The sequence below is a fragment of the Tauraco erythrolophus genome, chromosome 1, assembly GCF_009769465.1.
Source record: "Tauraco erythrolophus isolate bTauEry1 chromosome 1, bTauEry1.pri, whole genome shotgun sequence".
In the NCBI taxonomy this organism is placed as follows: Eukaryota; Metazoa; Chordata; class Aves; order Musophagiformes; family Musophagidae; genus Tauraco; species Tauraco erythrolophus.
In genome coordinates, this window is record NC_141465.1 from 597,243 (window position 1) to 736,982 (window position 139,740).

At 48.6% G+C, this 139,740-nt stretch overlaps 1 protein-coding gene across 1 annotated transcript; it reads right to left on the reverse strand.

The window, feature by feature from the left end:
* Window positions 1-27,982: 27,982 nt before the first annotated feature.
* On the reverse strand, window positions 27,983-117,348 carry TBX15 (T-box transcription factor 15). Its single transcript, XM_086608362.1, has 8 exons — window positions 117,147-117,348; window positions 66,298-66,511; window positions 57,290-57,391; window positions 55,206-55,377; window positions 54,681-54,848; window positions 51,264-51,328; window positions 43,885-43,982; window positions 27,983-28,767 (listed from the first exon to the last, which is right to left on the reverse strand). Exons 1-8 carry the CDS (start codon window positions 117,346-117,348, stop codon window positions 27,983-27,985), a joined length of 1,806 nt encoding a protein of 601 aa, XP_086464488.1.
* Between the last annotated feature and the right edge of the window lie 22,392 nt (window positions 117,349-139,740).

Below are 139,740 nucleotides of genomic sequence, written 5' to 3' on the forward strand. Positions count from 1 at the left end.
CTGTTCTGGCTGTGTGTGGGGAATTACACCTCTGGGGAAACTGCTAAGCTGGGAAAGGTCCTGTGTTGTACAAGGTCATGCAGAAATCTCATATCCCTGAAATAAGCTCTTGAACTTGCCTGCTTTGAGCTTCCTCTGTCCTGGTAGGCTGGCCAGAGCTCTGCCCAGGCTGGTTGGGAAGGCAGCTGTGAGGACACAACAGCGCTGGGCAACTTCTACCTTATTTCTTTAAGAGGAAGTGGCCTTTGGATGCAGCTTGTGTTTTTAGGGGAGGAAGCCTGGAAATTCTGGAGGAAAGAAAGGGTAGCCTGCATGCAAGGATGTTGATTAGGTTGGAAGGCTGGAAAGACTTTGCTTGTTCCTCAAAGAATGTCAGCATGGAACGGATCTCTGCCAGACCTGTTTGGTACAGGATGCCATTTGGAAAGCTGCAAGTAGGGAGATGCACCCGCCGCTGTACTCATCCTGGTGCCAGGCACCCAAAGGCCAAAAAGGACAGGCAGGTAGACTATGTGGAAAGACTTAGGAGCGGTTTGTCTCTCATGAGTGAGTCTCTGTCTCCTTAACTACCGCAGAGCAGTGAAAGACCCTTAGACCCTGTGTTAGATTCGTGCCGCGGTACTGACGCGAAGTAGGCATCAAGTTTATGGAACAGAAAGGTTCCTTGCTGGCACAGGCAAGGCAGTTCGGCTCCTGATGGGACCCTGGGTTGTTATATGGTCTCTTAGGGAGGGAAAAAAGATGACTTTTGTCTGATAACCTGACATGAAGTCCACGTTTTGAAAGCAACCTTGACCTGCCTTTGAAACTGGCACCTGCTGTTCTGCAAGCACAGGGTTGCTGGGGGAGGGCAGAGATTTACTCTTTCCCATGCCTATAATTTGATTTTGCGAGCGGAGACGCAGCCAGGCCCTTGGCACAAGTCGGTAACAAGTGCACAAACACGGGCTGCGCTGCCCGCCTGCACACGGGCTGACCCTGTTGGAGTTGTACGGCGTTTGCGCTTGTGGTTTCAAAACAGCTTGTTCGTGGCTCGGGTGGGCAAGTGAAAATTCACAAGCCATTTTTGAAATGTCTTCCAATGTTTGCATTTCCCTCTGTCAAGCGAACGAGACGAGAATTTGGGTTTCATCGGTCCTCAAGACACTCCTTTCTGAAGTCCCCTTTCACAAGCAAGCAAAATGCCTGCTTCTTCTGCTTTAACCGTATTGCTAGGGGTGCCATCATATCAAAGTCTCATCCAAAACTTTCAAAAATTGGACATGGTCCGCATAACTTTTGTTTGTCATTCCATAATAAACCCTACTACCTTCTTGCCTTTCACAGCAGTTCCCATCAGCCTTTTTGTGGCGTAGCTTCAGATGTTGATGCTGTTGACTAAGTTCTTCAGGCCTTCCCTGAGATTAGGGTTCATTTTTTTTTCCAAAACAGACACAATGCACCCAACACCTCATCAAACAGTCAGCCACCCCTTTGAGTTTATAACAAATAGCCAAGCTTTTTCTGGAAAGTAATCTTGTAATATAAACAGCACACGTAAATGTCCTAACACTTTGGAAAGCGTATGAAACTAGCATTAGACATTAGTTGTGCTCAGAAAAGTTATTATCAAAGAATTGAGCATCTTCGTATTTGGAAAGTAAAAATAAATTACGATAAAATTATCTTTATTATTATAAACAAATGAACAATGCAAATGCAAACATAGGGCAGTGATATGTAGCGCCATGTATAACTAGATTTACACTATCTGGATATAAAATGGGTTTTAGAAGGATTCCTTGTATGCAATGCTATTGAATGTCAAAAAAAGAGGAAGAAAATATGGTAAGGGGTCTTCTCCTGTGAAGGCGGAGTAAGCCAGAAAGCCTTCTGAAAGTGGTCAGAACTTCAGGCAACAGCCTGTGGAGTAGAAAGAGAAAACTAGTGTAAGATGAGGAAGAAAATGGCTCCATGCAAGGGAGGAAGGAAACAATTTAATGTAGGTGACTTTGCCAAGCGTGGAAACAGTTTCAAAATGGTTTTGTAAGAGGTGAAAGATATTTATAACTAACATATTTATCCAGGGTGCCTGTTGCTTGTCCTAAATCTGTTTAGGTACCATAGATTGGAAGTGACTGTCTATGGATGTTGGAAATTGAAGTAGAAAATTTGGAAATGGGAAGAACCAGTATCATCTTATGACTAAGAAAATAGTCACGTAGAATACATCCACCTGAACAAAATGGCAGGTATGTGTATTGGTTTCCAAGAAGATCTGTGCTCTTGGTCTGCACAGTGTGTCAGACAACGTATCTCAAGGGACAGAAGAGCTCCTCATGCCCAGTTTCGCTCCTGTAGACATAGCTCAGGGACACAGGAATCTTTTGTGGGAAGAAGCACCCAGAAGTGCTCAGCACCCTCAAAGGATCTTCAGAAAGGCCTCGAGAGCAGTCACTGCCTGCTCTGTGCAGTGTGCCGTTAGCTCCACAGCTGACTTGAGTCAAGGTCTTTTTAGGAGGCAGAATCCATCACTCCCAGCCTGCAAGCCCCCCTGAGAAGCCACCTCTATTGATTTACCATCAGCAGAAGACAATTGCCACCTGTGTGCTTGTGAAGATTCGGGACGCCTCCCAAGACAAGTGGGAGCAGATAATGCTTTGTTCTTTCATCCAAATGATGCTCTCAGGCATCTGAAGCTTACCTCTAGTGCACTGTCTTCTGCTCCGGAGCCCCTCACCCTGGCTACCTCCCATCCTCCAGCTGCTGAGCTCCAGTGCTCCCGCGGAAAGCTGCAGCCCATTTAAATCAATTCTGACACCAACACCTCTCTGTTTTCACAGCCTGCCTGCCCCAAATATTTCCCTCCAGCCCTGACAGAACGGGTATTCACAGGGCAGCTCCAGAATAACAAGTTTCCATTTTTGAGAGGGCTGTATGGGAGCGCTGTGGTGTGGCAGCTGGCCAACGGTGATCGTTTAGCCGGAGGAGCTCACTACTGGGTAGTTGGTTTGACATGCAGAACAGAGTGCTCAGGCTCTCTCCAAAGTCCAGCCTAACACTTGTGAGTTCCCAGTGTTAAATTATAACTGGCGTGCAACTCCCAAATATCTGCACTTGAGTGCAAACCCGGACTTCAGCGAGGCCGATGAGCCAGCAGCGGCTCACTCACTCTGACATAATCAATTTTCTCCAGCGGACTGTGGGACCGTTCGCTGCTGGAGAGAGAGATGCGAGTTGCACTAGGATCCCTGCAACCATCACTAAGCTGGGGGGAAAAAAACCCAAACATGAGGACAAAGTTGTGACAAAGAGTGATGATGAACCTATAGATATGAGGCTGGGAAGAACAGGACCTCTTTCAGTGGTAGCCGCCCAGGACCCTGAATTCACCCCTCTTCCAGGAAATAGCAAGTGTGGGAACGAGAGCATGGATTCCCACTTCACACATGCGCTTTCTCCATCTTGTCTCGGGCTTGGACTGAATAATGGTTGTCACCACATGGTAGCTATCAGGGCTAGCTGACACGTTATAAAAGCCTAATGTAGCCAACGTGCATCAGAGTCTTAGCCAGCACCTGCACTGTTTGCCAGAACGCTTTGGAGATAGACTGTTCTTGTGGTATTTGTATCACTGGCAAGAAGCAGAAGTAGAGGAAATCTGGAAAACATTTCTCAGGGAGAAAAAAAAAATCTGTGAAGTGTTGTAGAGTCTAGAGGAAGATAGATGGTACTGAGATTCTGATTGCTTATTCAAATGGGTGTGGAGCTTGGGTCTTTCAGGCCCTCAGACCAGTATTCCACACTTTCCTTCTTGTGTTAGCACTTGTAATGCCTTGGTCCTTCATGTTCCTTGCAATTCTTTGGCCACTCATCCTTCCCAAGGCCTGCCCTTTGGCAGTGCTATCCCTGTAAGGAAACAGGAGGATTATGCCTACGAAAGTCAGCCACCTGGAAATCAGGGGAGAAATATTTAGGCTATTAATAAAAAATGTATTCTTCTGTGTCATGTGGCACTGGCCTTTCCTGTCCCAGTGCTGTCCCCAAACTCCATGCAGTCTTTAGGGAGCTGCTGGTATCTGATTGGGCAGTGGCATATTAGGATGCCAACTGGAACATAAACCAAAATAGCCATAAAGGAAGCAGAACAGTCCCTCTGGGATAGATTTCTGTTGCCATTCATATACGTGTCTCACACGGAGCTGTGACGGCAAACGAGAAAAAAAACCTGACTACATAAATACAGTTGGAATCTGTAGCACCCATTCACCAGAAAATTCCAATATTTCGAAATATTTTTCATCCCGACAGATAGATGACAAAACTATTACGGGTTTTCCACCACACCAAAAGTACTGAGACGTTCTGATTGACCTCTGCCTGACATTTCTTACTGAGATGAAGTTTTTCACCAGACCAAAACTGTGACTGGTTTATGAAAAAACTGAACAGGAATGTTTGCACAGCAAGAGCCAGTTCAGCTTTTTTCCAAGTCCCCAGGAAGTGTAATGAACCTCCTGGGACCCTCTGTGTCCCCTGCATCCTTTGTGGGCAAGGATCTGAGTTGAGCTTCCTCCTGCTGTTCCTCTACCATGATTCTCCCAGGCTCTTTCATTTTGGTGAAAAAAATACATGATTGATTTGAATCGCTTCTCTTACTTTTGGGAATATTTGCATTTTCTCCCCTGCCTGGGCAAAGAGAAACTCGCCAAACATCTCAAGCAAATTTTGTGGGAAAGCTGATGTAAAATCCATTTAATCAGTTGTGTGGAAAGGAGTGTATTTATCCTGTAAAACCCTGCGGTCAGACAACTTTCAATGAGAAATATGAGCCTGGGACTCCTTCAATTGATGCTTGATAAAAAAGATTGAATATATTTTTGTCTTTTTCTTCCTTTAATTTTTACTCTCTGCATTAGATATTTACAGTAGAAAATTATATCTTTATACCTTTTGCCTGGAAAGCCCAACGGAGCACTGGATAATTAGTAAGACTGTGTTTACAAACACGCAAAAAGCCTGAGTAAGCAGGAATGGAAGGAACTTCTCATCAGACTGCTGAAAACCCCATGTGGCAGAATACAAGGAGGAAAGAGGGAAGCAAATGCATGAGGCCCAAGGGTAAGAGGATGCCAGACAAGAATGGTGGTGCACCCACACATGCTCCAGGCAGAAAATACACGTACTTTGCTAGAAGAGCGTAAAGTGCCATGCTGAGAATTCCCACCACTCAGCCCCTCTTGATCCCACAGAGCACCTTAGCCAGAGGGTAACCGGTGATTTTGAATGTTTTGTTGTCATCTCCTTGAAAAGCAATCCCTGAAGTCTCCAGCCTCTGTCCCAGGCTTGTGCAGCCACATTTATAACAGAGTCCATGAGGATACTGGAGCAGATCCTCGTCCCTTTACATGAGGATGTACCCATGGCTTCCTGTACCTATTTTAGGACTTTATCACAATGGCCTGATCACAAGTGCATTAGCCTGCGGCCAGGTTTCTCACCGTTGCAGTGAGGCTGCTTCAGAACCAGTCCTTCTTCTTGTCTCAGGACATTTGAATGGTCATCTTCTTCTTTCTCTGTTCACTGCCACAGAGAATATCCCATACCTTGGGATCTTCCACCGCTATCAAGCCTGAAGAGAACTGGTTTTCCCAGCAGAAAACAGTATACTCTGGTTAGTAACAGAAGCCGTACCTGTAAGGTAAGTAAAGGGTGAGAAGGTGATGTTTGGAAGCAGCCCCTTGTTTGTCCCTTGTTCTAAGCTGTGGTGGCAGCTGAAAGAGTCATCAGAATGGACCTACTGTTCTATAACCTCATCTCTGAGGATGTGAATTAAACGCCGACGCTGGTGGGCGTCGGGCTCTTGGTTCGCAGAACTGTTTGTGCTGCTGTGTCTGACCAGGCCTGCAAAAAAAACGTTCAAGTGGTCAGAAAGCCCAGGAGGGAAAGAGGAGCTCCCTGTGCCCTCAAGGACTGTTGACGAGTGCCACGTGGAGCCCCTGCTGATGCGCGCAGTGACCGCGGCAATGCACACCCTGGTCGCACCAGCGGGAGCCGGGAAGCTGCAGAGCACCATGCTGACATGGCCCTTACCCTGTGTGGCTGGAGGCATTCGACACCTTCTCCCCAAGCTTTTGTTCTCAGCAAGATCACCTTTCTGAGGGGGCGCTTTGTCGATGCCAAATAGGAGGGGACATGGTACAAAGTGATAGACCTCCGTTACCTTTTAATTCCCCGCAATGTGCGTAAGTCCGTCAGATTACGGACAGTGGTGGTTAGCGGAAGAGTTGGCTTTCAGATGGCATTGGAAGAGTTGACCGTTTTTCAGTTGACGTGCTCTTAATGAGGCATGTTTGGAGCTAGCTCTTCTCGGTCTTTCCTATCATCTCATGACCCACCGCTGTCTTTTTCCTCCCATTAGTCTAATTTGAACATTAGCGTTTGCACCTTAACCTCCTGGTCTGCAGGGAGCGGGGAGAGGACGTGCGTCCAGAGTCAAACGCCAGCAGTGGCTGATGCCGTAAATCAGAGGGGATTTTAGAATCTGATGACAAACCAAATTCCTGTCAGAACAGAGCAGAGCTGACCCCTCCCAAACTGTCATCGAAGCCGGGCCATAAAAATCACAGCTGTCACCAAAGCATGCCGGGCCTGTGGGGGACATGCCATCCTGGGGACTCATCTGCTGCCTCCACGGGCCAAATTCCAAGCCCTCAGGCACATTCCACTTGACATTTTGTCACATCTCTTGCTGGTGCATCTGTTCAGGGGCATTAACTCTTCCTAAATCACTTTATCCCTTTTTTTTTTTTGCTTAGAAAAAACAAGGCTACGGGAGATGCAGAGGTCTGAGAAGTGGACTATGGCACCAAACAGAGTCCATATGTTAAGAATTGGCAGCCTTCAAGGTAACTATCCTGTAGGTCGTGTTGTTACAGTAACAACGTCAAAATAAAACCTCTGTTCACATAAACTTCAAAAAATTATTTTAACTCACATTCATACATCCAAAATGATAGGAAATCTTCCCAGTTGTGCCCCCTTGGGCTTTGGCCACGGGCAGAGATCTGTTTCCAAAGGAGGTGGGTGAGTGTTGAAGTGATGGCTACGGCTGACCTGAGATGACTGTACGCTCAGTAGCGGCGTGTAAAGGTAAAGACATTGAGGCACCTTTCTCAAACCAGTTAACGGGCTCCAAGCTCTAAGATGCCTCCATGTGCATGAATGAAAGGAATTTTTCTCTGCTCCATCTGTTCGTGAGATAATAACCAAACTGGGTGACATCCAGCCTAGAACCTAAAAACTTGCAGTCCCTACAACTAGCTTGGGGTAAGTCTTACGACACGGACATTAAAATTCACATTTACAACTTGTCCAGCAGAGACAGCAGCAGAGAGGCTGTGTCTCCAGACATCAGAGAGGCTGCGCTGTGCCGAAGAGTCACTATTATTTCGGAGTCACAAAGATTTGAATGCGTGTGGCTGAAGGTCTAACTAGTTTCACTGAGGATGGAGAATGACGGACATCTGGCCGAAAAGAATCTGGGAAGTATTTGCTGGACTCTCATGTTACTAGTGACAAAACTTCTAAGAGTTTTCTAAAAATAACAGGTGGTAATTTCTTTACACGCAGTGTCCCGCATCCGGGATGAGGTAGCTCGGTACCAACTCTTGTGCTGGACAAGGGGTTGGTAGCTCATCTGAGGGTCACTGGTAGCCTGAACTCCAGCGCTGGCACAGGGATGTGGGCACAGGGCTGGTCGGAGGCTCTGCGGTGCCTTGCCCTTGGCTTTAGTCAGGCTTTGGTCTTGGAACTTCATGTAAATGTAGCTGGGCACCACGTGTATCACAAGTCTCAGCAGACGGCCTGTGGGCCCTTCTTCCCTGTTTCCCTGTTTTCTCTAAAAACACTTTCGAGAGTAACTTTAGAAGGTTCTGAACATTTACTGAAGTTAAAGATTTTAAGATCTACAGACCAGGTACATTTTACCAGAGAGCTTAAAAAATGACTTGCTGAAGTCTCGCACTCTGAGCTATTCCTGTTGATATTTCACATGTCCTGGAACACTGAGGCAGCTCCAGATGACTGGAAAAAAGGCTAGTTGTTATTCCTGTGTTCAAGAGGATAAATGGGATTGCTCAAGCAAACACAGGCACATCAGCCTGGCATCAATCTCAGGGAGAATGATAGAAAGACTCATAGGAGACACGACTGGTAAAGAATTAGAGGATACTGATGCAATTAAAGACTATTGGTGCATAATATGGAAAGCAGATCTTTTGTTGGAAAAAATTAAGATCTCTTTTTAGAGGGTGATTACAATGTTGACTGATGAAAGTATGTTTGCTGGCCAAAGCTCTTGATTTGAGCGATGACTTCTGAAGTAAGCTTCAGCTTGTACACAGTCTAGGCTGTGCTGTTGGTGAAGAACTCTTCCACTGGACTTTTTTTCTTTTTTTTTTTTTTTTTTTTTCCTTTTTTTTCTTTTTTCTTTTCTCTTTTCTCTTTTTTTTCCTTTTTTTTTCTTTTTTCTTTCTCTTTTAAATGGGAGCTTGTTTTTATTTAGGGTTTTTCTCATTTGGAGAATGAAATCATGTGTTTTGGTTTTGGTGTCTATTAAATATTTCAGTTTGCTAAATGGAAGCAAAGCTGTACTACCATGATGGTGCAAAGTCTAATCACAAAGGTAGGTGTAACATGCTTTTGTATTTGCTACTCCATCCTAGGGGTAGGCTTTTCGGTTGAGTTACATCTCATGGAATGTTCTTGTGTCCATCCTGGACTGACTGCAGCTCTGTCAGAAATCCCATTCTTTGTGGGGAAACTGCGATGACTCTCAGGGCTTACCTGGACAGTTCAAGTTTCAATCTACAACCAAACCACACAGAGTGTGGGTCACTCAGCGGACCTCTGGAGTTGGGACAGCAAATCTGAGGTAATCAATAGCTTTGAAAGCTATTGAAGTTGGAGCCTAAACCAACCTCTACCAAATGGAAAGAAGACAGACAGTAGCACCTTATCTGCTAAGCCTTCTGCTGCAAAAGTCTCCTTTGAAAGCAGCTGGTTCAAGCAACCAACACAAAAGTGAGACTAGTCACGCTGCTGCCGCGAGTTATGACAGCAGTGCACAACGCTTCGGAGGATTTGTGACACCTTCTTTGCTTGCACCACAGCTTTGTACTGGCCCAGGCAGCCTCTACCCTGCGTCGCTCTGGAGGTCTCACCTCTGGCAGCACATGCCCTGCGGTGGAGGGGTTGGAGTACTGCGGTCCTGCATAGCACAGTGGAAGGAGACCAGTGCAGGCACCCTTCTCCATTAGCTTGGAGTTTGGTCTTTAACTCCCTTAGGTTTGTTGCTTTCAACGGAAAAAGAGAGTATAAGGGTCTTTGTTCCTCTTCCTCCCTATTCCTCTCCTTGTCATCTCTGTGTATCTCTTGGTCTTCTCCCCATGCTCAGCAACGCCCAGCGGTTCTTTCCTTCCCCGTTCCCTAAGTTTCCTCCTTCCCAGACTGTCCTTCCCCTTCTCTCTTCCTTTGGTCCCTTTCTTTTTCTTTCCTAGCCACCCCTTGTCTCCAGCCTTTCTACCTCACAGCCTCCCAGCTGGCAGCTTTCCACATTCCTCATCCTGGCTCCTGCTAGCCACCGAGTTTTAACCTCTTGGAAACAATCTCCTCTCTCCCGTATCCTTTAACCCGTTGCATCTGGAAGCTGGTGCTGACACAGCTGCAGCAGCAGAAGGGACCGCCGGCGAACTGCCCGCTCCCAGGGCTACTGCTGCAGCCTCCCAGCTGCTACTCTGCCTCCCAGCCCACGGGTTAAAGGGTGGGTTTTTTTCTTTTTGGGGGGTAAGATGGGAATACTTTGAATTTTGCATCAATTGCCATTCGTCGGTTATTCCTGAACTGCTCCCACCCAAAAGGAAAGGAAATCAAATGCAACTGTGTTGATCCTGGATTTTGCCACTTTTATCCTTCAAAAGGAATTTAAGAAGCCACGCGCATATGGCAACGAAGAACCATCACAGAAAGGGATAGCATGTTACGCAGTAAATATTGACAGATACGCAGCAGATATCTGTCTCGCTCCTCGCTTTTGCTCTCTCTCTTCCTCTCTTCATTCTTCTGTATCTCAACAGCCAGCCCTGTTTCTGCTTTCTTCCATCTGGCAGCTCTCAGAGTAATCTCACCCACCTGTTAAATGAGAGAACGTCAAGTTAAATTTACAGCAGGGCCTGGAAACAGGATGCTACAGAAAAGTATTTTAATTAAAATCCTCTAATTGAATGCATGCTTCCTTGTGAAAAGGGAGCTGCCAAGAAGGGCCTGATGTCACCACCCCTACCCCCATTTGCCACGAAAGGAGGGCGATTGAAAACAGCTCTCGAGATGGAAAGAGGAAAGGGTATTTCCAGGGTCACCCTTGCAGTGCTCTCAGATGGTTCCTGGGAGGTTTGCCCCTTCACCAGACCCGAGAGCAGAGGGTGATACCACAGCTCTGCTGCCCTCTGGTCAGGCACTTTGCAGGGTAACAAGCTGCCACGTGTGTGTAAAGATGGGGGAACAGAGATGTGGAACCTGAGGTCTGGACAAAAATGTGACAAACACACAGCCTGCCTCTGGCATGGGGATCACCATTGCACAGACTTTCCTGAGAACGCTCCACGTTCTGCTTTGCCAGGCCGTCAAGCGGGATTTTGAGACCCGGTTTACTGCAGCTGCTGGAACAGAAGGCTTGGATGGAGAGCAACGTTCTGAGACAGAAAGCAAAATGGAAAGGGACAGCAAGAAACAAACGCGTGGGGTTCCCATTTGGAGAGTCTGGATGCCCATGTCTGGTCCAATGCTCACGGATGGGGCAGTGGACCCCCACCCGGACACACCGTCAGCCCGAGATGCGCTGCGGAACATTAAATGTTAAACTGCAACTGTCTGGTAACTGCACAGTGCTCGGGAAGAGGAATGACGGACGGGGTGTGTTCAGGCAAACCAGAGCGGGAGCCGGGAGAAGGATTTGGGAGAAGAGGGAATTAGCAAGTGCTGCAGAACTGCGTCACTGCAAGGTAACTCTAACTCTTCCAAATACTACGCAAATCCGTCGACACCATATACTTCCTGTAGGCATGAAGCCTCTTTCTTTCCCTGTTAGACAGTAGCTGACTGTTAGGAAGAGCGAGTTACAGGGAATAAAGTGCACAGTACACACCTCTGCCTGAAGACGTAGCAACATTCCCAACAACTCAGGGCGCTCTGCAATATTTACAGGCTCTTCCACCAAGTTGCCCCCATACACGGAGGGGAAGTTTGGCACCACCAGTTCCTGCACCTCCAGGCTGGTCAAGGTCATTTCCCGAGAGCCTCAGGTCACAGAGGAAAAAGTTCCTGGCGCCCTCAGGTGTTTGCCAGCCTTCCTTTGCCTGACAACAGAGGATCCTTTCATAAACACATTCATTTGACGTTTCAATATTTTTATGCTTCATTGGCCTATTTAGAAATTGGAAAATCTTACATCTCCTCTTGAGAAACCTGGCAGGCATGTTTGGCTCCGCTGGGAAAGCAAAACCACTGGCAAACCTTCCAGCCTTTGCTAAAATTCAGAATGGACAGTCCGAGTGCGAAAGGCATTTTGAACACCCGTTGGGAACGCTGGGGAATCAAGCGTCAAAGAATTCAGATCTAGGTAAGGGTAAATTTCTTTTTTCCATAGCAAATTCTAGGGTTCCAGACCAACAGTACAGTTCCCCAAAACAGTAGGTAGGTCAGGTTTTTAGGGCAGTGGAGAAGATAGAAGCCAAGACTTTTGTCCTTTCCACTTTTTGAGTCTCACCTACATCCTTGTTCAAATGGAGAGTAAGCTTAGCAGCAGCTCTGAAAAAGTGTTGTTGAAAAAACTGTTTGCACACCAGGAGCAGTATTTGCCTATTCTTCAGTGATTCACACCATCAAATGTGCTCTGGAAAACACTCAAGCATTGCTTTGGTGATGAGGAGCAGAGCCGGTGGATGAGTGAGCACAGGGCCAGGGCTGCAGATGTGAGGAGGGTGAGAACAGGGAGAGGGCTTGGAGAGAAGTTCTTAGGATGGCTTGGAAAAGAACTGCTGACAGTAGAGCTTACCCTGCCAGACTGAGCTCAAAGTGGATATTTGTGTACACATAACATCTTGTACAACCCGAGATAATGGAAATGTCCCATGAGATTCTTATCATGTTTTTTAAAGAAACACCTGATGAAGATGCCCCACAGCATGAAGAACAAGTCTGATGTGGAACTAGTGCACAAAAATGGAAAAATGCCCTTGAGAGACTGAAAGTTTCCACAACACTTCCTTATATCTGCCTAACAGCTACAAAAGGTATTAAATGAGCGTGGAAGTAGGATCCAGATCCTCAATTGATGAAACATTTCCGTAGTTTGCAAAATTTGCATTTTACTCCCTGCTAAAAATCTCAGGAGTTTGCAGGCATACAATGAAACACAAAGATTCTGCCTAAAATCCTTTAAGCAATCTACAGCACCACGAGTGTTCAGCCTTAGACCTAATTTGGACCATATGAACATCATGAGTCATTTTCAAGCAATCAGAAGGTGACAGCTCAGGAGCAAGAGACGGCAGGACGCAGCTCGTGCCGTAGCACAAGCCTTGCACGGCGTACACGCAGAGTGCCAGGAATACCCAGTCCTGCCCAGTTGTTATCAGGCTGTTAAGCTGATACATAAAAGACAGTGAGAAGGGTTGTCACTTGCAGCAGGGATCAACAAGGCTGACCGAGCTCCAGAGCAGTGACTGTCAGTAGGAGCGTCAGTGTCATTTTAAAGGAAGTCTTTAAATGGAATAGAAGATAGGAAAGAAAGAAAAAAGCAGAGGCTCAGAGAGAGCAAGGCTGAAAGGACCTTCCCTGCAACCATTCAGCCCTTCCCTGATGCTTACAGTGGGGAAAAGCTAAATTATGACCAGTCGCAGAAGCTCTGTAAGACCAGGCTGCTGTGTCGATGAAGCGAACGCTCCCTGGCTCAAGGGGTGCCCAACTGAGGCAAACTGTCTGCAAAGGGAGGTGGGTTGGGCCAACGGATGGCTGTTTTGGGTCTCTTACTAAGGCTCAACCCTGTGCTGTGGTTGACCTAGAGAAGCGGGGAGACGGCGATGAAAGGGCTTCCAGTTGATAGGTGCTCGCAAGAGATGAGCCTCACCAGCATGCAGCGACGCTACCCGGCCACCTTCTCCTGGCTTTTGGCAGCCTCGGGAGTTGCAGACAGCATCTGAGAAAGTTGTGGCGACCGAGCTCGCCGCGAGCTGCTCGAAGCTGTCACTCTAGGTTGGTCGTGAGGCCAAGCGGTGTGGCCAGAGACCTGTGTGGGTGTGAGAAGCTGGCCCGGTCTTTTGTCAGCCTACATCTGCTCTGTGGGGACACCGTTCCAACTTCTACCGCTGCCAGCCCGGTGTGTCTCACTGCTCCGCTGGCCATTTTTAAGGAAAATCTTAATCACATGTATTAGTTACAAAGAAAAGACTGTAAAGTCCAAACCACTCAGGTCAGCAGCGTTGTCACTGGCACACCCTGGAGCTTAAGCATGTCTGAGTCGTTACCATCAGCTAAGGAGTGTAATATTTTTAATGAGGGAGCCTTGTTAAGGCTTTTAATGGAAGAACCCATCTAGTGGGAGTGCATCTCTGGGGACACTACGTTGTCGCAGATGTGGGTTCTCTAGAAGATCCTGGTGAGACCCTGGAAGTCATCCACATTATAGACAGTCTGTGTGACACCACTGAAGGGCTTGTTTGAAGATAGAAGTCTCCACGCTGTGTACCACTGCAACTGGGTTCTCTGCCTTAAAAGTATTAAAGTGCTTCAACATCTCGAGTGCTTGAGGTCTGGAGAGGGCACGAGCACTTTCCATTGCTCTAGCAGCTGGTTACTCTTCTCCCAGAAGAGCGTGGGAGCTCCAGAGGAGTGTGCTGGACCCATCGTTCCTACCCTGCAGCTGTAGCCACCCTTCCTTCTGCCTGTCCAGGACCATGTCCCGGAGGGACTAGTTTTGGAAATCGGATAATGTAAGGGAGAATCCCAGTTGTTGTTCAGAGGAAAGGTTTGACTCCTCCCTAGCAAAAGAGACACAGAGCTGTAACGAAAGCCTGCCTGTGCCAGTTCACAGATTACTTTGGTGACCAGCTGTCCAGAGCTGAGTTGTGTCTCTGGGTCCTGGGAACAGCTTCGGTTTTATTTGTGTCTTTGGAAGGTGATGAAGAGTTGGGTGCTCCCAATGCCATCAATGCCCTCAGCAATCTTCTTCCCAGTTGGCTGCGCGATCTGAACCCAGATTTTTCTCCTTGACAGTCATGGCCAGGAGCAGGGAAGCAGCATGAGCCAGGGTGGGCCAAGCCTCCAACTGAGACAAACTGAATAACCCCAGCTCCTAGGCTTGCCCTGTCCTCAACCAGTTCATTCCATGTCTCTGTTTCTCTCTTAGCTGAGCCTTGCACCCACAGCCCCAAATAAAGGCAGGAATGGCTATTCGCGGTGTTTCAGAAGTGCGGTGCAGCTCCAGGGGACTGCATTGCCTCCTCCACCACCAGCACTCGCGTTGGTTGCCATTTGCCATAACCAGCTGGTAGATGTCCCCAGCCTTATGCCCAGCAGTCAAGCAGGAAGGGGTGGCGAAAAAGTCCTCCTGGCTTTTAGTAGAGTGTTGCTCCTGTAAGGCTTGGTGTACTCTGCAAAACGCGTTCAAACTGGGTTTTCTGGGACCAGATCCTCACCCTTCCTGGAAGCCCCGTATGTGCAACCTGCCCCAAAACTCTGCTAAAACTTATCTACCTTGAGCCACGCACTGAGTCGTTTGAGGCCACGGCTCGTTAAGGGAAGGGAAGGTATCCCACCCCAGGCACTACAATTCCAAGAGTCAGAACCACCTCTGGAACTTCTCCTGCAAACCCCCTCTGCACTGACATTGGCTTAAGCATCGTGTAACCAAACACGTGGCTTTCGTTGCTTTCATCCATTTCTTGAGCCCAAAGGGACGTTTTTCCCCGCTCTTGACTCGTACGTGGTTGTCTGAAGTTCAAAATACAGCTGCCAATCCCACAAAAACCATGGGCCCCATTTCCTGCTCTTCCCCTTCCTGGAATGGGGAGAGTTGCTGTTTGTCTCTCTGCTTTTCCCCGTCTCCCGTTATATCAACATCAATATTATCAATATCCATACTGGATAATTCAAGCCTCGTTAGACATGATTAGATGTTACATCCTCTCTCTTGTTCTTTTCTTGGGCCCCCTGCTTTCTCCTGAAGGTTCTTCAGCCTTTCCTCTGTCCTCGCTGACTTTTGTTTTTCTTTTTTCCTACCATTTTTTTTTCCCCCGGTGCTCAGGTTATAACGAGGCGTAAATTAATTAAATTGAAAACAAATGAAAAATAATGAGTGTAAAAAAAAATACCTTCAAGACAATGGCCAATTACAAGTGTAGAAAGAGCTGATCTTGAAGTGCCCGTACAGATCACAGAGAAAGACTCGAAACCAAACGGCACGTGAAGCTGCAAACGGGCCAGAGGGGAAAGCAGAAGGAAAATGCATGACAAATTCACATGAAGTGTCCCAGACAGCTTTTGTCTGCACAGAAATGGTTTTATGGGATTCTCTGCAGAAAAAGGAACAAAAAAATTAAGGAGTTGAGTTCAAAAGATCAAGTTGCATTTTCATTGATCTCAGACTTGTAAGAGCTGCCCCATCAATCACAGTTGCTTAAAAATTCCTATTAATGGCCTCAAGTGCTGGGGCTGCCCATATGGTTCATCTTTGTAACATTGGGCATCTCCCTGGGAGCAGTGTGAGATCTGTCAGTGTCAGAGCCAGACACTCTGCGCTCATCCCCGCGTTCCCACAAGCGGTGTAAGGAGAATACTATTGCTACAGGTCTGGGGAGCTCCATCTGATCCAGGAGAAAAGTAACAGTAGAGGATGAGAAAAGACTAAAGACCAGAAGATTGGCTTTTGGAGATACTAGGGACAACTGCAGACCTAGGTAAAATCCCAGTGTGCAGTCCAGGAGGTGTATGGGACAGCATCACGCCGCCAAAGTGCTGCATGGCATCGCACAGAAATACACACCTGCTTGCTCTTTAGGAGCTGAGAAGAACATGGCTGGTGGAGGCTTTCAGACTGGAAGGAAAATTAAGAGACTCTCCTACCGCTATACAGAATTATGTGACTGACACCAACGGTAGGCTGGAAGTCTTGCCAGGTACAGCTCGAGCTCATCTCATCCTGAGCAGAAAAGTCAACACGATGGTAATCATCAAACGGTGACTTTTGGAGAGAGCTTTGTGGGTGTACAGATGGAGCTGTGCTCCTCGCTGGTAGCTGACTCATGCCCATGGGCAGCAGATGTGCTTCTACTGAAGACTTTGACTGCAGGCTTTGGCATACGGACATCCATATCAATGTGGACAGAGTATTAGGAATGTGCTTGATGCTGAGCACATGTTTAAGACTTTCTCCTATTTCAGAGGCCTATCTCATCTAGCCAAACTGACTCATGCCCTCAATGCCATCAGTTTTCCTTGGAGACAATTCAGATCCAGAGCCAAAATTCACCAAATAAATCTTTCTCTCTAAGGGGGGCAAATTTCTCTTTGTATTAAGTTCTCCTTCCTTCTTACATCGGGGAAATTGTCATGAGGATGCGTTTCCAAACTGGATCTTCAACTCAAGTCCATATTGGACTTAAGTAGCAACCAAACACCCAGAAATGTACACTGAAAATAATCGTGCTGCAGTCTGACTTTGCCAAGAGTTAGCGCACTCAATCTGCCACTGTTGTCCCATGAGTGGTAACAGATCAAGCAGGAGCCACCGGTACGGCCTGGAGGCCCTTTGAGTTTGCAGGATCTTTCAGCAGAGATACCTGCAGGGCAAGAAGGACATTAACAGTCCCTACTCCCCTCTCGCTATCGATTTGGCCCAAATGGGTCACAGTTTACTAGAAGAGGGTGAATTATCTATAGCTGAACAAGCTCGATGCAGTGTCAGAGAGTGAGAACGTTCTCTCCAGGTGGGCTGAGAGCTACGTGGGACGCAAAGCTCAGGTGCTGCTCACACCGGGGCTGAACAAAGGTCCATCTCCTGAGGTCTGAGCAGAGGCAGAACGAGTAATGCTGTGAGAAAAGCTGTTTGCCACAGAAGCAGGAGTAGAGCCAAGACATCAACGATGTCAGCCCTCCCTCTTCAGAGACCTCTTCATCTGGTCTCCTTTTTCTCAAGTGCTCAAGCATCGAATTTTTGAGGGGATAAGAAAGGTTGCCTGCATTTTCTGGGCGTTTTTTTCTTGCTGCTTCTACAAAGTTTCTCTCTTTGTAGCTCCAAGAAACCACTCTGATTATTTTCTCTTGGCCAGTTTGATCCTGCTTTGTGCTCGCAGGAGCAAGAACGCTTTTTCTGGTGGCTGCCTTCAGATCCCGGCAAGATGCCATAGCCTGTGAGACGAGAAATGGTGACCTCATGAATAGGGGGAGGGAAAAGAGGGGGTGAGACTGAATTTTTGGTTTTTCTGCATTTAAATCCCATCAGGCTTTGTGTTTTCATTTCAAATTCTTTCCAAAATACTGTATCTATTTTCCTCCAAGATACTATGACCAAAATGACTTTACGCTTTGCCTCCACTGATTATTTTTCTAAATAGAAAGAAATTACTTGCCTTCAAAAGGATTTAAAACTCACCCAACAAAAAGCACCCAGAAATAAAGGAAAAATTGGGAAGATGTGAGTGGTGTAGAAACAGGAAAGTCACAGAAGAGTTAAAGTTCTTTACTCATGGCCAAGTCAAATAAGACCTGGAGGGACACATGGTTCCCCCCCCCAGCACCCCCTGAACTCTGGGTGTGGGCTCATGAAACGCCTGGGAGGCACAGTAGGCCCCCGTGGCGTCTTGTTTAATTTGGCTGCTCGAAACACTCACTTTTTTTGTAATTTGGCTCTTCCTACAGCTCTCACACCTTCCCTTAACGTAAATGTCCTTACATTTCCAACATGCCTTTTCCCCAGCCCTCCACACCATATTGTTTGGACAACTGTCTCTTTTTCTCCGTGCACTACACAAGGCTGCTGGCACGGCGCTGTGTTGAGCCGCGCGCGGAGAGGGAGTAAAACCCAGCTGAAGAGCACCGTCGGCCCAAGCACTGCGTTTCCAAGGGCACACTTCTCAGCTCTGCGTGCTGGTAAGGAGCTGGCAATTGCACCCAGGAGATTTCCACTGGCCAGCAGCAGAACTGGAGCAGCAGGCAAACGCTCAAGTTTCCTGCCTCTGCAACCCAGAGTCTTCGAAGATCAGCTGGAAGCTCTTTCACCACCGCCTTACCATGGGTTGCTGGTAAAATACTGAGCTTGGTCCCATTACAGCTTTAAACTGAAAGAGGAGAGATTTAGATTAGATCTAAGGAAGACATTTTTCACTCTGAGGGTGGTGAGGCACTGGCACAGGTTGCCCAGAGAAGCTGTGGCTGCCCCATCCCTGGAAGTGTTCCAGGCCAGGTTGGATGAGGCTTTGGGCAACCTGGTGTAGTGGAGGGTGTCCCTGCCCATGGCAGGGGGGTGGAACTGGATGATCTTTGTGGTCCCATCCAACCCAACCCATTCCATGATTCAGCGTGCACGTCTGGGCGATGTTGCAACAGCGACGTGAGAAACACCGCTGAGACTCCCTGTGCTTGGTGGTGTCAGTCATCACGTGGCAGGCTCTTCCTCCCATCTGACTGAAATGGTGGAAGTATGAATCGAGCAACGTTACCTATAATGCAGTACCCAAACTGGCAAAGATGGAGACTTTGTCCTTGCTTCTACTGGGGATTATATTTTTGCAACAGATGGAGCAGAGCTGGGTGTGGGGTACGCAAGGCCAAGGGCAAGTCTTCTGTTCAGTTCACTGTCTGTAAAATGGGGCTACACTGCCTTGACCAGCAAAGGAGCTACAGGGACTACCTACTTACTCTCTGACTACCTTGGCCATGGAAAGCAGAGGATAAATTTTCAAGCACTACATCAAAGCGGAGGTTGTAGGTATTTTTCTGGCAATATAAAGCAGCAGATCTCTTAAAAATCAACCAATATAAAATCGAATTTAATGCAAAATCTGAAATTACGTTTTGTTGCTGTATGAAAGCCTCTATTTAGACATAAACGCCCAACAACTTTGCTGAAAAGTGGTCAACTCATTCTCACTCTGAAGGAGACTCCGTCTGCACGTGCATCCTTAGAAATGTGCTCACCCGACCAAGGGCAGGGCTGGGAGCGGGTGAGTAAAATGCAGGAATGGAGGAAATGCCAGTTGTTGAGACCAGACCAGAAGGTTGGGGAAGGGCATCCGTCCATGTCACTGCTGACCCTTCCAATGGCTGCTGGGTCAGGGGACACCGTGTCTGCATCTGCAGACAACCTCAAGGACAGAACTTGTGTTCTTTCCTCTGCACACCACCAAAAGAGTCCTAGAAGAGAGAGGCTCCTGCTGCGATGCCTCTTCAGGGACTGACATCAGCAGCCAATAACATTTATTTTTCTTTCTGTTATTGCTGTAGGGGTAAAAAAAAAAAAAAAAAAATCCATGAGGAAATCTGAAAAAGTGCAATGAGAAGCCAGGGAAGCCAGGAAAAGGAAATGATGATTGGACACTTTGGGATTCTTACAGGCAGCTCTGGTTCAGTGAGATTTGCTGGGCTGCTGCTTTGCTGGCCTGGGAGATGCATTAGAAGATGATATTTAGAAATCATAAATAATCTCATTATATTGCAGCTGTTAGCATTCTGGGAAACATGGATAAAAGTACTGGGGAACTGCGTTAGAGAAAACCCCAGTGGCACGATTGTGGCAACAGCTGAAGGGAGAGAAAAACATAGATATTACGGATGGATGAACCTAGAGAATTTTTTTAGGTTTGGATTCAAGCTCAATTGAAATTGTGAATTCCCCACTTGCCTTGAGGGGCAAACTCATGGACGCTGTATGACGCTCCTTCTGTTGTAGAACTGTTGGACTTAGAAATGGAAAATACCATTAGCGCTGGGCATCCAGTCCACAGCCCACCCGGGACTGCTCCTGCGGTACTTTCCCAAGCTTCAGAGCTGTGACTCTGCTCCACAGCTCAGCTCAGCTTGTCAAGCTTGATATTCCCCTTGAATTTCCCTTTTCTTTGGCAGCTTCTCTTCACAACATGTTGTACACGATGAAAAGTGAATCACTGCTGAAACTCGGTGCCAAGGGGTGTCAAACTGCCCTGAACATGGGTCGTGTTGATTTGTACGTGGCTGTGCCCCATTTCATAGATATGGTTCATTGATGTTGATACAATGAACGCTGAATGGTCTACCATCTTAGACCTGGAAGAGATGGGCATCAGCAGGTGCCTTCACATCAGGTATCAGCACACTCACATACTCACAATGTGAACATGACCTGGACAGCAGAAAGGAGAAGGTGAAGGACTAAGGCCATATGACAGCTAAGCCTTGCTCCTCCTCTCTCCCCCTTTCACTTTTTACTATTTATAAGCCTTAGTTGACACTTTGAACTATGGTCACATTAGGCAGATGTTTCCAGCCTTACATATCTCCTATGCCATTGCAGAAGCTGCCCACCATGTCCTGTGTGGTGGAAAACACAGACCCCAGAATTATTTAGCTCCCCAATTTGGATTTGTGCATGAGTAGATGGGAGCCAAGGTCTTCATTTTTCGACAGAAAACAAGTATGATAAAGCAGGAATCACTATTAAACAGGTTTTTTACTCTAGAAGTTCTTTGAATCAGACTGTTTCCTTCCCAGATCATTGCAGTGATGAAAAATGCTTCCCAAGTGCCCTCTTAGAGAGACAGACAGCTCAGATGTTAACTCCTAACATCTCAAACTGACTGCAGTTCTTCTTTGTGCCTGCTTCCAGGCCAGTTACACCAGTGTAAAATGCAACTGCAATGATGTGCAGTTACCTACTTGGACATTAATAGAAACGTTTTAAACTATCTCAGGTAGGAGAGGAACTCCAGGCCATGTCTCCCCGCCCGCCAACCACTGGGCACCCCCGGTTGTTCCAAAGGAAGCACTGGGAAGGCGGTGGGCACTGCAGTGTGCCCCCAGGGCTGTCACCTGTGTAGTCTGGAGGGAAAAGCCTTTCCCAGGCTCAGGCACCTTCCCTGGGGATGCCCACAGGCAGCCTCTCTTTTTGGCTGAACCAGCATCACCCTCCCTGCCATCCCAAGAGAAGGGCTGATGCTCCCGCTCACGGTCCCGGTTGGGCCAGCTCTGCATCTCTGCAGTACTGCTGCATCCAACCTGCCGGAAAACAGTGTCCGGAGGGGCGTACGGTGCCGGATGCCCAAGGGGAGACACGGCCAGGACTGCTCATGAAAGCATCCAAGAGGAGCCCGCAGAAGTCACCCTATCTCAGCAGAGAAGGGCATTATCCAGTCGAATGCCAGAGCTTCCAAAATGCTCAACAAATTTAGAACATACTGGAAGAAGAACAGCATCTGTAGGAACTTTGACCAGTGTAAAACTATACAGGCTCCTAATCCTTCTCCCCCACAGCACGAGTTCCACGTTGAGTCACAAAAAACCCCACGAGCTCAGTGCTCCAGAGAGATACTGCACAATCAACCCTAATTTATTTAGGGTTCGATTTGCGGAGGTTTATGGCTCTGCCGATGCCGACCACTATCCAGCGCAGAAGCCGCGCTCATCGCTGGGCGACAGCGCTCAGCCGTGTGAACCACTCCTTCCCAGTCCAGCCCTCCATTCCGACGGGTGACAATTCTTGGAGATTTTAGTCGTGGAAAGGAGCTGATGTTTAAAGAGGTGTGCGCCGCACACGGCTCCTGCTCTTTGTGGTCGTGTTACTCTTCTGGGGTAACAAGCCAGAGTTGCTACCATGGAAAAACAACCCTTGAAAAGTGTTCCAGAGATTCCAGTTGGATTTGACACAGTTTCCTAGATAGCAGTTACAGACTAATTAGAAGGAGAAGTCAAAAAACTGAGTGAGCTGCTTTTCCAGCAGGAGCTGTGTGGGTCAGGAGCAGGAGCCGGCTGCACAAACCCCTCCCAGACTTGGCCTGAACACCCGGCGCTGCAAACTGGTTCTCTACAGAAGAAAAATGTCCCTTGGGTGGGAACTGGTTTATTATAGCAAATTCCCCCTGGGCCACACCAGCACCCTCCTCCCCACGTTCTGTCACTGCTTTTATAGCTGCATTTCCAGCGCATCTGCAGCGTGTTCCTCCGCCCGGCCCTCGGCTGCACGTTCATGTCGTCGCCGTTTGGTTTAGAACGATGCCCCACAAGCAACACCCAGCAAAACCCATCTGCTAGTGCTCATCCAACACGGGATGTGCGCTCTGGGTCAATGCACCTGGTGGTATTGGGGAAAAAAGTCTGAACACTTCTTTTTTTTTTTTAATGGCAAACGACTCTCAGCCCTTCCCTACATCAGTGAAGTTTCACTCGATACACAATAAATCAGCCACACTGGTGGATCACGGAATCACAGAACGGTTTGGGCTGGAAGGGACCTCAAAGATCTTCTCATTCCAAACCCCCTGCCATGAGCAGGGACACCCTCCACTACACCAGGTTGCCCAAAGCCTCATCCAACCTGGCCTTGGACACTTCCAGCGATGGGGCAGCCACAGCTTCTCTGGGCAACCTGTGCCAGTGCCTCACCACTCTCAGAGGGAAGAATTTCTTCCTTATATCTAATAAAAATCTGCCCTCTTTCAGTTCAAAGCCATTGCCCCGTGTCCTGTCACTCCACACCCTTGTCCAAAGCCCCTCTCCAGCTTTCCTGTAGCCCCTTTAGGCACTGGAAGGTGCTGGAAGGTCTCCCCGGAGCCTTCTCTTCTCCAGGCTGAACAGCCCCAACTCTCCCAGCCTGTCTCCATAGCAGAGGTGCTCCAGCCCTCCCATCATCTCCGTGACCTCCTCTGGCCCCGCTCCAGCAGCTCCATGTCCTTCTTGTGTTGGGGACTCCAGAGCTGAACGTAGCACCCTGCTGTAATTTTGCTGTACTGTATTTAACATAATGTCACACGCTATGTACCTTGATTTTCCTTTGCCTTTGTGCCCCGAGCATTTTATTTTAGCACTCTGTGCTAAACTTACGTTTAAAATATGCGTGCGCTTACGCTCCCCCCAGGAACACTATGTCGTACTGGAGCGCAATGTCTTGGCTTTGCCGAGCTGCACTGACTGTGGTCACAGGAATATTTATGTCCTGTCCCCGTCAGTGGGTTAAGGAACAAAGCCAAATGACCTTTGCCAAGCTGACAAACCCGCTCTGATAATTTTTGCCCCATCCTTTTCGTTTGTGTAACAAGTTGCCGGGTTGGCATTTGCAACAGCCTGTGCTGCAAGATGAGGGATCTTCAAGCATCAAGATTTCTGCTACCTTTTCTGACATTTGGATCAGGCTTTTAAAAAAAGGCACTTCAAAGAGGTGCCTGATGTTTCATTTTTTAAATTTGCAGGATCTAACTGGGAGATGGAGAGCCTTCTCTTCTCCTGGACTGGAAGCCAGAAACTTGCACGGGCTAATAGAAAATTAGTCAGCCCAGGAGTGGTGGAGCAAAGATCTGTTGGTTTCTGCAGGTCTTGGTAGATCCTCTGGTGTCTAATAACATGAATATGCCAGAAGAAACTTGGGGTGGGGGGTTGTGCATGCAGGATACCTGTTCCTTGTGTGGCTTCATTGAATGAGGAGATGTCACAGGGTGGCCTGGGAAAATGAGTAAGGGCCCTGTCCTCCTCCTCTGTCTCTTCTAAAGAAACGTGAGAACTTACCTCTTTGCAACTGTGACTATGCCATCAAAGCCGATTAAAGTTGGCCAAGGGGTTCAAATGTTCGTGGTGAAGTAGGGAAGGAAGGAAGGGGGAACCACCTTGGTTCCTCATCATCATCAAGGGAACCACCCAAGTGCCCCCTCTGTGCCCCACGCACACATGCTTTGCAAATGAGCAATCAAAAGGCTCCTGGACGAGAGCGTGACCATGCCAGGAGGGCTCTCAAGTCCTGTGGTCAGAGCAGTCCTCCAAGGAAAGGGAGTCTTCCAGGGGTGGCTGCTCTGCATACTGCAACCCGGGCTGGTCCCACACAGATCCCCCAGACTGGCCCCGGGGCATCTCTCCCATTGCCCACTGCCATCGCCTCGTTCCTGGGAAGCCTCAGAAAGGGGCAAATCGCTCAGAACCTTGTGACCCTACGGAGGTGGTGGGGGGGAAGAGATATCTCTGTCATCCCTGGGTCCACCACCCGCCTCGTGCTCCTGGGGAGGTGCCAACGCCTTGAGCAGTCTGCTCAGGGAGTGCGATCCCGGCAGGATTCCACCCCGAGCACCTCACTGAACACCAAGTAAATCATTCCAGCGTGCTTCAGCCTCGTTATTTTTGATCCTGCCCTCCAAACACCGCTCTACTGCTGCTTTGGACAGTGACAACCAAGGAGGTAGTTGACTACTTTTTCCCCATTTCTCTCCCAGCTTGTTTTTAACCCTCCCAGACTCAGCGCAACTTCCACACCCATCACATTTGTGTACTCACCGCTTTACATCTTGGGGCAGGAAAGCCTCTCTCAGGGTTTTTTCCTGTTTTTTGTCAGTCTTGATGTTGAATATTCTGATCCTAAATCAACAAAACACTTAACACATGCTAAGATGAAGGAATAACCAGCTAGCTATTTAAGCTCCCTTGTTTTATGTATGTGCTAAATAAATGAGAGCTAAATAAATGTCTATAAATATGGTCCCAAAACGCTCACTCTAAGGTCAGTAAGTTTAACACCGAAGGCAACTGGATGGAGTAACATTATCTCAGTATGCTGAGGAGCGCGGTTGGGTCGGCGACAGGGTGCTCAGTGACTTGAAGGATCATCCTGCTGAGGAGTCGGGGGTGACAATTCCAAAGCTCTTCCCCACAGACTCCTGCTAAAACGCATGGAAACTGGGAGTCCAGTTCTTCAGGCTAATCCTGAAAGTTGTGTCCTACATCTGTCTTTTGCGTTCTTCAGTGACTGTTTCCAGGGGTAATTTTTAGAATCATAGAATCATAGAATGGTTTGGGTTGGAAGGGACCTTAAAGATCATCTAGTTCCAACCCCCTGCCATGGGCAGGGACACCCTCCACTACACCAGGTTGCCCAAAGCCTCATCCAGCCTGGCCTGGAACACTTCCAGGGATGGGGCATCTACAACTTCTCTGGGCAACCTGTTCCACTGCCTCACCACCCTCAGAGTGAAAAATTTCTTTCTTATATCTAATCTAAATCTGCCCTCTTCAGTTTAAATTTTTGATTAAGTTCTAATTTTTGATTAAGTTCTTTTTTGTTTGTTTGTTTTCATCAAGATTAGAAACATACATTTTGGTACTGAAAAGGATTTAGATTTTGTTAAACGATATTTTCTTATTAGCTGGAAAGCAGACTCACTGACAAAGAATAAAACAGAATAAATGAGAAAGAGCTTGCTTTTGCACACACCTTGCTCTTGAGCAGTGTGATTTCTTTCTCCGGTATTCAAAGGGCTGCACCATCCACATGTATGAGGAAATTTTACAGGAACAAATTCATTAGGCAGCGAATCCGATGGAGTTAGGAAGGCACTTGAGGAAGGAGTGATGAGCAGCTCGCTCATCACGTGCTGGTGTTGCTTATTACATACTTTGATCACGGAAAAGCATTAACGTTGGAGACCAACTCATTCCTGAAGCTGGTTCAAAATCAATAAACTTGGCAGCCACTTGGAGAAGGTTTGAGCAATAACACAGCAGCGCTTGTGGGAGAAACCAAACTGTAAAAGTCAGCTTTAGAAAAGCCTGTAAGAAACAGCTGAAAGGCTGAGCCAAACGCAGCGCACAGGCGACACAACTGTGATGGCATTTGGTGTCAATAAGTATAAAGCAGTGTGAATAATAATAATGTGAATAAAAGGCTCATAGACCTCTCAAAGTTGTTTTTTTCAGTCGTGCCAGACAGGCACAACAAACTGGGAATGGCATCGGTATAATTACTTGCCCCTGTAAAAACAAAAATTAAGAAATGCTTTCAAAATTTATCTTTCGAGGTCTTTCTACCTTCCTGGTGCTTTTTCAATTCAGAAAAAAAAAATAATTTATTGACACAAAGCAAGCTGTAAACTCTGCAGCCATAACTTACAGCCTGGTTTGGAGAGGCTGCAGCTTCCCCGCCGCCTTCGGTGGTAATGTCTCCATCTCGTATCAGAAATGAAATGCAAACGCAAAGCTGACACACACGCCAAAACGACATTTAAAAATCAGAAACGAATTATACTGCCGTTCGTAAGCATCATTTTCTACATGAACTGTGAAAAATCATTCCGAGGAACTTTTTATTAGACTTTAACAATCCAAATAACAACTCCCATCTCTCCGTAAGACACACCTCCTGCAAAGGCACACACCTTACAGATCCCAAGCACTCGATTTTTAAAATTTCTTCAGAAGACACAATTTCTGTTTGTATTGCAATATTGCCTGGACTTCACGATTCAGCCCCGTGCCTTCGCCTCCTCTGTTGTGCAAACATGCGTGACAGTATTTTGAAAAAGTCTGTCCCTAGAAGACCACCAGGCAGCCTGACAGACAGAGGAAAACACAGAGGGAACAATTGCAAGGATTTATTTAGCGCATTCTGTGCTTGGCACTTAGAAACAGAGTTCCGTGCATAGGGCAAATCTTTATACACCTTTTTCTTCATACATATTTTACATACCATTTTTATTGCCCTCTTTTATATTGAATCCCTCACTAGGCATATAAATACATTTATCTACAACACCTCACAACAAATCTCAATAATATCTGTATTCTGTTACTTGGTATTTGCATTTTCACACAACTTAAATGCATGGCTTGCGCCAAGCTACACTTGTTTTCTTATTTTTAAAGGATTTGAAGGAAAAAAAAAACCAAAAAAAGAGAAGGAAAAATAAAACAGAAAAGAAAAGATGCCAAAAGGCAACGATCTATTTGGTTAAACAGAGATCGTGTGGCAGGCGGGAGGCTGGCAAATACTCGACCTGTTACTGAAACGTTAATGGTTTTCTATGGAAACTCTGGCATGCAAGGTGAGGCAGGGCAGCTGCTCCCGCAGAGCAGGGCTCTCCTTCCTCCCGGCTCTTCCCTGCCAGCTCAGTCCGGAGCGGGTCCTCCCCCGGGGCTGGGTGCCCAGGGCACGCGCTCCCCACAAAGGCTGTCGTCCGTGCCCTTTGGGGCATCGCTCCGGGTCACGTCACCGGGAGCGGAGCCCCCTGTCCCCCGCGCACCTTTCGGAAGATCAGTCCCTGCGGATGTCTCAGCCTCACTTCTGGGGCGAAACTCTTCTTCCTCTCCCATCTCCGTCCGCGGGCTGGCTGCTGGTGAGCTCGACCCTCGCAGAGAAAGCGCTGGGCGGGCAGAGCCATGCTGAAAACGCAGAACCCTCTTTGGCAGGAGAAGCTCCAGCCCAGCAGCGCCGTTCCTGCGCTGCACTGGGGGAAGGAGCCACGGGCCACCGTTGGCTTCAGAAACGGGCCGAGCTGCTCCAGCAGTGAGGGACGGCCTGGGAAGCAGGAGGTCTTTACAGCCACGGGCAGCGCAGCTTCGGAGGGCAAAGCCTTGGCGGGGGACAGAGCCCAGAGGCACGGCTCCCTCCGTGCCGGGAGCTCACACGAGCTCAGAGTTCATGCACAAACGGTACAGCCAGCTTCTGCCCAGCTTCTTGTTAAAGTCTCGCCCTTGTCTCCGCAATGTCCAGAAAGAGCAGATGCTCCGTGCCAGGTCTGGAGGACCCGGGCCGCAAGGAGCTGCGACGGCTGTCAGCCGAGGCTTTCCACGAGGTTCGCTGGCGCACGCCTGGGTGGCTCGTGTTCGTGTGTATCAGTTCAATACTAGTTCCACTATAAGGTTGAAGGCACAAAGGTGTTGGGATGGGTTTACCCACGGAAACGACGAAGGTCCGGCTGCCTTCGATGCCGAGGAGAGGCACGGCTTGTTAGACCATGTGCACGGACATCTGTGAGGAGGAGCCCTGAACCGCACCGTACTGCCTGTTGTCGCAGGCGTTGGCCGTCTGCTGGTTACCGGAGGGAGGGCTGAGCATGTGCATCCCGTGATCCATCCCTGTGGAAAGGTATTGCCTCTCTCCGAAGGCCCCGCCGGATGGGGAAGAGCAGAGTAAAGTGCTTTGGGAGGTGGTGAGTTTCTCCGGGCTGGCCGCCAACCTGGGGGAAGCGGGGAAATTGTATCCATAGAGGTTGTAGGGATTGTGGAGGGAGAAGGCGTTGTAGGAGCTCTGCTGCATGTGGCCACCACCGAACATGTGTGAAGAGGAGGAGGTGGAGGCAGGGTTGCCCGCTTGCATGACATACTGAAACTGGGAGCTGGGGAAGGATCCCAGCTGGCCGCCGTACGCCTCCATCTTGCTGTTGCTGGGCAGGGAGGAGGGAGTCGGCATTCCTGAGATCAAGGATGGAGTCCTCTGAGGCATGAAGGTTTCGGAGGGCTGCGAGGCGGGAGCGGTGCCGCTCTGCAGCCGGTTGTAGCCGCCGTCGCCCAGCCCCGGGTAGCTCTGCAGGGCAGCCATGTTGCTCCTGGCGCACGGCGGGTAGTCAGAGAGGTTGAGGTTGCAGAGCTGGCTCTCCCGGCAGCCGACGTTGAAAGTGTTGGGGGCCAGATGAAAGGCTGGAGGGGAGCAGGACGGAGAGAGAAGGTGAGAGGAAGCAGAGGGCGACGGGGTGCCCGTGCTGGAGGTGGTCGGGGAGGTGCCTGTGCTGCCTCCTGCAAAACAAAGCAGACGGGAGGGTGTTCAGAGCCCGGGGCCGCATCTGCGGAACGGGACCATCTCGTTAAAAACCAGCTTAGTCCAATAAAGAAACAAGGGTGGTAAAACGGCCACGGGAAATCCTAGCTTTTCCTGGCAAGGGCCCTCACTTTATTGCTAGCACCCCTTGGTCTTTCCTGCTGCTTTTTTGTTATGATTTTGTTTTTCAATGGAGGTTTTCTTCCCTTTTAAAATAGGAGAGGGAAGCACGGCTGCACGGAGCAACTCAGGGCAGCGGGGAAAAGCTGTGAGGAAGCACCGCTCCACCGGTCAAGAGATCTGCCATTTCCAGGCATGTTTATCTACTCTTTTTCTAAAAAAAAAAAAAAAAAACAGAAAAAAAGATCTCATCTCCTTTCTCCTGGTCTGCAGGGAGACCACCCGTCAGCGGTGGGTCACGTATCCGTGTCGGTAGTATCAAGGTATGACACATCATTTATGCCACGATGAGAGAACTGATTATTTTGCACAGCAGGAGCGCTCACGTGTTCTGACCTGGGAAAACAATACTGCACGACACCACCAAGAACGGTAACACACCGACAGTAAGTGATATGAAGAGGCACAATTTTGAGCTTGAGAGGAGATAATTTATAGGCAAGAGTCTGAGTTAGAGGAAGCTGCCTTGGCCAACCAGGAATATCAGTCCTGTGCTTAAGGGAAGGCAGCTGTCTGGTGTGAAACATATTTCTTTTTTTCCGTTCGAATGATTCCCCTTGCATGAGAGTCCATTTCTGCATTAGGACAACTAACTCTGAAGATCCTTGTAAATGGAGCAAAGAGGTGCTGGTGAAGAGATCTGACCAGGGGATAAGTAGAAGCAGAGGAAGGTTCTGCTAGCAAGTTGTCCATGAAGACAACTGGTGAGGCAGCATTTTGGACAGGCTAGAAGATGACAGGTGAGAGGCAAAGAGACTGGGAAAGAGGGCATTAGGGTGGGCAGCTGGAATTTAACCAAGGCAGAGATTGAGGATCAAATTAAGGGACAGCTTTCTCTTGTGTCATCTTGTGGAAAAAAAAAAAAAAAAAGCAGGATTTTGAGACCCATCTAGGCCTGCTGCAAAATGGGAGAGGAACTGAATGCAGCGCTGCTTGACGAAATAGAATAGGTGATGCTAATTGTTCAGAGATGCTCTACAAAGACGGGTTCTATATCAGTACATGATGGTGAGAATGTGAGATTATATCTCAGTATGGGAAAGACGTGGACCTGTTGGAGCAGGTCCAGAGGAGGGCCACGAAAATGATCAGAGAGATGAAATCTCTCTGCTATGGAGACAGGCTGAGAGAATTGGGGTTATTCATCCTGGAGAAGAGAAGGCTCCGGGGAGACCTTATTGCAGCCTTCCAGTGCCTAAAGGGGGCCTATAAGAAAGATGGAGACAGACTTTTTAGCAGGGGCTGCTGCAAGAGAACAAGGGGTAATGGTTTCAGGCTAAAAGATGGTAGGTTTAGACTAGATCTAAGGAAGAAATTCTTCACTATGAGGGTGGTGAGGCACTGGAACAGGTTGTCCTGAAATGCGGTAGATGCCCCATCCCTGGAAACATTTAAGGTCAGGTTGGACAGGACTCGGAGCAACGTGATCTAGTTGAAGATGTCCCTGTCCGTGGCAGGGGGGTTGGACTAGATGACCTTTAAAGGTACCTTCCAACCCAAATTATTTTGTGATTCTATGATATCCCACTCTTTCTAACACAGGTAGGATGAAACAGAACGGGGCATTGGAGTGAAAAATATAGCTTTGAGACGTTAATAATATTTGGGCTTTTTTAATTTAAAAAAATTTGAAACGAGAGCCAGAAAAAAGAAGAAAAACAGCCTTGGGTAAGCACAGCCTGGAGTGGCTGCAGCTGACCCAGGCAGCATCAAGAAAAGCCATGCTGCTGTGTTGCTGAGTCAAAGCGGTCGTCCCCAGCACCAGCCATGGGGATGAACGCTTACTTCTGAGCCAGACTCCTTTGGATATTCACTCAGAAGCATAAAAGAGAAGCATTGAACCAAACCTCCATTAGAATTAATGGGAAAATCTGAGGTTTCAAATGGCATCATGGGCTTTCTATTTGCTTCCCTTCTTGACAACACTGGCATGCTCAAACTTGCTAGTGTTTTTGCTCCATGAAGACTTTTTGTATGAATTTCTGATTTAGTATTTATTTTAAAAGGTACGCTTCTCTGGTTCATTTGAAGTCTCTTTCGGACAACGTCCGGCTCATTTTGTTGAGGTAAGTTAAGAGGGTACCTCCTCCAGCTTTTCCCCCAGTCTCTCTGTTGCAGGAACATCTGCCTCTACACAAGCACTTCCATTGCAAAGTCTGTTTTAGTTGAAACTGCTGATAAAGGTGAGACTGAACTGGGGTTCACAACTACAGACACACGTTTTCCTGCTAGCCCGGCGCCAAAGAGGGTAACCTCTGGCAGAGGGGGCAGGCAGCTGAGTTCAGATATCATCACCTGGCCATCAAAGCCCAAAATAAAGAGGTCACATAATCATGAAACAAATCCAGCACCAAGTGTGATGTATTTAACCCGCAGTAATCCCACACTTGGTTCTTTACACCACATATTTCATGAGCAAACTTCAGACAGTGACTTACTTGCTGACAGTGTCTGGAGAATAAGTAAAAATACATGTGCATATAGGTACGAGCTTTTAACGATCTGTTTGAAATAAAATATATGTAGAATAAATGATTAACCTCAAAGTCTTCTTTTCAGTCTTCCTTTACCCCACGGTTAACCTTTAAAAACTATGCAGGAGAAGAGCACGCTCACCAGTTACCTCGAGCATCAGGCTGTAAACATCTGCTGAGTTAGGACTGAGTCGCACCCATACCCGAGGCTTTAGCTCCACAGAGTAAGTAGAGATCTCTGATTAGCAGCTGAGAAGGTCGTTTAACGGTTCCAAAACTGAGAATTGCACATTCATAGATTCATAGATTTCTAGGTTGGAAAAGACCTTAGAGATCATCCAGTCCAACCGTCCCTAATCCCCATTAAACCATGTCCCTAAGTAGATCATCCGCCCTGTTCTTAAACACATCCAGGGATGGGGACTCAACCACCTCCCTGGGCAGCCTAAGCCTAACACATTTCAGGTTACCCCCAAAGAGAGCCTGAAGTGATTCTGTTCTGACCTATCCCTGTTTGCAGGCCAACAGGAAAACCCTAAAGTGACAACACAGCAATTAGGAAACAAAGTAAAAAAAAAGATTATTTTTTTTTTTCTCCATAACTTTAAAATGACGAGAAGGTGAGAGATCTACCAACGGGAGCGAACGCCAGACCTAATACCTGTTTCAGGAATGCTTTGCCGCGGATGCCAACCCCAAGCACAGGACACACCACGCTTCTGCTGCACCAGAGCGTAACGCAGGAGCCTGAAGTTCCTGATCACCTGCAGAATAATCTTTACACCTCGAAGTGGAACGGGAAGCCATAGAAAGCAAGGCCCATCTCGGCTCAGTCTCCTCAGAAGCCAAACAGCTCTACTCTACTCAACGATATTTCTGCTCCGTCCTTGCTGAAAGCACTAAGAATGGGCCAAGGCAACCTGGACTTTTGTGAAGTTATAACTTGGACCGTAGCTGTTGCGAAGTCAGCCAAATACCCCTGGAGATGGCAGCGAGCCCAGCAAGTACATCACACCATTCTGCAGTCTCAGATACACAGATGTGTAAGTCATTGGAATGGAAGGCATGGATACAAACCAACCTAGTTAAACTGATACACAAAGCGATGCTTAGGTCTGGTTTAAGTCAAGTGAAACCACATTTAAGCAAGAACAAAATGAATCCACCAGTAATTCTCCCCTGTTCCTTTTCTCTACCCACTGCTGCCCCTGGGAATAATTGCCAGCACCAACAGCATTTACCAGTAATGTCACAGTATCTCTCACCTCCAAACTTATGATGATTCCAAAGTGACTCATTATTATTGTGTCTAGTCTCCAGAAGATAATTTCTGGCCCTGCGTACATCAGTCCCACATACGTGTGGTTAGCAAGTCACATTTGCATAAAATACAAGGTTTGTAATTTCAAAACCTTCTCCTTTGTATCTGAACCCTGACCCGCATGGCAGATGAAAGCATCCGTCCTCACAGTGTCCTGCTGTTATGTCCAAGGTTTAGCCAAGCTCTGGTGTCCTCCTGAAGGGAGCCTGCTCTCTCTCTGGGCATGTAAGTGATAACTAAGTTGACCTTATCAAAGAGATAGGAGCATTTCCAAAGAAGGGGAGCGGGGAGTAACCTAGTGCAAGAAAGATCAAAACCTGCAAACTGGACTGAAAAGCAAGAAATAATTGGTAAGGAGGGAAGGTGGAAAAAAGAATGCAATCATGGTGGAAGACAGGGAAACCCTGTGGGGAGGTGGGATGTAAAGGCAAACCTTCTTCCCCATGCCAGCATTCCCTCTTGTGACACCAGACAGAAATGCTGGCTCTGCGCCAGCGTCAAATACCTGCCCACGAGGTTTTGGGAAGAAACTATAGCTTCTCATCTGGATACAAATAAGAACCATCAAAACGAAATTTCATCTCAAGTAGCTGATGACCAGTCTTTCTTCTCCATCACGTGTCCTTCTAAGCCTTGGTAAGGGTGCTGTCTGCCTGGACGTTCCAAACAGATCCTTGCTTTCACTTTCATCTAGCCCGAGCTTGTGCTAAGGACAATTTCAGGATAAACTGCAAGCCCAAACATACCCAGCCCAGGGCATGATGTGCCTTAAAACGAGGGGCTAGAGTTTTCTTGAAGCTCTCAGCATGCCAAGGTGCCTGAAAGGCAATGGGGACCTCTTCGGCATAGAGCAGGTCACGTAGAGAACTCCTAACGTATAGATAGAAACACACCTGCCAGAAGCCGTGTCAGCCAAGGGAGCAATTGCGCATGGAAAATTTTCTGGGATCTCTCTTACGAATGACAGCACACTAACCAGTTGAGCCACAACTTCTCCCAACCTCCTTTCTCCAAAAAACGCGCATAAATCACCCTTTGGGCTCAACCACGGAGAACTTTCCTTGCTGATGTTCCCAGGCATCCATCACCTGCAGTGACTCCCTTCCATCCCTCAGTCCCTGAGGTTCCTGCTCAGTGCAGAGCAGGAGAGCACGCAGGAGCCGAGGCTGCAGTCAGTGCAGGACATCTGAACGTGAGGGCCACGTCCCGCACGACGGCAGAGTCTCGCGGACAGCGAGAGGCAAGAGCTTTAGAGTAGTTTGGCAACGTGACCGCTGCCGTCGTCCGACCACGCTGGCAGCCGCCAGCGCTTGGCGTGGTTGGGCTCAGACAGTGATAACATGGTATTCACTGTCTTGCTGGCAACGGATGTGGCTGAGGGTCCTCAGAGCTTGTGCCTTGGCTTTCTAAGGAGGATGGGAACCACACGGTGATTTGTCTTAAGATCTTGCATTTTGTTATTATTCTCCAAGTGCCAACACTTATTGAACAGCTCAGCCCACTCCTGCCTACAAGCCAGTTTGGTTTATCATGGCCATAGAGAGGGGCTGCAGGTTCAGCATGGTCAGCCTCTGGCCTGGAGGCTGTACTCAGCCCACCAGGACAGTGTCTGGCCCACTGCCTCAGCCCAGTCATCCTCTGCCCCCAACACGTGAGCAGAACTTCACCCCAAGGCCAGATGCCTGAGAGAAAGAGGTGCACAGCCTCATTGACCTGTCTCCTGGAGGAGCCACAGCCCCTCTTCTGACACGTCCAACACGTCATTATCCCCACCATGTGCCAGGCACGTGTCCGAGCACCTGAGGGTGTGGGAAAGAGGGGCTCCAGCTCATGGCTCTCCTCCTGGTGCTGAACCGAAGCTAATAAGCCCTCCTGAGAGGCAGTTTATATCCAGGTGGGCACAGAGCCATGCTAACGCAGCGCTCCAGCTTTCCAAACGGAGCTGGCCGGGAGCTGGCATGTGTCTGGCCAGCGTGGAGCACAGGCAGAGGAGCCTGTCCATGCAGACGTACTCGAAGTCACTCCTGAAAGGTCTGATTTTTGTGAAGGCTCTACAGACACGTACACATATGTAAAAGGATTTTCTAAAGCACTTGGAGATATTAACTCTTCCCAGTGTTTTGCAATGTTCTACCCTTGGCCGTAACAGTAAATAAATGTGAGGGCCTGCACACAGGAAAACAAATTTGAACAAAAAGGTAAAACCCTGTTCCATTGGGCATGGCTTGAGAAACTTACTCCCTGTGTTGCAGGTTACTGCACCTTTGGTAAGGAACTGCACCTCTGGTCGCAGAACAAAAGGGAAATACTTGCCCAAAGGGGTGTATCTGGGATGGTAACAAGGAAGGGTTTGATGAAGATTCCAGGTGATCTGACTGATGGATTTTGAAGCCAGGAGGTGACACTGTAGTCATCTGATCTCATGTCCTTTAAGAGCCAGGCCTAGCCCAAGCCTGGATTCCTTCCTGCTTCAAGCAGCACACGCCGCAGCACCACTCAACACCTACTTGCATCTCCAGGTATCCAAACACCACAAAACCGGGTGTCACTCCTGCTCCCACACATCATGACAACCTTTGTCTTGCTAGTACAACTGACAGCTCAAGGTCTCTCTTCCTATCCCTAGTTCTCCAAATCTCAAACCTACAACCTTCAGAAGGACTGAAAGATTCTTCATCACATCCTTCTTGTGCCACCACTACCCCTCTGAGTTCCTTCTTCACCACCTTGGAAAACTAAACAGCTTTGATGCCTCTTCTTTGTCTACTCACCAAGCGAGGGCAGGGACACCTAGTTTGTGACCTGCTGGACTCTTTCTTTGTTCTTTCCCCATTTCTAGGAATGAAAACTTCCCTTTTTCATGGGAATGAGAGTCATTTCTGTCTTCACCGAGTGTAGCTGCCTGTTTTCTCTCTAGAGCCCTTGGCCAATTATCAAATTACAAATCTGCTGGTAAAATCTTTAAAAGGCCCAAACGAGCCCCAAAATCCACCGCACGCCAAGCCGCTGGGTTGGTGGGGGAACTGTCAAGAGAGCCGTGCAGTTCTTCGAGACACGGCTCACGGAGCACAAAAAGGGTGGTTACGGCTATAGAGTTAAGTGGGAAAACATGTGCGTGTGGCACAAAAGTGAGGAATGAAAGGAAATTTTATTTAGGGTTAGTAAATTATAGAGAAGGACCTTTTTTATAAGTTTGCCTCAAATGACAAGAATTACTGGAATTAATGGCAATTCTAGAACAACACAGATTTAGCTGTTACGGATTTCCGCAACACAAACTGAGCAGTCAGCCAGAGAGAGATGAAACTTGCCTCAGCCATCCTCCGACACAAACCACGTTCAAGATCTAATGGTAAAAAAACAACTCTTTTTTTTTTTTTAATGTGGATAAGTGCTCCAAAAACCTACAATTCAGGATTTCTGATTTCCATTCCCACCTATATCCAGAGCACCAAGAGAGCTTTCCCAAAAGTAAGAGATGACATCCCCTTCCCCATCCCTCCAAGCTGTCTTTAACACAAGGGTTTCTTCTCCTGCCATAAACACACGGTGTGCTCTTGGGCCAGCTCCACGTTGTCGCAGGAGAAGGTTTGTTGGACATGATTTTGTCTTGTGTGCAGACAGCTGTAACGCGGCGTACGCAACGCTTGCGTGATCTCTACATCAGCTCCTACAGAAACGTCTCCTGTTTCAAACCAAATCAAATCAAGTCAGGCTTGGAGGATGATGAGCCCCTCACTTTAGCTGAGAAAACTGCTCATCAGTGATAATTATGCATGGTCCCTCACATCTACAACCATCAGCTGGGCACAGGCCTTGACAAGGAGATGATGTAACGAAAGGCAGCCCAGGAGATGACGCTGAATGAAAAGAGCCTGCACAAAAGGACTCCCTGTGGCACAAATCCTTCAGAAAGTCACAACAGAAGCTGCTGCAACTGAGATGAACTGAAATTGTGGTGATTTCTTTGGTGGTGACAAAAGTAAACTGAATTGCAAACCTCTCCTGCCGTTCTTGACGGAGCCTGCTTTGGGCCAACGCAGGCCCTGGATGTTCCAGCACATTAAAGGATAAAAAAATACAACAAACAACTATGAAAGCCCAGAGGCACTGCAGTTCAAAATGTCTGAACTGAGGAAAACTGGCTCTCCATCGTGGCGAGCTCAAAGCACACACCGCTTTCAACTCGTGTTAAAATAACAGGCCGCTCTGAGGACCTTGTGCAGACCTTCAAAGTCTCATTGCTCCTCTCCATTCACTTGTGTGAAATTCCATCACCACCCATGAGACAACAGAGATTTAGGCTTCAGTAATTAGACTTTGGGCTAAACACCTCCTTGGAGTAACAGAGTGCTTCAGGCTCCTTTCAGGTCATCAGAGCGTGGCGCAGACTTGGACTTTCAGCCCCTCGTGTCACCTCTGGGAGGGTGTTTTAGCTTTGCACTGTGAACGGTGAGACCTCGAAGCACCAGAAACACCTCTTCCCTAAAGAAAAACCGTCTGCAGCTCAACCAAGAAGAAGCTGGAGCAGTTTGCTCCCTGTTGCTTTGTTCAGCTGAGGCAATCTACTAGCCATTTGAAGCATGCAGCAGAAACTGGCTCTTGATCCCAATAACTCTGGCAACAACTGCTCTGTTTCCAATCTCCTCTTCAAGGTCAAGAGAATCAAGACGATAATTGAGACCAAACTCAGATAATCTGACCTCTGCCAATAGCCTAGACTGTTCACGATTGATTTTGAAAGGGAAGCAGCATCCAGATTATCCTGGTGGCACTGCTGAGAGAACCGATGGCTGCCGTCAAGAGGCAAGTGGCCAAGCAGATGTATCGTTGTTCAGCCTCCTTTGACATCAGCAGCTCCGCTCTTTTGGGAGATGCTATTTTGGGGATCTGGGATCGCAGATAAAGCCAAAAGGATCTTAGTAGTTATTTGCTTCTTTCTGCCTCAAGGTGCCTCTGATGCCTTCAGCTGAAGTTCTAGAGGGCTCAGGCTTTGCTCCACTTGACGCAAATACACATTTGCGCATTCACCAAATTGTTTTCAGATGAGGGCAATCAGAGAAGCTCTCTGAGCACCACACCCAACACGGGGAAGAGGATTTTACCAAAGAAGACATCAGTAACAAGCAGTGCAGAAAAACTTTGGCAAGACCAAAGGTGAAAGAGGTGATGCATGCCCAAAAAGGGCATGTTTACAGACAGGGAATCTGGAAAAGCAGCAACACCCCAGGCCAGGGTGTCTGTCTCCCATCTGCTAACGCATTGTGCAGCCTTAGGGTCTGTCTGGACTCCTCACCACTACCAGAAAACATTGTTCCTTTCCAGCGGTGAAGGAGCAGGTTGAACCTCTTCCACATAGAAAAGAGGGAGCCTTTTGTGCTTATCCTTGCGGACACGAGACTGCAGCGCTGGGATGATGCTACTCTCAACAACCACTAACGACAGTTTTGCAGACTAATGGGCAGCCTCTCCGCCTCAGGTCTCCAGTCCAAGAGCAATGTAGATGCTCAAGTTGATGGAGAACAGGTTGAATCTACTAAAAGCAACTGGTCGAGCCCTCAGCAAAGGTGCTTGTTCAAGTGAAGCAGCCCTATTTGGAAGGAAATGGGCCTGGAGAAGTCACCAGTCAAAGCTCAGACGTTCGACTCTCACGGACTCAGTGTGCACGTATCAAAGCATAATTTAACAATGGAGTAAAATTTTATGTGCTGCAAACCTGCCGATACACCACATCACGTGACTCTCATCCTGGTCCCGAAATTCTGCTTCGGAGGCAATTCTCTTTACCAGCTGCCACGGTACCTTCAATTTTACTTTGCATAAGTCATCAGCTTTTATAGGAAGGATCAGATACTGATCTCTGTTCCAGCATTGTCCCAGGGCCTTTCTCGTCTCCACGTCCTGGCAAAACTTACGGTCACTGACAGCAATCTGCTCATCTCACTGTCCTGTGGGAAACTATCACACAGGAGCCAGCCATGGTTCCTTATACTCTTGGAAAGTGACATAATCCAGAGTTACTGGAACTCTTAGTTTCTTTTTTCCTCCTCTCTTTTTTTTTTTTTTTATTTTAATGTTCCCTGTTAAAAATCTAGAAACTGAGCCACATATTTTTAATAATGAGAATCTGGATGAGGTTCAATCTAAATTTTGAAAATATATTCCAATTAAAGACTTTAATAGATTCTTGGCTTTCCCCACATCTCATTGCCATGTGCATTCAATAATCCCAAGCCCCCTTTTCCCTAGTAATAAGTGAACTGCAGAGGGGGTGACATCATTCTCCAGAAGGTCAGCCTCCCCTGGACTGCCGTTTTCTGAGCATTTCTTACAAAGTTTCTATTCGAGGGGATTTTTTTTTTTTCCCCCAAACTGTCTGCAGATCTGCTGTGATTGTGTCCAACACAGCACTTGCCCTCGTAAAGCCATGATGACTTTTGGATTACGTGCTCCCAAAGAGAGGGTTTGCAGCCAGGCCAGAGGGTTTCACTGACAGAAATGGCATGTCTTCTCCTCGGTAGGACAACACGGTGACCACTCAGGTCACAGACCTGCAGAGACTTACTGATGCACTTGACTTCAACGGCAACACGTGCAAATAAAGCTCGTGGACTACCAGTGTCAGCCACAGCAGGCACCTGTGTGACTGGTCGTGATACCAGGCTCTGCAGTTTGTGTGGCAGCTGAAACCTGTCATTGTGTAGATTAGAAAGTTATTAAATCCCTGTATGAAACAGCTGCATCCAGTGCACCCAGTACGAATTCGGTGTGTCGCTGTGGCCCTTGCTCAACGCACAGCTTGGGCTGAACGAACGAGCAAAGCACTAGGATGCATGTGGAATGGGAGAAAGGGTAATGTGGAAAAAATTATAATACCTTTAGATAATCGTATCATGTGGATGCATCTGGAATACTCTGTGCAGACTTGGTTTTAAAGAAGTGATTAAGGACCTGGAAAACTTCCCACTTGAAGAGAAAAGAAACGACTGGCACTGTTCACTGTGAGAAGCACAGAAGGAGGACGCAAAAATCTGTAAAACAACTAATTGTATGAAGAAGGTAGATCAGAGGGAACTTCTGTTCTCCTTATCTTGTAACATCCCACAAAAAGGGATGAACGTTCAGTTAGAGTAGAAAAATCAGAGCCACAGTAACATAGTGTGTTCCTCACAGTTGGAGGAACTGTGGAGGAAACCACAGTCACAAGAGTCCATCGAGGACAAGTGACATCAAGCTACATTACACTCTTCCCTCTGCTAAATAGTATAGGCCATAAAGATTCAGTGCTTGATTTTCTTTTTGATTAACTGTGCAAACTGATTTTTCATTCTCAGGCGTCTTCTCCAGTCAACAAATCATTCCACTTTTTTTCCCCTGAACCCTCTTCAGTCTCTTTCCACCCTTTAAAGATACGTACAGTAGGAGACTACATTGTCACGTCAGTTTGGAGCTAGGAAATCGCCTCCCCACTGCTTACCACTGCTTTTTTCCTACACCAAACATTGCACATCCCTTTCCATCACAGTATGACATACACCATCCCTTGCCTGTGCAGTGGCTTATCCGCTGAGCCTTCCAAATTTTTGCCAGTGCCAACACTTTCCAGCACACCAAGTGCATATGGACGTCCAACGTTTAGTTTCCAGACACACAACAACAGATCCGTCCAAACTGAAAGCCACGCTTAGTTTGAACACGTGCAGGTTACCACGTGCAGTCTCCATCCTCTTCATACCTTCATCCCCGCCGTTACGGACCACTCTGCAGTCGGTGTGAGATTTGTACCTTTCAGCAACCGGGCCCTTTCATTTAGTTCTGAACAAGTTAGTACTGGAACCAGTCTCTGCAGAGCAGCACTGGGACTGTCCTCACTGGATGATGTTTCCATATTCATCACATCAGTTTTGAGATCAGTCAGCTACTCGTTTCTTAATACATGCCAATGGTAACTTTTCCAAGCTGGCACATGTGGCAGTAAGTTAAATGCTCTGCAAAAATCCATCACACCTATACAGTTACTTCTATCAGTCCAGTCTCTAACCCAAACAAATAATTCTGTTGGACTTTTTTTTGACAGGACTATTTTGGAAAAGGCAAATAACAATTTTATCTCATAAAAAAATTACCAAGTGACAAAAGAAAAGCTAAGAATCCATAGCAATCCTTAGCATATGAAAATCCATATAGCAGCAAAAGCACTATATATTGCTGAAGTCCCAAGTTTCTGTCCTAGAACACATCATTTTTCCCATCACAGTAAGGGGGACTCATCCCTCGAAAATCAGGGCTGAATTCCACAGTTCCTCCAGGGGATCTGTTCCATCACTTCGCTAGAATTCCTATCAGTGGAGCCTATTGCTTTTTTCCTGCCCACCACAGACAGCATCTTACTTCAGCACCATGATGTCCATCCGTCCTCCCTCCCTCCCCTCCAGGCTGGATAACCAGAACTCACTCCCCAGCAGCGATGTTCCCTCCCGGGCACGTGGCCACTTTCGCTACTCTGCAGTACACGTGCCCTCCTCTTAGGTTGCAGTGGGTACATCTGACTTCACGAAGAGCCACAGCAGAGATGAGAAGTGAGGAAGGACAGTTCACACATCCCAAAAGGCTCCTGTAGCCCCAGAGCAGCTTCCCAGAGCCAACCACGTAGCATCCCTTTCTGGTGCCAGCTGTTCAGCTCCCCGGGAGCTGATTTGCTTCTCATCCGTAGCCATAACTAAAAACATCCATTTTGGTGTCAACCTCAAAGAACTTCATCCTAAACCAGATGCAGCCTACGTAAAACTAACAATTCAAGGGATAAAATGGAAGCTTGCAATTCATCGAGTGTTTGTTCAGAAATGCTTTGGAGACAACGGCATGATCTACAATTAAAGTGTCTGTTTATTAAAATAACACCCTGAAAACTTCTAATTTGTAAAGATGCAAGGGCAGGAGGTAACGGCCCGCAGCTCAGAGCACTGAAGCTTCAGGTGGGAGAGAGGAATAGAGTCCCAGGCAAGTCCCTTCCATGAAAAGCCTGGCTGGGGCTCAGGGGATCTGAGCTTGTGCTGAAGTCAGCTGCTAAACACCAGTGATTTATTCACCCGCCACACAGTTCATGTGCTGGAAAGCAAGGGGGTGAGGAGAGATGGACACTGTGCATCCTGCTCCTCTTGGGTTTGGAGGGAAGAATCACGTGTGGCTTAAAGCCATCTCAGCATTTCTTGCTCCTTCTGCTAGGAATTCCAAGACCTCCTGACCGCTCTATTTGTGCTGGTCCTTGAGGCTTGTCCTGGCAGCCAGAAATTAAAGCAGAATGTCTGTACCTTGGCTTTGCACCCATGGCTGAGACCAGGCACCAGCTCGTTACAGCAGCCACTGGAGAGGTGAGCACTATGATGGAGGGAATATTTCTGATTCCTTGTTCCGAGGTCGCTTCGCGTGGCTAAACGCAGAGCTCAAAAGCAGTTCTGCGGTGAGTTAGTGAGTTTGGAGGCTGACCTGTGGACACGACTTTAGTTAAGGGCTGCCCTAAGGCTGGTGGCCTGTGGGGTGGTGGTGGTGGGCTGCCCAGAGCTGGCTGCTCACAGGGCACTGGCTTGCTTCCTGATTTTTCAGCTGCTGAACTATATCAAAACAAGCTAAAAATACATTAAATATTTTCCTTTCCTAATATTACCTTACCACGTAAGCAATAGCTGGACTCGCCACTAGGATGTTATCTGATAACGGGCGGGAGGGGAGGGGAGGTGTGTGAGCCCAAACTGGGGGTGAGGCAGAGGAGGGGGGTTGCTTCAGCGACCGTGACCAGAAGGAGAGGCTGTTATGTTTCTATTTAGGTGGGTGATGAAAACATTTCCGAATCCCTGCTTTAACCCGTCTCTGACCGTACTCCCCACCACCCAGTGCTCCTCGACCCAAGCCCCTGAGCTTGTGCAAAACCTCTCCTGCCCCGTGCTGCCCTGCTGAAGGTTGGGTGGTCACGTAAAGATCGTGCATGGGGAGTTGTGGTCTGTCCTCCGCTGGTGCTGTGCCATCAGAAAAATGATTTAGTGGGCGAGCTGGGCTGCAGGGTGTTGTACGGGGAACTGGGGTGGGCAGTGGACGGCCAGAAGAGATGCCCTTCTGATCCTGCCCTGGTGATGGGCAGCCCCAGCAGCCACTGCTGCTACCCTCCCTCTGGAGGAGACCGTGGCTTCTCCAGATGGATTCGAGGTCTGGTGGGAAGTTTTGGGGTGATGTCAAGCTCAAGCGTGAGAGGCTGGAGAATCTGCTACACAGGGCATGCATTTGGCTTTGGCTGTTTAACCTCACAGATGTTGGTGTCAGATTAGAACACGGCTTTAGATTGTTTCTTTTCTTGCATTTATATCAGAATAAAAAACCCAACCGGATTGCCCCAGTACCTCTCTTCCCAGTGATCACTGGTTTTAACTAGAAATAGCTGCCATGAAGTGAATGAGGAAGTCCTATCAGTGCAAAAAAAAAAAAAAAAAAAAAAAAGTAACGCAGCCTGAAACCGGAGCTGAAAGCCCTACTTAACAAATAAGAGATGGAAAGGGCAGAAGCTATGAAAAGACACAGCATGAACAAGCGGAAAACACTTGGCCTGCCCAATAATTCCTCCCAGCAAGTCTCTCCAGCCAGGCCACTGGGTTTTGACAGCGAGGTAGCACGATCCTGGGGGGGAGGCAGATTTCTGGTCTCCTAAAGCTTGCAGAGGACACACACCCCTTCCCCTTGCGTTCCCACACCAATGGCAAACCCGAGCTGTAAATGGGGAACAACAGGTCTGACATGCTGGAGCGTTTCCTCGGTCTCTCTGGGCTCTCTCCACACTCAAGTCATGCTCAGTACTCAGGCTGGTTCTCCCAACCCTGTGCTCCTTCCTGCTCCTCCTTCTGCTTTTATGTGCGCTGGGGACTTCAAGGGAGGTGAAGTGGCTGCACTGCAGCTCACAAGGCACAGTTTGTCCACCCTTTCCATCCATCCTCCCTGCTCGGTGTCCCTTCACCGCAGTCAAGAGCTCAATGAGGTGCACAAGCCCTCCTGGCCACACAGCAGAGCACATTGCTGCTCGTACACCCTCTTCTGCTCTCTCTACCACCTTTTGCATGCCCGTTTTGTACGCTCACCTTGCTGCTTCTGCATGGTAGTGAAGTCTTCGAAGGTGAGAGTGCGCACGGGGGGCCTCCAGAAGGCGTAGGTCTCCATGATGGCCTCCAGCCCCGTCCTGTGCCATGAAAATAAAGCAAGGAGAGAAGAACGTCAGTCAGCTGGCAAGGGTATCGGTGCCGGGGAAAGAGGGCTACCACCTCACTTGACAGGCTGCCAGCGGCCACTGAGAGGTCACCTGGGCATCTGTGAATTCCTCAAGGGAGCCCTCCGGCACAGGTGCTGGCCACTGCAGTAAAATGACATTTCCCCAGCCCAGGATTTCAAAAGGCTCTAACAGCCTTCCAGCACCTTTTCCTTTTTTTAACAAGGATCCTGAACTTTCTGTCTGCTTTGCAGGGGACACGGGACCGCCAGCTCCTCAAGGCACGCTTTATGGCAGAGCGGGCTGCCGCACGCTGTGGATGCGAGCTGTGACGCCAACTGGGCAGGGCTGGGATTCAACCTTTAGAATCAGAGAGATTTTGTGGATTGCCTTTCCCTGCCGCCTCTTAGTTCTGGGCACTGCTTTGAAGCACTACAGGAAGCCGTCCGAAAGGGAATCTCCTTAGATTTGGACTTCAACTAGAAATGCGTAAGAAGTTTTTTATAAAAGATTAGTAGCATCTCTGCTTTGGGTCCCTAACGCACCCCAAAGACAGCACTGAAGAGAAAAAGCCAAAAATGAAGTGAGAACTTTTCCTCTTGAAGGGCTGGGGTCTCGGATTTGTTCTTATTTTCCCCACAGAAAGCTAGCTCTGATGAAAGTTTCCAACTCCACGGGCTCAGGGAGGGCATAGGTGCATTGTCAGGGAAAGACCTCCGCGTTCCTTACGAGACATCGCTCTGCTCCCTGTTCCTCACCCTCCTCTGCCTCTTTTCCAGCAGTAGGTTACAGCCCTCGCACTGCCCGGACACGACGAGAGATGCTTCGCCGAACGCGAGAACGTATCCCCTTTCAATGCAAAAGGCTCCAACATCCCCAGAGCCTCTCATCAGATGTTGAGCTGATACTGGAGCTGCCTTTTGCTTCTGAAAATGTCCTTCTGCACGTGCCTCCACTCACTCAGTTAACTTTCCAAAGTCTCCCCGGAAGCTCGGATGCTTTAAATACATCGGAGTTGGCAAACCAAACTCTGTATTTTAAGAGGAGGTTTAGAAGAGAGGTTGTTGCATGGTGTTTATTAGCTGCTAAGCTGTTAGAAGTAGAAACAGAAGACATCTCTGCATAGCAGTCTCACACTAGCGCTGAGCACGTTACAACAAAACTATTCGGTTAATACAGCGGCCTCTGCCAGCTCATGGAGCTCAGAGACAACACGGCAGCGCAGAACACGGACCCATCTGCTAAGCTGGGCTCTGTGTGCAAAACCAGCTCGTCGACGACCGGTACCACCCCCAGGATCTCCCCCGCTCCCCATCTGAGAAAGCCACACGTGTTCAGACTCCATCTGCTTCATGACACACGCAGCTGGGAAGAGAACTGTTATCTTTTTGCAGCCACATAAACCATTCCCAGCCCAAACAGGAGGGAGGACCTTCTACTGCCATATACCCAGAGGGCATAAAACACCCCGAGCAAGTCGCAATGCACCAAGACCTACTGCTGAAAGGACCCACCTTGACGACTAAAACCAAGTAACACATCCAGAAAGGCAGACTGAAAGCTCCAGCTGTGCTAATCCAGCTGCTCTGCATCTGCCACCGGGGAAGGAGGGAGGCCAGCTTGCTAAACCCAGTGGTCACCCAGTCTGGCTCAGTCATCAGATTCCCGTGCACATAACCCTGCTCTGCGCCAGCATCTGGCTTCTAGCTCTGCTCTCCTGACCCCATTCCAGTAAAATCCAGCCCCTAACAGGAGGTGGCTCAGGGAAACAGTAAAGGCAGTTAAAGCTATTGCCCCGTCCTCTGCCTGGAGCCTGCGGCACTCTCAGCTCAGCCTGACTCACAGTTAAAAGTTTCCAGCTCTCTGGCTACCACTTTCAACACAGTTCTTGGAAGGACTGTGTAATTTGTACTTCTAAAAGAAAAGGAAAAAAGAGAATAGTCAGGAGATAGCGGAAAGAAAAAATAAAAAAGTAAATCAGGAATAATACACTACTGTCAGAGGGTGAACTCCACTGTGCCTGTGAGCCCATAGAAGGTAAATCATAGAATGGTTTGGGTTGGAAGGGACCTCAAAGACCATCCAGTTCCAACCCCCCTGCCATGGGCAGGGACACCCTCCACTACACCAGGTTGCCCAAAGCCTCATCCAACCTGGCCTGGAACACTTCCAGGGATGGGGCAGCCACAGCTTCTCTGGGCAACCTGTGCCAGTGCCTCACCACCCTCAGAGGGAAAAATTTCTTCCTTATATATAATCAAAATCTCCCCTATTCCAGTTTAAAGCCATTGCCCCGTGTCCTGTCACTACACACCCTTGTCCAAAGCCCCTCTCCAGCTTTCTTGTAGCCCCTTCTCCTACACACAAATGTAGGTCCCTGTATACTACTAGATCATTCTTTTTTCCTGGTTTGATTTTTATTTTTGCACAGAACAAATGTTGTGGGTGTTTCTGAAATAGTATCCAAGCAGAACACACCCTTACTGAACTTTCTGTTTCTCCCACGAAAGACGAGATCCACGAGACAGAAGTCTCTTGGTCTAAGCTGCTCGGCACCTACCGCCCCACGTACGGAGCACTGCAGAAAACCAACATGCAGCCATGAAAAACAAGCTTGGGTCAGAATGCATACACCTTTGCATGACTGATTTTACAACTCTGTGCATTTTTTTTCTTCTTTCTGTGATGTATTCTTATTTTTGTAAAAAAAAGAATGGTGAGATGAGGGGGTGGGAATCAAGAAACTCCATCTCTGTCAACTCCAACAACCATCTCTCCCATAGTTTATGACATCAGTGTGGTACCAAGATATCCAGAGTCACATCACAAGTCTCAGCCACAGGACACAAAGGTAATGCTCTCCCAGTCAGCAGAAATACTGGAGTGTTATTCTGTGTGTCTTCCAGCCCCTAACAGGGAAAATAAACCCCCCCTGGCCAACAAAGAGACATTTTGGGACAGTAATAAATGCTGACAAAAAAAAAAAAAAAGAGAATTGTTTTCAGCATTGGTGAAATCTCAGCAACTTCTTTTGGGCTTTGGTGAGGGCTGCTGGTACCAAGTGTGCTGAACATGATCCATGTGGCATCCACTTTCTCTTCCAAAGAACTGCACTGAAATATTGACTTCAAACCATCTATCAGGCCATAAACTCTCCCCTCTCACACCATCTTTATGAAGGAAGTAAAAAAAAAAAGTATCAGAAGACTCACTGCCAGCTTTATTTTAATAAGGTCAGTCCTTTAAAAGGTATCCAAAATTCGCCCTCTCTTTTTCATTTTTTTTTTTTTTTATTTTTAGTGCTATAAAGTTTTAATAATAGGCAATAAATGAAACAGTTCCATTGTCTGAAAAACGAAAAAAGATGTACGAGCTATCTGTGCAGCTCCGTAATCCATCCCATACGGCCAGCCTCGCCATTCCCGCTGCACGCGGGGTTCCGGTCATCGTCCCATTGTTCACTGGGGAAGCCAAACTACCGGCTCCCAGCGCCCTCCTGGCTCCCTAGCCCTCCACAAAAGCTCAAAGAGCATTTCCAACACAAACAACTTTTATCCACCTCAGCTGCCCACATCTGAAAGAAAAGTGCTGGTTCTTGCCTTCAGCTTAGGGTTTTTTTCCTTCCCTCACCCTGCTGGGTTTCCTGACTGTTGTCCCTTCTGGCTTCCTCCTGGAGAAGGAGCTCCCGCAAGCATCCTACTCTCAAATGAACTTTACTCAGTCTCCAAAAATAGGCTCTGTGGCATTAAACCCGTGCTCCCGTTACCCAAACGCTTGGCTGGCTGAGCTCCACGTGCCAAAACCCTGATCCCAGTCTCTTGAATCTCAGGAAAGCAGCCGAGTCACACCTGCCTCGTACGCACACCACCTAGGTGTCCTTTCACCACCAGGACCAGTTCTCTTGCTTCACCTTCACGGATGCTTCACGTGCTTTTGCAGATAAAGCAAAGAGGGACCTAAAACCCTGTAGAGGGAGTCTCTACCAAATGGGAACTGGGACTCGGCCGCCTAGCACAGGCTAACTCCCTGCTCCACCAGGGCTAACAGCTGGATTGCTGAACACCATCGACTGACACGGTTTGAGTGCTCAGAGGCTGCAAGACAACGTCCAGCTGCTGAGCTGCCTGCATCCTTCCCTCTGAAACACCTCGCTGCTCCTTCTCCCAGCTCAAGGGCTGAGGCAGCCAGCCCCGAAGGGAGACAGCCATGCAAGCCACTGCACGAGATCCCAGAAGGCATCCGTGAGAAGATCGCTCTCCCAGATGGATACAGGCAGTGACATCACGATGGGGTGTCCCCGAGCCCCACGTTTTTAGCAGTCTCTTGTATGAACGGAAGGAGATCACAGTCATAAGGAAGCGCACGGGCAGGCTGTGAGCTGGTGGAAATGGAAGATTTAAAAAGGGGAAACGGAAGATTGGCACTTGATTTTAAAACTAGTTTCTGCAGCAGGCAACAACAGTGAAACAATATCAGAATAAGAAACAAGCGAAGGAAAAACATCCCTCTCCGTTTCATGGAAAAGCCTCAGCACAAAGCAGAAAGGAAACGGCCTAGGGAGGAAGTACCTAAGAGTTCCTCTTCTCCCACCGTGCTCTGTTTTCTCCAGTGTTGTTTTTTTCTCTCCATCATCCACTGGCAAACTCTAACCATGGCTCCGATTCAGTATCCCGATGTCGCTGGGTTATGATGCCCTGGAGCAGCCTCAGACGTTCTCTGGCCCCTGCTGCTCCCACACTTTTTTTCTTTTAAGACCTTATACAGAAAACCTCTTGGACATTTACTACACTTGCCTGTTTCACAAACGGCCCCTTTTTCAAACTATCCTGTTTCTTTTTCAAAGGAGGCCTATGTTTTCCCATGGGACGTTCTCCAGCTACAGCCCGATAGCTGACCGAAGTGGTTGTGAGGATGTGGGAAGCTACAGAGCATCATGGTCATCACCCAGGTTGACCACTGATCCTTACGAGATTAGAAAGTCACAGGGGGAGGAGAATCCAGCCAGCACAGCTAAGAAAAGTCCCATTTGGAGACACTTCCCACACACAGCTTGGACCTCAATGTTTTTCTCCCTCCTGGTTGTACATCTATGTACGTGTCCTCTTCAAAGGGAGCAGCTGAGCCTTAGAGTGTCCTCCACAAGTCACAGGAGCAACTCCACCTCAGCCAGAGCTCTGCTTGTGCGGCAGGCGCCTGGCTGCTATATATGCTCACAAATACCTTTGCCTGTTTTCCCTTCCTAAAGCCTCAGGCTGCTCTCTTTGATGTGTAATACCTTAAAGATTTTAATTCCTCTTTACATCAGCAGAGAGCCTTAGTGAGCCCTCCCCACAGCTGCAGCCGTGTAGCAATTTCCTGCCCTTTCTTAAATCAATGAGCTACAAAGATCAGTAATTCCCAACCTTTTCAGGAAACTGTCCAAATTCACTGGGCTGGGACCTTATTAATGCCTTCCACGTTCATCTAGCCCACCATGTACCTGGAACTGCATCAATCCCTCCTCTAAGCCCAGCCCCAGCGCAGCTGAAGACCTCGTGCCCAGGGCACGTCCTGCTCCCCCCGCACCGGAGCGGAGCGCGGAGCAGCGGAAAAGTCCCGGATGCCTCGAGCTGGGAAGTCACCAGGTCAGGAAGGTGTCTTCCTTGTGATCACGGAGAGCGTGGTGTTGGAACAGGTGAGGGAAACAGGGAGCAGCTGTGGATTCACGGCACAGTTCCCCTACGGAACCGGGAACGGAGCGCAGCGGTCCTGGTGAACGCGCACAAGGGGAGCGTGCAAGTGGAAACTGAATTCCGGTGCCCGTGGGGATGGCAAACGAGGGCTGTGCACACACAGAGCCTCGCTTCACAGCCCTGGGGTTCTTGTAACCTAGTCGTATATGCCTCATTCTGTAATTAATTTAACATTTAAAGCCTCTGTCGCACTGATTTAAAGGATACTCTCATCATTTAGATCCCAAATATTTGGATCTGCTGCTGGATTCATGAATGGCAGAAAGAGTTCGAACATTTTATTCAGACTTTCTTATTCCTTTTGGATAACTCTATGATTTCTTTCACTAATGCAAAAGTTTTGTCATTAAAGTTCCTGCTTTACTATTGTGTTGTTAAAATGTGATATATTCTAAATTATTTGTAAAGTGTTCTGATAATCTTTTCACAAAAATGCTGACAAAATTAGGCAAAGCAGTCAAAGTGAAACAATCTGACACCACTGGGGAAAATCTGAAGTTGTTTGAAACTAGAACAGTTTTGTACTTTTATCCTGCAAACCTATTGGAAACTCAATTTTTCTTCTAATGTAATGTGAAGCAAGCATTTGTGCCCCAAGTTTTGGAATTTCCTGTGAAAATTCAAGTTTAAACGTGCCCTTCAGCCAGCTCTACAAACAATAAAGAACAAGCAGAAGTGTCTAGGTCTCCTCTCCTACAACTTTCATTATTTTGCAGTGTTAGCCTGTGACCTATTCGTCTGGTTTACAGTCTGCAATCCTCCATTTTTCTGTCTCTGTTCTTCATTTTAGTAACAAAAAAGATTATTTTTTTAAGAAACTCTACTGTGTCTTCACAAGTTCATTTATTTTACCCAATTCTTTGGATATCATGGCACCATATCAGTAATACATGAACAGCTTACTAATAACTTATCAGAGATGCTAAAGAACGTTTTAATTGTGTTTCTCAAGAAATGGAAAAGCTCAGAGGAGCACGAAAATAATAGAAATGAGCATAAATAAATTAATTATCCAGCAGGCACAGCAAAACATATATCCAGAAGAAAACAGCCTTGAAAGTGGTGGTAACAGAAGGGGTTCTGAGGTAGCAGTGACCAGGAAATTAAACGTACGACAGCAAAAAAAATACAGTCACAGAAAAACGTTGTCAAGCAGGAAAGTAATAAGCTGCCTTTACTGATATGTTGTTGAAGAATATCTAAAATCCTCTGTTGGGGTTTGGGACTGCAGGATCCAGGCAGGAGCAGCACTGAAGGAGACTTGGAAACAGAACAGGGGCCGTTCCAGCTGGCTAACCTGGGAAGCCTTTTCTAAGGAAGCCATCATTACACCTTGGATCTGTTTAGGCAAAGTAAAACCATCCTTCTAATTCCTCTAAGAACTAGCTCTACAGCAAACTCCTCCTGCAAAAAGTGGTGATGATCACAGAACACCTTCCTTGGGCTTCGACACATGCCCTGTGCACTTCTCAGGGGAAGGAGAGAGGAGAGCAGTGAGGAAACACAAACAAGCTCCTCTTACCTGTTTCTCCCAGAATCTCTGAATCCTTTAGCAAAGGGGTTTCTGTCAATTTTCAACCTGGTGATCTGCAAAGGAAGAAAAAGAGCATTAGTTGGACTCTCCACGTTTCTTTTCTTTAAACAAAAATCGCTCACGATTACCACTCTTGCCCAAACCACCTGTGTGATGATCTCTCATACTGATGTCCTCAGACTGACATTGAAGTCAACCTGTTTGTGGACAACGGAAGGGCATCTGCTTAGCAAATGAACGATGCCAGAAGCAGAAACCTGCCAGCATGGGGAAACCTGGCACAGCACGGGGGCTGAGAAGCTGTTCCCGAAGGAGAAGCACACCTTGGAGCCAGGTGCAAAACCCCAGGAGCTATAACTCATCACAGCCCATGTGGTTTGGGAAGCAGGCTTGGCTGGTTACCTGAGTTAGCTCAGCCTCAACACTCGACATATCCAGCAGCTGGATGTACTCATGGACCTTCAAACAATGCTAAGGAGAAGAGGCCAAGCAAAGCCCAGGTCACAGCCTCCAAAGACAGCAGCTGGCCACCCAGTCACGTGCACAACGTGCTGCTGCTCTGGTCAGTACCTGGGTGGCCCTTCAAGGAGTTTCTGGTTTGGAAATCTTTTTTTTTTTTTTTTTTTTTTTTCCCCCCTTTTTTTCCTCCTCTTCTAAACAAAGATGATGACAGCTGGGCTGAATGCTTTTGAAAAATCTTCCTTCCTGCCTTGTTTTTAGACATGAATTCCACGTTGGTAAATCTGGAAAATAATACTGGGATTTTGACCTTGCAGCCTATGGGATCGTACTCCCTGTCGGCTATTCCCCAGCCTCGTACAGCACGAGAGCTTCTCTGTCAGCCTCACCTTGTCCTGGAGACCCCGTCTCTGGAGCGAAGAGAGAGCAGGATCTCCAGATCCTATCAAATTTGAGGTGTTTTTGCTGAAACTGCTCAAAATTTAGTTTAATACAGACTGATCTGAAGCGGATTTGCAGGTGTTTTGCTTCTGTCAGAACCAAGCCCTTCCTCTGGATATTAACCTCAGATCTGGAATGCAGCTCCTATTTTTGCAGGAGCTTAATTTGTGAACTTAATTTCCGCTAGCCTGACTTTGCAGCTGTCCTGGGACTTGTGTGTACAGAGACAGATATGTTCTGTGGAGGATGGAATTACAGCAGAGGGAATCCCTGTGGTGGATTTGCTAACATTTTACAATTGTTTCCAGAGACGCTTCTCCCAGTAAGGCAAAGTTGTACAGCCACTGGAGGGCATGTAGGTAGGTTTAAATCCTCCATGTAGAGGATTTAAATTTATTTTTAATGAGAAGGTTTCTCCAACCCATCAGAATTCTCTTCTACTTGTATTATAAAAATCCTCCCCCAAAATTTTGAGGGGGCAAAATGCCCAAATGTTTGGAATTCAGAGAGACAGGAAGAAATCCCTGTTCTTCCTTACAGGGAGGTGGCTTACAGAGTCAATGCCTGACAGAGATCCCCCCCTTAGCATCCCTCACCTGCACAATTATGTCTTATAGCTCTGGTCATTAGGGAGGAACAACAGGCTGCTTTCCTGTCGTTTCTTCTCCTTTCTCTATCCTCTTCCCATGTCTGGCCTACAGTTAAAAGTTTGTGGAGTATATGCATTTGGGTGAGGGGGCAGGAAACTTCAAATGCTGCGATGACAGCGACCCCCCCGCTGTGTCGCGGTATTTTCTTCTGCTGGAATAGCTGATCCATTTTGGATCCCGATATAAGTCAATTCAAGGGGACCAGATGGAGAAAAAGTTAGGAGTGGGTTGGCAGAAGCAGTCACGGGAGCACTGTAAGCAGGTGTGCTCTCTTGTAGGTTGCAAAATAAAAACTCTAGAACAATTCACTAAATTGTTACAAATTGGCTAAAGATTACAACCTGCCCTGAGCTGACTTGACACGGGTCTGTCTCTCCCTCCAAGAATCCTAAATATAATGACGTCCACTGACTTCATGAAGTCGTTCTCCAGAAGCACAGATGCCATGGAAAAAATAACATTGACTTCACCATTTCTGATTGAAGCCTCTTCTGCAATTTATGGCAGAAAATTCTGTAACCTATTTGCCTGGCAGACTTGATAACAGATTATTTTTCTTCCAAGCCAGTTTGTGCTCTCATTCGAGTTTGTAACAGTACCTCGGGCTAAGTGGACACACCATTAACACAGCAAAAAGCTTCACCACCTGAGATGGTTTCACATGGCTGGGTAAAAATGACTTTACACCACCCTTTTAATGCCATCAGAACCCCCAGCCCAGTAAGGAGGACGCTGGCAGGAAGGAGAAATGGGATGTGCACGGTCCCTCTCCCCTGAGGATAAAGCAGGGAGCCCAAAGGTGGTGGAAGGCTAATGGGAGCCCGAGGCAGAGACAGTGGGCAGAGGAGCGACCCACGAGGAGACTACAAAGGGCACGGGTGGACAGAAGGAGCTCTCAAGGTGTGAGATGAACACCCCTGCAGAGGCGATGGAGCAGCCACCTCCTTAAGGACTTGACACCATCCTCCGCCGACCGCTGAAGGAGAAGGGGGAGCAAAGGTGTGCAACGCACAGCGAGGGCTTTCCACATCTCCTTTCCTTGCTGGTGTCTCAAATGCTTACATTAAGTGCTCATGTTTTCCTAGCCATTAATTTCCTCATATCTTTGGGGAAAACAGGGATAGACAGGGAATTCCGTAATTGAACACTAGCGTGCACTGAGATTACATTTCTCAGTGCCATGAAGTCTAGCTTAGGAGAAAATGCAGATTGGTAACAAAGCTCAGCAGTTAAGGTCTCCACAGATAGGATCCCACTGTGGCAACATCATTTCCTTACGATATCTGGACTGAATAGTAACTCCCTCCACTGGGAACTGGGCAAGGTCTCAACCAAACGGGAATTATGCATGAGAATCTCAGCTCCTATGCAGCACGTGGACTGTGGCTGCTTATGGTCAAAGGCTTCTTTTGTCAGCAAACTGATGAGATTGCACTTCTCTAAAACTTCTTCCTTCGCCGCTAAAAAGAAAACCAACTATGTGTTTTCCCTGTGAGATAAGAGATCTGGGCTAGTTGTACTGTCTCAAAGTTACGGTGGGGACAGAACACTGCAGTTCGTACCACGAGGCAGCAAGGAAACGTGAACACAATACACCTCTTTATGGTTGATCTCACCCACTTTACAGGAAAAACTGCAGGCACCTTATCTGCAAGGTGGTTTTCCAGCTAGATACCTCATGTCTACACACTGCCCCATGGAAAGTATTTTCTTTTCATGCAAAAAAAAACCTCCAGTGAGCCCATAAAGCGTAGAACTCTTCTTGAGCTACACTTCTTAGAGAAGCTAATGTCTCAAACACAAAGAGCACACTGATACTTTTATGAACACCCAACATGAAGGCATGCAGCTTTACCTGTTGATTTTGGTAGGCTGTCACTGTAGTGAAGACAGTCTCAGGGAAGTTGAAGGTTTTCACCCCATCTCCTGAAGGAACTGGCTTTGTAGGAGAAAGATCACTGCTGAAATCCTTGCGGATGACGTGAACGCGGGGCTGGTACTTGTGCATTGAATGTAAGATTATCTGAAGTGAAAACAAAAGGCAAAAGAAAAGGATTATTTTTTTTTCCAAATATTCTACACTACATCCAGATGTACAAGGAAGCAGGGATGGAGTAAGAGCTAATATGAAGAAAATTACCCTTTTCTTACAAGTACGTATGAGATGAAGTTTGTGCTACATGCAGGGAGAAAGGGGCTTTATTGCTTTATAGGGTCAGGCAACACTTTGAGGAAAAGCATTGAAGTAGGGAAAAAAGCTCCATAACTCTGCAGAGTGGCTGCAGATACTTGTGTCCAGGAGGACACAGGAGCAGGAGCCTTTCAAGCCTGAGAGGAACAGGGCTGGGGCAACAGGCACCAGGATTAGCTTCTAACTTACATGGCCTTGATCATCAAGCTCGTTGTTGGTCAGCTTGAGCTTGTCAAAACTGACCACCTGCCTCATCCAGGTGTCTCCAGAAGCCAGAGAGTCAGGGTGGATGTAAACCCTCGGGGGCACTGGGGAGTCAGCGTTGCCAGCCACCATCCACTTGGAGCTGTGATACACGTACCTGCAAGAAGAAGGGGAGATGGCCAAAGGAAGTTGTCATTCCTTCATTCAGTCACTGGAGGAACATTTCCAGAGCTCGCCCTCCCCTGCCACCCTACCACCCACCCCCCAAGCTCTCATTTGCAGTCAGGGGAGAATGTGCTTTATAGCAACCTCCTACCTTCTAAATGAAAGCCAGATTACCCCTGAGCCACTTGTTCAGACTTGATTCCTTATTAAAACCACCTTTGCAGTTATTTTCCCTGTAAAACTCTGCCACATGTGCCTTCCCAACTCCTTAACCCTCTCTGAGCCAGAGCACGAGGCTGAAAAACACGGGTGAACAAAGCCCTCTCTGAACATATTGATAATGCTCTGTAATTTCTGGAAATCTGCACTGGCTGCCATGCCAGACTGCGAAAAACACGTGTCTTCACCCAGAAGAGACAAAATCCAATGGATACCACTAGAACAACTGATAAAACAGAATTTCTGGTTTGAAATGTTGAGAAGTAGGAAATCCCACATGATATTACAAATGTTAAAATCAGAGGAAAAAATAATTTTTTGTGTTCCTGGTCTTTTGTGATCTTTTGTGTTCCTGATCTAGCCATCCTACTCGTGCCAGGAATTTCTCTACCTCAGCCTTACCTGGACTCTTTTTATCTTTCTGTCCTGCTGCTCCTTCAGCCTCAGGCATTGCACAAACAGTCCTGCTCACGCCTCTGAGTTCTGCCCTGTGCTGCCCCTCATTGATTCTCTGCTCAGCTCAGCTAAGCTATTTCAGTCCTTACCTACAAACAGCCACTCATTTCCTGTATTTTCACAAGAAATGCAGGAAAAAAAAAAAAAAAAGGAATCTGTTCCTTTCACTGCTGGTTTGCTCTACGTGGCTGCAGAAGCTAACAAGGACAGAAACAAAGTGTAAGACAATATATTTACTTCTGACATTAATGCTGTCAGACACTCCCAAGATTAAGGGGAAAAACATGTAGCTGAATGTCAGACACTGCTTTGGTGCATCCTAGGAAAAGCAATTTCCTGAGAAACGCTCTGCACAATCTGAGCACAAAAATGTAGTATTTAGCACTTGAAGTAGAGGATCAATTCTTGAATCCTTGAAATGTGGTGCAGTCAAGACTATGTGGGGAAAAGACTTGCTCTCGAGGGTCTTTTAATGAGTATAGATAAATCACCTCTGCCTGGATAGTTTTCTGGGATGCAGGAGTTTTCCAGAGTATGTTTTAGGATCAGAAGCCCATTAATATCAGAAAAATCTTTCCTTCCTGTCTTTCAGCTCACTGGTGGAGATGCACCGGAGGGTTTCTCACACCACAAGTCAGGGCCTATAGCCCCTGTGGCTGCTGTGCTGGGCAGTGAGGTGCCCCTCTCAGGTCAGCTGCTCCTTGCCCATTCATTTCATAGATTTCATAGATTTCTAGGTTGGAAAAGACCTTAGAGATCATCGAGTCCAACCATCCCTAATCCCCATTAAACCATATGCCCAAGTAGATCATCCACCCTATTCTTAAACACATCCAGGGATGGGGACTCAACCACCTCTCTGGGCAGCCTATTCCAGTAGCTGACAACCCTTTCCTTTCTTGCTGGAGTGGTTTGAGGGGCTCAGGACTCCCCATTGACAACTCCAGTCACCAGTTCCCCCAGACAGTCGTGAAACACGTGCTAGGGATCTCCCCAGTCAAAACCTGCTCTTTGAGAAGAACAGGATTTCAATCCAAGAGTGCAAGAGTGTACATTAAACCTCTGGGCTTGTGTCTCACGATTTGGGTCAAATCAGCTACGTTGGTGTAAATCAACATGGTCTCCTCCAGCATACCTCTGCAATGGGGTCTAATGGCACGTGTCCTTCCGAGGCTGCCACTGACAGTAGGTTATCACAAGGTTCCTGCCTCTGCACCTAAAAATCTCACCTGTATCTCTTGTTATCCACAGGCACAATGTCCATGGCAATGTAATACTGCTGGTGGGGATCCAAGCCTGTAATTTTCACTCTCATGGCTGGAAACATTCTCCTAGGAAAAGAAGAGTAGAAACAAGGTAGAAAACGGTGAATAAGGAAGCTGAAAAGGCTCTTTAGACCTCTCTGACACCAGGAGCACGCTACTTTGCACAGCTCAGCTCTTGGCATGAGCCCTGTGGGCTTGGTGTGGGTAGCAAACACTGTGCTGGCCGTGCTTTGAATCTTCAAATGTCTCCCACTCAAGAAAAGGGGAGCAGGATAACAGCCTGTGGGTACCAATAAAACACTCCCAGTCGAGCACCCGCTCCGTTCCCAGCTCCGAGCAGCCAGTTCTGCTATGCTCTACACAAATTGTCCTCTCTAGCTAATTCTAGGATGAGCAGCATACCTTCTTCCTGCTGGCTGTCTATCTATATTTATTCTTTCACATTCCATTAAATGCAGGATCATTTTAGTTCTCTCTTTTGAGAAAACCACATTACAGTACAGAGTTTGATAGTACTGGGGTAATATTTAGAGCAAATCCATTGTCCTGAAAGATCCTCTCGCTCTTATGTTTATAGTTATTTAAGAAAAAATGTCTCTCAGATACATATTTCACATTTAACAGAAACACTGGCGTTATCGTCATGGTTTCCTTGAGGTCCTGGGAGTACTTTGTACAATGTTTTTAAAGAGTGTTGTCTTTTCTATGTCATATGATCCAGATCTCTCACAAGTATCTTCTCCTGATAGGCAAGTTCTGAAACTCTACACCAGCAAGAACAACCTCCCAGCCTTTCTTGTCTTGTCTGAGCACGGGTTTAGCTCTGCTGTGCACTAGTCACAGTTCTGGAGGTGTTAGTAGCTGGGCAGTTACTTCAGAAGAGAAAAGCTCGGAACAATTTTAACCTCAAAGCATGTCAGTGTTAGTGTGGCCATGGCACAATTTCTCCTTCTTAAAAACCTTCTGGTTGCCTGGAGTCCCTTTGCCATTCCACACTTCCCTCAGCATGCTTAGTGAATTGTTTATACTGTATTGTATTTGCAACCAATGCAGTATTTTAACGTCTTCACAAACCCTGAGGAGCACAACTGGGTGAAGCTGCAAAAGGAAACGAGCAGCAGAGCAGAGCACGGAAAGAAATCCCACGTTGTTTCACTGACTGTTAACTCAAACCTGAGCTCTACTTGAGTGGCTTCTCAGCCCTCAAGAGAAAACCCTGAGCTGAGGTCCTACAGGATGGTGTTACTCGATTGCATGACTTTGGCCCAGAAGGTACAGAGCTTTGGTAGGAGAAACTCTCAAAGTACTGGATGCTCCTCTGATAAGTAGATATATCCTTATGGAATAAGGGTAGTTTGGATGGAAGGAGGATATTAAAGGGGGATTTAAAATCACAATGCCAAAATCATGGAAAAGTGTTCAAGAAATGTTTGTCAACTGGCCAAACCGTTGTGACACTTTCCCTTCTATTTAGTGAGCAGCAGTGAAATGTCGGAGAAGATTTAGATGTCCTCCCAACATCTCTGTTTCTCAAGTATGACCAGTGGACGTAGCCTAGAAGAGGAAGAGAACAGGAAAGTTTATGTCATCATCTCCAAACACATCTCCAGAATTTTGCACTGAAGGGATGAGACCAGGAGAAGCTATTTTGTTCTTTCCCATCTAGGCCACGCACACCCACGTGCAGAAGAGGGTGGGAAGGAGGAGGCTGGTGCTCAGCCTTCGCCCTACCCGCACCTCTTCCATTTCAGGCCACTGAGAAGGAAAGTTCTGACCTATTAGCAACTGCATCTGCCATGGAAAAGGGCATTTATCGTGGGGGGCGAGGAGAGCATCACCTCACAGCTGCCAGAGCCCAGCCCACCCCAATGACAAGAGGCATAAAACCATCTGCAGAAACCCTTCAAGGAGAGAGCAGATTTGTGCAACTGATGGTGTGAGTTTGCCAGCTGACCCATTCGGGGGGGGGAAAGGAATAACGGATTGGTCTTTGGTGGCTCGAGGGCATTACCTTGTTTCTACCATAATGGCTCATTAAATCTGCCAAGCCAAACGGGCAGAGGATGTGGCATTTTACGGTCCAGCCCTCCTTAATTGGAGAGAGGTGACTTGGGAGCAGCTTAAGAGGCAGGTCATGTTTCAGAGGGTTGATGAGAAAGCCAGGATTAAATCTGAGTCTCTCTGGGTCTAAGCCTGCACCCTGCCTTGTGAAAATGGAACACTGTGTGTCCCAAGAAGCTCCCCCCAAATCTGCAACCCCGTGTAAAGCTGCAGTGTAGCCTGTGGGGTTGGCTGCTCATGAAATACCTTGCAAAAGGTCCCCGCAGACCATGCCGCAGGCTCAGGGGCTAAGCTCTGAAACGGGGGGAGAGGCTGATCCCACCGCCTTCTCCAAGGTTTGAGTGTACTTTTCAAGTTCTGTAAAAGATTACTGGTTTTCTTTTTCTGTGGGTGTTTCTTTGCCGCACGGATGTGGCCTGGAACTGTCACAGCACGTCTCCAGCAGCATTTCTGCGTGGAAAGGGGAACATGGAAAAGGCAGAGGCCAACAGTGGTGACTTAGGGATGTCCTCAGGTGCAATCCTGGCGAAACCCCTGTGCTCTGGATTTCCTTTGGGCTGGCTCTTGCCCTCCCAGAGGCACCAGCCCTATAGAAAACAGAAGGCTCAAAGGTTTGGAAGGGATTCAGGCTATTTGAATAGGGCTGAATATTCAAATATTGATAAACACAAGAATCTTTCACCTAGACAGATACCAGCTAGCTGTAGAGCCAGCAGCTACAGGCACCAAGGCCGTCTGGTCTCATAGGGAACACGTGGTGCCATCCCATATATTTTAGGAGGAGGTTTTATATCAGCAGCAGTTTGGGCTGATCGAGTTATTTATACGGCAGCCTTACCACTCGGCAGGAAAACAGCCTTCCTAAGCTGAGCCTGTGAGCTTACACACAGCACCTTCGGAGGGGAAACACGACGTGATATGAAATAAGTTATTACAATTATTTTAGGACCACTTAGAAGTGTTTTAAAAAGCATTTTTGTAGCAACCGTGTGTCTCGGTCTACTCAAATCCTATCTCCTTCCATAACAAGAGTGAGGTTTATGAAACTCGGAATGGGAAGAAAATTAATGATATACAAAGATCTTTAAAACTTGATTAAAACAGCAGGGCAGCGTACTGACATTAAGAACCACGTTTGGGAACTTTCAGCAACAGAACAAAGTAGTTGGCTTGTGGCAGCCAGCTTTATTTTTTTGTTGCTGTTCAAAATTTTCGTTTAACACAAAAATATAGCTCGATTTTCCTTCGTTCAAAGAAGGAGGATCACAGGTATGTCCCCAAACTGGATTTTTTTTTTTCCCCTGATAGCATAAAGCTTCAGTTTCTAACCCTTGGGAGTCTCAAGGTGCCAACTCTTATCCCTGCCCCTTGAACGGAGACGTGATGCTTGTGGGGAAGGGGAAGGGGAAGGGGAAGGGGAAGGGGAAGGGGAAGGGGAAGGGGAAAGGGGAAGGGGAAGGGGAAGGGGAAGGGGAAGGGGAAGGGAAGGGGAAGGGGAGGGGAGGAAGGGGAAGGGGAAGGGGAAGGGGAAGGGGAAGGGGAAGGGGAAGGGAAGGGGAAGGGGAAGGGGAAGGGGAAAGGAGGAAGGGGAAGGGGAAGGGGAGGGAAGGGGGGGGAAGGGGAAGGGCTTTCTGTTTCCCTCTGGCATGGTATCATGTAGAGAAGTTTGTGTTTAGAGGAGAAGTTTGTGTTGAGAGGAAAGGCTGAGGGCAGGGTTTGGGAGCAAAAGGATTTATTGTTTATGGGGAAGAGGGAGCCCAGCAGATCTTCTCAATAGCTCCCAAAGGAGACATTTTTCCATTTTCTCCAGAAAGCCACTGGGCCAGGATCTCTGGGCAGCAGTTTGGTAGCTGTAGCCTGCCGGCCCTCGCTCTGAGGAGTCCTCTCCATGGGCCCCTTCAGCATCAACAAACCTTGACAACAAAATCCCTGACCCTGCCTATAACTGAAGAGCACTGTGGGGCCCTTCCTTCCTTCCACCAAAAATAAAAAAAAAAACCTAAAGACATTTGGTAATGGAAAGAGCCCCAAGAACACGTTTCACACAACTCAGACTCATGGTTTCAGGGAGGCAAAGAAACTCCAGATAAAACAGCATTTAACCTACCAGGAGGCACAGAGGAGTCAGGAAAGGACAAGGTCACCTGTCCCACTCACTGCTGGCTTTTTCCACTCTTTTACTGAGCCCGGCCTCAGCACTTTGGTCTGAGCCATCCCGCAGTACAGGTACAATAACTCCAACACGACAGATGAGATCATTCCCTCATTGCTGAGAGGAGACCCTGACTGTGACAGACAGAACCTGGGTCCCCAGAAGAACACCTCCTGGTTGTCCTTGTGTCCCCACGCTCATATAACCACCTCCACAAACAACAGGCAGCTCTTCCCTCCTGGAGCAGGACTCCAAGTGCGTCCCCCAGCAACAAGTGCACATCACTTTCCCCTTCAGGCAGCACTCCTGTGCAGCAGTTAATTAACAGTCACCTGCAGCTTGGGTGACCACGGGCTTTAGCCAGGGGCTGTAGGGGTGTGGGGAGGGATTCAGATCCCTCTGCTGATGCTGCCAGGGCACAGGCGTGATCACCGTTGGCGAAGGAGAGTAGAGAAAAAGAGTTCAAGATGTTTCTTGGGGCTCGCTACTTAAATCGGTATGACCTGGGGCTTCAGTTGAATTTATTTCATTTTGCACAGAGTCTAAGGTCACCATCCAAACAAAAAGGAGATAAAGGTGGTTGCAGGTTTGGATGCACTGCAGCTGACAGAAAGCCATTTGCGTCTTTTGCTCAAAGAACAAAGGATAATAAGATGCTTGTTATAAGCATCTTGTTAAATTCTGGATAACAACATTCTGATGGGAAGGAAGAAAGGAAAAGATCTAAGAGGACTGAAGGAGGTTTAAGGAAACAAAAGATGTCTATAAATACAGCAGCAAGAAAAGAAAAAACAAAGCAGAATTAAATGTGAGTGGGAGTCAAAGTTAAAAAGTTTAGTAGACCTGACGTAGGCAGGATGTAGCTCCAGAAATATGTTTAAAATGAGAATGTAGGTTAGAAACCAGCATTGCACAGCAGGAGCAGAAAGACATTGTGGGGTCAGGCGGGAACCAAGCAGTGCCTCACGAGCCACAGAAAATTAAGGAGCAGCTGTAGTTGTAGGCAGCTCAGTCTGTAATTATAAGGGCTTTCAGAACAAGGTGGCCTTACGGGACTCAGGGCTTCCAAAGAAAAAGCAACAAGAAGCACAAAATCTTCCCTCAGGAACCGAAGAAGTTGCAAATCACACTGCACGTCCCTCACAATTTCAACAAGTAGTAGGAAATCTGCAGGAAATAACACCAGTTCTGCTATTTTTGAAAAAAAAAAAAAATCATACAACCTAATCTATGGGATGCATCATATGTGTGGAGAAACAGGACTGCTAGACTCAGCTCTCACCCATCGCAGACACACGTGAAGTCTGCAAGAAAAATGTTTAACCTGAGAGGTTAAACGTTGAATTTGTGAATTTTATCGTACCTGGAAGGGCCACTTCCAATAAAGAGATGTACTACCTAAAGAAACTGCCCAACCCTCATCATGCTCCGCAACGGTCAACCTACAAAGGTAGTCAGCAGAAAAACAAAAAGAAATTCTGCCCAATATTGTTAACATCACTTCCAGAGAAGAACATCACCAAGCAGAAAAAATACAGCTATTTAGTGGCTCCACTGGTTTTGTGTGGGCCAGCAGCGCTGAGGCAGTTGGCCACCAGGACTCAAGTAGTGACGAGCGTCTCCTTTCAGGGAGAAACAAGATTATTTACGACTGTGAAGGCGACATGACTTGCACAGTAACTAACGACTCCGTACTGCGACACTGTCTTTTGTAAGTGGAACAATTATGAAGACTGGAGCTTGCAAAGGCACTTGGGAAATGCTATTAATGGTATTAGAGACAGAAATCTTGGAAAGAGAAATATTCTTTCCAGTCCTTACCGGTTTCCCTACATCTACTCCCTACTAAAAATGATCAAAATACATACTGGTTTGGACTCCTTAAAATAAAGTTAGGATGTCTGTCTGTCTTAACACGTGCTGTTCAACACCTCTGACAGCTGCATAAATAAGGAAAGAGATATTTCATCAGAAATGCACACCAAGACTTTCCCCAGAGCACAGAGACCTCTCCTCCAAAACATGAAAGCCAAAATCTTTGAGCCAAAATGTAAGGATATCAAAACTTTTTTTTTTTTTTTTTTTTTTTTAACTTGGGGTCAGGTTGAAGCAAAGAGAAAAAAATCAGGTGGGGGAAGTGAATCTGAATGTTTTGTTTTGGGATGCTTCTTTTCTAAATGGAGCTCACTTTTCCTGGCATGGCTCTTCACTGGAATTGTAGCTGAGCTGCATCACGTACCCACATGGAAGGAACTATGTACATCTCGCAAAATGGGTATAAGCTTAGTCAGGGGAGGTTCAGGTTGGATGTTAGGAAGTATTTCTTCTCTGAAAGGGTTGTCAGCCACTGGAACAGGCTGCCCAGGGAGGTGGTTGAGTCCCCATCCCTGGATGTGTTTAAGAATAGGGTGGATGATCTACTTAGGGATATGGTTTAATGGGGATTAGGGATGGTTGGACTCGATGATCTCTAAGGTCTTTTCCAACCTAGAAATCTATGAATATGAATCTCACAGTTCTTAATGAGCTTCCTCTTATTACTGTGTAACGAGGGGTGTGTGTCTGTTGTTTGTTATTTACCAGAAAGGCAATATGAAGGGCAAGTTCCATGAATTATTGCTGATGTGAAACTTTTCAATTCATAAACGTCAGAACAACAGGTTTATATTAAAAGTATCAAAATACATAGTTCCAATCCACAAATAAGAGTTTACGCCTTGAAGGCAGCAGATGACAAACTTCAACAAAAAGTTGTTTTTAAAAAAAGTCTGGCAACGTATTCAATACAGTAATTTCCTAAAAACTTTTAAGGAACTATAGAATCTTTTTCATGTATGTGCATCAGTCTGAGCAAACAGAAATTTTTCATTTTTTGAACTGATCCAAAGTTATTGCTGTTGTTATTATTATTATTTAATTACATTATGTTGTATCTCCCCAGAACATTTCATTGTGTTTTTTTCCATGAAACCTTCCTCCTCCAGGACCCTGCCAATGCTGTCAAGGCTTTTGTGAGAAGTTGCATTGAACTACTTGCCGTGGTATTCATGTTGCAAGTTTTTTTTAAAAAAAACCCACTATAATCAGGTGTCATGGTTTAAACCAGGACATCAGGGCATGGCTTTTTAAGATCCCAGAAAGGTCAGCTGCTTCATTCAGAAATGTGTGGGCTGCTGAGATCATCTTCATACCACTAAGTTCTGGGCATTTTAGAGCGCACTGGTGTTGGTGGGCTTTGAGATATTTATGCTGCTGTTCAATCTATCTACTCTGTGTATCATAAGAAGATTAACTATGTCACCTACCAACAGGTCACAATATTATTTTAATTTTCTGAGACAGCACGGCCCAGGCAGCAGGACAAGAACGTCAGAAGCAAGGAACTCGTTTCTGCCAGTGCCATATTTAGTGATGCCAGGCAGATCACCTAATCTGTTCAGGTCTCAATTTCACCTGCTATGAAAAGGGGATAATAATAATTTTCTCTGCTGCTTCTGCTTTGACTTCTCCAGAGAAAAGGTGTTGCCTAATAGCAAGTGTTCCAATTCTTACTACTTAACCCCTTCAGTTCAAAGCAGAAGGGCAAAACCAGCAGCCTCCTCTGTACTGGTGTAAGATTCTTCTTGTGCCAGGGAGGTTGTCCATGTAAAACCGGGAGCTAACCTGGTTCTGATAACCTTCAGGGATTATCTGGGTTGTTTGTCCAGTGCAATTTTCCTCAAATTATCGGGACTTCCTGGAGCTACAGAGCAACAAGGCTCCCTTCACAAGAACACGAAACGACAAGTCTAGCTGTTAGGGCAAATTCCGAGAGCACTGCCATGAAACAAAATGACAAGCAATAAAGCACCATGGGTTTTTCCCAAAAATTTGGGGAATATTCCCCGTGCACACCCGCGGAAGGGGCGGGCCAGCGCCCGGGCCGGCCCTGTCCATGGTGCTGACTTCCCTCGTCACGGCTTTAACGGGAATTCCGACCTCGCTGGGTGGAAGTAAGGAACGTGGCGTTGACATGGCAAACCTGGCCAAAAACCCTGCTTTGAGGGATCCAGAAACCCACAACTGGCTTCCAGGTGTGTTTTGGCAAACGGACTTCCAGCCGTTGTTCAACAGCAGGCAGCAGTGAAGATCCAACCCTTGGCTACCGGCACAGCCGGGCGAGTTTTTCCTTTTTAAAAAAATCTGATTTCTTAGTGGCTCTTCCTGACCTCAGATGATGTGCCATCAGTTGCAGTAGCAGAGGGAAACGTTAAGCCTGCACATTTTCTGCACAGGAAGTCAGTAACATTTTAGCTGTTTGGAACGGCAGGAAGACATTCCTTCGGTGCAAAGGTGAGTTGGGATTTCGCTGTGTTCGAGATCAGATCAACCGGCTCGCGAAACGCTACGGGAACTTGAAGGGAAACTCAAATGGCTCACCCCCAAATTCATAACTCATCTTAAATCCAGTACAGCCAACAGTACAATGATCGTTTCCTGATTTCTTTGCTCAGAGGAAAGTCTATCCTCAACAGCTTCCTGCAGCTGTCAGCTCTCCTTTGGAGCCACTGATCCAAGCAGTAATATGAAACAATTTTACCTCTCTTAAGAAGCTAGTAGGAGACACAGATGTGAAAGTCTGACAGCCATTTAATTTTTCCTGCATATTTATTCCTTTGGCTCATCAAGAAAAAAAAAAAGGATTTCTTTCTTGAAAAAAAAAATTTGCTTTGTTATGATCTCTTTTTTTTAACTAGACAGAAAACCAGAGATATCTTACCTGCCTGCTTTCGTGATGATCATCTCTGTCCCAATGTCGTGAAATCTTTTCCAGAGGTCAGCACACTGCAGCTCTACCTGGATCTCTTCCATGGATGAAGGTGGAGGAGGCTGAGGGCCTGAGCCACCAGATGCGAGGTCAGGATGGGAGCCAAAGGAGCAGGATGTCCTTTCTGCCAGCACCTCCGTGTCCGAGCCGGTGCTCTGCTCGGAATCTGCAAAGTGAACACACCAGGGAAGACACTTCAGCTCTTCCTACAGTGAGTGGGAACGAGAAGGAAGAGGAAAGCCGACGAGGGAAGTGCTGAAGAACGATACAATGGTTTTTATATATATAAAAACATATAGAAATTTGTGGTTTGTTGTGATTTACAGCCTGATTCGGGGCTTCGGGTTTCCAACATGACATCCAGCGTTTCTGTAAAGTTTTAGCAGCAGCTGGAAAAAGGACCCTTAACATAAAATGCAAATGGTAACAAACAATGCTGGGAATGGTGTGCAAAGTACAGATTTAAAAAAAAGGAAAAATAAATTAATTCAAGCCATAGTTTCAATCCAAGGTTAGATGGGCTCACTGAAAACTATATTCCATTTAACTGAATATCCTCCTGCACTACTATTGAAGAGTTGGTTATTTTTAAATGACACATTTTTTTGTCATCAAAAATAATGAGCATTTTTTTTATTTTGCTGTTTGGCAGTACCATTATGGAAATGTGTTTTATTTCATCCTATAATATCTTTTTTGGAAAGATGATATTTCCTGGGAAAATAACCATGCAGCCTTTGGTGAGGAAGATGCTCTAGGCTCCTGAAGAACAAAAAGGCGAGATGGCAAACATATGGAATATATGACCAAGGAAAGCAATTGAAGCAAACTGCAGAAGAAGAGCACGAGACAACCACCTCTCTTTATGGGGGCAGAAGAAGAAGAAGGTGGCTTGCTCAAAAAAATAAGCAAACAAAGTAAAAAAGTGAGGTTGGACTGGTTTAAAAGTCCAGGTTAGTATGTTGGGTCAGATGGCCACTTCTTTGCACAAATATCTCACGTACGTGTCAGGTAGGTATGGTACATATATGGTCCCAGTTATCATCCAGTAGGGCTAAGATGGACTTTTGCACATAGCAATGTTATTTTGCAGCAGGGTGTGCAGGACATCATGACATGCATGAGCATGACGCTCGCATGACATCAAAATAATTCACAACGCATTCTGCAAAGCAGCACGCTTGTATTTTAAACCCAATTTTTAACAAATTGGCACTAGTATTATATAGAGGACTGACAGAGGAATAAAGTGATGTGAAGAACTCAGTCAAGTGGCTCAAGAAGAGCCCTGTGGATTTCAGAGAAGGTACAGAAACAACACTTCAAAGTGTCCTCATTGATCATGTAAGTACAAGCATCCCAGTGAGGAATAAAACAGCTATTTAGATGTATCTTCTGCATTTTAGGAGACAAGAGAGATCGCTATCTGCAAGGAAACTTAAGGAGACAAAAAGTAACAATCTGTTTTAAAAATGTGATGAAATCACCCCAGCTAGAATTCCTTCCATACCAAGCAAATGCCAGAAACTCTTTAATAACCCTGAGGTCATGCAGCTTGAGTCTCAGATTTACAGTGTTTTGAGAGACAGTGTCTCCTGGAGCACCTTGCACATCAGTGCAGAGGGTTGGAGTTAAGAGGCTGCGGTGAAGATGCCACCTGCAGAACCACCAGCCCCACCTCCTGCCACATGGAAACGTTTCTAGAAAATTCATACCGCTGCAGTGGCATGGACATAAACTGTTTGGTTGATAGTATATGAGAAAGTCCCAGCCCCAAGTGCCATCAGGGTGCGTTTATCTTCTGTGAGAAGTGGACATTTTGCTTGAAAGACGTTTTCAGTAAACTTTGCCAATCATAGAATGGTTTGGGGTGGAAGGGACCTCGAAGATCATCCAGTTCCAACCCCCCTGCCATGGGCAGGGACACCCTCCACTACACCAGGTTGCCCAAAGCCTCATCCAACCTGGCCTGGAACACTTCCAGGGATGGGGCAGCCACAGCTTCTCTGGGCAACCTGTGCCAGTGCCTCACCACCCTCAGAGGGAAGAATTTCTTCCTTAGATCTCATCAAAATCTCCCCTCTTTCAGTTTAAATCCATTTCCCCGTGTCCTGTCACTACACGCCCTTGTAAAAAGTCCCTCTCCAGCTGACCACAGGACAGAGAATCAATCTGAGAGCACCAAAGGGCTGAGACGTTTCCTCCCTGCGTCAGGAGCCCACTGGTGCAGGAGCAAAGTGATACTTATCTGCTTTCTCTAGCTCAAATTATTCCACCTCGAAGGGCTGAAGCAGGTAAGCTTGAGTAGGGGTCACCATGTTTAGGACATTTGTTTTCCTAGTGATGGTTAATGACTTTATCCTTCAACAAAAAGCAAGAGTATTCTTCACAAATCTCAGTAAGACCTTTTCATGTATCTACTCATCTACCATTAACCAAAAGTCTTGCATCTTCTCTGAGGTCCTAAGAAAGTAAACTACACTGGGAGCCTGAAGGGACTGGACCTAGGGAAAAGCATCCATTATGGAGTCCCCCTCCCAAAATGAGGTACTAAACTGCAGATTTGAACCTAGAGAGGCTGGTTTAGGTCACGTCATCTGTGCTTGGTTCAGGCATTCAAACTCTGGGCATCCTCTGAAGCAGTATGGTTAAATGGCCGACAGATGGCACTTGGCTGGATGCTGTCCCTGCGTCATTCCAGCATTTCCTGGAGACCCTTTCAAACTGGGCAGGTGGCTGGAGCCTTGGGGAATCACTGGGAATTGACTGGAACTGTACGCTGCAGAAAATGAAATATCAGAGGCTTAAGCCTCCGACATCACTCCACTGACTTCACAGACTTTTGGAGAGGTTTTTTGACAATGACGGAAAGAGAAGGAAAGACACAACCTTGGATATAACTTGCCATGCTGGCACAAATCAAAAATTGCAAAAGGAATTCACTAATTACTGATAAGCCAGTATCTACCCAACCATACAGTACCACACAAAGGAGAAAAAAACTTCTCTTCCAAGGACTATTCTTTTGTGCTCTGAAATATGATCTGTAATTACCTCCAAATTAGTGCACAGAACAGCAAGTCCCTCTCCTTCCTCCAGTTTTGGAAATGGGAGAGGGAGAGTCACTAGTATGGCTGCTCTTACTTCAGTCTCAGTAGGCCGAGTTGGGGGTTGTGTTTTCTTCAGCCTTTCCCGACCTAAGCCCTCCTGAATGGTGTCATTCAGTTGGAGACACTGCCAGGGAACTGAGTTCATTCCAGACCCAGGGAATTCAGAGGAAGGTAAGTGCCTCTGACATATGAAGGCAAGATCTTCTCTGATGGCAAGATCTGCAAAAGATTCTACTCTTCTCTGAAGGTAAGCTCTTCTCTGACATATGAAAATCATCCCTAACGACATGCATCTCCATAAGACACTGACTCTTAACTAGGGTTCTCCACCTGTGTTAGGATTCCAAATTAATCAAGAGACAGGTGTCAACATCTGTAAGTGAGCAACACGGAGAGGGTGCAGGGTGAACCCATCTCAACATGCGGTGTTTAATCGTGGTGGCTGCAGCTGGCACAGCTCGAGCCACTCTGCTGCACGTACCTGCTCACAATGGAACAAGACGGGAAGAAGATCTGAGTTTTCTTCCAGCATTTGAACTGGGAGCTTAATTTTCTTCATGCACCAGCTCCAGTAGAGTGCAGCTTCACTAAACTCAAAGACATTCCTTCTACTTTACGTTGAGGCAAGCAGAGGGGGATTAGGGAACAGCTCCTGAAGCTTCAACAAAAGAGAACGTGCCTGTGAGGACCCTGGGGTGCAGAGCGTGGCTGGTGCTACAGATTGTGTCTGACTGAAGGACAAAGAGAAGGATTTCTGAGGAAGACGAGCTTCCTATCATTTCTTCTAGCTCCAAGGTGACAAGATAAGATTATTTGCCTTTCCTTAAAGAGGTGCCTTGTAGCAAAGCCCACATGCTGAATTCAAGGTCCAGCCACAGGGCAATGTGGCCCCCCCCCACGCAGTGGCTTCCCTTCAGAGTTAGGAGACCTCCTCAGACTACTACCATGGGCACGCTGGAGGAGGCAATTGCCACGTTAGAAGGCAATCCATGCCACTTCTGGCATAGATGAGGCAAGTGGCAATTAAACCAGTTTTGTCATCTTCTCTTGCAAGGGTAGAGTACCATCCTCGAGAAAGGATACTTCGAAACCAAGCTGAGCCATTGGCGACCAGTAGCAAAAATGGGAGGAGATGCAACTGAGGATTTTACACCTACAGTATTGCACTGGACTTTCAGTTGAGACAGTCTAAGGTCAAAACGATCCTCACTGCTTTTACGGGCACCCGTGAACTTGCACTTTCTGATCTTACCTGCTTTTCTCTACCAGGTACTTCCTCTCTGCTTGAAGAAGGGCCCTTCCTGCTGCATCATGGCTATTGAGGTGAACATCTCCAAAGCTCCTGCTGACTGCACAGTTCGTATCACTCTGCCTCTTTCCTTTCCCCCCTTCTTGCAAATCTCTTCTAAAACCATCCATTTCCACTCTTGCTCATTCCTTATGTTCTGGGTTTTTTTTGATGTTTCCACTGATTATTTCTGCTGGTCTATGGAGTGATGTGTAGCCAAAAGAAAACACAGATGTTGTGGTCTGTGTAGAGAAGGACTTGGTGACCACAGGGGAGCATCAATGCTTAACTCCTTCAGAATAATATGTTCTTTCCAGAGATAATACAGAGAAAAGTTCCTAAAATGCTGCCCCTTGTTACAGGGAGTTTGCTGGACAAACAGGCTGACCAACTGGTTTTGACCACAGGACTTGGCCTGATCTGTCAAAGACAGGCAGGCTCTTGCAAGAACTGTGTTTCAAGGAGCTTGAAACTAATGGGACACTATTGAAAAGTTCATGGAGAAGACTCACGGGTTCTATGTGCAAAAAAAACCTCTGAGGCCTGAAGCACAGCTCGCTCTCTCTGCCACTGTGCAAAAAAGTTGTTCCCTTGCTACTACCCTGTTGGATGGATTCCCACCATCCCTTCTCACCACACCGACCGCGCATCCAGCTACTGCGGTTTAACGGTGTTGGACCTGGAGGAGAGGAAATTTCTCAGCACTTTCAGCAACCCTTGAGCCTACCAAGATGACCACAGGGTCACTTTCAGAGCTCCCAGGGATATCGCGGTCATTGCTGAGATTACAGAGGAACATCAAACTAGTTCCGATTTTTTTTTTTTCTTTCTTCTTCCCTTTCCCATTTCTGCTATCTCCAGATCACCCTGGAAATCCTCAACTCCTAATTTCTTTTGATCCACAAATTCCCAGGCTTCTTGTTGGCATAGGGACAACACAGATAGGAAGGAAAACACCATTTTCACAAGCATGGTGACTCTGAGGTCAGCATTCCCACGGAGTGCCCCAACATGATGGGAAATAACCCCAACCAGCTTCCTGCACCAGTGCCCTGTGTCCGGGGATCAGAGCCCTCTGACACAAACCAGCGGGCTGCTGCTGCCAGCCTTCTTTCTGCAACTCAGCTGCCTCGTGTCACCCAGGCACATTCCCTGCGTCTTCACCAGGCTGCTACAGGAGGCAAACTGGTATGTGAGGCATTCAAAAGACATTCATTTTCTAAGCAACTTCATACAGGGATCTTCAGCAGCATTTTCTCTGCAGCTGGAGCACAGCAGGGATACTGCTCCCCTTATTTAACCAATAAAACAAAAAGACCATAGTTCAGTCCTTGGCCGTATCACGCAGGTCATGCACTCAACAACTGTTTTACTCCAAGGTATCAAAGAATGTAAACTACAGGAGTGAGAACAATGACAAAAACCTTATATACATAAAACACCACCTACCCAGAGGAGCCCAAAAGACTTATTCTCTCTTTTTTCTTTTTTTTTTTCTATTTTTTTTTTTATTTGCATACGTGTAGATATCTAATGTAGATCCTGTCAAATTCAATTAGCATAAAGATTTCTCTGGGGTGGAATGTGGCAGCTGTTACAAGCTGTTCGGGGTTGGGGTTTTTTTTTTGAACTGTTTATTTTTGTTTGCAAGGTTTGTGAACGTTTAGTGCAACAGGTGGTCCTTCCCTCTGCCCTGCCCTCGATTTGCTGGCAATCAGGAGCTGCAGACTACAAAGGAGGCACAAAATCCTGGCCATGCATGGACAGAGCAAATTTGGAGAACATCTCTTTTTTTTGTTTTCCTATGAACTCAGCTGAAATTAAAAGAGCAGACACTTTGCTTTTGCTGCTGGTTGTTTATCGTCGCTGGCAGAGGGATCAGGGCTCTCATTTTGCTGTTCTCTGTAACATCGACTTCTCCAACAGCAGTTCTTTTTAGATTCCTAATTTCCAAACCGGCTACTGGCACCCCACAAAATCACCATGTGTGCAGCATGTGACGTTACTGGAATCCAGCTACAAAATGTCACAACCCTACGGAAGTGAAAGAACAGAAACTCCCTAAGTCTGAACAGTTTGGGAGACTGGAAGTCCACCTGGCCACGGTGTGGTGGCTGCTGGTGCAACCACTTCAGGCATACAACCGGTTTCCTCCAATAACTAATACTCAAGCAGAGGCCAAAACAAAGACTTCAGTAAGTTCAAAATGACACAAGAAGCCTGGCTGTGCTGGAGACAGGAGGAGCAGCAGAGGTGGAGCAGGCTGGAGCTCACCAGGGACATTCCGATTAGCACGGCTGCACCGTCCGCAGCCGAGCTGGCAAGTGCTCTTGCTGTAGGCAGAGGTTTATGAACACTTCCCAGGTGATGGTAACCATCAGGACATGCTGCACACAACAAATAACACAAAGACAGCTCTACAGGTGTTCTTTCATATTGTCTTAGTGGAGGATTTCTCTGCCCATGGCAGGGGGGTTGGAACTAGATGATCTTTAAGGTCCCTTCCAACCCAAACCATTCTATGATTCTATGATTCTTGCCCCCCTTAATCCCTTTCTATTCATTCACATACCCTACCACATTAATCACACCTTTTTTCGAGCGTCAGGCCCATTATCAACTACATGGAGTTAGAATTTGTACCTGTTTGTTACTGATAACAGAGTCATAGAATGGTTTGGGTTGGAAGGGACCTTTTAAAAATCACCTAGTCTATCCCCCAATAACATTTATTACTATTACCCTAGTGACTACAACTTGCAACTAATATCAGGATTTACTGATCTGGAGACGGTACAAGCTTGTCCAAACCGAAAACGTCATCTAAACTCACACTGCATTGCAATCTCAGCCAAAAGAAGCATTCAAGTAATTAATTTCCAGCTTAAGACCCCCTTATGAAACCACAGTGGGACAAAACGGCATTAACACCAGCAAGACTCAAAAAGACAAACCTAGAAGACGTTGTATAGACAGGAAAACGTGGCACAGACAAATAAAAAGACCTGATACAGTCACAAGTGAAGTTCATGAGAGATGATGATTCCCAAGTGAAGAGTTCCTCTGGCACTTTAACCTTAAAGGCTTCCTCATCCTCCTGAATTATAGTTTTATAAGATGTTTTTGTAAGATGACTTGAGCCAGCAAAGCTTGTAAAATACACTCAAGCTGATGGCTGCCCTTACCGAAACAAAGACTCAGTATAAGACCAGTACGACACAGAATTATTACACATCTGTATCCCTGTGGCAAACACAACTAGAAGGAGAATACAAAATCAAGCACAAAGACAAAAAACCACCATGGCTTTGGCTCTAAGTGCCAGTCTTGCATCAACTTGACTGTGGACTGCCAAAAACTGTCTGCCTCTGCCTTGGCTTGTTCCATCCTCAACAAAGGGACACAAGACCTAGCAAAGAAAAAAAATCACTCTGATCCACTGGTATGCTCCAGCTGCTGCTCTGCTCCACTCTAGCAATGCAAAACAGCTGTAAACCTGGTTTAACCAGCCAGTTAAATTGGCTTTATGACTTCTCAGCATTGGCAAAGAAGTACAAAGCAGCTGGAGTTTACTGGTGTACTTAGCCCTGGGGGTTTGCCCTCAAAAGTTAGCTCTTGCTCCAGACAGGAGAAAGAGTATCAGTCACAGTTACACTTTAAAGTGATTTTTTTATCTCACGATGTTGGTTGGTTGGTTTTTGTTTGTTTGTTTTGTTGTTTTTTTTTTTTCAAGAATGCTGAGGAAAAAAACCCCAAACTTACGCATTTTGCCAACATACAGTTTAGGACCAGACATTCAAGAGACCAGCTCCAGGTTCAGCCACATCAGCTAAAAAAGGAGATGCTGGCTGCTGGGCTCTGAAGTCATCCTTGGCAAATACAAATTCTCATTACAGAAGTGTAAATTGGGTGACCAAGAGTGTTCTGAGTAGTGTCACGGCGCAGCATTTCTTTGTAGACTTCACACTCAATCCCACCACGTTCTCTCCGGAAAACTGCCTGCAACTCATCAGTCTGTGCTTCAGACTATCCATCGCAACTAAAAATATCCCATCAAATGGATGTCAACCAAAAAACCTGTTCTATAAACTCTCCCATCTCTGGATTGAGGTAACTTGTTTGCTTAAAAGTATTTTATAAGCACAACCTTTCCCCAGCAGAGACTTCTAGCAATCATATTTCAGGAGAACAAATCCTACTGAAGCAGTAAAACTTGGACTTGGTGTTTGATGTTGTATTATTGTCTTCCAGAAGGCAAAAAATACCTTAGGTCTTCAGTATCTCAGAGCAGCTTTGAGGAAAATGCAATTTGAAATTTCAGTATAGAAGAAAGCGAGGGATTCCTAAAATTCCCTGAGGAGATTCTCTGCAGCTGTCAGTCAAAAAAGACAGTTCAGTAGCAAATATTCCAAGAGCCCATACTTAAAATGGTAAGGGCTCAAAAAGAGCATGCAGAAAAAGAAGATTCTATTAAATCAAGAGATAAAATAAAAGAGTCAAGAAAATGCAGGAGAACACAAGGAACAGCAACCTTTAAAACATGAGAGGTACTGGGGAGAAAGTGGGATGTTATTAAAAGAAGAGGGAGGTAAAATTGACGACAACTGTAATCTGGCCAAGCTCCTGAACTGTACAGACTACAAAGAATTTGTCTGGCCAATGTCCAAGAGTTTGTGTAAAACTGAAGAGTGGAAATGCACTTGAAAGTTAAGGAAAGCTAAAAAAAATAAGAGACCAGGCACTGGATGCATTGTATCCTGTAGCAAGTAAACACAGAGTCATTATTCTTATAAATAAAACCATGCAACAAATATTTAGAGACCAGCCTAAACCAATCCGTTGGCTCTAAATGACCACGGATTGTTCAGGAGTTTGAAACTAGATCCCAGCTCTGCGGCAGGCCCGTCGGACACAACCCTGGGACAGGCTCTTTCTGGATTCTGCGGCTCAGACTGCTCTCTGCCAGCCAGGAAAAAAAAAATTAAAAAATCATTCTTAAAAAAGGAAAACATGACACAAGATTAATGCTCTCCGAGACCAATGTGAAATCGCCCAGAAATATAAAATGCCTGCAAAGTCCAGAAAATATTGCTGTCTTTTTGTAGGTACGAACACGGCTCAGACGATGAAGATTTTAAATATTTGCCAGCTGATATTTGGTGGCCCACAACCCGCAGGGAAGGGGACATGACACACGTTTCCCTGCACCACGGTGGCTACCCCGGCAGCGGGACCAGGCGGCCAGCTGGCATCTTCACAACGAGGAACATCCAACCCTTTCCCGAGTCCCACCGAGCTCTTGGCACCAGTGGCCCATGGTGGTGAGCTCCGCCGCGTAACTGGGCACGCGGGAAGAGGCAGAGTCCTTTTTCACTTCAAAACGTGTTGCCTTTTAGGGTGAGTGTTCCTTTACTGCAGTGGGATAACCAGATAAGCACCACTCCACTTTTTGCTTGTGTTTCCTTCCTAAATGAAACATTTTCTAAAGGAAATCATGAAATTTCCACGGGAATGGATTTACCAGAACAATGCAGTTCCATTAAGCCGCAGTTTCAAGTTGAAATTGTTCACAAGCTGCAATTTTCCTTCGGGAAAGCAGGAATTATCGGGCTGGTCCTGTCGAACCGATGTTTGGGTTTCTCAGAGTTCACCAGATCATTAAAGTACATTTTTTTCCACCCACGTGCCAACTGAGCCAAGCTGCCCTTCAGACCCCCCACCCCTTTCTGAACCACACTTTGGCACACCATCCATCCCAGTACACCATCCATCCCAGTACAATTCTGAGTGCCCTCTATCTATTCTTGGCCGCAACCCAAATCCTTCCGGATTTTGTCCGTAACAAAGCTTCTCCTTGACTCTAAACATTTCGATTGCTCACTCTCCAAACTGGTTTTATTTTTGTGACACACACGAGCACACACACAAAGACACACAAGTCTATATACGGGACTGAATTCTTAAAAATGTATTTGGCTTTTCAATCAGCGACCTGCCACTGGCTGACACCGCAGGAATTCTAGAATTTTCAATGGTACTATCATGGTTGGGAAGTTTCTTGCAACCTCACGTTCTGTTTGCTGTTTGGATCACCTCTGCAGAGTGACCAGATGTTTTTACTGAACGACGAGCCCAGGGCACTTTTCACAAGTGACAAACATATATTCTTCCTTTTATTTGCTTCGCATGTAACCGACTTGCATCCAAACCAGCCAATTTTCCTGCCTCTGACTACGTGGCCATGCCGGTAGGGTTGGGAGAGAAGGTTCTCCAGAAGCACCTGAGCACGGTGCTGAGTTTTTTAACTTCTGGTGTTCCAAGACCGAGACAGGAACATAAAAAAATGACTTTTAGAAGTGACAAAACAGGGGATGGAGTCGGTATGAGCTCATGGCAGACAGAAGCATGAGAAGCTGAGTAGGTTACAGCGCCGCATTATGAGAGTATGGTGTGAGGACTTGGGAAGGATGCGTTCGGAACGGCAGTCCAGGCTGTCCTACGAAAGGCAACTGTGTCATAGAAAAACAGTTTGCTTGGAATCTGAAATATCAGACACACGTGCCAAGCCAGAAATGGAATCTCCCCTTCAACTACAAACAAGAATGCACCTCTCAGCAGTTTGAAACAATTATCTCGACAACTTTAAAATAATCAAGCAACTTGCAAAAGTGAATGATGCTTAAAACGAGGTTAAAGTTTTCCAAGTTGCAAAAGCTGATGCTTCACTGCACATCCAGGGAGTAGGACCAGGCACTGATGTTTAAGAACATCCTAAAAATCAAACCACTGCCCAGATGAGCTGAAAGACTGAGGCAGGCAGCACATCAACAGCAGCTGGAGCTGACAGAAGACAGTAGAGGATGCTGCAAGAGACCCAGGGGTACGAAAAGCCAGAGGAGTGGACTTCCACACCGTGTCATTTGACCAGACGAAACAAGCCCGTGCAATCCCGGGCAGACAAAGCTTCAGCGAGCGTCACGCTGTGGCTGCAGTCAGCAGGCAGGGCAGGTGGGAGCCCTACAGCTCGAGTCTCCCACTCCACCTACACCCGAGGAAGGAGATGTTGAGTTACGTTCCCCCTCAAGCCAGCAGACAGGCGGGATGAGGCAGGGACGGGGACAGAGCAGCACAGGCTTCGTGCCCACGCTCAGAAGTGGCACAAGAGTGGATATAAGCTGTTCCCTTACGGAGCAGCAGTGCAACAGGGAATGAGGTCACGGCTGAGAGAGGCTCCAGGCCCTCCCCAGCTCCACCACAGCAATTAAATTAAATTAACCCGACTCAAAAGTCAGACAGTCTGGACAGTCTGGCCATCGGCTCTTCCACACAACCATTTCACCCTGCAGATCCCATCGGGCCACGTGACTTGTTAACAGAGACATTGCCAGCAACTGAATTCTCTAAAGATCAGTATTCTAAAATCCTGCAGCTTCCATGTGCTTCCACGGAGAAAGAGCAGCACAAAACTGATGGCTTCGCCTGGAGGATCAGCCTCCGTGCACGTGTTCTTTCCCCTTCCCTTAACATCCATGCTCCTTGGATGTGTATTTGTGGCTTGGCTTTTTCTCTTTTCTTTTGCTAACTGTCTTCAGCTCGAGCTCCCGGAGTCACATCCCGACACACTCTGCCAGCCGCAGTCCCACACACCAGAACCCCTACACACAGTCACACATACTGGTTCCAGGAAGCACCTGCTGCTGGACTTGGCTGACTTCCACGGAGCCACCATGATTCACGCCTGCAGAAGCTATGGTCCTGAATGTAATCACACCTTCATGGCACAGTTGTCCCCCATGTGTCTATCCTATTATCATAGAATGGTTTGGGTTGGAAGGGACCTCAAAGATCATCCAGTTCCAACCCCCCTGCCATGGGCAGGGACACCTTCCACTACAGCAGGTTCCCCAAAGCCTCATCCAACCTGGCCTTGAACACTGCCAGGGATGGGGCAGCCACAGCTTCTCTGGGCAACCTGTTCTTTCTCTTTGACCTGGTTTCTTAAAAAACACGTACAGCCAGCAGCCTGTCTCTGCACGAGCAAAACCTGGGCCTTTTTATGAGAAATCCGTAAGACTTGTCAGCACCAGTATTGAGAAGATTTGTCAGTACTGGCATCTTGTTCACTGCAAAATCATTTTTTCTGGGACCTAACACAGTCTTGCCACAGTTACACTCGTGTCAAACACCGTTGTGAGGATAAACTTCCCAGCTTGTCACTTTTTGTCTCATGAATTATCAAATTAAGTACAAATTAAGTAATGCACGGGCACCGGGGGCAGAGCCCAGACTCACCTTATACACTTTCCCCCTGAATTTTTTGCCTTCAATGCCTAATTTCCTATGACATTCCACTGCTGCCTGAAAACCAGTATTTGCTTGCAGGAGGTAATGTATCCAAAAGAGAAGAGCAAGTGCCCAATTGCCCCAGTTGAGGTGCTCCACAGACTCCAGCATCCCTCCGTGGTCCCCAGCTCTTGTTGTATGCGGGGCCGGGCATGGAGGCTTGGGAACTGGCAGGGAGCTCAGCACAGACTCCAAACACAACCACCTTAACAGGGTGAATACCACTTGTGTCCCACACCCTGACCCGCTGATGCATCCCGCAGGATGCCGGCGCAGCGGCTGCGTGCTGCTATTTCACCCTGGCAGCGAGTGGCACAGCACTCGACTTCAGAGGAGCTGCAGGATGTGTACCTCCAGCCAGAAAATGTTTGTTTAACTGCTACATTGAGCTGCTGGAGTGAAGCAAAGCAGCCTTCAGCCAGCTTAGCACCTGCCCCGCTGTTTTTTCTGATTTTATTATATCTCTTTTACAGTATCATTGCTATTTCACACTTTCTTTCTTTCACAATCCTTAGGCTGTCTGTGCGCTCCTGGAGATTTACTGCACGCGATTTCCTCCCGTTTATTTATGCACTCAAATACTCCACAGCTTTTTATTTCAAAAGGTTTGCAAAGCGCTCGAAAGAACCTGCCAAAAACGTACAGCTCTTGAGCAAAAAGCGCGTTTCAGCTCCTCCAGCTCAGCCACACAGGCCAGCACAGTCTAAGAATGAACAGAGCTTTCAAACTCACAGGGCAGCGTCGTTGCCTTGATGGTACAAACCACCAGAAAGCAAAAAAGGCTGGTTTAGGGCAGATCCCAATAAATGCTTTAATTCCTGCATACAATTTAAAGCAACTCTATGGAGAATTTGTCACAGAAGACTATTCTATTCCAGCTTTTTCAATGAGCTCAAGCAATTTCTGACTTGTTTCAGACCAAGGTTGCTTTGGGGGGGTTATACAAGGCTTACATATGTCTGAGAGCAAAGACACACACGTCTACTTATGTACAACACCCCCAAAGCCCTGCCAGGACTGCTTCCCCGGGCCTGGGCTCCGCTGTGCTAGAAGCATCCTGGGGAAGTCCAAGCTGAACCACACTTCCCAGAACGGCTCCAAGCTGAGCTGTTCCATCACAGGGGCCATGATTAACTCGCAGTTGCTGCCTCAAAGTACCAGTAAATCCACTTCTCCATCGGCCAGACGGCCTTCCTGCACGAGCACAAAACGCGCGTGCAGAAGGCAGAGTTGGGCTCGGGGTGGTGCCTGATGGCTTCCACAACCCACGTCAAGTTATTGCCTACAGCAGCAGCAGCTTTAGAGCAGACAGATCCACCATACAGGCTCAAAACAACTCCGCCTTGTTCACGCCAGCACCAGTTCAGCAGCTTTCACACTCACATTTCACTGGGAAAGGGCATCCCGCCCTGCACAGGGCTCTCCTGGCCATGGAAGGGAGAAGCCAGGCTCCCAGGGAAAAGAGATCTGAAAGCCACTGCGGACAGGAGGAGCCTGGGCAGCAGATCCCTTCTCCCAGCCTGTATCCCTTCACACTCTTCCCCGTTTCCTTGCCGTAGGCAGCGGCACGTGGCAGCCCCTGATGCTTCCTAAAGCTGCCCGAGTGCTTAGCGACGAAAACAGCCGCATCGGGCAGTTCCCTTGCTCTGCTCCTAAAGTTAGAGCATCCAGCAGGGACCATTACAGGAGAAATGAAGGTGAATTTTAGGTCCAATTTAGTTACTGTCTCAGGAAACGTAACCCTCAGACCCTCTAAGCTGAACATCCCAATTTTTAATTGTTAATGTCATAGAAACCTGTTCCTTAGAGGCATGAGGCTCTCTGCTCTCCGAAGTTTTAAACAAAGCAGGTGAAGTATGACAGGGACAATAAGAGCAAGAAGAGTACAAGGAGGAAAAGGGTAGAAGAAGCAAAATGAAAAGGAGCTGGAAGGATGTAGTGGATGGAAACAGATGATGTGATGGTGTTATGGGCAGAAAAATAACTTAAGGGAGGGGAAAGGAAAAATAAAAACAAACAGCCAAAGATGTAATGAAATAAAGGAAAAGGGGAAAAAATAAAGCAAAAAGAGAAAATCTGTCCACATAGACACAAAACTATTCAGTGACTGCAGACTTACTAGCCAACAAATTGAATCACTGACAACATTCTCAAGAATCTCCTACGTGGCTTGGAAGCTGATGCAAAGTCAGGAGCCACCTCTCCCGCACAGCGAAGGCTACAATACTTTTCATTTACTAAAATTAAGTCTCTGATTGTAGGATTCCCTAAAAGATCTGTTGGCTCATTTTTCCCTCCAAAACTCTTAAGACCAGCCTGAGTCCACGTGTTTTCAGAGGAGACAGGTAGAAACACTGCAGGCTGCACAGCAGTAAGAAAGGGGAGATGGCACCACCTGGGTCGGGGCGATCCCTGGTATCAACACAGACTGGGGGGTGACGGGATTGAGCGCAGCCCTGTGGAGAAGAACTTGGGGGCACTGATGGATGAAAAGCCAGACACAAGCTGGCAATGTGCGCTGGCAGCCCAGAAAGCCAACTGTGCCCTGGGCTGCATCCAGAGCAGTGTGGGCAGCAGGGCGAGGGAGGGGATTCTGCCCCTCTGCTCTGCTCTCCTGAGACCCCCCTGCAGTGCTGCCTTCAGCTCTGGGGGCCCCAACACAAGAAGGACATGGAGCTGTTGGAGCGGGTCTAGAAGAGGCCATGAAGATGGAGGAAACACCTCTCCTATGAGGAAAGGCTGAGAGAGTTGGGGCTGTTCATCCCGGAGAAGAGAAGGCTCCGGGCAGACACTACTGTGGCATTTCGGTACTTCCAGGGGCCCATAAGAAAGATTTGGAACAGACTTTTTAGCAGGGCCTGTTGCAGCAGAACAAGGGGTAATGGTTTTAAGCTAAAAGAGGGGAGATGTAGACTGATATAAGGAAGAAATTTTTTACAATGAGAGTGGTCAAACTGGGGAACAAGTTGCCCAGAGAGGTGGTAAATATCTATCCCTGGAAACATTCAAGGTCTGAGCAACCAGATCTAGTTGAAGATGTCCCTGCTCACTGCAGGAGGGTTGGACTAGATGACCTTTAAAGGTGCCTTCCAGTGCAAACTATTCTGTGATTCTAAAGCACAGGGAAAAGGAGAATAGGAGAAAGCTAAAGAGATCAGTGCGAGAAGAGATTAGGAGAAGAGAGTAAAGAGCTAAACCAGCACAGCTTTCAAAAAGCAGAGAGGAAATAACAAAGCCAAATTAACATAAAGACATTAAAAGGAAATTAGAAAGACATAAAAACATGAAGAAAAAAAAAACAGAAAGAGAAAACAGACTATGGAAAATGCAAGTGAAGCTGAAATTCAGAAATTACTCTGACACTGCTAAATGGTTTGAACAGGTTCCCAGCGCTCCTTAGGTACAACTTCTACACGTCTGTGAGATGCCACATTGCATGAAACAACCACGTTCAGGTGGGCACGGAGCCTCATGTGCTGGATTATGGAAGGAAATCCAGGAAACTCCTCTAATGCTGCATCTTAACCCACCCCTGTATTTCTCTGTGAGCATTTAACTCGGCGCAAAGTATTCCCAGTTCTCTTCTCAGTCACATCTACTGGTTTCGACAGCCTTTTCCTCCGTTACGGCGATACTGGAGATTTCTAATTGTTCTCCAGCGTGCTCTCTTTTTGCACAGGTATAGCTCAGGGTGCAAACCAAAGGAGAACCAGCTCTCCGGTGTAATAAACTGGAGAAAATATTTCTACACCTCCACCTCCCATTAGCAAGCTCTTGCAGAGGACCGTGGAACGGACCTACTCAGACAGCCAAATCCAGGACTTCCCGACCATCCTGTGGACGCTGGCATGGATTTATTTGGAAACCATGCAAAGACAATGTGTAAGGGAACAGATGACAGCATGAAACCACCGACATATCGTTTGGCCTCAAACTGAGGTGTGACCTCTCTCTTCTCCACCAAGAGAAGCCTCCAATATCAGAAAGCACTCACAGGAAACCAGGGGTTAAAACTGCTCGGCTGACCCAGCTTTTGCAGCTGTTAATCCAGCAGAGGAAGAGGAGCAAACGTTTTGCACAGCCTTCAAAATTCCTCTTCAAAAGAGGGCGGGTCGCAGCGCCTTACGCAAATTTACACAATGGAATTTATTGTGATCCACATCGGTTCTCCCCCGCTTCCTCATCCACCCATACCTCTCGGTCAAAGGAGGTTGAGGGACTTCCAGCAGAAGGCTTGGCTGGGTCCCATGGCCCTCTAACATCAGGCTCTGGAGGAGAAGCTTATAATCACAGTGCCTTAGGAGGCTGCACACACTGGAAGGTGGGGATGGAAGTAGATGGACCATGACACAAACCTCACTTAATCAAACAAGACCAGAAGCTGGCTGGCTGCCCACTGCCCGGCCACGGGGATGAATGGGGGGGGCGTGGGGTGCATTTGCACCTGCAGCAAAGCATCCACTGAGAGAAGGAAGGCAGCAAGGAGGCTGGAAGCTCATGAACACTAGTTTACTACTACAAGATACCAGCGTTTTTCTTGAATCTTTATTGTTCTAGCTCTCTTGAGAAAGTGCTGGTAAAATGAAACTCTATAACTGAAGCTGGTCAAAGAATGCTGGTGAAATAGTTTTTCTTCAGAAAACACAATTTTGTAAAAGTAGAAGCGTATCAAAGAGGTGTTATTATTGTTTCATGACTGAAACTAACTCCCTGTTTCATTTAGATGATTACAACCCTACGTGTACTGACATTTGTAAAAATGTCAATATTACCACGTCCGTACCCTTTTTCTGAGAGGTCTTGCACGTTCCTATTTACTAAAATGCTTTACTCAGTACCAGATACAACGACACAGCAAACAGAAATATAAAGTTGATACCTGGCAGAGCTGTGGAGGCAGAACAGATGCTGGAAGCATCCAGCAGGAAGGACAGCGAGCAGCTCTTGTTCCCTTTCCACTGTAACACTTGACTCTGCAGGTGTCCTGCTCTTCTGCAGGACACGTTTGATCTAAGAACCTCCTGAGAGAGCACAGTTCCTTGAAAAACTGAAATGCCAGCAGGCACACCTGTGTTCCCCACTCTTCAATCACTCCCAGGTTAAACCCATTCCCTCTAAGGGTGGTGAGGCGCTGGAGCAGATTGCCCAGAGAAGTTGTGGATCCCCCATCCTGGAAGCGTTCAAGGCCAGGTTGGATGGGGCTTTGAGCAACCTGGTGTAGAGGAGGGTGTCCCTGCCCATGGCAGGGGGGTTGGAACTGGATGATCTTTGAGGTCCCTTCCAACCCAAACCATTCTATGATTTCTTAATTTACGAGCAAAGTGAGTTTGGGGAGGTTTTCTTATTTGTTGTTGTTTCTCTTGGCTTTGGGGGTTCAACCTTGCAAGCTGGCCTGGGATTTGAGACCCAAACCAAGCTTCTTCCAAGAGATTCCCCTCCACTGAAATAAATTTTCTTCTTCCAATTGCAGCAACGCCTTTCCTGATGGAAAGCGACCTCACTTCTCTTGCTATTCCGGCTCTACTGCAGCAGCAGAAATAGGAAATTATAAAAATACATCCTTTTTTTTTTTTTTCAAGCAGAAATTAGTCTAAGAGCAGCCCTCCACAAAATAAAGGTATTTGCACACACTGCTCCTAAGATTACAAGATATTTTTAATTTTAGCACCGGTTTTTGTTTATTTGTTTGCTTATTTGTGGATGTACAATTTATAAGCAGCAGCTCTGCCCTCTGACTAAGAATCACTCTTAAATGACCTTCAGGACATAACCACAGAAGTAAACAATGCTTTAGAAAGTACTAACTCCTTACTCCTCGATTCTTCTAACCACCCGTGCTGCAGCCCCATCCCAAGACAGACAGTTCTCTCTGTAGGTGTGCCCTAAGGTAAGGAAAAATCTAAAGAAAAGCACTTTTTTTTGCCATTAACAGTGAAACCCAACGTTTTGGTGCCATTCACTGTCGTTTCTTCAGGATTCCCCAAGTGGTGAATCCAGCTCCCTAAAATTCCTCCTTCGGAGCAGGCAGGCACGAGCCAGCTGAAAGTCATCTGCGGCGACCTCCTGTCCTGCTGCCTTGTTTTCCTTTGAGTTTCGTGAAGGGTTTGGGATTTTTTTAGTGTGAGATTTCGACGGAACTGAAAATATCTCGTAGCACAAACTCCGCAGCGTGCTGTGAGTAATTCACAGCTGCCAAAACCAGCTGAATCCAATCCCGCGAGGGATTCTTCTTTCTTCAACCCGTGCAAGTTCTAAAACAAAACTGGCCAGCGGCCATCCTCCTCCTCCTCCTCCTCTTTCGCCGAGCAGGCTCCCGCAGCTGGAGCAACGTCATTAGAAGCTGCGCTTACGGACTGCAGGGCAGAAGCAAGGCGCAGTCTAGAAATGCAACACAAGCAGTTCAATTCATAACAACAGCTTCGTCTTTTCGGTTCTTTTTGTTGTTTGTGGTTTTTTTTTTTGTCTTGCCAAAAAATGGGAAGTGGGAGAATTTCAGAGGTGGACCCTGTGGTCTGAGCTCTCCGCACTGCACAGCGCGCCGGCCGTACAATTAGTTGTAATCCCGCCTCAGCCGACCGCACGCAAAGGCAGTTTGGGCATAAATTAGGATTTAATGTGTTAAATTAACTCGTGTTCTGCCTGTACAGCTTTTGGGATTGTGTTCAATTAGAACAGGTTTTTAAGGCAAACACTGAGAAATCTATAAAACACCACGCAAACCAAACAAGCACGCAGAGCGATTCAGGGTTTTCCTCCAAAAAAACCCACAGGCAGTTTTGCAAAATGTGTGCCTTGATTTATTGATTGAGGAAGTTGTTTCTGAGGAAGTTTTTTACCCTCATTTTCCAATTTTCAACCTCCAAAGAGAGTCCCAGGACTATACACAAAGGCTGGCACGTGCGAGATGGGGAGCTCACCTTCCATAAAACATGGGAGAACACCTGGATGAAAACCAGCAAAAGACACAAAGTAGTGGATGAAGTCCTGGACCATGTAGAAGACAGAGAAAGCAACTGTTAGCCAGGCTGACAAACCGCTGCTTGAGCTACGTTGCCAAATTAAAAGAGCGAATTGAAGCAGAAAAGCAGCAAAAGAAACAATGCCATGAGAGGTTTTCAGGGGGGAAAAAAAGATCTAATTTCAAAAGGACTTGGTGAATCCTAAATGTCACGTTTCACTAGCCATGGGCAAAAATCCCCACCCACTGCTGTGTTCGGCTCTGGGGTCCCCAACACAAGAAGGACATGGAGCTGCTGGAGCGGGGCCAGAGGAGGCCACGAAGATGATCTGAGGGCTGGAGCACCTCTGCTATGGAGACAGGCTGGGAGAGTTGGGGCTGTTCAGCCTGGAGAAGAGAAGGATCCAGGGAGACCTTCCAGCACCTTCCAGTACCTAAAAGGGCTACAGGAAAGCTGGAGAGGGGCTTTGGACAACGGTGTGGAGTGACAGAACACAGGGCAATGGCTTTAAACTGAAAGAGGGGAGATTTACATTGGATATAAGAAAAAATTTTTCACTCAGAGGGTGGTGAGGCACTGGCACAGGTTGCCCAGAGAAGCTGTGGCTGCCCCATCCCTGGAAGTGTTCCAGGCCAGGTTGGATGAGGCTTTGGGCAACCTGGTGTAGTGGAGGGTGTCCCTGCCCATGGCAGGGGGGTTGGAACTGGATGGTCTTTGAGGTCCCTTCCAACCCAAACCGTTCCATGATTCTACGATCACTGCGCTTGCTCGGTGCAAGGGAGGCCCAAGGGAGACACGCACGACCTGGGTCTGCGCGGGGCCCTGCAGAAAAGGAGACAAAGGTGGCAGGGAGGGTGAACAGAGGCACTGGTGCCAGCAGGGCCTGCTCAGCTGCCCTCTGGTACCAAAGAGACTGCCGGGACTCTGTGGAAAAGGCTCAAATGTGACAGTTCGTTCGCTTACACTTCTTGTTCCCCACCAACGCCGCAGAAAACAGCGGTTCATCTTCCACTGCACGATGCAAACCAGTCATGAGAGACGCTGACGGGTTTCTGTGTGGGCTGGTTCCCATAACCAGGTCCTGTGGTCCGCTCCACAACAAAATGCAAACTAGGTTTGGGTTTTTTTAAGAAGCATCTCATTGTCTTCCGAATCCCTCAAGCCAAAAGCAATTTTCCGCAGCATTCTTCGTGCTGCTGCCCGCACGGGTTGTGGTAAAAGTCCGTGTATTTGTAAGGTCCTATTCAGAGATATTTTCAGTGCACCAGAAAATGAAAAACATTTCGACAGAGAAGGAGAAAATTAGCAACGTATTAGCTAAAACTGCCTCCCAATTTAGAGCCGTCCGCAACCACTGGCGTGGTTAGTGCAGCAAACCTTTCCAGTTCGGGGTTGGTCTGCTCTGTCATTCACTCGTGCAGAGTCGCTGTGACCTGAACAATGCCCTCCTGGTGCTCCCCTTGTGCAGGAACAGTTTTGCTCTTCAATTTTCCCAACCCCCTGTTTTACATTATTTTTATGATGACGATATTTTTCATACCACCTTCCTTTCCACGAGGATCGCAGGGGGGTTGGAACTAGATGATCCTTGAGGTCCCTTCCAACTCTAACCATTCTATGATTCCAGGATTTTTTTTTTTTTCATCATGAAAACTTCTGTTCTTGTTAATTACAGTGATTTTCATGACTCTCCTCCTTCATCAGGACAGCAAACTGCACTTCCACAAGACAGGAGTTCTGCAGAGTGTCTCGTTTAGCCTCCTCCCTCCAGCCTCATGCAAAACTGAGTAGGTTTCCTTCTTTTTCACATGAGCTCCTCTTTTATCACCAGAAGCTTGCCTGGATGTCATCTGTATTTGAAAAATCTCCTTCTTGGGCTATAGAAAGGTTCTACTAGAAAGAATTAATTAAGCAACGTTACTAAGAAAGCCAACACTAAACCTTATGGGAAACTCTCCAAGCTAGTTTAGTCAGCTCCTTATTTTTTAAACTGAACTCAAGAAAACTGGAAAAAAATATTCACGCCACTTCACCGGAATTCTTCTTCAAGGGACTATTTACACAGGGACATTCAGGAAAACTATACTAAACCAATGCAGTTGGCAATTTCACGTGGATTTGCCCAACTGCATTACGCCACTTCAGTGGAAATCCCTACTGAGAATTAAGATGACTTTGATCTGATTTTTCTTACTTCACCTCTGGAGAACAGCTACCCAGGATTTCCACGTAAATTAGCTAATGCATTAAATTCATGTTAACTTTCCAGCATATCCCTCTGTAGCAAAGGCCTTAGTTAACGTACTTCCAGTATTACCATTAAATTTATAAAGGTTTCAGGAGCTCCTGAGTAACCATTTGAATACCCAACGACTGTGTCAGCAAAGAGAAACTGTAACAGACTAAATACGCTGCTTTAACCACGACTATTTAAGAGTTCCTGAACCCTGTCATCTGGTGGTGATTGTACATACTTCCAAGTTACTCCAGCAGATCAGAAGGCCCTTCGGCACACGAGCTACGTGCACAGGATCATAGAATCACAGAATGGTTTGGGTTGGAAGGGACCTCAAAGATCATCCAGTTCCAACCCCTCTGCCATGGGCAGGGACACCCTCCACTACACCAGGTTGCCCAAAGCCTCATCCAACCTGGCCTTGAAGGATGAGGATGAAGGCAGTGAGAAGACAGGTCCAACGAGAAGACTGTAAGCTGTAAGCTGCCGAAACAGCTCATTTCATCTGCAACTCGCTCACGGCGCAAGGCACAGGGATCCTTGGAAAAGCAACGGGATATTCATACAGAACCATTGATTGCTCCAGTGGTCCAGATGTGGCCAGCGAGCTCTCTACGAACCAGGCCACCACCTCTGCCCTCCCGCCCACGTGCCTACAGTCCGCGGGCACGTCCTGCGCCTGCGCGCGTTCCGCGGGGACGGCGTCGGGCCAGTCCAGCCCTGCCTGGCGCTAAATCCACGTCCTCTTTTTCCTCCTGATGTCCCACACTCCTGACATTTGGATGTCTGATTTTTTTCCTGGTGGTTTTTTTTTTTACCATCTCTTCCCACCGTGTTGTGAACATAAGCCCTGCGTGAAGAGCTGTCTATACCCCGACGGTGTGTTCAGAAAGAATTGTGATAATGTTCAAGTACTGGGCACTTTGGAGGTGGTAGATCCATGTTTGCTTGTGCCAAATTTCAATCCTTTTTCTGAGTCCTCTGCCTCACTCGTTTCCCACTGTTACTCACTCTGGTAGCCGTAGGAACCCATCTATTTTTCTTGGTAATACTTGGATTTTCAGCCTCTTTAACACTGCAAGTATTGCTAAGGGATAAGGGAGATGAGACAAGATCTCGACTGTGCTGCCCTCCATGATTTATGAGGCAATACCGGTGCGTGTTGTGAAAAACTTACATTTTGGATCAGTTTTAGGGTATGCTGTTTTCTTAAGTGAAATTGATGAATTTGAGCAGAACGTACGTCTGTTTCTAAAGACAACGGGGGGTTTGGGGATGTGTTTTTCATGGAAGAGGACTGAGAAGCGTTTGCTTTCGAATGAAGCAAAGGAAACAACCTCAGAAAATCTGTACTTCCCTAAATTTCTGTGTTCTGTGCAAACACAAATGTATGTATATTCATGCGCACTGACACCCACCCAGTTCAAATCAAAGAATGCAAGAGAAGCTCTGGTGCCATTCCTGTTTTCCCCTTCTCCAGTTCTTGCCTATTCCTAGGAAAAAGGAGGAACAGCAGTAGTTATCCTTGCTGGTGCATCTCCCCAAGCTCCTTCCCATGGCAGGATACAGGAGCTGCACAGCTGGAACGTGCCCCCGACAGCAGTGGCAGGCCAAGCCTAGGGAAACCCGAAATGTACGGAAGCTGGTGGTAATTGGTACCAAATTTGAGTGGAATGGAAATATCCCTCTGCAAAATGTCCGGTTCTTTTTCACAATCTACAGGCCTGCAGGAAAGGGAAGAGATTTCTCTTTTAGGATGTGTAAACTGGGCCCTCACCTTGTCTCTACAAACAGCTGAACCATTTTTAATCCGGTTTTGAAAAGTAAAGAAGCAAAGAGCAAGCACAGTGAATTTCAGAGCGGCTCTCGAGGATTACAGCACAAACCCTGGTGCTACCTATATGAGCACGCATATAGTATGATATCTCACAGTCTTGTGCACGTATTTTGAACCATTTCACCTGGAAAATACCATATTCCACCTTTCATCCATGTTTTGCATTTTTTACTGCAGAAGTACCTGGAGCCCTCAGCTCAGTTTTTCTCTCTGCTACATGCACCAGGAATTTTGTTCTTAAATCTGTCTCCCTGTTTTTGTGTTACTGGAACCAAAAATTTACCTTCAGTCTCCACTGGTTGCTCATTACCTTTTCTTTCTATGCTCAGTAGCTGCAATTTTTCAGTGTCTCAACCTCTGAAGGCTAGAATGTCAGAAACAATTTCTGTTCACCAACTTTTGGGAGCAGGAGAGACCAGAAATGGACACGCATTCCCTAGACAGTTGTCAGTTTTAAGTGAATATTCTCCCTATATCCTCCTTTCCCCTGTCATTTTCTTCTAACACTGACCTGAAGAAAAATGGTTTAAATTCATGGAATTATAGAATCATAGAATCATAGAATCATAGAATGGTTAGGGCTGGAAGGGACCTTCAAAGGTCATCTAGTCCAACCCCCCTGCAAGGAACAGGGATATCTCCAACTAGATCAGGTTGCTCAGGGCCTCATCCAACCTGGCCTTGAACGTCCCCAGGGATGGAGCATCCACCACCTCTCTGGGCAACCTGTTCCAGTGTTCTACAACTCTCATGGTAAAAAACTTTTTCCTAATATCCAATCTGAATCTACCTCCCTCTATTTTAAAACCATTACCCCTTGTCCTATCACAACAGGCCCTCCTGAACAGCCTCTCCCATCTTTCTTGTAGGCCCCCTTGAGGTACTGGAAGAAAAGTAAAGAAGCGGTACTCTGACTCCCAACGGCAGGTGGGAAGAGCAGGCTCAGGAAGAATTCAAACCTATGGAAACGATGTTTTGTTCTCCAAATTGAGCCAACGTAAGGATCTCCTCCAGAGCTTGAAGACGGACGCAGCACCCTGCCATCCAACGGGGGTGACTGGGGAGCCACCGACCCCAGGTGGCAGGACCCAGGAAGGAAAGCCCCCTGTCTGCAGGAATGCCAGCAGGACCAAGAGCCCCCCGTCCCCAGACAGCTGCAGTTCTAGGATTACATCAAACCACGCGCACGCTCCAGGGCTTCCGGAGAGCAGGTGTGGGAGCTGCCACGGAGGGAGTCGCTTTCGTAAAAATAGTTTGCTTGAGGGAGGAGGCAGAAGATTAACACTTTTTGTGGTTAACAGTTTAAGGGGAGAACTGAGTTCTCAAGCCTGACCCGAAAGTTGGTTACAAGTGCACGGGTAGTTGTATTCAGAAGTGACTCATTTCGATGTCCCAATACCATTTGGATTTGAGGAGGACAAAAGTAGGAGTCCACAGGAACCTATAGCGTGGGGGAAGCAATGGGAAAGGAGGCAATTTTGGCTGGAGTTTTAAATGATCTGAATGAGTCAAGGGTGAATTAGCTAAAACCAGCACGGAAGTGCTATGGAGACAGGCTGGGAGAGTTGGGGCTGTTCAGCCTGGAGAAGAGAAGGCTCTGGGTGATCTTATTGCAGCTTTCCAGTACCTAAAGGGGCTACAGGAAAGCTGGAGAGGGGCTTTTTACAAGGGTGTGTAGTGATAGGACAAGGGGTAATGGCTTTAAACTGAAAGAGGGGAGATTTAGGTTAGATATAAGAAAGAAATTTTTCACTCTGAGGGTGGTGAGGCACTGGCACAGGTTGCCCAGAGAAGTTGTGGCTGCCCCATCCCTGGAAGTGTTCCAGGCCAGGCTGGATGAGGCTTTGGACAACCTGGTGTGGTGGAGGGTGTCCCTGCCCATGGCAGGGGGGTTGGAACTGGATGATCTTTGAGGTCCCTTCCAACCCAAACTGTTCTATGATTCTATGATTCTAAGTCTGTGTTAGTAAGTGTTAAACGTATCAGGGAATTCACAGGCATGTTCTTCACTGGGAGACAGCACTAAATATTAGCTGGTAGCCCATAAAACTGAGAATGCTGCACTAATAAGATCAGTGCACTCAGATACATCGATATAAATATAAAATCACAATTACTCATGCCTGGGACTCGGCAGTAAGACAGCACTACGTAAGAATGATAAAGAACATTTCTATTTATTAGTAACAGAGGAGGAATCTGGATAAATTCAGCTCAGCCCCCGAGGAGTTCAACTTGTCAGGCCAAGCCCACTTGTGCACAACGATTCTAAGAGACTTGGCTGAAGACATCTCTGGCCTGCTGTGATGGTCTTGAACGTATCTTGGAAAAGCAGGGGAATGCTGAAAGACTGGAATAGTGTCAGTGTGAAGTGAATGGGATGAGCGGAGGAGCTCTGCCGACGAGCTTGATATTCCTTCTGGGCAAAAAGAATGTGAAAGCCAGGAAGGGATCCCATTCATAAATTAATGGGAGAATAAAGACATAAATAAAGCGATATCACACAGTTCTAGGGAACAGAAATCTCGTTAAACAGGGCAGGCTAAAGCAGGCCAAAGCAAAGCTGTATATTTAGAAGCAAGGGATGGGAGCCAAACCTACAAACAGGGTTGTGTTTTGAGCGGTGGTGAGTCTGAAAAGGGGTGGGGGGGTCACAGTGACAAGCAACGCCACATGAACCCTCGTGTAATGCTCTGGGAAAAAAAATAGCAACTGTGTTTAAACTGGGGAGTATCGAGTGGGATTTGAAGTAGCTTTAATTTAGATTTTTAAAGTTTTTTAAAGCAGTGGTACTACTACTGGAATACTGTATACAGTCCTGTGCACAGATTTTGTAAAAGATATTTAAAAGATCGATGGGATAGAGAAAACAAACAGCAAAATTGCTTCTGTTCTGGAGAAAAACGTGCTAGAAAGATGTAAAGAGCTCTGCCTGCTTCATATTCCAAAGACAGGGTGAGTTTATTACAATGCAGGAACACGCTCACAGTGCAAAACATGAAATATAAGATTATTCTTTTATTTCCTGGAGGAAAGAACGACAAGAACCAATGTGGGAAAGTGAAGCCCTTTTCTGAGGGAAAGAAGACACATGTTCTTGGCAGTGGGGTGATAACTCCTGCTGCAGGCAGTGCTGAATCCTCCCGCTTCTGAACCTTTCAGGTAGAGCCTACATGCTTTTCCAGAAGAAAATCTTTCGCCAAATCAAAAGGTCACTGAGTAAGACGTGGCAATCTGTGACACATGGAAAGGTAACGAGACAATCTAATGGTCTCTTTGGTCTTCAGACTGCGTGTATCTAAGCTGCTGCTACTCACCATCATCAGAAGGTAGGTGAGCCTCTGTGGATTCTCTTAAAAGCAACCAAGAATGTTGTTAGAGCCAAAGATCATTCCTTACTCCTCACCATAAAGCTACAGGCATCTTGGATGGTTTCATTAAGAAGAAATAACACTTACAGTCTTTGTGCTCATTAAATTTAGAGGCTTTTGTATTAAAGCACTGAACAATGAAGAAGCTGCTGGCTCTGGATAACGATGATGACTTCAAGGGGGCTTCACAGCCCATTTTCTGTGTGAGGCTTTGACCCTCTGAATATGAAAAGAAAAAAAGATAAATAGAAGTTGAACATGTGCATTTTCCCTAATACCATATGACAGCAAATACAGAAATGGTGGATATCGCTTTGCAGTGTAAAAGAGACGTATAAGCTGCTCACCTCATTTACTGGTAAAAACCAGTAAAATAGTCTAGCTAATCAGCATGATATCAAGAAAATCCTATGAAGGCCACTAGGAGCCATCAGTAGGTCACTCAGTCTATGCTGTTTGTGGTCTGCAGCACAGCCCTGCTGCTAGTGGGAAAGGTTTGTGCTGCAGAGTCAAAGTACCTGTATCAAAAATAAAAAGCCACTATTGTGAAAGAATGGTATTAAAACTAGAAAGCCAGAAGTCCTTTTTGAGTTTCACTACAAAAAGGATGCAGACATCACAGGAGTGATCAGTTATCTACCCTGTTCAGCTTCCCTGAGCTGCAAACCCAGCAGGAGTCTGGATCCGAAATAAATCTGAAAAAAAACTGAGAGGTAAAGCAAGTTCCTCTTCCCCCAGTGCAGATGGACCAAATTCCACAATGCCCTTCACCTTCCCCCACCACCGGCACGGATCCAGAGGATCTCTATTGACAGGAGAGGCACTATCAGGAGCGCGCGTCTGCACCAGCTTCCGTGCTGAAGACAGATGGGTACGACAGCAAAATTGCAGCAAAGACTGCAAGAATAATTAAATGTTGGCATTAGGTCCCGAACCGTGTCGCTTTCCTATTCCCTTTTGCATCCCGGAGCCGTTACTGCTCCAGCTTATCCTACACCCTGCTCCGTAGGCCCGGTGGGAAAGAACAGGGAGAGGTATTTTCCTGCTCCTGCATTTGTTGGGCTTGACATCTTGCAATGTTTATGGCTTTGATGTGACTTTTTAAGGAAAAGCTTACGCTGGGCTTCGTGTGGGCAAATTTGCCACATTCTCCCGCTTCACGATTTCATCCAAGCCATACTCCAGAAGCTCTGGTTTTAATATCCTAACACATTTTTTTAGTTCAAAATCATAGAAAAATCAATACACAGGAAAGCAACACCCTCAAACTATATAGAGTTCTCCTGTTAAATTACCATCTTCAAGCTCTCTTGATCAGGTCTGATTTCCTGGGGGAAAACAGGGGAAATTCAGAGTGGCTAAAGTTACCTCAATGAGTGTTGGGACCGCGATGTAGAGGATGAAAGACTGGAAGCAAGGAAGTAAACCACGAGTAGTAAGAAGCCTGAAAAGTTCTCTGAACACTTATCATCTCCTCTATCAATACAAGGGGTACTTGCAACAGGCAGCATTGAATTATTAAACTATCAGCTAAAAGGAGTAGAATAACAACCTTTAAGTGTAAATGTTAGAAAAACAACGGCCGGAAAGCCAGCAGAACAGATGAACCAATTCAAATGATGCCTTTACATGGTAAATGGTTCATCAGTTTAGCTCAACAAGTTTTACATCAATAAAAAAAAAAATATATATATATAATAACACCACCGTACAATTACAAGAAGCTCCTTTGCAGACCAACGATGAAAGCTGCTTGAGATGTAATATGAGAACAGACAGCATACTGCTCCTCAGGCCATCAAAAGGAAAAGGGGTGGCAGTTTTATTAGCCAAATACCTCCTTTTCATCCTAAAAGACTGGTGTTTGAAGATGGCAGATATATTCTGATCAAAGACCTCTAAAAGAGTAACTTAAAAGAGCGCATACTCCACACTGTTCCATGCAGGGACGAGCCTTTTTCATTTCACTTTTTTTTTTTTTTTTAAGATTTTTTTTAACAAAATTTAAGACAGGAGAGAGGATTTTAGTCAGTTCATGAATCCAGCCCTTGGGGGACCAAGGGGATCAGGATTTGCAGATAAGAAGGGAACTTAAAGCCAATCATTTTGTTAGATGCTGGTGGTTCAAAAGGTGGTACAGGGGATGCTCTTAACTGTTGTCAATCACCTGGTGCATTTTCAGGCACTGATGTGTTCCTTGTCACTAGTAGCTTGTTAAATCATGTCACTTTGATCCCTCTGGGTGTAATCAGTCCGTATCCTCACTCCCCATGCCTAGTTTTAAACGACCAAAATTTAAAACAAATTATATTGACGGCAACTGGATGGAACTCTGCTTATAACTTAGGGCAAAAGAAATATCTACAGCTTTTTCAGAGTTATCTAGAACAAAAGCAAGCTCACTGGGATAAGAAAACTCTGTGGGAAGCTTGGAAAGCAGGGATAAATGGTAAAGTTACCAGTAAAGCTTTCCATCTCCAAAAATCAAGAACCAGTGAAGATGAAGGCCTGGTGGGTCCCTTTCAGTCCGAGATAAGCAGATTGGAGGGACTGGATTTCCTGCAAATCTGTTAAACAGAACCAGACCAAAAATGCGCAAAACAAAACATTCTATAAGGGAAGGATGGTGGGCAGGCTTTTAAAAAAAGCGGATAAGATGGCAGTTTCTTCAAAAGAGCCAGCAAGGGACATCTGGTAGCATGTTGAGAAGAGATGCTGGGTGATTTGAGACCAAAAGGGTTTATTGATCGCAGGTCAACTCTCCAAGAGTCAACAACTTTTAAATTGCTTTAAGGACTTCTTTCCCACAGAACCACAAGAAAAATACAGAATTCTTGGACAACCCACTTAAAAGGAGGAAGAGAGTCCTATTATTGAAAGTCTGAACACAAATAAGGCAGCAGGAACAGATGGGTTTATGACCAAATCCGGTGTCATTAGACCTAGTTACCAAGATCGCGCAAAGAAGAGGTAGTTTCTCTTCCAGAAGAAACAAATCAACTAAAATTTTAAAACCCAGATAGTTGCAAAGCTTGAAAATCATACAGGTTGGACTTCTTTTCTCTCGATGTAGAAATATATTTGATTAAATAGCAGGAACTTACAGTCATGGCACTAAAGGCATGGTTTTGAAGATACGTTGAGGACTTGCATTTATGCTCTGTAAAGGTCCTACAGCTCATCTGTTAGTGGATTGAATGTCCTCAAGGGGAAGACAGTTGACAAGGTCCTGCTGACAGCTGATGGCTGCTTGTTTTGGTCATGAAGAATTAAGCAGAATCCTCAAAATAAAGCAACTGGGGACAGATCAGAGACCGGAACTGCGATAATTCTCTGTGAAACCTTCAGCACAGGATGCCTCAAAAGCAGTGGTGGTCCAAACATCCAGATACGGCTCGGCTCCTCCACATAAAATTGTTAGCCAAGATAAAAGGAAAATGTTGGGCTTTTCCAAAAAAAAGGCTCAGATGCAAAACTATTGCAGATTAAAGATTCAGTGAGATACCTGGATATCACAGGTCTTTAAATATGTCATGGTGTATTAAACTGGTCCAAAAGACGAAATTTATTTTAAATAGAAAAGGCGCTTTAAGAAAAGGAGTGAGGACAGAGATTTCTGAAACGGGCTAAAAAAAAAATCGTGAAAATGAATATACTCTCTCACGTTCTTTTCCTGTTTCACTACTTACTTGTATGTGCACCAGACAGCACTTTGAAGACTTGAAAAGCTCTTGCCATGATTTTCATCTGGCAACAGACAGAGCCAAGACCAAACAGCTCGGTACCACGGAGGCCTCCCACAACGGGAAATCCTACAGGGCTGAGAGAGTGGCACCTTATTACAGCGCCCAGCTGAAACGAGGAGCTCAGCTGAAGGATGTTTCGTGCTCGTGGGCAAGGCCATATTTATAGACTGCTACAGAAGGAGAACGGTATGAGAAACTTCTGAGATGAGTGCTGCATAAGAAAGGGATTAAGGACAACAAGGATTAAAGCCACCTCTATACTTGCCCTTCCTTGATACACAAACTGGAAAAAAACTCTTCTCCCTTCATCTTTCCCCATTTGCCATCTTGGTTAAAAATAAAGAATTTTTCACTCTAATGCGTGGTTCTGTTTGCGTTATGACAGCTGTCGCCTATTTAGATTAACTCTTTCTGAGGAGGATATCAAATCTTATGAAAAGATTTGTGATGATAAAGTAAGAATTCCTCTCTCCTATCAGCAATAGCAATCAGCAAGAATCGTATAAGAGCTCTTATTTGACCTTTTTGACCTTTTGAGCAACTAATACAGATAAACTCAAGGAAAAATGGAATAATTTATAAAATGTGTGTAATTTTAGTGGAGAAAAAGATCTGTCAGCAGACAGAATGAAAGAGAGAACACATAAGTTACTCATCTCCCAGGCATGATTCGCTCAAAGCCAGCCTTAATAAAAGGTAGTTCTATGTATCTATCTCTGTAAAAATTCAATGTATATTCTGTGGCAGTGACTTTTCCCACTGGAGAAACCTCTTGAGATGCAAGCTCCTTTTCTGTCGTCCTGGGTTGTGCCAGGGACCCAAACACTCGGAGTGGACCTGATGAGAGCCCTGGCCCTTGTGGCAGACAGCAACAGCCCCTCGGACCTGCTGGGCTGCCTGCTCCTCACGTGGAGCTCACTTGGTGCAGAGGGAAGAGAGGCTGTTCTCCTTGCTGGGAGACCCTAAGTGGGAAATGATCAAACGTGGAGGACACCAAGTCTTCTCCTTGAACTGGCCCTCTCCTTTCCTCCTTAAAGATGCAGCCTGCTAACTCTGGGACGCCTTGGTGACAGGTGGAGAACCCCATCAGGTCACGTTTCTAGAAATCAGTGTGAAGAGGAAAAAGGGGTTTGTAAACCCAGATTCTGTTCTTTACGTACACAAATGGCAGAAATTCACCAGATAGTCTTTAGCCACGATATTTTTTTACGAATAATATTGATTATTTACATATTGTGCATATGTTATTCACATACTACTTTTCTTTACGGTTTTTAACAGGCATAATTCTTCTGTTATGTGAATTCAATCATGTTAATGTTTTTGTGAATCTTGAATATCTCGATTTGCAATTTCTGCATGTTCTAGCTGTGTTTTGATTTGTGTTTTCTAATTTTTTTCTGTTTTTCTAAACAGAAGATTGTTTTGGTTTTTTTTCTTTAATGGAAGGTAAATAGCTTAGGAAGCGCCTGGCCTGATGAGCATGTGCCAGACAACATCTGGAGAGAATTATCAGCAGTAACGTTGCTGTAGGCAAGGTGGTGTAAGAGTATGAGCATGGTGAGTTTTCTAGGGAAAAGCAAAGAAAGTGGATTCTGAAACAAAAGGGGGGATGCTGGACAGTTGGGGAAGAGACAGAAACGAGCTGAACAGAAAGTAGCTTAAAGTGGCCAGGAATAAGCACGAAGGAGCAAGGTTGACGTACCCAAATAAACTGTTTTAATGATGGATAATTCTTCCTAGCCAAGCAGGCACATCCTTAACAGAAAAGGTGAGTCTGGCCAGAAACTTTCTTCTGGACATTTCATCCCAATTTGCTTCTCTGCTAAACCCCAGAGTGAGTAGGAGAGACCCCGCCGTGCCTTAATAGACCAAGGAAGTAAAAGGCACTGGATGTGCAAGATACACTACTTTTTTACCAAAGCAGCATCAAAATATGAAAAGAAAAGCCTCTCAAGATGTAATACTGGTGGCTGTGATCACCTTTTTCTCTCGTACTAACCACCACAACTGCATTTTCATGTCAGGAGTGACACTGTCTCTGAAGTTCTGCTGTTCAATCGCATGGAAGCGCGCTAAGAAGCGCTGCCGAATGCGACGTGGGATCGTTGGAGATGTCCGTGTGCTGAGATGCTACTCGGGAACATTTCCCCACTTCTCCCGTGTCGTTGGCCACCTGCACCCTCTGAAACCAGAACAACTCGAGGCCCGAACCAGATGATGTCGCCACAACGGTTTTCCCTTACCATTAAACACAAATTTGCCAGCCAGTTCACGTTTATTTATTACTTTCGTTTTCACGTCGTGGTTTCTTGCTCACAGCTGCACTTGTGTTTTCAGGGTGTTCCACGCACAACCCATAATCTCAGTCCCCCCACTCTCGGATACAGGGACGTTACATCAGCTGCAGTCCTGCTGCTGTTCACTGTAATACGTGCAGAAGCTGGCTCAGTCACAGCTACATGGAGAGTCATGTCAAAAACGTATAAATTGATATTATCAGCGGTTTTAGCTCTGTTTATATGGAATTCATCTGCTGAGCATCTCTTTATATTCCCTCCATGGCATTTCCATGCATTGTTCCTCTCTCTCCCCAGTGTTCAGCTGGAAGGACAATGGGAGAAAGTAGTTCCACATTTCCATCTATCTATACACAACGGAGTCAGCCCGTGCAATCTTTTTTTTATTATTTTTTTTCCAAAAAAAAAAAAAAGCTCCCGGGGCAAGAAAGGAATGCTGGATCAGGCCTGTCCGTAGTCGTGTGTTCCCCAGCATCCCACAGAGGGATGTTGTTGCTATTATTTTAACAGCAGATCTCTCCTGTTGTTGCTATTTTAATGGCAGATTTTAAAGCTTCCGCTGACATTGGTACAGACCCTGAAGCTCAGCTAGAGAAACAGAGGTGGTGAGCAGATGGTGATACAAAGGAGGAATGTTGTATCTATAAATATTCCAGTGAAATCCATATCCACTCTTCCACGCAAGAGCCAACAAACTATGCTAAACCCTTAATATGGGGTTTAAATTGGTCTTATGGGGTAAATGGGTTCTTAATCTGAGCTTCCCTGGCAGGAATATTTTCACTTACAGGATGAAACTATTTCCATCAAGCCACTGAAAAAAATCATGAAATATTGATTTTCTATTATTTACCATTAGAAAAATGGTAACATTTAACAAATCCAGGGAAATGTTTCCTTCTGAGTGGTCAAGGCTTCTACAACAGCCCAAGGGAAGGGGCACAGCCACCTCCAGGAAAATGCTGCTAAATGGTTTGTCCGAGTCGGCATTAAGGTAACGTTACAGCGCATCAGTCGGATGTGTAACAACTCCAATCTCCTTCCAGAAAAATCAAGCCACTAAAATGACATTCACGAAATCCCAAAGTGTCTAAAAAATGCAGTTTAACACACTGAACTTCTCAAAACGATAGCTGGGACTGAAGCTTTGCATTCGAACGGCATTCTTTATTCCACCCACATCTGGGCATACTTTAGGTACCAGATACTGGGTCTCTCTCACACACATGGAGGTTTATTTCTCATTGATGGGACACTCGAATATTGACCAAAACAAAATGAACTGCATCAGAACCAATTTGGCCCGAATCTGGTTCAAGGCTCAGCAGCAGGTAAGTAGCAAGACTTGGTGCCAGGCTCGGCTCCCTGCTGTCCACTGGGATAGAAAATGTAAGGGGACAGAATGTCTGTCTGTGGATCAAACATTTTAGCTGTATTTCTTAGGAAATTTGGCTCACAAGCAGCCATCAGCTGGTCAATTTTCCCTTTCCCCTTCATATTCTGGATCCAAACTGACTCACTGGTCAGCTTCAACCAACTTCGCCAGAGGGACAGAGGTCTCACAGGAATCACGTTTCTACAAATTCTGTGAAAATCGAGGGCTAAACAGAAAAGGGGGATCCAAATTAGCCTCTCAACTAAGAGGTTCCCTTAGCTACTTGTTTGATGTGCCTGTCCAGACACAACATCCCGAGCCAGGAGCCAGACAGAGAAAACGCTACCCTTCGATGGCTGTACTAGGGGAGATGAGACAGAAATCAGTGGTATGTTCAGAGAAAAGCATGTGGAGCTGAAAATGTTGATAAACAACAGGATACAGCTATCGGGGAAGGGGTAGGAGGCACTAACATTCCTGGGATGGGGACATCAGGACGTAACGCAAGTCATCTGCAAGAAGTTTGCCTCTTTCACCGAAATACTCTTTAAGTCATGAAGGATTCAGGGCCCAGAAGAAGGGCACTTGGAGTGGAAAAGGCTTATAAAATCTTCCCGAAGCGCTGCTAGGCAGTTGGTGGTGTTTGGTTTCACAAGGTCTAACCACTGACACCTCGCCTGCGCTCTGCAAACGGTCCTCAGTAAAAGAGCAGCATCAACGTGGGAGCAGGGACAACAAGGGACAGAGATCGCCTCCCTTCTCCAGAACTTTCCTGCAACTGAAGTTCAAAAACTGAACGACAGCAAAACACCTTTCCCCAACTTCTATCTCAGGTTGATATCCAGAAAGAGAGAGAATTTCTCACCTACTAGCTCAGTTCACTGCTGCTCCCATGCTTCGTGCTGGATCTGACAGAGGTTTGTGCCCCAACTTTACCTGGATCCTGGATTCTCAAAAACCAGGTTTGAGGTCTTTATCTCAACCAGCTCTCACATGAGTTGAAGGCAACACGTGATGGCTAGACCAGATTTTTCAGCCATACATGCCGGTAGCACACTTTAAATCTGAACAGCATTTTTGAAAGAATGTAAATGATTTAAGCAATTCATTTTTCGATATCAAATGCAGTTTAAGCTTTTAGGTTTAAGTAAAAGTGTAAATTGCATCTGGTGTATTTTCCAGCTCCCAGTGGTTTCAGTGAGACTATTTTTCTGGATAAGGACACATGAGGGGTCAGGATTCCATTTCGTTTAACATCCTGTCTTGTGTTGCCACCATAAAAGGTGACTTGAGGAATCCTGCAAATTCTAAATGGACTTATCTTCAGCTCCATCATCAAAACTCCTAAAGATGCAAAACGTGATCACGAACCAGGGAAATAAAATCCAAGTCCCACTGGAGTTCAACGGTGAGCAACACCAGGGCTTGGCAGTTTTACATGGAAAGGAAAACACTGAAGGAAAAGAAAGAACCAGATTCCTCGCCTCACAACTACAATTTCAACACACGTGACTTTAACAGCTATTTCTGCTTAAAACTATATATTTATACCAGGAAAAACTGCATTCCTCTCCGAAGGGTCTGTCCCTCACTAGAGTTACGCATCGCATCCAGCGTTTCTGTAAGGGAAGCATTAAGGAAAACTATTTTATCCTGCATTCTCTGGTGTCTACTTTGTGCCACGGACAGAACTCTGTGCCGTTTCCATTTCCCCTACAATTAGGCACTGGTCCTACACACACATGGATGGGAGCTCACCTTTCCTGCTGGGAGGGGTTTCCATGGGAGACTGGCAGCAATGAGGACATGAATACGTTTTGGCAGGATCGGGGCCTCCGATAGCGAGGAGGAAACGGGCTAACAGAAACCACCTTTGCAAACACAAAGAGGGACAGATCCCAGGAACAAAAATTAAAGTTTTATGCGCTTTTAAATGCCAGCCAGAGTATTTAAAGGCAGCAGAAATTGGAGGACTTCAGAACTGACGCTTTTTTTTTTTTCAAATCAGAGTTGAGGTTGTCCCTCTAAGGATGTACAGCATGGCACAGCCCAGGGTTTGCTTAGTTTGGCTTTTACTAAACTATCATTTTCTTTTGCTAAGAGACTCAGCAACCAAAAGCACAGCTTTTTCTTCCTCACAGCTGTTTGCTCCCGTGTTGCCGAATATTTTCACTCCAGCTTTTGCCCTTGCCTTGCTCACGGGATGGGAATGATGCAGGAATTTCGGCTGCTCTGCTTCAGTTTAGCGGAGTGATAATCTTAGGCAAACGCTTGCAATCTGTCTTTCATTAAAGGAGTTTTTTGCACTTCTGTTTAACACGGGGAATTCTTCGAATTGCCCTTCTAAGAGAGGATTTCACCTCCACTTCTGCCTGGAGGGAAACCCTTGCTGCCACAAACACATCTGCTGGATAAATGGGAATGCTCTTGCCAAGCAGCTCTCACCGAAGACAGCAGAGTTCAGCCTTCATCTCCTGAACATTAGGTACTTGGTGCCAACTTAATCGGAGAAACCAATGCATAAAATGGTGCTTCTCCCATTAAAAAGCAAGGCATTTTTTTTTGCTGCCCTATACAAAAACAGGTGTTTCAGTTCCATAGTAAAATGAGAGTAGCTTTTGTTACCAAATGCCTGAAACCTCTTGCACAGCACAATTCTCTCATTTCTAGCTGTCAAATGTAAAACTAGTATCTGATACTTGTTCCCATTAAAAAAAAAAAAAAAAAAAGCAAAATAGGAACAGAAAAGATTGGTATTTCTGAAATACTTAAAACATGCTAAATGTTTAAATTCAAGGGTTTAGTGGCCCTAGAAAAAAGATAAAAAGATTAGATTACAGTCTTAATAAAACCAAAAATATATCCAAAATATTATTAGTAATATATATCTGTACATATTATAAATCCATCTCTATAGAGAGGCCTATACACACACACGATATGAAGAAAGTATATAGCAAGCAAAATGGGATTTGAACCCAAAATCTTTGCTGTTCAATATTAGACAGTCACTTTTTCTGAACTGGTAAGAGCAGCAGGAATTTCTTCTCTGGAAAAAAAAAACAAACCCAATTCGTAAGCCAAAGAAATCCTAGAACAAAAACAAAAAAGAGAGGGAGAACTGCATTCACTAAAAATGGGGAATATTAGAGGTTTGGTACGAGTCATTGTCCCTGTTAAGCTTTTGTCTAAAGACAGTGGCAGGATGACTGGAGTTCTCAGCTTTTTGCTGAATCTGGCCCCAAACAGATACCTACAAACTCTTCCGAAGAGAAGCAAAGAAACAAATATTTTAAAAATAACTTTTGAAAGTCATGTCCTCGAAAAAAACAGCCCTTGTATCTGTGGGAGGGTAAGCAAAATGCAATGGAAGAAAATGAAACAGATCTCGAACGTTGCCAGTCCCTCGTGCGAGGGACTCAATGGCAGCCCGATTCCTGTGCTTTCCGTACTAAATCAGGATCCATTTCGAGCTGACAATTCCAATTGGGAATTCCATCACTTTTAATTGCTCTGCAAACTCTGCTAACTAAGGCTTCAGCTTCGGATTACTCTCTGCACCTGCAAAGGAGAAATTACTGCTTTCTATTCTCTTGTTTGCTTTTAAGACATACGACATGCCAGGGTTTTTCTCCCAACATCCTAGACAGTGGAAGAGGAAATACGTCTCGGGAATTTCGGGGCAGGGGGAAGGTTTCACAAAATATTCCTCTCTAAAATGGAGATTTAACCTGTAATTCATTGTGCACCGAAACAACACAAGGTCTCTGTTGTACTTCACAAAACTTTCGTTATTTCTTCATCCTTCATTTAGGGTTTCTTCTGCACGGAGATTTTGAGTTCCTACTCCAATACCGACAAGCTTCCCTTGGAATTTATGATTAAACGGTGTCGAACCCAGACCACAAGTAAAACAATGACAAATCCTGGTTGAAGTCACTGTTTCCCTAACAATGGAGCTACCAGGAAAGAGTTAAGAGCATTTGACCCACTGTGCTCAAGGAAGCAAAGTCCGGCACACGGAATGGAGACCACATCTTAGCATGCTCTCGGGAGAAAATGTAGCCAACCGCAGGGTAAACGGTTGGTGTGAATGTTGTCTTACTAGAGGGAGGTGACTAATCAGCAACACCTTCAAAATGTTATTCTTTGGACAACTGCGATGCCCCGAAGCCCTGGATGTGGATGCCCCAAGCCCTGGATGTGAATGTCCCAAGCCCTGGATGTGAATGTCCCAAGCCCTGGCTGTAGATGCCCCAAGCCCTGGCTGTAGATGCCCCAAGCCCTGGATGTGGATGTCCCAAGCCCTGGATGTGGGTGTCCCAAAGCCCTGGATGTGGATGTCTCAAGCCCTGGCTGTGGGTGTCCCAAAGCCCTGGATGTGGATGTCTCAAGCCCTGGCTGTGGGTGTCCCAAAGCCCTGGATGTGGATGTCTCAAGCCCTGGCTGTGGGTGTCCCAAAGCCCTGGCTGTGGACTGGTGCTCCTCTGTACCGTTAACCATAAGCGTAGGAGATCATCGGGCTGTCCCCAAGGGCCGATGCTCCAAGCACGTGCAACAGCCCAAGTGCTGGCAATGAACCACCTCTTGCTTCAGAAGTAAAGCGAGATAAACATCCTGATTTGCAGGAGAAAAGTCAAAAATCCTACAACTGGGAATCTGGAGTAAAGAAAAAAGGAAGCAGAAGTAGGGAAAAAAGACTGAAAAAGCAGCAGTTATTTTTCAGGAAAGAAATACCAAATAACTAGAGCACGCTTCATCAGATGACCACAATAAGCTTTTTCTTCCTGTTTTTCTGCACAGCAAAAACGCCACAGTGAATAGCAACTATCTGAGACATAATTATTTATATTTTAATTCAGGACTGTCAAGCGTTTTCATGAACACTCAGCAATTGTCTGAATATTCATAAATAAAATAATTCAGCGTCAGTTCAAAAATAAACATTCTCATTCAACTACAAATAATTGGAATAAGAAACCATTAATACTAGGCATAATTCTTCATTTAAAGAAGAAAGAGTAAATTTCAAGAAATTTTACTGCTGTGCAAACAAGGTGCCTTCCTCTTCCCTCCACCTCCACCCCCAGGAAAGACACGCAAATAAAATAACGAGTAGATATTTCAAGTAGAGGGAGGAAACTGAATTATCTGTAGCAGTTGGTTATCACAAATTAAGTTTAATTACTTCCTCAACAATCAGAAACACGCTATGCATAATTTAATTAGCAATTAGAAATTGCCTCCAGCTATCCCTATATAATAAATAACGGCAGTCACTGCAATAACGACTAACGCGTTCTCTCGGGCACGTAAAAAACTTCTATATACTGACAAGTTAAATATTAATGATGCCAAGCACTAAAATATCTGATTTTTATAGACAATGGAAATCAACGTACAGCTAATGCAAGTGTGTAAGAAAAGAGACTTCAGACAGCGCCATGGGAAACGTCTACGGATCACAAAAAGGCTGAAGACCTGAATAGAAGCAGCTAAAGGAGCAAATAGGATTTTCAACATTATTCTTTTATGATTCTAAAATGAATCATAATTAATTTTAAACATTTAAACTTCTTAGAGAGTTCACTGTAAGAAAGAATACTTCATCTAGAAGAGTCGTCTTCATTTTTCCTGAAATTCCTGATTTTTTCACATCAAACCATGGAGAACAAAGACCACGGGAAGAAACTTTGCTCTTTTTCCTGAAAGCTTCTGCTTGTTTGAGAGGTTTTCTCCTTTTCTCCCCAGGCCTCTCACATACCTAAGCTACCCCGAACAATTTCGTGTTTGGCTGGTACAATGTACCATTATACCCAGTTAACTCCTTTGAACAGTATTGCACGTACAGGAACCGTGCCACTCGTTACTGGGGCACCGTTCGTTACTGGGGCGGGGGGATTCGGGGCGGAACACCAAACAGGAGGGTGCCCACATGCAGGGAGAAAGTCTGAAAATAGTTTCTAATTCCTCGTCCCACCCTGAGCAGCCAGTGGGTACAAAATGAAGCCCTGATCCCGCTCCCTTTCCCGCCTCGCTCTCCTCTTCCCTTCCCAGCGGTGAACCCCCTTTCTGCCGGGTTTCCTACTCCTGTGCCCCGGTTAACTGGTCTCTCCCTGATTTCACCACCGCTTTAGCCCCAGCAGGCAGTGGGAACACACGACAGCGTTGAAATGAAGCCAACACGACGCTGACCTGGTCCGTTCACCGGGGCGTCGCGTCCCTTGTCCCCTCCAGGTGAGCCCCTCCCAGCACTATGGGGCACCCAGTCCAAAACCAGCCTCGGGCAGTTCCATGGCACCGACTTTTTGGGCACCACAGGCTGAGCACTCCTGTTCTTGACCTGCCCAATATTCCTCTGATGTTTCTCAGCCCAAGGCCACGCCAGCACGTCCAGCAGCCCCGGGACAACCCAGTGCCACCAGTGTCCGAGAGCACAGCCAGGGGCAGGGCATCTGGCACGGCAAAGGGACAGGGGCAGCAAATGCCCCAGACATTTTCCATCCCCTTTTGGGGTTTTCCTGTTAAAGGCTGTAACCCGACTGGATTACGCGCTCGCGCGCCCTGTATGTGCTCAGTCAAGCCTCCTTCCGTTATTTCTACAACAATTATTCCCAAATTACCCTGGATAAATGATGCTCATTACACCTTGATGTAACTCAAGTCTTGAAACGCTCTTAATAAACAAGCACTTCCCAATCAAATCTTTCATTCCAAGAAGCAGGACGAGGTTTTTTTTCCTGAAGCTGCATTATACGACTGTATTTTCACGAAAACTCTGAATTTTCACTCCTGCTAGGCTCTTCCACAGCCACGCTCCCCTTCCCCAGCCCAGGAGTGATTTCCTGAATCATGGAATAAACAGGATTACTATGCACGGAATAATCCAAGCAGCCTCTAAGGGAGCAGCGGGGCTTCCTGCCGCTCCGTCGGCATTCCAGGGACCTGGGATGCTACAGCCCTACGTGGGTAACACTCCCAAGCACTGAAGTGAGTAACGTGACACAGAGACTTCACCGGGGTTGCCTGATGGTAAACGAAGGCTTTTTTTTATTTGCTCCAAGGAGCCTGGCACAGGAAACCCCCAAATCCTACAAAAATAATTCTTCTATTTATCTTTTAAATTCTGGAGTGAAAAAAAAAACAAAACATTAGGCACCCACGGCCATGTGCTGTGTTCTGTATTTTCCCAGCTTCCTACAAACTTCTGGCACGAAAAGATTAAGTTTTCTGAAGTAAAAAACAACTCATTGGTTTAAAAATATCCACCTCGTTGCCTTGTAAGGAGCACTGGTTTATTGTATTACACAATAAAAAGGCAGGAGCACTTAGAAATCACGAAGAAGGGCATAATCCAAAAACCTGTACGAGATCCAACCTGCTGGCTTTCACACTACCAGGCATTTGCAGGAAAACTGGAGAGCGCAGGAAAACTGGAGAGCAGAAGAAAACATGACCCTGCCATAGCATAAAAGTTTTCCAATGACGCAGGCTACTTCCAACGTCTTTGGGTTTTGATTTTCCAGGTACCTGATAAATAAAAGAACAAACTCCGGAGCAGGACAAATCTTTGCAAGAAAACACGTCAACTGAAAATCCCAATAACTGCCTGGTGTTTTATTACAAGTTAAGGCAGCAGCAGAGTCCAGAACAACCTTGAGGCTGGAGTTTGCTTTTAAAAAAGCCGGTGGGAGTGTCTCCATCGAGGTCTGAGGGGGTGCAAGGGAACCCCACCGGGTCCTCTTCTACTATTTTTTCGCCCTGATAAGGAAGACTGCTTAAAGCACAAGAAAAATACATCTGCTTTTTTTCTGTTCAACGTGCAGCTACATGCAAAGCTGAAAGAGGGATGACAGGGCGGCGCTGGGATAATTTCTTCATCCAACTAAGGGATGCTTGTAGAAGTGCTGACAGTAACACCTATGAACATTTAATCACTGATTTTTTAATAGGATCTTCTGAGCAGGACTGAGGATAATCCAGTGTGGCAAGGAGGTGAAAAAAAAAAAGTCTATCTGTGAATTTCTCCAGCTATTCCTAAGGTCCCTTCTTCCTGAGCAAACTCAGACTCACAGAACTGATCTGCAGGCACTTTGGGGATAAAAGCAGAACCTAATTTTGACAACTCCCTGACCTACTCATCACATGCACCATACATTTCTGAACGTTACGACGTGTTCTCCTTAGAATTATTTTCTGTCCGTGAGCACCAACGCAGCCAGTCAGCACTTCTGGTATCTTCTGGTCTCTCTAGACCACTACCAGCCGGCGCCGCTTCCTAACGAGTCTACAGCACGCAGCTCTTCACCCTCCCTAAAAGCAAAGGCACTCTGGTGCCTTCAGGGTTCCCCTCAGCTTTGAGGTAGATTTCCGAGCAGTTCTCTACTTCCTGGAACACCTGAAAGCAGAGCCTTGGGTTTGTGGATTCATTTGCCACGGGAACAACGCCGGCGCGGGCGCCCAGAGTGCATCCAGGCCCTGGGTGAAGTCAAGGAACTGGAAGTCATTCACAACTGCTCCGCGTGCCCCGGCCCGGCGATTCGCAAACCCTTTTTGCTGCGGCCGCGCTCACATCGATGCGCTGATGATGAGTGTGATTTGTGCCAGTCCTTAACCCCTTGGTCAAGCGCTCTTCAGGAACTGTAAAGCGGTTCTTTTCCAGGCGGTTGGCAAGAATTCCTTCCCAAGCACCTTCCCAAGAGCTACACGTGTGGACATTGCTGGAAATGTCCATTGAACGATACTGGAAGATTTCCTTCCCAAAAAAGCAAAAGCCTTAGGAAGAACGAGCAAGCGCAGATGCAGCGCAGTGAAACTGTCCCCTAGGACAGTTCCTGTTCTACCATGCAAGAGTTTAGCTGAAGTTTGGAGTTTTTAATACATATATATATATATATATATAGCAAATTGACTACGAAAATACAGCTTCGGAGAAATTAAAATTTATGAAATCCTTTGCCAGCATTTGACAAATAACTTGGATTATTAAAAGAAGAGAAATTGGGAAGCAGTTTCGAATGTCCAAATGCTTGATTTCATTATTATCTAAATCAAAAGGCCTTATTTTTTTAATTGCAAATTCATTTTCTAATTTACTTTTAGAATATTTTTTATTAGTTTGAACAAGGAGGTTTGGTGATCCATTTTTAAAAAGGTTGCATAACTTAAAAGCAGGAGGTAGTTTGACGATACAAAAGTAAGTATTTAAAGGTTGGCCAAAACTTAAGTTTTCCTGTTTTGCAATAAAGTAAAAAAAAAAGAAAAAAAAAAAAGTTTTTATTCAACAAACCTAAACGCCTCTTCACCATCTTCACTTTTTTTCTGCTCAGTCCCCAAATGAAAAATCCTCCTCTGAATTCCTCCGTTGCTGCGAACGAGGATGTGCTGGCCTGGGACGTTTGCTGGGTGCAGCCTTCCCTCCAACAGCTGCAAGTTTTGCAAGTTTGCTTTTGCAAACTTTTTTTGGTTGTCCAACACCGGACAACCCGCTGCCACAGGGGTGGGACTCGGACAATTCCTTCGCCATCCCCACAACACCCTCAGATCAATAGCTCAACCGAGCCAACGGCATTTTGGAGATATTATTGTAAATATTATTGTAACAAGTGCTTTTGTCACTTCTTGGAGTGACTTCCTGATCCATTGTTTCCTGACCTCGCAGAATACGCAATTAAAAGACGCCCCCGGCACGGATTTTGTTGCTAGAACTTGAATTGACACCACGTTTCCTCTCCGAGTTTTAAAATTTCTTCATCTGCTTGCAAAGACGTTTCGATTTCATTTTACCAGAACATCACGTTACTTTTCCCTAGTCCTTCTCACCAAAGCATCACTCCAAGGAACGCAAGAGCACTGTATTTTGAGAGAGCGGATGCTTCGCGGGCAGAATGGTTGGAACTGGTTTTACCAGGGTTAGAAATAAGCAGCAAAAAGCTGCACCGTTTTTTTTTCTCTGCAAATAAAAACAGCTCAGCCTCGCTGCACAGCACTCTCTACCTGTGGAATTCTAGTTCGGATAATAAGCCAGAAAAGCCAAATTTTCTGCTACGCAGCGCTGCTCTGGGCAGGACGAAGCAGCGGAGCACTGGGATGCCCCCAGTTGCCCATGTTTCCCGCACAGCTCCGGGTGGACACGTACCCACCATTTGGGTGAGCACCCACCTGGCTCCTGCTGCCAGGATCTGAACACAACCCCCCAGCCACTACTGCCAAGGCACTGTATCATTCCAGAGGCTGCCAAAGAGCTAAGGGGGAGCATAAACCCTTGGAATTCCGTCAGCAGGCACCAGCGAGCTCAGCCTTGCCGGGAAACTTTGTCGGTCTCTGAAACGTTGTCGGTTTTAGAAAACTGAAGCTTCTTTCATTGAACTTGATTTTATATCGCTGGTGTAAACTCCAGATCTCAATACAGACGCTTGGGGTGATTTAAATCACACTCGAATGGATTTTACTCGCAACAGGAACTGATGTAAACGCCATCTGAGCCGGTCGCAATATATCCAGGAATTTTCTGAGTGCACTTGGTCTCATTTTAGTGCATTTTTCAGACTAGCGTAAGCTTATTAATCTAGATCAGAAGGCAGGAAAAAAGTAAAGTTTAAAAAAAAAACCCAACCCACACTTGGACCTTTGGAGACATAAGACTGCAAAGGTTCACACAGGAATCCGACCGATTAAAACGGGAACAGTGATCGGTGCGACCAGAGGCGACTGCGGCGGCACCGCCTTGTTGTAAAACAATGGGAATGCTCTTTCCTGAAAGGAGCGTTCTGGGAAGACATCCTTCAGCTTTTCCATCTGAAAAAAGCATCAGTTTTCCTCCAGGGCAGATGCAGATAAAGCAGAACACCTCTGCCCGAGGAGAGGGTAGCTGGGCTGATATTCGATATTAAGCGCTCCGTCCCAAGTGGGAGGAGGGAGAAGTGATTGATGGTTTGTAAGGAATTACTGGACTTTTGCTTGTAACAGAAGCTTTTTGGATTCTCCCAAAGTTCTTGTCAAAGGCAAGAAATGTCTTTTGAAATTGCAGCTTTCCCCTTCCCAGCAGATGGAATAAACCCGCATTAAAAAAACGCTGCAGATTTAAAATCCGTGTAAAAGAAGGGAAGACATTGTTTGACACGCTGCCTTTTTTCCAACACTCTGCTGCTCTGTAGGATTTGTCTCTATTATTCCATCACCCGCCCTCCCAGTACAGCACCAGCAGCTCACCTCTCTGCGGGACGAGCTCCACAAACCCAGCAGCAGGAGTTCGCCCGTTCAGTAAGACGCGCGCTACCGCAGAGACAAATCCTTCTCTCCCTCTGTCTCCTCCAGCTCCAAGGTCGGAGTTGGATGAACTTGACCAAGGCAACCCCCTCCCCAGCCCCCGCCGGGCTGTCCTGGCTTTCATCTGGACAGCTCCATCTGCCTCCCACAACCATCTCCTCCGGGAAGGGCGAGAGCACCAGCTCTGCGGCCAGGGCACGGGGGGAGCGGAGGAATTACGTGGGGCAGATTTTCACGTTTCCTTCCATCGCGTGCACAAGGGAGCGACGGAGCCGAGCCCAGTGTCTCCTCTTTAGGAGGCAAACTGATGATCCGACAGGTGGAAGGAATTCCTGCAATCCCAGTCCCACGCACGTTTGTTAGAAAGACACGGCACGGACAAACCCCAGTCCCAAGCACTTCTGTCTCACACCGCGTCGTTACGGAGCACGGAGAGCCTCCAGGATCACGCAAAAGACGGTGTACACCAATTCACCCTACCTCCGGGACGAGACGAGGAAAAACTCTTGCCAGCTCTCCAAATCCTGATCCCATCCACCGAGCGCTCGAACAAAAGCTGAAGTGGGAAACTACGCCTGGAACCCAATTAAGTCACTCCCCGCTCACGAATTGAACAGCCACTGCTCAAAAAAAAAGGGATTTCACCAATATGAGCGCTCAGAAGCAGCGGTATAAAAAAAAATAAATCACATCTATATCATCCACCACATTTCTCCCACTCTTAAAACGTGTTTGCCTCTCCGGAGGGTCGGCGGGCTGCGTGGCTCCCAAACCCCGCCGGTGGGGAGGGGTGGCTGGGGGCGAGGAGGGGCAGGTACCCCGCGGCGGAGCGGGGTGAGGGTGGGTGTTTGGGCAGCCTCCCGGGACAGGCAGGAGAACAACACGCCTTACAAAGCCATGGAAGGCTTTTTCAAGCCCCCGGATCTCAATTTGATGGATAAGCGGCTGTAATAATCGCGTCGCGAGTCCCAGAACGCGCCGTGGTGTTTTTTCCCGCTGCAAAGCGCCGCGGCAGCGTGTTCATGCACCTTTCGAAAAACACAGAGAAACAATTTGCAACGCCATGTCTCCTCAGACTGACAAAAATAAAGCGCTCGGAAGTGGTTGTTTGTTTTTTTTTTTTTTTTCTTTAACTGATGTGTGCATTCTTAATACATGCAATCAAAAATACCGATGGGACGCGTGATACGAAGACTGCACCGGCGAAATTCGTTTGGAAACTCGCTGGAGTGTTTCCTTGCGAGGAACAGGACGGTCCCAGAGCCCAGAAATTCGAAATTTTGAGCCGGACCGTTTTGCTCGGCCTCCGAAGCGCCCGTGGCGCATCTCTCCGTGATGCGGCGCCGACCCGCCTCGGGGAGCGGCCGTGTCTGGGGGGGGAAACGCGTCCGCGAGGAGACTCCCCCCCCCCAAAAAAAAAAAAAAAAAATCTTAAACTTTCGAGGAGAGAAGGAGCGCGCTGGGCTCTGCCTCGGTCTGTCCCTGCGACCCCGGGACAGCAGAGCGAAGGGCGGACGCAAGCTCCGCTGTAAACGACGGTAAATAATGCATACATCGCGGGGGGCACCGCCTGCCCCCCCGCCACCTTCCCGCGGCTCAGGTTTAATCTATAAATACCCACGCGACACCCGAGCCCATTGTTTTGCTGCCCTCTGAAACCAAATCTGCCAAGGGGATGGAGGGGCGGCCGCCGCCGCCTGCGCCCCGCCACCCTCCTCCTCCTCCTCCTCCTCTTCCTCCTGCTCTCCGCAGCGGCGGCGAGAGCCGAGGGCCGGCGGAGGATGCGGGGCGGCCCGGCCCGGCGGCGGGGCAGGGGCGAGGGGCGAGGGGGGCTCCGGGCCGCCCCGCTGCCCTCCGGCCAGCCGAGCCCCCGGCCCCGAGCGGCCGGCGGTCGGAGGGAGAGCGAGAGCCGCCGTAATCCCGAATTCCTTTCCATAATTTTGTGATTAAAACCCGCGCGTGATTAAAATCCAGCTTTTATCCCCTTTTTTAACCGAGTCTCGTAAAACAGCACGTTAACTGCGGCGACGCGATTCACGGCCGAGACATAAATAACTGGGATGCTCGGCAGACGGATTTTTACAAACCTGGGAGATTTATCCGCCGGTTTTCCCCACCTTTCCCCACGCCATCCCCCGAGCCGGCACCTCCCAGCCTGTCCCAGTACGATGCGGCGGCGGGGAGGGTCTCTCGGGCACTGGAAGCGGTTCGGGGTCGTCGGGATCGTTGCCGAAAGGTTTGAGCGGGGCTGGAAAATCGCACGCGAGGGGTGAGGGATTGCGCCGAAACGGGGAGCGCTGCCCGCCCCCCCCTCCCCGCTCCCCTCCCGGAGGATGGTTCGGCGGCACCGGGAGCGGAGCGGGGCCGCGCCGGTGGCTGCGGGGACGGAGAGGAAAATGCCCGCGAGGCGTGGGAGAGGAATCCCGATCCCCGCGGGAAAGAGCTGCGGAAAGGAGAGCGAAGCCCCACTCTTGCCTCGCCGGCGTTCGGTCGCCCGCGGCGAATGGTTTTTCCAGCCTTTCAGCCCCTCCTGAGCCGAATCTGCGGCGGTTTACGCGGAGAGATGGATAAATCGGCGTGGATCGATGGAAGTTATCCCACGCAAAATCGACACGCAATTTCCCAGCCCGCGCTGCAGCATTTGGGGCCTCTCCGTAAGCACACCAGTACCAGCAGTATCTGCCCTGAATTATTTCCTACGCTACTGGGAGGCAGCGGCTTCAAGTTTTGAACCGCTGGGACGCCATAAAAACTCCCTTTTCTTTTTTTTTTTTTTTGCTATATCGCCGGAGATTTGGCAAGTTTAAAACACTTTAGGTGTAAAGTTTGTTCTTAATTGGGTCTTGTAAAGATGGAATTCGGTGGCCATTACAGAGCCGCTAATCAATTTTCACCCAGCAGCAAAGCTACACCGCGGCGGATTTAGGTTTAATGAAGTGACTGTGCAAATTACAGTCGCGGACTTTATTTAAAGTCTATCAACCTCCTGAAAATGATTTCTCAAACTGTTCTTGATTTCCTTTGCTTTATGAAAAACATCGCGTTTGCTTTCTAAGGTTTCAGGCGTTAGCGGCCATTCTCTCCCGCTCCCGAGTCTGGCGCAGGGGGAGTTTTCCAGGTTTTTATTTCGAATTCAAGGAGAAATGGGCAAATTAAACTTCTAAAACGTCCAAAAAAAATAGCCTGTTGTGGCTAAAAATTAATGAGAACCGGTTCTAAAGAAGAAGACTGATGCACACACATGTTCTGGTACTGGAAAGCGGATTTTTGCCCTTTCGTTCGCGTATTTATTATTTCGGACGGGGAAGATTGGGAAACCATAAGCTGCTTTTTTAGGGGTTGATATTTCGATCGCTTCTGTCCCCTCTCCTTTGCTGAGCGGGAGGTCCCGGGCAGCAGATTTTTACCTATTTCTCCTGAGGATCCGCACCCGCGGAGGCTGCTGATTTTGCACAGGCAAAACGAAACGCGGTTCCTCGCGAGCGGAGCGAAGTCTCCAGAATTCCCGGTCTTTCGCTCCCTACAAAAACACTTAACAGATTTTTTTTTTTTTTTTTTTTTTTTTTTTTTTACAGCAGGTATTTCTTACACCTCGATCTCTAATTTTTCTCCCTTTTTCTTTTGTTCGATTTTTGGGTTGTTGGTCGTTTTGTTGGTTTGTTGTTTGTTTTTTTTTTTTTTTTTTTTTTATGCCGGGTTTTGGGCAGCTGATGCTTATTCATAGTGCGGGCAACGGCATGAAAATAAAAAAATAAAAAAAAAAAAAAAACAAAACAAAACCACCGAAAAAAGGTGTTTTCTTCTCCAAGTGCAGTGGAGTGGACTTGGCGCGAGTGGAGGAAAGTTCTGCCCTTTCTCTTTCGGGGTCGCGCACCGAAATCGTTTGACCTTTTTCCTCCACCCGAATATTAAAAGCAAAAGCAAAGAGAAATTCCCTGCAACTCCTTTTCTGGGAACAAAGTGATTATGAGAGCGGGGCCGCTCCGAGCTACCGGCTCCCTTTTAACTAAAAATAAACCGACAAATGGAAGTTTAAAATTAAAAATAAGAACACCACGGGGGAAGTCCCGCGCTCGCTCTCCCCCCAAATACCGCGCAGCCGACCGAGGGGCCGCGGCCCCGGCTCTGCTCCCAACGCCCCGCTTCCCGGGAGGCGCCGGGCTGGGGAGCGGGGGCCGGACCCCCCCCGGAGACCCCCTCACCCGCCGCCCCGGTCCCGGCTGAGGCTCTTTTCCCTGCCGGAGAGGGGAGACCTCCCTCCGCCGTCCCCCCGCTCCGTCCCCGGTGCGGAGCGAGGCCCCGGCGGGCCCGATCCCGGCGGAACGACCCGGCTCCAGCCCCTCGCTGGGGGGCTGAGCGCACCCCTGGCCCGTGGGGGTCCCGGGTGGGAGCTCGCCGCGGGGCGGGGGTGCGTGTGCGGCCGGTGCCCTCGCCTCGGCGTCCTCCTCCTCCTCCTCCCAAACCTCCCGGTTAGGGTGGCACGGTCTCCACCGGGCAGACTCGGGGCGGCGGCCGGTGCCTCGGGAGGAGGAGGGGGGTGATCTCGAGTGTCGTCTCCCACTCCTTTGCCCTTGACTCGCACGGCACCCCCGCGACGGTCGGGAAGCTCCGGGGCGAGGCGAAACGCGTGTCCCGAGACACCCGGGAGAGACCATCGCTGCCGGCAGACACGGAGAGGGAGGAGAGAGGGAGAAGGAGGAAGCGGGGAGAGACACACGCCATTCCCTCCCGGGAGATCACGGAGTTAGGGTGGGAAAGAGCCGCAGTGAGTAGAAAAGTCCCCGTAAAGCGAAAAAAAAAAAAAAAAAAAAATTAAATGAAAATCCAAAGAATCTGCGCAAAATCGCCCCTCTTCTCCTCTGCCGCCAGTCCCGGATGTTTTCCGGGGCGCGCTGCCCGCCCTGCCCGGCTCCCGGCAGGGAGGGAGCGGGTCGGGGGTTCCCGAGAAGAAAACGGAGTTGCACTAACCGGGGTTGAGGTCCAGGCACTGCGTCGGGTCTTCATTGTCCCCCAGCTGGCCGCTGGGGCTGAGGCTTTCCATGGACAAATCCAGCCCCTTGTCCTCCCAGTCTCGCAGTTTCCTTTTTTTATTCGTCCCGATCAAGGCTTCTACCGAGAACGCGTGAGCTCGGGAGCTGAGGGCCACCGCCGACCTTCGCCTCTCGCTCATCTTACCCCCAGCCCCGACCCCCGGGCGGGCAGCGGCCACCGGCGGCGGAACCCCTCGCCTCTCCCCGCACCGTCCCCGGCTGCGCCCCCAGAACCGGCCCTCGGCCCCCCCGAGGCGCTACATGAGGCTGCGGGTCCTCGGCGGGCAGAGCCGGGAGGGTGTGCTCAGCCGCGGGCCCGGCGCTCGCTCAGAGGGGCTGCAGGCTGGATTTCAGCTTTTTTTTTTTTTTTTTTTTTTTTTTTTTTTTCTTTCCCCTTCTCCCCTTTCCTTCTGTCTCTCTCTGATTGATCCAAACTTCTGGGATTTTTTTTTTTTTTTTTTCGCCTTCCAAGAGTTAGGCAGGCTGCGTGCGCCTGTCAAGGGAGGAAAAAAAAAAAAAAAAAAACCAACCAAAAAAAAAAAAACAACCACCCAAAAGCAAACCAACAACCCCACAAAAAAAAAAACTGTCCCTGACCAATAGGAGGGAGAGATCGCGAGAGACCCAAAAGCTGCGACCCAATGGGCTGGGGAGGGAGACTCGGGCTTCAGGGCGAGGAATTTTGGCCAGCTGAGCCCTGGAGCACCGGCCGGGAGAATTAACCGTTTGAAGCGCGGGGAGCCCTCAGGAAACCTGTAGCTCTAAATGCCGGGAGGCAGCGACCCCCGCACCTCTCCCCGCCGCACCCCGGTGTCCGGGGGGCTGATGGAGCTCACTCCCCCGCAAAGCGCCCGAGGCGGGGGTGCCCGGGCAGAGGGGTGGGTTTTCAAACCTCACCCGTGCCATCTGTTACCCGCGCTTGCCGGCGGAATCGCCGTTTGGCCCCGCGACAGCAACGTCTCGGGGGGGGGGCGGTTTGGAAATTTCGCTTCAAAACGATGCGTGGCCGTGGAGCGGCGGGGGCCGAGACCGGCACCGGGCACCCCCGGGCACGCAGACCCGGGCACCCCCGGACACCCAGACCCGGGCACCCCGGCGCGGGGGAGCGCCTTCTCTTGCCCAAAAGAAGTTTTTATATATTTTTTTTCTTTTCCCGCTCGGTCTTTGGTTGCCTGGATGACAGTCAGTGTTTTATTTCTGCTCGCCCGATCCCTCTGCAGACCCCGAAACCCTCCGTGCCCAGGGGGGTCCGCAGCTGCTCCCACGCTCCTGGGCCACGCGGGGGGGGGGGGGGGGAGGATCGGGAGGTGTCCGCAGTGAGAAGGAACAACGGCCGCATTTGGGAAGGTGAAGGAAGCACCGTGCGTTTCCATTAGCCGACGGCAAAATGGGTGAAGGGAAAAAATACAGTGGGGAAAACCGCCGGGATGCTGAGGCTCGAAATAAATAATAACAAATTATAAAGTAAGGGAGGAAATGAATACGGATCGAGCCACGGTGGAAAAGCGGGTGAGGATACGGACCGAATTTCAGGAAGGGTTCTTTTCGGCCGGCGTTTCCCCGATGCTGCTCGAAGGCGCAGAGCTGCTTCCAGCAGCGCCGGGGGCAAAGCGAGATTTTTCGGTGGGGCTGGACCGGAGCGAAGGGGGCAGGCGGGAGGGGACAACCCCTTCAGCTGCCAGAGTCACCCCCCCGTGCCCAGGTTTGCGTGGTTCGGCGGAACCCGCCAGCCCCCCCCCCTTCCCTGGCCTAAAGCGCCGGCTCTCGCCCGCCTGGCACCCCCACGGGAAGGGATTTCGGACGCAAAGCGAGAAAGAAGCCGTTTCTTCGGGAAATCCCGGGAAATTAAGCCCTGTTATCTAGGCCGAGGAGAAGGTTTTGTGCGTCCCCATCACACGCCCTGCCCTCCCTCACCCGCTCCCCCCTCCGCCGGTTCTTTCCCCTCCCCTCTCGCACAGGGACAGGGCACTCGCCGAGGGCTCAGCGCCGGGCACAGCGGCACCGCCACCCGCGGGGTGCCCCCCCGGCGCTGCCCCGCTCCCCGGCTCCGTGGAGAGACAGAGGCAGGGGCTGGCAGGGAGCCGGCAGCGGGACTGACCGAGGAGCCGGGTCCCGGAGGGGGGCACACGGGTTTTCAGCGGGTCCCTCGGCTGTGTGCCCTTCTCCCGGCGGAGGAATGCCTCCCAAATTAAAAATAAATAAATAAATAAATAAATAAATAAATAAATAAATAAATAAATAACGAAACAAAACAAATAAACAAAAAAAAACCCACGTTTCCCTATTTCCGAAAGCCTCGGAACCGCTCGTCTGGGAGACAGACACCGAGGAAGGTTCCTAAGGAAGCTGGAGGGAGATTTTAGAACGAAAGCCCAAAAAACCAGAGGATTATTTATAGCGTTTCAGAGAGAGGAAACGGTGCTGGAAAGGCAGGGCGCGATTTAAACGAGATCTGGGGGTTGAGGTGAGAGTTCAGAAACGCGTTTTTGGTTTTCGGTCGGCGGTTTAAAGCAGCGCCGAGCCCTTTCGGGTCTCCGACCCGGGGCTGTCCCGGCTGTCAGACCACCCCGCCAGCATCCCACCCCCACGGCGGGGTCCCCATGCCCATGCGGCCCCTCGCTGGCAGACCCCGGGCAGCGGAGGCGGGAGAGCCGCATCCCGGCGCCCCGGGAGCGGCGTGCGGTCCCACGGGGACACCCAGCCGCCGCCGGCCGCTCCTCTCCCTCCTCGCCGCCGCTGTCGCGATGCCCGGGAGACCGAGCGCGGCTCGTCCTCCCTCCGCCCATGCAAAAGCCATAAACACCGAGGCACTGCTGCTTCTCGGTGCGGGCAGAGGGGAAGGGGCAGCGCCTGCCGCGACCCCGCGGCCCCGCGCACACCGGGATGTGCGGGGGGAAAGGGGAGGGATGGGGCTGGGGGGGCGGGGGGAGCCCACGGTGCCCCCTCGCAGGGATGTCTGCCCCCTGCGCTGAGCGGGCTCGCCCAGAGAAAGCCGCGAGCCGGGGGATGGGATTGGGATTCTGCCCCGAAATCGCGCTGAGCAAAAGGCACCGGCGCTCCGCCGGGAACCGGCCCCGGGGCTCTTCCCCGCCGGCGCGGAGGGAGGGACGGGACGGGACGGGGTCCCCCGCGAATCTGGAGTCGGCCTGGGCTTAATCTGGATTCAGACCCGACTCCGACCTCCGGCCGCCAGAGATGAATGCGTCCCTTTGCCTGGTCTTTATTCCAGACCTCTACTCGCAGGGGTAGCTCCCATTAAATCCAGGAAACTGCTCCCTGGAATAAAGTGGCAGGAGCAAGGGTCGCAGGGCCAGGCCCCGGGGTTTATAAAGAAATCATTCACTCCCGCTTTCCAGTTGTCGCAGAGCGAGCCTGAAAATATTTGTTTATAGATGGAAATATTTAGGGAGGGGGGGGGGGGAAAAGAGAGAAAAATCAGGGGAGCCGGCTGCGGGGCGGGAGTGCTGTCCAGATGTGCCGCTCGCAGGGGCTGAGCCCAGCCCAGCCAGTTTGAAACCCTGCTCCAGAGCAAGGAAAACCTCGCCGAAAGTCCTTCAGCCAGCCCTGGCCCGGGGATTTATCATTATTTTTTTTTTTTTTTTTTTAAAGTTAGTCATTGAGAATTATGTTAAAGCGGTCAGGGGTGCGGGCTGGAGGCTGTCTGACAACGCGAGCGGGTGATTTTCTGGATTTTAACGCAGCGTCCGTTATCCTTCAAAAGGGGCCGGAGGGTTTCCAGGCTGGAGCGCTCCTGAGGGGCGAGTTTAAGGAGAAGCCAAGTGGCCGCTCGGCAACTCGAGCGAGGTGATGCTCCCGGGCCGCGCGGGGTCAGTTATTGTGACTGCGGAAAAAAAAAAAAAACCAAAAAACGCGCCTGCAATTTATTTTTATGGTCTGCACAAACGGTATTGTTGCGTATTATTAACTAATTCATAATTACACCCCTATTACGCCGCCGATTTGTTCCCCTCCCGCCCCTCGCCCCGGTTTTCTCAGGCTTTGAGAACTGAACCGCGCAAAATATTTACGGTCTCAAGTGTTTTTAAATGGGCTTTGTTTGTGTTTTACGGAATAAAAATCTCTATTAGTGTTTAAACAAACACCATGCCAGTCTCTTAAGCCTTCCAGATGTTTGCAATAAAACGTCAGGTTTTGCCTTTGGGACTCGAAATAAAATTTAACTACCTTCACCCTGTAATTATTCTCTTAGCTCTCCCTTCATAAATTTATCTGCTTTCTATCAGGAGAGGGAAAAAATCCGATTATACACTTGGGCTATAAAAACCAGCCACTACTTTCCCTCCATTTTACCAGGACTTCTCCCCCACTGGTTTCGGCACCGCGCGGACATTGTTCCCCGCTCTCTCCCGTTCTCGGGGCGGCACAGCAGAAAGGCACCGTGTCCCCGGGCCTGTCTTCCCCCCCTCCAGCCCCATCCCAGTGTCCCCGGAGGGGCGGCGAACCGGGAACTTAAATTGTCCCTGAACTTCCTCCAGCTCCGGGCGTCGCTTCTCCGCAGGGCACTAATCAGAGCCGACTGCCTTTCGGAGCCTCCCGGTGGGGCTGGTTGGAAATCGGCAATTTCGGTAGAAAATTCAAACAAAACAGGTCCCCCCTGGCAAACAAAGCCGGAAGAAACCCTTCTGCCTTCTTGGCTGCTGACTCGGAGCACCCCGGCAGAGTGAAAGCCACGCAGCTGGTATTTACCACGCCAGACTCCAGGGCACCCCGAGGCTCTGGGCGATCCCTTTCTCGCTCTGGGCGATCCCTTTCTCGCTCTGGGCGATCCCTTTCTTGCTCTGGGCGATCCCTTCCTTCCTCTGCCGCCTACAGACCCTCCTCGCCCGGCTGCAAGCAGAGCCGCCGAGTTGCTGCAGCTTTCAGCTCCCCCCGCACGCACAAAACCCGCGGACACACGCACAAAACCCGCGGACACACGCACACTGGGGCTGCTCTAGTCCCGCCCGGGACACCCCGCTGCCCACCCGCGGGCACCCCGGCACCCACTCCGGGCTGCCGCCGCTCCCATCACCTCTTTTTAATTATTATTTTTTTGTCCCCCCTCCCCGCACGGCTTTTCTCCCTCGCCAGTGCCGAGGTCTCTGCTGACAGGTGAACTCGCGTGGCTGCGGCTTTCGGGGGGCGAGAGGCGGGGGGGCAGCTCCGCGGAGGGGGCACCGGCCGGGCTCCCCAAAAACACCGCGCTCCACTTGGCACCTCCGAGCGGGAGCGGGACGCGGAGGGAAAGGAGTGCCCGCTCAGCCATGCCAGCCTGCCCGCAGCTCGCCACCGGCCACGTTCCCTTTTCAAAAGCCGTATCTCCCCCCCCCGCCCCGAAAAGAAGGGGCGCGCAGGGGAAGGTGCCCAGGCTGGTGCCGAGAGGCAGGGGGGTGGGCTCTGCCCCTCCCCGCGCTCCCCCGGCCCCATCCGCAGCGGGGCCTCCTTCCTCTTGCCCCCGTTTGCAGGTGGGCTCGGGGGTGGTGTTGGCCAGCGGGAAGGGACTGGGAGAGATCTCAAAGCGGCTCTTGGGTCTGGTTTGGTTTGTTTTTCCCGAGAAATAAAGCGCCGCCGCGGGATTTGGGAGGGTCGAGGACCTCGGAAAGCACGGGGCAGCGGGGCTGCTTCTGGCCGAGCTCCAGGACAAGAGACTGGAGAAGAACCAGTCAAGACAAGAACCAGACTGGGTGTCAGAGCCGGGGCAGACGGGCCGGTCCCGGGGATGCTGCCCGCCGGGCGACCAGCGGCTCCCGGAGCCCGAGGGACTGGGCTCAGCACCGCGGTGGCTCCGAGCCCGGGCGCGGCCGGAGGGATGCGCGGAGCAGCGGGAAAGCTGGGCCGGGGCCCGGCGTGGGGCAGCCCACGCGTGGGTCTCGGCGGGGAGATTTTAGCCTAAACGGTGACTGTTCCCAGCTGGGAAAGAAAAAGAAATCGGTTTCAGACCGGTAGCGAACGGCATTTACACGGCGGAGCGCGGAACGGCTGCTCCATCACGGATTATCGCCGCAGTTCCAGTTTGGGGGGTTGGAAGTTTTGGGGTGGGTTTTTTTTTGTTGTTGTTATCGTTTCTTAAGATGTTTCGTTTGTTCGTTCGTTTTTTTGTGTGGTTTTTTTTTTTTTTTTTTTTCCCCAGTTCAAACACAACCCTCGGCTCCCAAACCGGCAGGATGGAATGCGACGGGCGGGGAGATGTGGGGCTTCACCCGCACACGGGGCTCACCTCGCTGCCCCCCCAGTCCAGGCTGGCGGGCCGGGAGGAGGAAAAGAAGCGGCCAAACCTGCTTACACCTCCCCCCGGCCCGGCCCCCACGCTCCCCCCTTGGACCCACCTCGTCCCCACACCCCGCACACGCCGAAAAAGCGGCGTCCCGCAGAAAACCGAGCTCCTTGTTACCGAGATCCAAAGTCCGTTTTTCCAGGGAAAAAAAACCAGCTGCGCACAGCATTTCGATGTGTATGCAGTCAAAAAAAATAATAAAAAAAGGGGATTTTTTTTTTTCTCTTCCGGGCACGGCTCTTTGAACCGAGAGAGGTGTGTGCGCTCCCCGGCCTCACACATGACGTGTTACACCGTAAACAATCCCGTTTAGGGCCGATCCTAAACCGCAGCGGATGGATTTTTAACGGGCCTGTTCAAGAGAGCGGTGGCTGCAGGATGTGACCCGTTTGCTGCCCAAAGCGGGTGTCCACCCCACCGCGCTCTCGACCCCGGGCACGACCGCGAGGGCAGGAGAGCGGGCACCGGGCAACCTACGTGGCACAATTCCCGGGAACTTTAAACGCGTGAAAAGGGGTGGCCCTGGAAGCCGGGCACCCAGAAACTCTTTTGCTTTCCTGTCGGGGTCACTTTCTGTCACGATATCGATCACGACGGGTGAATTTATCGTCTCTCTCCATGCCTCGGAGGAGACGTGGCAACGCAGCCGCGATTCCGCGTGTGCGGTGCTCCCCCCGCCCCGGCACCTCTCCCTGCCGCCGTGCTCGCCCCCGGCGCGTCCCTGTCGGAGGGGGCACGGAGTCGCCCACGGTCCGGCGAACGGCGTGTGGCACCCCCGGGGAGCTGAGAGCCCGCGGGCCGAGCCTGTAGCCCACCCCGGGGAGCTGAGAGCCCGCGGGCCGAGTCTGTAGCCCACCCCGGCGAGCTGAGAGCCCGCGGGCCGAGCCTGTAGCCCACCCCGGCGAGCTGAGAGCCCGCGGGCCGAGCCTGTAGCCCACCCCGGGGAGCTGAGAGCCCGCTCCCGAGCGCTGGGGCCACAGGACCGAGACGGGGGGCGGCGGGGGTGAGCCCCCTCTTCGCCCTCTCCCGCAGTGCCGCCGTTCAGGCTCTCGCAGGACAACGTTTTCCGGGGGGGGGGGGGGGGGGGGGGGGGCGGGCTGCAGCAGCCAGCTCCTGTCTGCGGGGGCCGCATCCCAGGGATGGCCCCGCGGCAGGGGGGAGCGGGGCCGGGGGCGGCCGAGGCTCGGGAGGGGAGGTGGGATGGATGCGGGGGGGACAGCAGCCCGCCCAAGGGAGAAGGGGCAACTCGGGTCCGTGCAGGGGGTGGCGGGCGGCTAAAAAGGTGCTCCTGACTTTGGGCTCCAGCCAGGCGGGACTGGCACGGCCAGAGGGGCCGCGCAGCAACCAGCCCGAGCCAGCCTGTGCCACACTGCACCGCGCTGGGGGAAAACAAGAACACAATGGCAATTAAGGCTCGTCTGAGTGTGACTGCTTGCTTGGCAGAGGCTGGTCGGAGCCCGGAGCCTTTCCCCTCGCCAGCTCACACGTTTGCCCCCCGCTTCCCTCCTTCCCCGTCAGCGCAAGGGGCACCGGGACGTCCCGCCGCGGCAAAGCTGCCCAGGGACCAGGCTGTGGGTACCCCCAAACCCCCTGGGGGGCGCGGGGTTCGCACAAGGGGGACGAATAACAAGGCCGAGCAATAGCCTCCAGTCGAAAATGCCCCGCAGCAGCCCCGACTGGAAGTTTTCTGCTTTTCCAGACGTCCCGCTGCAGATCGCTCCATCTGTCAAATCCCCCCGTGCCTGGATCATCCCGCCCCGCTGCACTCGCTCGCTCCGCGCTGATGGGGTTTCTCCTCTTGCCCTTCAGGATTGCAGAAATCGCTCCCTCTCCCCTCCTCTCTTTTCCCGCTGAAGCCAGGTTTCAGAGGAATGCCGGCTCAGCCTCCTCATCTGCCGCTTTCTTTCCCCTGCGATGGCGAGCTCGGGGTCGCTCGGCCTTGCCCAACGCCAGCATCGCACTCGGAAGCATTTCGGGGCGTTTCACCGCTGCTCTGCAGCCCTTCGATGTGGTCTATGGGCACCACTTGCCCGTGTCTCCCCGCGACCCCTCACCGTCAGCATCTCGTTCCTGTCGCTTCTGCCCGCCCCCCAGCCCCCGCCGCTTCTCCCCGTTCAAAAATACGCGTTTCGAACGGTCGCCACAGATCCCGCCACCTCACCCGCGGGTCCCGCTTCCCAGGGGAGGGCCACTTCAAGCGGTACGGGGCTGCCCCCCTCCCCTGGTGCCCGCAGATTTCCCCGTCCGCAGCTTCCGACTCGAGGCTGCGGTGAGAGGCGGCCGCGTGCCCGGCCGCCAGCCCGCAGGTCTCCTCCCGTACCCCGCGGGCACCTCGCCTTCCCGCTGGAAGGAGATGGGCACATCCTGCGCGCATCCTCCCGAGGCACGGCAGATGCAGGGCCCGGGCCGAGCTCCCTCCAGCGCGGGCACCCTGGGGGGTGGGGGGGGGCGCCCGGGAACACCCCCACGGGGGTACGAGGGGCTCCCCAGAGAACCACTTCCCGCCCTTGGTGGGCTGCAGGGACAGCGGGCTGACCCCCGCAGCCCCGAGCTGTCAGCACTGCAAGAGACGCGAGGCTCGTGGTTTTGCCCGGGGGGACCCATTTTTGGGGAGCGCTCAAAGAGGGTTGGCCGTGCCCCGGCGAAAGCAGAGGGGGGGGCTCCCCCCATCCCCTGTCTCCTGTGCCACGCCGAGCCCTGGCCCTCGCCATGTCTCCCCCCGCGCTTTTCACAGCTCCCGGGCTCCTCGCCCCGCGCTGTGTGCGCGCCTCTCGCCGTGGCATCGCGCCTCACCGCCAGCCGCGGGCAGGCGCGGGGAAGGGAAGGTCCCTCGCACCCTGCAGCCAGCCAGCCCCGTGCGCACTGGTGAGGCTTTTCCCGTGTGCAGGAGCGGGGATGTAAAACCAGCGCCGAGCAGATGTTCCCGCGGCCCGAGAAGCCCCCCCTTTCCCCGCTCCTGCGCTCTCGCCGCTCGCCCTCCGCCTCCCGGGCCCCCCCGCGCTGCCGGATGACCTCATTCCCTGCATGTTTGCCATTACGCTCTCAGTTACCCAAGCATTTATAAAAAAAAAAAAAAATAAAAAAAAATAAAAAATATAAATTGCTGCTTTGCGAGATCAAAGTAAAGATTTCTGGTGCATCTGGAAACTGGAGAAAAAAAAAATTGGAGCAGCAACAGTTGCACAACTTCAAAGTGGTTTTTAACAATGATTTTTCTCCTTCCTCTCCTCCCCGATCTTTCAGGCATCAGATAAAGACAATGGGCTCCGTGGCTGTTGTCCAAAGAAATAACCTGCCTAAAGGGCCGTGCAAAGTCCCGAGTAGGCAGGAAACACCTTACTCGGCTTTCTTCTTGCCACCGGGCAGAAATAACACGAGACTCGTCTTTCTACTGCTACACGGCGGCTGTCAGAACGCGCAGGGGACGCGTTTCAGGCTCGGGCTGGCACTCAGGCTTTACTCGATATTTTATAGTATGTATATATAGTAATTCTATATTTTATTTACGCAGCACACGCTCCGTGTGACACCGCAGCCGGTGTGACCCGAGGAGGGGCAGGGCAGGGGCAGGGGGCGGCGTCGAGGGAAAGATTTCCCCCCCCGACACCCCCGGGCTGCCAGGGGATGCAGAGGGGCCGGTCCCGGGAGCGGCAGAGCAACGTTTGTTCCGTTTATTAGGAGATAAATACATTTCGGACACCCTCGGGATGGTGGATGCCAAGAAGGGAGAAGAGAGCGGGTGGGGAAACCGCGCTGCCCTGAAGCCCCGCTCCCCGCCGGGGACACTTCTTGGGGGGCTCGGTGGCCGTCGGTGCCATCTCTCCAGTGTTTCCAAAGGGAAACACCGTGACATTGCCCTTCCTCCCGTGTCCCTCCAGCCCCTGGGTCCTAAGGGCCGGGCGATGCCCGCGGGGAAGTGCAGAGGCCAAAACGGGCGAGCTCGCAGAGGCGGCGGCTCTAGGGGCTTCGGCCGCCCTCCTGACCCCGGGCCCCTCCCGCACTTGCCCCTTTTGCCCCTGTAACGGCTCCAGGACCGTGCCTTTGAACTTGGAGCAGAGGGGAGAAACCCCCATGAGCTGGGCGGTTTTCCGGAGAAAGGGAAAAAGCCGATATCGCGACTCTTCCGTGTCAGGAGACTTCTCGGGATGGAGTCCTGGGAACAGAAGCCTTCGCGAAGTTTTTGAAGCGAACGGACAAGCGTGTAAAAGTAGAAAATGAGCAAGAATCACCCGGCCAGCCGCGGAGGAGAAATCGCAGCGCTTCGCTCCCCGCTTGGTAAAACAAGCGCAGCTGCAGGTCGCTCCTCCAGCACCGAAAAAGTCGGAGCCGGGTCACCGGGAGCGAAAAAGCAGCTCAGCCGGGGCCGGCGCCCGCGGGCCTTTGATGTCGGTCCTCCTCCGAGGCCATCCTTCCCCCAAAAAGCCTCCTGCGCCCGTGGCGGAGCTGCACGACCCTCACTCAGCTCCGTTCCGTGGCCCGCGGCCCGGGGGGGGCCCGGCGAAGGCCCCGCCGGCCGATGCGACATGTCTGGGTGGCATCTTTCTCCCCCCGCCCTGGCACCGGCCGCCGCGGTGCCGGTTTTGCGTGTCCCGCTTTTATTGCAGCTGCATATTCTCTGGTTTTCGCATCAGGTCGTTTTTGTTTGGTGTTTTTTTGTTTTTTTTTTCCCCCCGTTTTGATCTGTAAACGCCCGGCTCGGGCGGACGCCGCCCAGCCGGTGTGATGGGATTAATCCTCTTTGCTGCCGCAAAGATTTCCAGGCTCCCCATCCCCTCTTTGGGGCTCACGACCGATCCCCGGCGAGCTGGTTTCCAGTTTCGCGCGGCGGAGTCCCATAAGCGTCGCTTCCAAGGCCGCCTTTCCGTTCTGACCTCGGCGCTGGAAAACGATTTATCGGCCGCTGCCCCCTCCCCAGACCCCGGGACCGACGCCGAGAGCCCCGCCGACGGGCAGGCAGACACCTCGGCGGCACCGCACGGATCGCGGTGTCCCACCGGCTCCCAGTGTCCCACCAGCTCCCGGTGCCTCCCTGCCAAAGCGGAGGCTCCCAGCCCCCGGCTGCACAGCACCATCCCCGCGGTGCCCGGGCAGAGCCGCAGCGAGAGCCCGACCCCCGCCTGCCCGCACTCGGGACAAATCGCGACAGAGCGAACGTTGGGGCCGGGATCTCCGCGGCTGCGGAGCTTCCCTTCTCTGCTAAAAGCCGAGCGGCTCGTCCTCTGGCAGCGCACCTTTCCTTCAGCGCGCTGCCAATTCCCAAAACACGGCCGCCTCGAAACAGCGCTGCCTCGGCAGCATCAGCTCTTCCCGTTCCCCGACCCGGAGCCGAGGTCTGGGAATCGGCCGTGTCCCGTTGGCAGCGGGAGCGACATCACAGAACAGGGGGGAATACCGGGGAAACGATTTCGGAAATCGGCTCGCGTTTATTTCTGGAGAAAAAAAGAAACCAAACCAAAACAAAAACCAACAAAGCACCAACGAAAAACCGGTGACCTATTTCAAACGCGCCTGGAAGAAGATGGATGCCGTCTCCTTGACACCTCGTTCCCACGCTGGCGCGGCTCGGGAGCTTTTTACGGGTCTGCGCTCGTGTCTATAAATAAAAATACATTTCCTTCAAAGAAGCCCGCTGAATTTTGAGCGCCGCGATCGAGTTTTGGTTTGGGGCCTTAGCCGTTCAGGAAGGAGACGGGTCTGTCTTTGTCTCGTTACTCAAATAAGAACGAATTCGGGGGAGGGTGTGTGTGTGTGTGTGTGTTTTGGAGGGAAACTCATCCAAACCAAACTGGTAAGGACTGGACATATACTTGAGTACTGGTCTGACCGAGGTTGCCTCTCCCAGAGATCCCAAAGGCAGACAGACGGACAGACAGAAGGACAGATCGGCAGGCAGGGGCACGGACAGATCTTTCAGGTTAGAAGAGGAGCCTGAGTTCAGCCTGGAGAAGGGTGGCACAGCTCAGAGAGTGGGGCCCAGTCGTATTTATTCGGGTGGAAGCATGTATCGCTTTTGCAGGCACTGCCTGGCACGAAACAAAACAGCCCCGACACCTCCCTGCCAAGCTCGGAGGAAGAAGCAGAACGTGGAGTAAACTGTTTTCTGAGAAGCTGCAGCTAAAAATCACACTCCAGACCAGCCGGCAGCTCAGACGCAGCACAAAGAGGGCTCACAACTCACAACCAGGGGCGACATCCCCCCTACTCACCCCTCTGCCTCGCCAGTGGGCCGTGCAGGGAGCGGGGCCAACACTTCTGGATGCCTTCCGACAGCGACCGGGCTCGGGCACGGGCACCTAACGCAGCACAACCCCCCCAGGACCCCCCTCCCACCCCCCCACGCTCCCACAGACACCCACGCGGCGTGGATGCGGGTTCTGAGCTGGATGGGCTTGCGGAGCGGAGAGCCCTGGCAGCCACCCTGCTCGCCCGGGGCCGGGAGCGGGCCGGGAGGGGGGCAGATTCGCAGGGACCCAGCGCGGTGATTTTGTGCCAGCCGCGGGGTTCCCAAAACGCCTTCCCCAGGAGGGCAGCCCCCGGCTCCATCGGGGCGGCGGGGAAAGGCGGAGCGGGACCCGGCCGAGCGGCTCCGGTGCGGGCGGGGGCTGCGGGGGGGCTGCCCCGCACCTTCCCGCGGGTCCGGCCGCACCGCACGCAGACCCCGCGTTAGCGGCCCCCGCCCCGCACCTCCCCCGGCTCCGCACGCACCCGTGCGTACAAGCGGCTTTACCAGTACCTTCCTTCTTTTCTATATTTTTTTCTTTCTCCATATATATTTTGTTGTTATTATTTTTTTCACATGGGGTCTTAACTCTGATTCTTGCTCTGTTTGCCTCGGCAATTGATCGCTCCGTGCTCAGCCTGATTTAAACATTTTCCCAGGGCATTTTTAGCTCTGCCTTAAGGACAGACTCGCTTCCTCGGAATCCACTGCAAGTGCATTTGCCCGAGACTTCGTTTCATCTCTCTGCCCAAACAGATCCACCCTACACCACTGCAGCGCCTTAGAACGTGGAAGGAGTCGAACACGCATAAATAGCCCTTTCCCGGCTCAAAGCTGCCCAGCTCGCAAGAATTAGGGGGGGAAAAAACCTAAACCATATGTGTACAATGCCACATTCCGTACTGCCCGATAAGATAAAGAGCTTTGCAGCACCGATTCGACGGAAATCGTTAAAAAGAAAGCCTAGAGAGATTACAGCCGCGTTTGGGAGGCAAACTCCTGTTTAGAAAATTTGTTTCGGACGCAACAACGCCTGGGGAAAGTTTGCGAGGCACAAAGCGAACGGCCGATGCAGGCGCCTCGGTCGCCCGAGCTAAAAGAGGCAGAGAAGATGCTCGGCGGGGCTGACCCCTGGGACCCCGGGAGAAGCCGGGAGCGGAGATCTCCCGCCCGGGGTGAGCATCAGGAGGGGCAGGGGGAAGAGAGAGCGGCTGTTCCGAGCCGCAGGAGTGATGAGCTGCCCGCACCCAGCGCCGCGGGCTCCAACACCCGCAGCCTCCGCTGAGAGCGCGGGGAGATCGGCGGGACCCTGCGGGCTTTCCCGGGAGAAGAGAGAAAAGGATCAGCGGGATTCGGCTGAGGCAACTGCCGCCGTGCCCCGCACGGAACGGTGCCGTGGGCAGACTTCATTTCTCGCAACGTGTCAGCTCTCTAATCGTTTTCAGCTTTCTTTTCTCCCCTAAACTGGTTTTCGTCGCGGGGAAGTTGCCGCAGTTTTCCCCGCGGAGATGCGTGGAAAGATGCCGCCGCCACGCGCGCTGGCTCCGGGGTGTTTTCCCGCGAAACCGCGGGGAACGGACCGCGACCGGGTGCTCGGCAACTCGCGGGTTAACGCCCCGCCTCACCAAAACACCCTCCCTTCGGCCGAAACAGGGCGAAGGCGACCCCCGCCTCGCTGTGAGCCCCCCTCCCAAAGCCCCCCGGACGGGGATACGCGCTGGTCCCTCTCCTCCATCACCCCTCCCGCCACGGCGGGGCTCGCAGACCGGGGGGCTCGGGGATGCGGGGCCGCGCGAGGCTGAGCATCGCTCTGCCAGTCTGGAAGAGGTTCAAGGTCGGGTTCAAGGTCGAACCCCGCGTCCCCAGAGGCTTTTGTTTCCGAGGCGTGTTCAGCCGGCCCCAGCAGAGGCAGCGGGATTGTTCCAAGAGGAAAAGGTGCATCGGAGCTCGTGCCGAAACAGAAGGAGGAGGAGGAGGAGGAGGAGGAGGACTTTCTCTGCCGGCACATTCATTGTGCATCAGCAGGGTCAGGGGTACTTTGCCCTCTCTCGACAACAAAGTAGGAAAGCTTTCCCGGGCAGCACAGCACGCTTCTCCCCCTTTCCCAACGTTTTCAGGCCAATCTTCAGCTCGTCTCGTGTTTTTCGGGTCGAGGGAAGCGAGGAGGGCTGAGTAAATAAATAATTCTCGATGAGCAGATCTGATCGCACCTGCACAGCCCCTTCCCGTACGCTTCCAAACTGGTCGGCCACTGAAATCACCCCCAGCCTCCCGCTCGTTTGAGGGAAAGTGCCGGGAATAATGGCCGGGAGAGGGACGGGTCGAGAAGGGCTGGGGTCCCCCTCGTTTCCCCTGCAGAGCTTCATCACCCCGAAGGTGGGGCAGCGTCTGCCTCGTTTTCTGCTCTGAAATCTGCAGGAGGGGGAGGAAAGAGCCCTTCGGGATGCTGAGCCCTCGGTGCCGGGGCTGCGCTCCGCGCAGTAAACGAGCATCCTCCTGGAGCGAGAGGAAGAGGAGGACAAAGGGCTCGGAAAGGTGACGCGCAACTTGAGCGCCAGGACGCCTCCTGTCCGCGTTTGACGTTTGGGAGGGCTCGGTGGGTGCCCAGAGGCCACGGGGGAGCCCGCGGGCACCCTGCGCGGAGCCGCGCAGTGCCGCCGCACCGGGCTGACCGGAGACCCTCCGGTACTCGCTCCGCAAACACCGGGCTGAGCCGGGCTCCCCCCACCCCGGGGTGGGGGGGGGGGGGCGGTAATCTGGATTTGGAAGGCTGAGCTCGGAGCTGGGGGTCGGCCCTGCGGCCCCGGGCACCGCAGCGGGACGCGCAAGAGCCGCCCCCAGCTCCGTCCCGCGGGGAACCGCGGCCCCGGAGGGGGATGGGGGGGGTCCGTCTGGGCCGGGGGCCAGAGCCGCCCCGCCCCCAGCCCGCTGCTGCCCCCCGGCGCCCGCCGCCCCGCACTGCGCTGCCCCGCCGGCCGGGGATGCCGCGGGGGTCGCAGCATCCCCCGCCCAGGGGGAGCTCCTTCCCCCCGCGGGGGCTGAGCAACGCTCCCACCGCTCCTTAATCCTGCGACACTTCCCTTCAAACCTGTTTTCTCCATGGGCTGCAACGTTTGGGGCGGGAGCGGCTGGCACCGGTGCCAGGCAGGGGTATCCCACCCTAGGGACACCCACCAGCAGGGCGAGGGCCAAGAGAGCAGAGGGACCAGCTCCTTCCAGAAAAACAAACCCAACCTGGTTACCGTTCAGGAAATTCAGTATTATTTTTCCCCTCCCCGTAGCGGCGTTCCCCTTTTTCTGATACCAGATCCCTGCCAGAGGCCCTCGCTTTCGGGCTACAAGGATTCAGGAGCTGCAGCAGCGACTTGTCGTGCAAGTTTCTCCCAGGACATTTTCAGGCTTTTTGCAGCAGAACAAAAAGTACCGAGTTAGAACACAATAGCCTACGGATTTCTGCGAAGCAGACAACTTTGATGCTTCCACTGGATCCATCCTTCATTGCTCCGGATTGAACTCCTCGGCCTCCAACACGTTTCACTGCGTTTCTTCATGCCCCAGCACCGCTCATGGGGGATCTCAGGAAGAAATACTGTAACTCTGTGCCTCGGGAGGGCATCTTCAGCTGGAAGGCTCAAAACGCTTCGCAAATATTAGTTTAGTCTCCCAACACTTTGTGCTGAAGTCTCCTACACCTCATTTTATTTTGATTCTATGATTTTACAGCTATGAAGGAGACTGAGGCAAAGCACAGTTCAGCAACTTGCTCAAAGGCAGCAAAGAAATAGAAGGCAAAACATATTTTTAGATTTTCTTTGCTTAACTAAAGAGTAAAACTTTTCCTGCAGAAACAATGCTAACGGAGCAGAAAACTCCAAGGCAGACAACAAAGACTCAAGCCAGATTAAAAAAAAAAAACCACAAACCAAAATGGCTTTGCTGCTGCACATTTCGTTGTGTTCTACGAAGCTGTAGCAAAACATTCTACGAAGTTGACAGGAAATCTTCTCCATTTATTTTAATTCTCAGCTCCTGGTCCTCAGCTGCAGATACATTACACCTTTTTTTTTTTTTTTAAACTAAAAGGAACTAAAACATCCGCACCACAACCTCCCAGCATCCATTAAATCTTCTCAGGCCACCCAGAGATCTCCCTTGACAACCCACTCATCATCTACTGAAACATCCTCATAAACCACAAAGACCCCATTCCCACTTTGGCTAATCCATCTCTCGAAGGCCGGCAGAGAGTAGAGTGAAGCCCTTCAAATCAGGGCTTTGCTGGCTTAAAGAAGGAAAAAAGTGGAGTTTCTGCTCCTGCCAGCACGTGATGCTGGTAAGCAAAACAGATTAAGCCAGCAGTGATGCTCACCACCTCAATTTTGCTGTTATTCTATAGGTACAGCTATATTGTGACTCTGAAGTCTACTTTAACACCACTGTTTCTCTGTAGGAATTAAGTCCATTAAAAATATCCCCCCACACACCCCTTCCCCCCCAGCAAAAGCACGTTTCACCTTCAGCGGTGCCAGAACCACCTGCTCCCAGACAGAAGCCAGCAACACACCTGAATCCAAGATCTTCAGCATCCCACCACATCCCCGAGGCGTTTCTGCAATGGTTAGCAGACACCAAAACGACACCTTCCCCACAGGTCACACCACCACTACGCAACCCGCAGCCCTTGTGCAGCCTGCACGGTGACTTCATCTGCTCCACAGCTTCCTCCTAGGGGGTTCATGCTGCTCCACACAAGCCAGGAGTGTCACGGCTTGGACCGGTTGTCTCAACGGCAGCAGTAATCCTCTCCCAACCAATGTTTACCCAACGTCCATCAGTGAACACACCAGCTCCCAGAAAGACATGGGTTGAGTCGTCCACGTCCAGTGCATTCAGCCTGTGGCCAGACAGCAACTCCAGTGCTTCCCGAGAAGTGTTCTGGATGTGATGGGGAGGAGCTTTCTCCACATCAAAACTCTAGTTAAACCGTGGTCCTTTGAGATGCCTTGTCCACGTGGATTCCACATATGCCCCAGGAATGTGTGACTGGATTCCTTGAAAAGAGACGCAGCCATGAAAGCCCAGCACTCACTCTGCACACCTTGCTTCCTGGTGCAAGGAAAAAGGGTAACCTGTATTTAAGAGCAGCGTTCCGACCAGAACAGATGGAAGGCAGGACACAGGCACATGTGGATAACAAGTCCTGAAGAACCACAGCTACTGTAAGGTAAATACAAACCCTTTTTTCCCCCCTGAATATCCACACAAATTCAGTTTTGGGGTTTTGCAAGCACTTATGTCAGTGACAGAAAGTGGATGAGGGTTGCCTACAAAGAACGGATGCCACGCTGCCACTCACAGCTGACATGTGGCCCACAAGCCTAAACAGAAAACTGCTCTTTCTCCCATCCTTGCTGTAGGAACATCTGCCAGACAGGCCGTGAAGGAGCACGTGTGGGCAGAGCAAGGCCCAGCCCGCGCAGAAAGATCTCTCACGAGGCACTTACTGAGATCTTTGTTATTTGTTCAGCAAACACCAGGACAAGAGTCTCAAAATACATTTGAACAACTCCCTCCCATCACAATAAACAGGCAGTCTCACAACATTCAACACACAAGACGTCACTTTACCCAGAGAGGGATGTGGTTTAGGGAAAGAAACGTGAAGGAAAATGGGGTGAATGAAGCCAGAGACCACCTACACCAGCAACTCTGGGTAATGCCAGACAGTAGCCTCGTTTGATAAGCTTCGTGTGTATTTAGCTTAACAATATGTTTCTACAAATCCTGGGGCATCAGGAAAGGAGTTTTCACCAAAGATAGCAGAGAATATACATCCAATGTCTCTAACAGAAGTTTCATTAATTTTATCAGCACGTGAGCATCATTTCATGCTGATGGATGACAATGAAGCCACACCAACAAGGAAGACATGCCTCAGAAATCAGACCGATCGGAGAGTCGTAGATACAACAATATGTGGGACAATGGATGCTGTGCTGTCCAGGAAGGATCTGGCCTGTGCTTTGTACGACCTGAAGTCCCCACCTGAACTGGGAGCATCTTGTTTCGGAATGGCTCAGGAAAGCAAGAGCGATCTGCTACCACCTTGCTCTGCCATAAGCTGCTGCCACCCCCCTGTAAGGGTTAATCCATTAACCCTTCAAATTAGGCTCATACTGTCTTTATGTTGACTGTACTGAGGAAGCAGATGGCTTGCTTTACTTCACCATCACATACAGCCCTGTGACTTCTCGTGTCAGCCATATGAAGGAGGCTACGACCGTGCTATCACGCCCAGGCTTTTACAAGCATGCTGTTACTACCAAACGTTTAATAACTTTTAAGGATTTCAGTGCCGGAACTCTTGTCCTAACATTTCATCTTGCAGATGCAATCTTGCACCAAATATAGCACATCTGGAACTGATCGAGCCTGCTGGTGTGGCACAGACTTGCTGTTCCCATCTCACAGCCAGGCTGTGAGTGCTGAGAGCACCACAGCACAACAGACACGCCGCTCAGCGCTGGGTTTCATGTCCACGGGCAGCACGAGACCCCTCGTGTAGTGGGGAATCTCATCTTCAGTCATGGTGTTCTGTGACAGCAACTCACCACAGTAGCAAAACATCTTCCCAGATGTTCAATTGTTTATTGTAACCGGGCACGTGCGCTCGTCCCTCAGTGCAGGAGGCTGGTGTTTGGTTTTATAAGAAATGATTGTGAAACCAAAGCTGCTGCCTAAAAGCAAAAGGATCAACGAATCTTCCATTTGCATAATAATGTGGGACTGTTGCAGGTAGAATGATTTTTCGCACAAAATGAATACTCTTCTGTCAGACCTTCCACAATATGACCATTAGCACAACCAACAAAACCAACAGAAAAGACAGTGGGAACCAGCACAACATCTTTTTTGATAATGAACAGAATTTTCCATTACTTCATCCATCATGTCACCAAAGGACTCAAGCAGCAGAAAGCTTGGTCGGAAATTCAAAGTTTAACAAAAGTCTTCTCTCACAATCTAGTGAGTTAAAAAAAAAAAACAACCAAACCAAAACACAAAAGCTTTAATTAGATCAACGAATGTCACAAGATCAAAATTTTTCTGCAGCATTTTCCCTGAAACCGGCTGATGCAACTAGTAAAGTCTCACGATGTAAGTGGCTTCTGCAATGACCAGGGAGATACCTGGGTTCATCCAAGGCTTTTGACTACACAACAAAGTGACATTCTTCTCTCAGCTACTACTGCCAAGTTCACTCAGAAAGAAGGAATAGATCAAATAATTTAAAGGAAACTGGATAGTCCAATATAGCAGTTGTTTGTTTGGTTTTGTTTTTTCCTTGCAAGAACAGACAACATCTTTCCTGATCAGAAAACCAACAGGCAGGCAGCATCCAGGAACTTGAACACAGAGACAGCAGTACAGGTGGAAGATCCATCTGTTGTTCTGAGCACAAATCTGACCAAGCTGGAGCACTGAAAGAGCACGCTCCTTCGACTGGAGACTCAACCCCACCGGGCCCGTGTTGCTGCTATTACCAGAACCACACACAGACCCCCTCTGAGTTTTGTCGTGGTCCTTGAGCCGTATGGATACGCAGAACGTGCACCAGAGCAGTAAGGAAAGATATGAATGAGTCATTCAGAATGGAGCCCTGGCTTACTGATCCTACAGCAACTACTGAAATTGGTACTGTAGCTTACAAAAAAAAAAAAAAAAAAAAGCTGTTTTGGGAAATCCCTGTTTTGGGAAAACACCCAAAGGCTTTGGATCCAAGGATTAGACTTGCTTTGGCTAATGATTTCCGAACAGATTTCTGCTGACACAATCATCTAGCAAACTCTACAGACCAGAAAAGTTAAAGTTTCATGTTATAGCACAGTCCTCAAGAAATCAGACATCGAGTTTCGACGTAAAGGCTTTCATCACCAGTATTTACTGCTGTCAGGATCACGATGGCCCTAACCAAGGATAAGAAAATACTTGCTCTGATAATCTCTAGTCCCAAAACATTTAGATGCAGGTGATCCCCCAGTGATCCCATTCCACTGTCCTTCCTTAGACTTTCACCTCACTCACACGAACTCCCTCACCTCGAAGGGAGGCAGCCTCAACCCTGCTGGGGAGCTTTCCTCAAATTCTTGGTAGATAAACACACTCAGATCACAGTGTCTGAAAATTAAAGGTGGTTGAACTACACTTAGGAGTTCCAGACAAATTCCAGTATAATGTACAATATACATACTCTCCAGTGGTCTGAGGCACAGAAGTATGCAGCTGCTGGAGCAGTGCTAGAGTTAATTTATGAGGGAAATCATCATCTGGGGTCTCTATTGAAGAAAACATTGTTCCTGAATCTAAAATTCCCAGTAAATTCTGTGCTCTAAGTTGGGTGCACAGAACTGAGACTCACTATCAGCATCTTCTGATAAGTGATGACTTCCAAGGAACCATTGGTCACAAAGATAAACGTCTCTAGTGTATAAATGTTTTAGTTAGAGCTTTGTGAGTTATTCGCTGTGGAGTTGATGTCCATCTCTAGGGGTAAGCGAGCCTCTTCAGCTACCTGAAGATGCCAGGTCTGACACTGCACATCCCACTACTACGTATGTGCTTCCCCTGCACTAAACATATAGGAAAGGGAAAGGAGGAGATTTCAAAACCAAGACACAAATTACTGCACATATTGGAGGAAAAGGACCACTGAAGTAAAGGAAGTTGAAACAAGGTGCAGCACAGCAAGTGGCAAAAATACCTCTTGGCCTTTCAGCTCTTCTTTCTTCAATTAGGACAGATGCAATTGGATCTCTTTCCCACCCAGTCCTGGAAGAACACCTTCCAGTGACTTGTACCACAGGGCCTGTCCACACTAGCACAGCGGTTGGGATCAGGAGAGCACTTCTGCAGAGACTCCTCCCTGTCCCCACCAACGGCGCGTCACCGAGCATCACAGAGGGGTCTCGGGGAACACGAAATGGATGAAACCAAACGTGAAAACGCATTCCAGGAGTGCACCTATTGCACTGCAGATGGAAACAAACAGTAAAGCCCCAGCACACCCCACTGGAGTCAGCATGAAACAAATCCTTCTGAAATACACAGGATAAAGCCTTCTCCAACAAGTGTTCTCTAAAATGCTGCTCTAACTCATCTGTGCTACTTTGCTAAAGCAAACGCTGCCACAGAACACCATCTGGGACGGGTGCTTTACGAACACTGAAAGAGGCAGCAGACACCTGCAAACATCTACATTACAGTTGTCTCCTCTCAGGGTACTCCAATGACCATGGTTGTTAGCAAATTGGGATTATTTCACTGGGCAGACGCAGCTTTTACTTTGAGAGTTCCTCCACGCGAGCTACTAAGTCAACAACCAGTAGGTGAACATACTCGTCTTACACAAGTCTAACTTTCCTGAAGAAATAAAACCAGGCATATGTCCTTACTTGAAGGAAATAGGTCAGGCAAGTAAGATTTGTTTCATTGATAGGAGAAAGGGAAGAGGTAAACTCCAATGTATTCTTGAATTAAAATGAGATAAAATAAAAAATTTGATTGAAAGACTGCTAAATATGTAATGTATTAAGCCCTTACCTCAAAGAAACTGCTCTTTTGAAGTTTTTCTTCCTTCTTTGCTTATATGATTTTCTGAAAAAAGCTAACAGTTTTGGAAAGACTGCTCAGAACAGCTTGGGTAACGAGCCAGAATCGCCTGTTGATGTCATCCTCTCCCACTTTTTTTTTTTTTTTTTGGTAATAAATTGCATTGAAAACAGACAAATATTCCTATTTCCTTTTCACTGCAGGAATGTGTATTGAATGCCAACCCTATACGTTAGGTGATCTGAGCATCAGGAGTGTAAAGACACCTTGAAACTATGATTCCTCTTTTGAATATATGCTCCTTTTTTTGCTGGAAAAAAAGGAACAGGCAGAAACCAGAGACACTAGGGTTAAAGATTTTTCAGCATCTCCATGAGCACCCTGCTATCTTCCCTGAAGGAACCTATTTTGTAGGACCTTTGTGGAAAC

Coding starts and splice junctions, on each gene's coding strand:
- TBX15 (XM_086608362.1), bottom strand. CDS start 117,348: ATGAGCGAGAGGCGAAGGTCGGCGGTGGCCCTCAGCTCCCGAGCTCAC. Junction 66,512..117,146: donor GTGCCTGGACCTCAACCCCG/GTTAGTGCAACT, acceptor TTCACTTTGCAG/ATTCCGAGCAGAGCACCGGC. Junction 51,329..54,680: donor CAGCCTACCAAAATCAACAG/GTAAAGCTGCAT, acceptor CTTCCTTTGCAG/ATCACCAGGTTGAAAATTGA.